The following is a 144179-nucleotide window of genomic DNA, read 5'->3' as shown; positions in this document are numbered from 1 at the left end:
GTATGCAAGTGGTTAACATACATATCACAAACCAGTCGCTTTGTCTCTTATGAGCTGCAATCTATAGACATACAAACAAATGTGTTCACTCATGTTCCTGCCCTCCCTTACTCTCAGGGTTTTGTAATGTGAATTGCCAATGATTCTGCTTGTTCTTCCTCCTGGATACACCTTCACCCCAGGAATCGAGGCAGACAGTGAGGAAGCGACTATAATTTTATTAATTACAATTATTTGGCGGTATTGTTTCATGAAATCCCTAATCTGTCATCAGCAGCAAATAATGGCAGCTAGCATGGAATTGCATCATTGCCTCCACTAATTTCCTGGCTAATCCCAGGCTGAGTTTCTATATATTACAGTGGCCCTCTCAATCATTTTACAATTCTACATGAATGTGAGTCTGACATGTCACAACATACAACAGTATCATTCTTCAAAAACAACTCCAAACCACCAACACTTGTCATTCAAAAGCATTCCTTAAAGTGTTTGTTCGCCTTTTCAGAAAAAATTAAAAGGTGCACCCCAAGTTAAAAATACTAGGACCAGAAAGCAAAGCATTGCAGCTCCACCGTGTGAACAGCCCCACCTGGCTGTTGTGTTACAGTTCAGATGGGTGGCTCAGCCACCTAATTTTTACCACCCTTGGCCTCCCATCTTAACCACTTCCAGTCCGGACACTTTTACCCCCTTCCTGTCCAGGCCAATTTCCAGCTTTCAGCGCTGTCACACTGTGAATGACAATTGCGCGGTCATGCAACACTGTACCCATATGAATTTTTTTGAGACAGATAAAACTTCATTTTGTGGTATTTATTCATGACTGGGATTTTTATTTTTTTTGCTATATAAATTAAAAAGTCCAAAAATTTTGAAAAAAAAGTTTTTCTTATAAAATTTTGCAAATAAATAATATTTCTTAATAAATCTTGGCCAAAATGTATTCATCTATCTTTTTAGTAAAAAACTAAATAACCCAAATTAGTTTATAACCAAAAATTATAATTTTTCAAACTTTTTACATTTTTATTTTATTTTTTTATATTTTTATTTACGTTTTTGTTTTTTTGTTTTTTTAAACATACTGTCACCCTAGCAGTCAAGTGTCATCATAGTGGGGGTGATGAAAATTTTTTTTTTTCTTTTACACTGATTGCTTTTACACTCATAAAGTCTGTAAAAGCAATAATTTCTCCTTCTCTCTGGCTGCATTCTTGCAGCCATTGAGAAATACTGTGCGAGCTGTCATTGGTCACAGCTTGTCACATGATATAAGGCTGTTGTGAATAGACTTGTACCATGTGATTTCTGTGATCATTTACAGATTTCACACGTAGTAAGCAATGATGTAAGCAAATGACATCTTGCTTACTACTATTCATCTGATCACTGATTGGCCAATCAGGACCTCACACAGAGATCTCAGGGAGCGCGCACAGGCTAAAATGGCAGTGCTGTTTATGAACGGCAACCCGCCCCTGCACTGCTCCCGTCTGGCCATTTATATACATGGGTCGGACGGGAAGTAGTTAACCACTTCAACACCGGGCACTTTTACCCCCTTCCTGCCCAGGCCAATTTTCAGGTTTCAGCGTTCTCACACTTTGAATGACAATTGCGCGCTCATGTGACACTGTACCCAAACTAAATTTTTATCGTTTTGTTAACACAACTAGAGCTTTCTTTTGGTGGCATTTAATCCCTTGACGCTGAGCGCACACAAATATGCAGCCTCTCGGCATCTGGGCCTTGACACCGAGCGGCTGCATATTTGCGTGCCATTGGAAAATACATATGTGCTGAGAGCGCACGCCCTGCGCGCTCCCAGCACATATGTCCATGACTCACTGCAAGGTCCCGATCTCCCCTTGCAATTGGGACCTTTTCCGATCATGTGACCGCCGTGAATCACGGCAGTCACATGACCCTAAAACCCTGCCTGCCTCCCGGCTTCTGAAACTCCTAAAGGTCTGGGAGGCGCCAGCGCAAAGTGGTTAATCACCACTGGGGTTTTGATTTTTTGCTAAATTAACAAAAAAAGACAGAAAATTTAAAAAAATACACGTTTTTCTTTGTTTCTGCTATAAAAGTTTGCAAATGAATAATTGTTCTTCATAAATTTAGGCCAAGATGTATTCTGCTACATGTCTTTGGTGAAAATAACCCAAATCAGTATTTATTATTTAGACTGTAGGAAAGTTATAGAGTTCACAAACTATGGTATAGATCTGAATATTGATCAATCCTGAAGTACTGACAGCCAATCTAATTTCTTGAGGCCCAAAAATGTCAGAACAGTACAGATATCCCCCAAATGATTTTTGTCATAATTTTTCAGAAAATGAAGAAATTAAAAAAATTATTTTCACAATTTTTTTTTTACAAGCTGTCACCAGTGCAGTACAGCATCAGCATATAACTGATGTGGTGGTGATCAGGGACACTGACTGGTGAGAGTACATAAAAAAACATTGATAATTTTTTTTTTTAATTATTTATTTAGTTTCTATCACATTGTTTTCTCTTTTTTAAGATTATTTTCATATTACACTGTGACCAAAGTAGTATAATGTTACCATAGTAACATTGTACTAATTTGCAGAAGTGATCAGTAATTTTTTTTTTTTTACACAATTTGCTTATAGCAATGAATTTCTTTGCTATAGGCTAGCATTTAACTGAATGAAATCAATTCATTCCGTTTTTTTGTTGTGATTAGCTGTGATTGGCCATGGCTAATCACATGACACAGATGGCCTGTGATTGGCCAAGCCTGTGCATGTGATCACTGTGACCATTCACAGCTAGACACAATACAATGGCATGAAAGGAAGCCATCCATTGTTTACAACTGTCATGTGACCTGCTGTGATTGGGCAACAGAGCTGGTACACAGATATGTCATTGGCCATATCCGAGGTACACAGTCGGTGACAGATCTCGCCACAGCGCGGCCCTGCAGGCATGCTCAAGGCGCGATCCAGGAAAGATGTCATATGACGCCGTCTCGGAGGGACAAGAGGCTCACCCTGCCATCATTTCACTATAAGCCGGGTGGGAAGTGGTTAAAGAGACCTGTTTCATGAGCAGTTGTACCTATTATTCCTAGCACCGGGTGTTTTCATGTGTATGTAGCACCCTCCTAGATAGGTGCTAGGTTTAGTTAGGTAAATTTAGCTGTCACACTGTAGTCAGTGTGGTTATAAATGTTCTTAGTTAAAAGCATACATTTGCACACTGTAATCAGTGTTGCTGTGGTCTGCTAGTTAGGTCTGCCCAGTGAGTTCAACTGCTGCCAGTCTGATAGCTCCCTCTGCATCCAGAAAACTTGAGAAGCTTCTGGATGATAGGAGTGGCGCTATGCAGATGGCAGCATAAATATTGACACAACCCCGGCCTATCCCAGAGAGAGAAGCTCTGATGGCATGCTGGGTAACTGTATATATTCAGTGAGTTCACAGAGTTCTGGGTTTTTCCTGTATAGGATTGTTCCAGTCTGGAGAGGGCATGCTTCCCTCCCAGGCAATTCTGCTGGATCTACTGCCATAGCCCTCAAGTGGATGGCCTGAGGGCCCAAATGTTGAGACCTAGGTTCTGCTATGCTGACTGAGGGGCCATCTACTGAAGATCTGGTCTGGCATCACAGAAGAAGGCAACCGTCTGCTCTTGGGCAGACATCTCTAAAGGCCATTATAGACTGTGTGCTACATAAACCCCTCTGGTGATAAGGAGTCAGCTGCGGGTCCAGCTAAAAAGCTTTGTCCACTTAATCTCCTACCTAAAAGGACTCTGCTCTAGTTTGCTATTATTACTACTACTACTGCTGACTTAAAGCTGAAGATTACTGTTTGCTTCAAGCACAGACTTCGTTATAGATTATCTGAAAGAATCTTCAAGTCCTGAAGTGTACATAGTTCTTGTTTTTGCAGTGTCCCACCTAATTCCCTCCTCCCTTTCCAAGTTCCCCAAAAATTAAAAAAAAACACCCCTAGACTGGTCATTGAAGAATTTCAAGGTTTTTGGAAAGACCTGGACAGTATTCCTGCAGCACCTATGGGAGTAGCGCTACATTTACAAACTTAATGACCTTCCCATTCCAAAATGAGTATTGAGAAGAGTAAAGTTCAATCCTCCACAGCATTCCCAGATTCTCCCCTTTGGAAAATTACCACAAGTGTTCCTCCACAACAGTCCCAGTCTGTGCTCCTTGGGAAAATGAATTACCTGCCCTTGTTCTAGGTTCATATTAGTGATACTGTCATTTACAGCACAGCACTTATGGAGTATGTTGTGAGTACAAGCACTGCAGTCCAGTGTTCATTTTGACATCAAATTTCGATTTAGTTTTAGTCTAAGTCTTTTGGCTAAAATGCCATTTTAGTTTTAGTTGTATTTTAGTCATCTGAATTGTGTTAGTTTTAGTTGTATTTTAGTCATCTGAATTGTTTTAGTTGTATTTTAGTCATCTGAATTGTTTTAGTTGTATTTTAGTCATCTGAATTGTGTTAGTTTTAGTTGTATTTTAGTCATCTAAATTGTTTTAGTTGTATTTTAGTCATCTGAATTGTGTTAGTTTTAGTTGTATTTTAGTCATCTAAATTGTTTTAGTTTTAGTTGTATTTTAGTCATCTGAATTGTTTTAGTTTTAGTTGTATTTTAGTCATCTGAATTGTTTTAGTTGTATTTTAGTCATCTGAATTGTTTTAGTTTTAGTTGTGTTTTAGTCATCTGAATTATTTTAGATTTACAGTAGTCGTATTTTAGTCTACTAAAATCTAATGGGTTTAGTTAAATTGTAAAGCATTATAAAAACATTTCTCTCGATTTTCCAAACTCATTATATACTATTGGAGAAAAAATCTAATATTATGTTATTATTTATGGTATTAGGTTTTTAACAAACTACAGACACAGATTTAGCCAATATAGAATGTCTTTATAAGTAAAACCAAGTTTCGGTACAAGAAACGTCCCTCCCTCAAATTTTTGTTACGTTTCCGTTCATTGGCAATAATTTAAACTGATTTTTGTAATAGTTTTCATCAGTTGACAAAATTTCAAATCGATTTTCATTTAGTTTTTGACACTAAATACATGCCGCTGATGAAAATTATGCCAAAAATATTTTCGTCGATTAAAATCACACTGCTTCAGCCTGTCTACAGTGTATACAGTATATAGATTTAGATTCTATTTAAACACGATTCTTTAACCGCTTTAGCTCCGCCCCCACAACAGAAATACAGGGCGGCAGCTGTGAACAAAATCACGTATATGTACGTGATTTTGCATTTCCGGATCAGGGGCACGCTTGCCCTACCCGCGCTGCCATTCACAGCTGCGACTGTCAATCACTGGGTCCTGGCCAGTGATTTCTCACCGGCTCTGGTGATTACCGAAGATCTCTGACAGAGGGGAGAACTGTTAGTAAACAAAACAGTTCTCCTCCCTGTCAGCTCCTACACACTGCTTTGCATGGCTGTGCATAGCAGAGCCATACAAAGCAGTGTGCTTACAGTGCGCACAAACACAGCACACATTGTAAAACACACCCAGCAGACAGTTAACCCTTTGATCGCCCCAGATGTTAACCCCTTCCTGCCCAGTGCCATTAGTACAGTGTCAGTGCTTTTTATTTGCACTGATCACTGTACTGGTGTCACTGAGGATGTCAGTGACACCAAGTCAGTTCCCCCCAGTGTCAGAATGCCCGCTGCAGTCCCGCAGTCCCGCTATAAGTCGCTGATCGCCGCTATTACTAGTAATAAAAAAATCCCAGTATATATACCGCCATTTGCAAATGCTATAACTTTCACGTAAACAAAACAGATTTTTTTTAGCAAAGGCGTCTCACAATACATAGCGCAAAAAAATAAAAACCGCTCAAGCGATCAAATACCATCGAAAGAAAGCTCTATTCATGGGGAAAAAAAGGACGTAAATTTAATTTGGGTGCAGCGTTGCATGACTGCGCAATTGTCAGTTAAAGTAACGCAGCGCTGTAACGCAAAAAATGGCATGGTCAGGAAGGGGGGTAAATCCTCAGGAGGGCAAGTGGGTAAATTGTAAAAAAAAAGAAAAAACCTTTTTTTGTTTTAATTTCTTCTTACTTCCTGTTTTGTTTTTGGGACAGGAAGTGAAATCTCCCCTATGGGAGACAAATGGCAAAAACCTGATAGGGGTTATAACCCTCCCTTTTTCCAAATTGAAAAAAGTTTCCCTTTCGGTACACTATGGTTTCCATGGCGTGTGGAGTGCACCGCATATCTTCTCCATCTCAGGGTGCCCTCATTCCTTAGTAACAAAGTTGGGAGATATGCTTATGCTGCCATTCTAAAACTAAATTCCTTTTTCTTTGTATGTGAGAACGTACGGCAACGCTCCAAGCCAGGAAACAAAAGGAGATTACCCCATCGGATTGCGAAAGAGGGAGCCAGGGAACCAGTGTGCCACCAGAAGCTCAGGTCATGTAGGGATACAGACACCGCTCAACCGACCCAAGGAGTCTGAATAGGTGTATAGGATGACCTCGGCTGCCACTCTGGCCATGCCCTCCAATGCCTTTCACCCCGCCCACCAGGGGCTTTGTAATGTATAGCACAATATACATAGTGTAGCACACATGAAATATATGGCCTGTACAGATTGCAGTTGTCTAGAGTATGTAATATACAGTGCCTAGAAAAGTATTCATATCCCTTGAAATTTTCCACATTTTGTCATGTTACAACCAAAAACATAAATGTATTTTATTGGGATTTTATGTGATAGACCAACACAAAGTGGCATATATATGTGAAGTGGAAGGAAAATGATAAATGGTTTTCAAAATTTGTATTCAGCCCCCCTGATTCAATACTTTGTAGAACCACCTTTTGTTGCAAATACAGCTGCAAGTGGGCAGCTCAGCGGCTAAATGGTTAGCACTTCCGCCTGGCAGGACTAGGGTCGTTGGTTCAAATCCCAACCATGGCACCAGCTGCCTGGAGTTTGCATATTCTCCTTTGTGCCTGCATAGGTTTTCGCCCACACCTCAAAGACATGCTGGTAGGTTAATTGGTTTCTGTCTAAATTGGTCCTAGTATGGATATGTATGAATGTGAATTAGGTACCTTAGATTGTACGCCCCTTAAGGGTTAGGGACTGATGGGAATGTACAGCATATATAGATGTAAAGGGCTGCGTAAATTGATAGCGCTATATAAGTACCTGTAATAATTAATAATAAGTCTTTTTGGGGATGTCTCTACCAGCTTTGCACATCTAGAGAGTGAAATGTTTGCCCATTCTTCTTTGCAAAATAGCTCAAGCTGTGTCAGATTGGATGGAGAGCATCTGTGAACAGCAATTTTCAAGTCTTGCCACAGATTCTCAATTGGATTTAGGTCTGGACTTTGACTGGGCCATTCTAACACATGAATATGCTTTGATCTAAACCATTCCATTGTAGCTGTGGCTGTATGTTTAGGGTCATTGTTCTGCTGGAAGGTGAACCTCCACCCCAGTTTTAAGTCTTTTGTAGACTCTAACAGGTTTTCTTCTAAGATTGCCCTGTATTTGGCTCCATCCATCTTCCCATCAACTCTGACCAGCTTCCCTGTCCCTGCTGAAGAAAAGCATCCTCACAACATGATGCTGCCACCACCATGTTTCACAGTGGGGATGGTGTGTTCAGGGTGATGTGCAGTGTTAGTTTTCCACTACACATAGGGTTTTGCTTTTAGGCCAAAAAGCTAATTTTGGTCTCATCTGACCAGAGCATCTTCTTCCACACGTTTGTTGTGTGCCCCACATGGCTTCTTGCAAACTGCAAACAGGACTTCTTATGAGTTTCTTTCAACAATGACTTTCTTCTTGCCACTCTTCCATAAAGGCCAGATTTGTGGAGTGCATGAATAATAGTTGTCCTGTGGACAGATTCTCCCCCCTGAGCTGTGGATCTCTGCAGCTCCTCCAGAGTTACCATGGGCCTCATGGCTGCTTCTCTGATTAATGCTCTTCTTGCCCGGCCTGTCAGTTTTGGTGGACGGCCATGTTTTGGTAGGTTTGCAGTTGTGCCATACTGTTTCCATTTTCGGATGATGGATTGATCTCCGTGAGATGTTCAAAGCTTAGGATATTTTTTTAATAATTAGGTAACTTTGGAAGGCAATTGGTTCCACTAGATTTTATTTAGGGGTATCAGAGTAAAGGGGGCAGAATACAAATGCATGCCACACTTTTCAGATATTTATTTGTAAAAAATTTTGAAAACCATTTATCATTTTCCTTCCACTTCACAATTATATGCCAGACTCATCCACCATACCAACCGTTTCATATCTGCCATCCCTCACTGCTAATCCCTCCACTGGCTTCCAATTGCCCAATGAATAAAATTCAAATCATTAACAATAAATATACTGTAAAGCCATTTATAACTCTGCCTTAAATTACATCACCAATCTTGTCTCCAAATATCACCCAAATCGTCCTCTACGCTCCTAACACAACCTCCTGCTCTCTAGCTCCCTTGTCTTCTCCTCCCATGCTCATCTCCAGGACTTCTCCAGAGCCTCCCACATCCTCTGGAACTCTCTTCCCCAATCTCTCAGACTATAGTCTACTCTGCCCACTTTTAGGCGATCTCTGAAAACCTATCTCTTCAGGGAAGCCTATTCTACCTTCAGCTAATAACCAAATCTTCTTTTTCCCTATCAGTTCATCCCCCACAGTTATTACCTTTTGTTCCAACAGCCCCTCTCGCATAGATTGTAAACTCCAAGCAGCAGGACCCTCCTAACCCTCTTGTGTTGAACTGTATTGTTGCTGTATTGTCTCCCTATATAGCGCTGAGCAAACTGTTGGCACTATATAAATCCTGTATTATTATAATAATAATAATAATAATAATAATAGTATGTGCCACTTTGTGTTGGTCTGTCACATACAATCCCAATAAAATACATTTATGCTTTTGGTTGCAACATGACAAAATGTGGAAAATTTCAAGGTGTATGAATACTTTTTCAAGGCACTGTACAGCACAGCATACAAAACACAGCGGGCCAGACTACTGAATGTAGAGTGAAACATAAAAAGCATTTGCTCGACTCTCATCCCCACTACTTGGTTTCTTACAGAATAGCAGTGGGCCTTGTGGCTTCCATGGCTTAGCTGTTGAGATAAACAAGTCTAAATGGTGTGAACATTTGCATTTGACAGTTTTCCATCAAAAGCAATCTCCACCGCCTTGTTGCCATATAAATAATATAAAACAAAAATGTGCTAAAAAGCACATAACCAATGCACATTACCCAGCGCTTATGTAAGAATGGTGAATGCAACTTAACTTGAGAGCTAGCTACTTCATGTTTAAAAATAATTGTCATGAATACACATCCACTGTTATAAGATATATTTCTGATTTATCATTTAAGCTCACCTGATCTAATAACTGTAAAAAAAATTCTTCGTGTCCTTTAAATATGCCTTAGTTTGCAGCACACTTGTTTGCAAAAAGGTATCTAACTATTGCCCCAATCTAGTGGTCACCAATCCTATACCATTCACGATCGGCCAGGCAGGGGGATTTTGTGAGTTTTTATGAATTTTGGGTAACATATATATGGTTGGAATACAACAACTACTGGGTATTAAATATCTTTTCTTTTTCTGTGTTGTATCCTGAGGTGATGTGGTTCACTGAGCACAAAGGGTGATTGATCTGTTACTCTGATTAAAGGTGGAGGAGTGAAGTTGTGAGCTATTTGACCCAGAGGAAAGCATCTCACTGACTGTTTGGGATTTGTTCCACTTTTCATCACCAATTGGTGGAAAACTATGAAGTTTTAAAATTATGGAGCGCTGCTGTGATTAATGTTATATTGATTGCTATTCATATAAATAATATAAAGTATATTGTGTCCCTGGCAACAGGGCAACAAGTAGTGATTTAAATGGAAAATTGTCAGTGACCCCAGTGTTATACCAGTTACCAACAATGTAAGGAAGCTCTTTACCATTCTTAGGAGGCCTGTCATGACTAACACCATGGCCACCAATGGAGACATCATGGCCACCAATGTAAGGAGGCACATCACCACTGACCACCAATGGGAATAAGACCTTTTACCACTGACCATCAATGTAATGAAGCCTTTTACCACTGACTACCAATGTAATGAGGCCTTTTACCACTGACTACCAATGTAATGAGGCCTTTTACCACCCTCCACCAATGTAATAAGGCCTTTTATCACTAACTACCAATTTAAGGGGGTATTTCTCCTCTGACCACGAGCATAAGGGGGTTCCTTTTCCCACTGAGCACCAATGTATGGGGGCCTTTTACCACTGGTAACTAATCTATGGGGACATTTCTCTTCTGATCATCAATGTTAGGGGGCTCATTTCCCACTGAACACCATGCAAGAGGGCACCATACCACCCTCCACAAATGTAATGAGGCCTTTTACCACTGACTACCAATGTAATGAAGCCTTTTACCACTGACTACCAATGTAATGAGGCCTTTTACCACCCTCCACCAATGTAATAAGGCCTTTTATCACTAACTACCAATTTAAGGGGGTATTTCTCCTCTAACCATGAGCATAAGGGGGTTCCTTTTCCCACTGAGCACCAATGTATGGGGGCCTTTTACCACTGGTAACTAATCTATGGGGACATTTCTCTTCTGATCATCAATGCTAGGGGACTCATTTCCCACTGAACACCAATGCAAGGGGGCACCATACCACCCTCCACCAATGTAATAAGGCCTTTTTCCACTGACCACCAAATTAAGGGGGTATTTCTCCTCTGACCACGAGCATAAGGGGGTTCCTTTTCCCACTGAGCACCAATGTATGGGGGCCTTTTACCACTGGTCACTAATCTATGGGGACATTTCTCTTCTGATCATCAATGTAAGGGGGCCCATTTCCCACTGAACACCAATGCAAAGGGGCACCATACCACCCTCCACCAATGTAATAAGGCCTTTTACCACTGACCACCAATTTAAGGGGGCATTTCTCTTCTGACCACGAGCATAAGGGTTTCCTTTTCCCACTGAGCACCAATGTATGGGGGCACATCACCACTGACTACCAATGTAATAGGGCTTTTTACTACTAGACACTAATGTAAGGGGGCATTTCTCTTCAGATCATCAATGTAAGGAGGCCCATTTCCCATTGAACACCAATGTACGGGGGCACCATACCACTGTCTACCAATGTAGGCTGACACTTTACCACTAAGCATCAATGTAAGAGGGCATGCCACCAATGACCACAGCTGTCACCAGTGACCATCAATGTAACAGGGTTCATCAATAATGACCAGCAATGTAACAGGGCAAGTTAAAATTAAAGGATGCAATAACTGATAGCCAGGACATCAATCCGCAGTGTGAGTAAACTGATCCAACGCCAGACTGTGACTGCATAGTGCCTGCCCAATTTTCTATCAGCATCACTGTCTGTTGTCATGTTAACTCTTCAGCAGTGGACAGTACTTTTGACTGCAAACTGTTAACTGCAAACTTCCACAGTACTTGGATATCTGGCTTTGCTAAGCAACTGGAGCCACAACAAAAAGCTACAATGTGAGCTTGGGGGATCAGGCTTTTTTTTTAATATGACTATAGTATTCTCATTTTTTATATACTTTACCAAGCATGTGCCTTGCATCTTTCTTCCGTTTTAAACTTTGCCTGAGAATATAATCTGCTGCTCCCATTTAGGACATATGAAGATATATGTGTTCTCTGCTTTTCATCTTACATAACCAAGCCCTTGTCAGTTCTTGCTGTGCAGGAACAGAAAGCTCATAAACATCTTTTTTGGTCTTTTTCCTCTTCAGAAGATAGGATGAGGTGATCACCATGATTAGCATAGTTGTTTGGCTACAGGCAACATCCCACAAGCTTCCTACAGAGAGAAAGGCAGGTTCATTACTGTCATAAGAAGCAATGCAGCCCCGGGGGGATGGCTGATGCAGCCTTTGCTGTCTCCCACAACATTAAGGATTTCCACTATAAACATACCCACCCCGCAGGAAGGTGGAAGGTTCAGAGCTCCATACTCAACCATGTCAAGTAGCTGTAAATTCATTTCTTTAACAGGATCCGAGAATGTGTAAAGGAGAAGCTGTCTTCTTCATTTGCACTAAATCTGTCATGTTTTTGATATGGAGAAGAGAGGAACCTTTTAGTGGCAACATTTGTAGGCAAAAGGCTTTTGCCACCTTGTTGGCCATATGTCTATCATTTCACATAAACAGTTGGGATGAGCAAAAATGATAATTTCACATCAGTAAAATGTATTGGGCAAACAAAGTTTATTTGTTTTTAAAGAGAAACTCCAGCGACAGGTCACCCCCCCCCCCCCTTCTTTTTTCTTCTTTAAAAAAAATCTACACAAAGCAGGTTCAAAAGGGTCTGGAACCTGAGGATATGATACATATACTGTAATCATCTGTTTAAGACCATGAAAACAGATGGAGACAGGGGTGAGTTGAAGTCTTGGCTGAGAGGAGCCTCCCTCTTTCTCCTTCCTTTCTATTTCTTATACTTTCCCTATCATCAGGCCCAGACTGGCCATAAGGCCCGCTGGGCATTCGCCTGGTGGGCCGAGGCCACAGGGCTTAAGAAGAGTGGCCTGTTGAGGACCGGGCCACACAGCGGGAGGTAAGCGGTGACCGCAGTCTGAACAGGGCTAACACAGACCGCGGCCGCCGCTCAACTCCCACTGTGTGGCTATGCCTAAAGCAGGGCCAACAGGAGTAGCAGCAGTGACGGCTCCAGTGACAAGCAGGAAGCACCGCCACGGACACACAGACACCTCCTCTGTTGGTCGCAACGCACACAGCTGCACTAAAGGGACACACAGCTTCACCTACTGGCACACTGTGAAAGCTCTGTAGCGGTGGTGGATTGGGCTGTCTCTTTGCTAAAAAGAGCTGTCTCTTTGCTGGATGAGGATATCTCTTTGCTGGATGGGGATACCTCTTTGCTCAGTTGGGTCCAGCAAAGAGACATCTCAATCCAGCAAAGACAAAGCCCAGTCCAAGAAGGGACATCCCCAACCAGCAAAGAGCCATCTTTGTGGATTGGGATGTCTCTTTGCTATATGGGGATGTCTCCTTGCTGGACAGGATGTCTCTTTGCTGGATTGAGCCATCTCTTTGAATATATAGGGGGCACTGTGATTAGATCTCTAGGGCACAGTAATGTAATGGGGAACTGTGATATAAGTTGGACTGCACTGTAAAGGGGCACTGTAATCAATACAGTACCCCTTTACAGTGCAGAGGACCAACTCTGTGAATACTCTGTCACCCCCTGCAAGGAGTGCCCTTTCACCCCCCCCACCCCTAGAAAATTGGCTGCTCAGCAGTCCAAAAATACCCCTCTGTTCAGGAGGCCTTTTCTCCACTATACTGTTTCTGTTCATTCAGGATCATAGCCTTAATGACACTGGGAAGTTGTCTTTTCGGGTCAGGGTTCTGGGCTTAAGATGCAGCTGGACCCCAAACCTGCTTCTTACATTAATACATAATCTACTACATATCACATTGTGGCTTGCTAATAACTTTTATATCTTCTATTCTCTTGTTGCTGTTGTGTTATGACTAAGTAACCAGCTGGACAAATGAAACTTTCTTATTGAACATATAGCTGTAGCACCCTCTTAGTGTAGAGTAGGCTGCTGGGTACATTTAGTTGGCTTCTTTGTAGTTGGAGATTATTTAGTGCTCCTCAGTGTTTACAGGTTGCTGCTCTGATGTGCTTTCCCCTGTCTTTTGGAGGATTCTAGAATAATAGTGGAAGGAAACAGAGAGTGCAGCCTGAATATTGATGGGACTTCAGCCAATCCCTGGGGAGGTGTGCCCAGTAGGTGGTGATAGAGCCCATAATTAGTGTGAGGCCTTATCAGCCAAGTGTAGTGTTCCTGGGTCCAGTCCTGCAGGAGGAGACTCTGGTACAGGGGCTCTGCCCCTGGGGCAGGAGTGTTAGAGAAGCCTGTGTGAAGACATTGAGGTCCCAGCTAGGTTTAGCTAGGGAGCCTATTCACCAGTTCAAGTTCCAGGGTCAAGTTGAAGCCTTTGTGAAGACATAGACATTCTAGCTAGGATTAGCTGGGGGGGGGGGGGGGCTGTTTGCAAGTTGAAGTCCATGGATCAGGTTTGATCAGGGGAAGCTCACGGTAGTGAGCCAGGAGAAAGTTGGTAGGAAAGAGTCCAGCTATCCAATGGTGGTGTGAGTCTGCATCTCCCTCATTAGAAAGAGCTTGGTGGTTTTAGGTAGGAAGCAGCTGATGATCCTGTGGCTATGTGAGTAAATGACTCCAGCGTTGAAGAGTAGTGACTGTGTGTAGCTTTTAACTCTGAAAGGAGTTCAGGTCACTATCAGCCCAGAGAACCTGTGAGACATTCAGTTGTTTGTGCACTGCAGTCACGATTTCTGTAAAGTGCAGCCAGAACTTGAAAGTAAGTTTGGCCATTTTTAGCATTTTCTTCTCCAGTGCCTCAGACTGACTGAGAAAGCATTATTGTATACGATTTTGAACATATTCATAACATTTGTAATATTTTTATACCAGCTCAGTGCCATAGTTATATTTTAGCTTGGGCTCAAATTATTATAGTAACTCTGTTGCCTTTCACGAAAAAAACAGAAAAATAGCTTCCTGTAAAAGAAGTCGGTGAATACTTTTCTTCTGGGTAGGCATGTCTTATACAGGCCATAGACGGGTCGTTTATCGGCCAAATATTCGTCCGCACGAAAAATCGGCCGATATTCACGCCGTTATTGGGGCCAGCCCATTGGCCTTTTTTTCGCGGATCTTCTCGTTTCGTTTTATCGGTCATGCTGGGTGGCAGCATCGGCAACGGGGGCGACCGATTTTTCGTTTATCGGCCCATCTTTGGCCTGCCTTAGCATCTCTACCAGTGCTGCAGGATTGCCAGAAGTGACAATTGCCTGTGTTCCAGGCCACTTACTGTGATGTGAGATAATCCAGACTGTCAGGTAATGATAGCACAGGACACTTCTCTTTTACTAACAGTAGCTCAAGTACACTTAGACTGGAATAGTCCATAGGATCACGACTGGGGACCAAGAAGTAGCTTTGAGAATAGGTACAAAAACTCCCAGCCTGTGAAGCCCTGAACAGACCAGACCAAACAACCACCATTCCCCTGAATACAGAGCAAGTGAAAAACTAAATTTACCTAACAACCTAATTAGGAGGGTGCTACAGAACCAACCTCAAAGACTTTACCAGAATTGGCAATGCTAGTTAATGGAAGACAAAAAAAAATCTAGCGCTTTAATCAATAATACAGGGGTGTCACATGGCGGCCCTCCAGCTGTTGCCAAACTGCAAGTCCCATGAGGCATTGCAAGGCTGACAGTTACAAGCCTGACTCCCAAAGTCAGAGGCATGATGGGACTTGTAGTTTCGCGACAGCTGGAGGGCCGCCAGTTTGACACCCGTGCAATAATACATTACTGATTGCACTGTTCAAATGCAAGCAATGTACGTACTTGATTGTGACTTGGTATTAGCCTCTTGGTGTAGCCAGGTGTGAGAGGAAGTTGCACTAGAAGCCAGGCTGTTCATGTCCTGACAAGGAGAATGCTGAAAAGAGGAAAAAGCAGAGTGACAGGGAGATGAGGTTATCACTGCACTGCTTCTCCTTTTATTGTGCAGTCACCGACTTGAGCCCAGTCTCAAAAGAAGGGGTTAAAGTGGAAGTATGTATACCCATCACAACTTGATAAAAAAAATAACATTCTTTAGCAAGGAACATACATTCCACATTAATAATTTTGCTATTAAAATTAGTGTGTGCTGTAAATTGCCTCCAGTATTGTTCCTGTTTCTTCCTATTGGAGGCTGCCATTTTGCTGAAGCCCAAAACAGTATTAAATATTTAAGCTGTCAGCAGATGGTCCACTACAAATTTGGCACCATGTATAAAAATAGAGAGCAACTGACCATGTGCAGAGCAGGGTGAGACAGGGTATTACTGGATTTTAAAGCGTACAGGCGTATCTCAGTTTATGAATTTAATATGTTCTGCGGGACGTTTCATATTGCAAAAAATTTGTAAAACGAAATGCAGTTTCCCATAGGAATGCATTGAAAACCAATTAATCCGTTCCGGAGGTCTGAAAAAAGTAAAAAAACAGTCTTTTATCTGTTCAAAACTCTTTATAAAGTGCACTTTAAAAGCATAAATACAGTACAGGGATATGATTAAAAATTAATTTGTAAATCCACTGAAAAACAATTAATCCGTTCCGGAGATCAGAAAGAAGTAAAAAAAAGTCTTATCTATTCAAAACTGTTTGTAAAGTACACTTTAAAGGCATAAATACTGTACAGGGACATGATTAGAAAAGAAAATCGTAAATGCATTGAAAACTAATTAATCCAATCCGGAGGTCAGAAAATTTGAAAAAGTAAAAAAAAAGTCTTATCTGTTCAAAACTCTTTATAAAGTGCACTTTAAAGGCACAGGGCCGGCACTATAAATGTTTCATATTGCGAAAAAAATTGTAAACTGAGGCATTATTTTCAATGGATATTCATTTGTAAACCTAAAATTACGTTAACTGAGGCATTCGTAAACCGAGGTACGCCTGTATAGGCATTTATTTTTAATGTTTTACATAGCTATACCTGCAAAAGTGTCCGCTGTGAAGCAAACTAGCAGGACTTAAGTTCCATTTTAAGTGATACTAGCCTTCACTTAACCCAGAGGACCGAGGACATATAGTCACGGAAAAGAAGTACTGCAGAGGACAGCCCTAGGCTGAATATTTATATTTTTACTATAGTTCTGCTTCAATCATTCTAGAAGTTGGGCTTGAATAAATGTTTCTTTTTATTGCATCTTTTAAAAAACTAGAATAAAATAAAAAAAATTTAACATTGGACGTGTTAAAATGATCATCTAATGTAAAATTGCTGTGAATCAAAATAATGATCATTACAGGTATGTGGCTAGTGGCCAAACTTTGCTGTGACTGGTCACGGTGTGATGATACTAAAGATCCTCTAGCTAACAGATCTGATCACCTGACACTCTTGGCAATAAGAAATATCAGTCAGTTACTGTCCTTGCTCCAGGAGATATATGTACAATGGTGATGCTGGATCCAGAAGATTACCTTTCCCACAATGATAGAATTTTAGTTAGCCAGACAGAGGGATGCCCCATCATGTCATGGTGAAAGTTAGAGGCCCCTTACAGTACATAGTTACATGGTATATTTTGTGTGAAAGGTGGACTATAAATTTGATGTTTATATGAAAAAAGAAAGTGAAAATAAAAACTTTATAGGAAGGATTTACCTTATAGAAACTGCCATCTATACATTTTGACTCATACATTGATCATCTCCTGACAGGTGTTGTATGTTTCATGTAGCAGCCTGCATCAGCATTTACACCTCCTCACATATTTGTCCCATAGCATCATGCTATGTACCTGAGGTTACAGCTTGGATTATACCTCTTCCTTGGTACGTTCACCCTTCACTGAGAACAAGGACAGTCATGTTCTATGACAGTGGATCTGGCCCCTCAGCAAACGCACTTCTCCAGCTCTACCAATATTGCTTTTTTTTCTGCCGCTGATTCTCTCCCTGTTAAGTAGAAATTAATTGTCAACATTTATTTAAATGTGTTTCTTTTTTTTTAATGTCAGATGGGCATCACTTACAGTATACTTGGGCTTTTTATAAAAAATGAGCTGGTAAACCAGGGCAATGGTCACGGGATGCAATTGACCCTTTGGGGTTGACTGAATGAAGCTGGAGAGTGCAGAATCTGGTTCAGCTCTGCACAGAAACCAATCAGCTTCCAGTTTTTTTGTCAAAGCTTAATTGATTGCAGCGCTTACTCCTGTAGGAGCTGCTGGAAATTTGCCCAGATCCTTCCGTAGTGTATTGCCCTGCAGCCAGGCACACGAACATAATAAGTGTTTTCCTTAATTGTCTGTCTAGGGGTGTTGGTTTTTTTTTTGTTTTTTTTAGCGAACTTGGATAGGGCTGAGGGAATTGGGTAGGATACTCCCAAAACAAACTCTGTACAAGTTGACAACAGTTATCGCCTTTCATATAGGTGAAGCAGAAGTACTTGTATATAGCAAACTGTGGACCTGGCTTTGTAATAGAAGCACTAAAAGCACACAAGCTTCTTCCTTTGGAGCATCAAGAAGTCCCTTCACAGAAAACTAGATAGACTAAGCTCTTCAGGACACCAGCCGATGTTTCTTTCAAACACAGACTGCTGATTCTCTAGCAGAGGGGTGGCAGCAGCCAAAAAAAGTCTTTAAGGTCTCTCACAGCAGTCTGTACTCAGAATGTCCATGGACAGTTGGTTGCCTCCTTCCAACTTCCAAGCGACACCTTTGTCCAGTGATTCCAGACTAGATCTTTAGCAGACAACCGCTTAGTCAGCTCTTTGTAGCTTCAGAATCCAGGCAAGCGGATGGCAGCATTGCCTTGGAGGACTACTGGACTGATCCTCAGCAGGAAGAGACCCAGAAGCTCCATCTCTCAGAGTATTAATGCAGTTACCCAGAAGTCTTCAGGGCCCTGCTCCCTGGGATTGGCCAGGGCTGCATAAATATTCTGTCTGTAACAAACTCACCTCTGTCCATTACCTTTTTTATCACAAACTCCTTTAACTTGCTTGCAATTACAGAAACCTGGCTTCATGAATCTGACTTTCTCTCTCCTGCCACCCTCTCCCATGGTGGTCTCCTCTGGACTCACTCTCCCAGGCTTAGTGGACGGAAAGGAGGTGGAGTGGGAATCCTCCTATCCCCTCAAAGCACTTTTCAGGTCCTCCATTCACCTCCCTCTCTGTCCCTCTCCTCATTTGAAGTTCACTGTATGCGTCTGTTCTCTCCAGTTTCTTTAAGAATTGCTGTGATCTATCTGCCTCCTGGACCGGTATCAAGCTTCCTTGATGACTTCTCTGCTTGGCTGCCCTACTTTCTCTCTTCTGAAATTCCCACTATCATTCTTGGTGACTTCAACATCCCTGTTAATCTTAACGCTCCCGCTACCTCTAAACTTCTGAGCCTAACCACTTCTTTTGACCTAAAACAATGGACACATGCTTCTACTCACTCAAATGGTAACTACCTTGACCTTGTATTCTCCTACCTATGCACCCCTTGCAACCTCACCAACTTTCCACTTCCTCTCTCTGATCACTCCCTTATTAGCTTCACTGTCTTCTTGGCTTCCTCCTCCTTGTCTTCCAACTACCAAACAGTTATCCATAGAAACCTTTGTTATCTTAACCCTTCTCTTCTTTTTTCGGCAACAGATTGTCTCAGCCCTGTCCTGCCCCAACATGGCCACTTCTGTCTACAATAGTTCACTGTCATCCACCCTGGACACATTGGCCCCCCTCACTACACACAAATTTAGGCCCCGACTGCTACAGCCCTGGCAAACAGACAATACCAGATGCCTCAAAAAACGTAGCCGTGCTCTTGAGCATTTATGGAGTAAGACTAAGACCCAGCAAGACTTCGACCAATACAAATCTGCCCTTCAAAAATACAATTCTTGTCTCCACACTGCCAAACAGACCTATTTTATCACTCTCATTAACATCCTCTCAAGCAATCCCGTCAACTCTTTTCTACCTTTACCTCTCTACTTCGTCCTTCTCTACCTCCACCCACTAACTCACTCACTGCCCAGGAGATTGCTAATCACTTCAAAAATAAGATTGATACAATTCGTGATGAGATCACCACTGTACAGATATCTTCCTCACCCTACACTCCTTGTCCACCTGCGCAATCTATAATTCCCTAGTTTTAACCTAGCTACTATACAGGAGGTTGATAAACGTAGGCCCACCTAACCACCTGCTCCCTAATAATAATAATACTACTGCTATCTGCATAACTCCACACCTATGTTCCAGAGAATTCTTCTACTTTCTGGAAGCAGAGGGAGGTATCAGACTAGTTGCAGCTGAGAACACTGAACTGACCTACTTAGTCAGCTGCACTGGACACAGTGAGCACACTAATTACAACCACACCTAATAAAACACACACAGCTCCACTAAACACAGCTACATCCTACACACTACATGGGTCTCTTCTTTACCTTTATGAGGAGTTTGGAAAGCTGAAGGTTACTATATGTACGGTGGATGGAAGCTTAAGAGTGACTACTGTATATATCCTGCGATGCTTGTTGTTACTCCATGAGGGTAATTGCATTTAATTCCACTATTTAGAGGGGGTCACAGATTGTTCACTTCACTGATTTATGAATTGATTGATTTATTTCACTATATATGGTTTATTGATTTATATATTTTTTTTTTGTGTACATGTTTTTCACGTTTATTGGAGTGTACATAGAGTGATTTTTTTATTGCATGATTCACATGTCACTCACAGCTGAATCTGGTATTGATTTTTCACTTATTAAGTATATACTTATTTGCACAAATGTATATACATTTAATTGAATTATTTTGAAGGTAATACACTATTGTAGTTTCATTTTCTCGAGGTATTACGTGATCTGGAATGGATAATTAAGTTGGATACACTAAATATTTTGGAGGACTACCTAAATTTGGAAATTTTGGACACTTATATATATATATTTTTTGGACATTTTAGTTTTGGACTTGTGTATACTTTTTTATATTTCATTTGTTATATAATTTACTGTATTTATTTACTTGATTTATTTATTCATACGTATTGGGTGTTTTTCATGAGTTAAGGGGCTTTGAGTTCTATTTAGAGAAAAGGTTTGAGTACTTATGAAACCCAAACAGAGACCAACAAACCTAAAACACATCCAAATTGCAGAGCAGGAACGGAGTCAGGACAGGCTGAAGGTAAGAGCTGGTGACAAACAAAGAGTCAGGGATGAGCTGAAGGCGAAGCCAGGGTGCAGGCAGTAGCTAAAACCAGGACTGCATTAACCATTAAGTGAAGGGGGCACCACAGAAGTCTGCCCCTAGCTATCTGTTTAAAACAAAGTGTACTTATCCTTTTTTGCCCCTTTGCCCTGTGCTAACCAATTCCACCCTACTTCCCCACAGATGTCAGCTTATCGAGTTCAGACTGCCACCTGCCACGACATCCATTGACCACTCTCTCCTGGCCGCACAGGCACATTACAGTCCTATTGTCTTCTATAGAGCATGTCTACCTTCATCTTATGGACTTAATCAAAAAGAATTTGAAATTAAAAAATCTAGAGGAAGATGTCTTTAGCATTTGTATAAATAATAAGGTGTAAGTAAATTCTTTGCTTTCAGAGGATTAAGTTTGAAGTGAAAAGCATTTAAAAAAAATGTTTTAAGTACATTTTTCATTTTTGTGAACATTAAAGTGTGAATTTGTAAAAATTGTTAACTCAAAGTGAAAACAAAATATACAGTAAAAATAACTTTATAATCATTATTTATCAATGAAGTGATTTCCCCCACCATTGTAAATAAAAAGGCCTTAGTCAGTTGATTGATTTTGATCCATGCCAAATCTGTTAAATACATAAAATAAAAGAGTTTTTATATGTACTATAGTTGAGAGGGGTCTGATCTGGGGCTGATCTGAAAGGAAACTGAAGAAAGATTATACTTTTTTCACTTTCAACACTTATTGGGTAATAAGTGGCTGGCCATACAATTTTCCTTTAACCCTGTCTAACAGTTTGCATTAAAAACAGAGGGTTTTGTTTGCACACATTTGCAAATACATGCATAAGCCACAATCCTACATCAAGGGTCCTCTGTATACTGTGGATGTAACTTAATTTTAGTTAGGTTCACAGTATACAGAGGACCCTTGACATGGGACTGTGGCTTACACATATATTTGCAAATGTGTGCAAACAAAACCCTCTGTTTTTTTACGCACACTGTTGGACAGGGCCAAATTGGTTGTTTTGCAAACTGGCTGGTAAGTGTTGTTGGGAAATCTTTTGTTTGTTTTGCAATGTGCATTGCCCTTCCATGTGCACCTTACTGCTAAGGCTCGTTATAGGTTGGGACAGTTGCCATTTTTTTTTTTATGTAGTTGGCCAATTTTCCTTTAACCCCTTCACGCCTAAGGGTAAAACAAATGTAAATGCCTAAGCACTATTTTGCAACGTTGACATGTGTTAGTAAAACTGTACAAATCATCACAACTACTTTGTACATCCAGGTGAATTATACCGCATTTTTTTCAGGACAAATTGGGCTTTCGTTTGGTGGTAAATGGTAATGGATATCTCCTGATTTTTTTTTTATTATCAAAGGAAAACTGGCCCAAAATAGTAAAAAAAATATATTTTTTTTTATTTAGCTGTGTGTTTCTTGTTACTACCATAACCTACCACCAAAGAACAACCCAAAATAAATTCTCCAGCTCTTGACGATCGCAATGATACCATATATGTGTATGTTATTTGTTGTTTGTACCTGTAGTACAGACCAGAAACAATAGTGCGCATTTTGTTTTTGTCTTTTTTTTTTACCTAAAACACACTGACACTAACTGACACTGACACCAATTTTTTAATCCTGACCTTTGACCCTGACCTTTTGACCTTGACCTTTGACCCTAACAATAACCCTGGCACTGAACTAGATCAAACCTTGATCTAGGTATTTTTTTTCTTTTATTTTTTATTATTTATTTATCTTCTTTTTTTACAAACATTTTTTCCCCTCTATTCCAGGAGTTAGAGAGATACTATGTATATCTCTTCTCCATTCATAGAGAGAGAAAAAAAACAAGGGGGCCGGGCTGCACAGTGACTGATCACTGAGATAGCCAATCAGAGGCTATCACAGCGATTATGTGACCTGGAGTCAGGAGCCCCGAGTCCCGATCGTTAGAACGGGACCCGGGGCTCTCAGTGACACCGCAGTCTTTGTTCTGGGAGAGCACTGTGCGGCGTGCTCCCAGCACAAAGACAGGTACGCAAATATGCGGCCCCACGGAAAAAAGCCCAGTTCTTTGAGGCCGCATATTTGTGTGACGTCGGCGTCAAGGGGTTAAGCTTGGTAAACATGATCAGATAATTGGATGAATGATCAATCGTTCTTTTTTTTTGCATGCTAGTCTTATATCAAAAACAAATAAGTTACTAGCGTTACGAAAATTCTCGTCAGACAGAATACAACTTCCCATGATGATGTACTGTATTGCATTCTATTGTAATGTATTATTTTGCTTCCAAGCATGTGTGGTCTTGGTCACGTGATGTTTTTACGGACGAATGTTGTACTGATTACACAAAAATCGTCTATTCTCTTATCTTATGAGAAAAATTTTCATGCTTATCCCTTTTTTGCATGAACTGTCGTGATTGGCTCTTGAAAGCTGTGTACTAACGATTGGATTATCAGACGATCACTCCAAAAACATTTTTTTGCGTCTGATATTCTCATCATGTGTACCAGGCTTTAGATTTACCAAAACCACATAATGTGAGGTCAAACACTTTCAATTTGTATGCTGTAAGGCAGGCCCTTGCACTACATAGTTGAACGTAAATTGAAATTGAATAAGAAAATTGTAGAATGTATGGCCAGCTCTGATGTCTTGGTAGTTAATCAAAGGGGGGAGCGCCATTGTTTGGCTGTGCATAGAGCATCAGTTGCCCTGAATCTGGCCCTGGCATAAACCATGGTAAGTCCAAGTTAAAGCAGAGTTCCACCCAAAGGTGAAAGCTCTGCTTATTTGCCTCTTCCCCCCCTCCAGTGCCATATATGGCACCTTTGGGGGGGGGAGGGGGAGCAGGTACCTGGTTTTGACAGGTACCCTCTTTCACTTACGGCTCAGTCTGCAGCGGCAAAGTGAGCCGGAAGTTCGGCCCCCTACTTCCTCCCACAGTCTCCTGGGAACCTTCACAGGTCCCAGTAGACTGCCGGGCCAATCAGGATGCGCAGCGCGACTCGTGTCGGGCACCCGGCTGTGAAGCCGCAAGCTGTCACAGCCTGGTGCCTGCAGTTGAGATGCCGGCGCCGGGGAGAGAAGAAGGAGGGAAGGGACAGTGCGGATGAGCACGTCATGGGCTCTGGGACAGGTGAGAGTATGTTTATTAAAAGTCAGCAGCACATGGTTCAGCAGTCCATGTATATGTAGATAATTGAATACGTTCCAATGTGGGCATTGGTAATCCAGTAAGCACTAAGGGCAGTCTGCGACGGAGCGAAGTGAACTCTGCAGTAGAAGAAACAAAAGGACACAGCGCCTCTAAGTGCGAAGTGTGTGACAATATTTAACCACTAGCCTACGGGGCACATATACCCCCTTACTGCCCAGGCCAATTTCCAACTGTCAGCGCTGTTGCACTTTGAATGACAATTGCGCGATCATGCAACATTGTACCCATATGAAATTTTTATCATTTTTTTTGTGACAGATAGAGCTTTATTTTGGTGGTATTTAATCACCTCTGGGTTTTTTATTTTTTTCTTAAACAAACCAAAAACCACTGAAAATTCTGAAAAAAAAATTTTTTTCTTAGTTTTTGTTATAAAATTTTGTAAATAAGTGATTTTTCTCCTTCACTGATGTGCGCTAATGAGGCTGCAGTGATGGGCACTGATAGGCTGCACTGATGGACACTGATAGGTGGCACTGATGGGCACTGATGAGGAGGCACTGGTAGGTGGCACTGATAGGCACTGACAGGCATCACTGATGGGCACTGAAAGGCAGCACTGATAGGCGGCACTGATAGGCGGCACTGACTGGCACTGTTAGGTTGCACTGACTGGCACTGTTAGGCGGCACTGACGGGCACTGTTAAGCGGCACTGATGGGCACTGTTAGGCGGCACTGACTGGCATTGATAGGCGGCACTGACTGGCACTGATAGGTGGCACTGATTGGCAGCACTGATAGGTGGCACTGATTGGCATTGATAGGTGGCACTGACTGGCACTGATGGGTGACACTGAAAGGCAGCTCAGATGGGCACTGATATGTGGCATTGATATGGCACTGATGTGGCACTGATGGGCACTGGCAGATGGCATTGGTGAGCACTTACTGCTGGCACTGATGAACACTGACAGGTGGTGCTGTTGGGGCTACACAGATCATCAGGGCACTCTGATGATCTGTGTACATGTCTCCTCTGAGGAATGCTGATTACCGGCTCTCCTCACGAGCTGTCAACGTGACAGCTCGTGGGGAGAGAAATGCCGATAACCGGCATTTCCTTGTTTACATGTGATCAACTGTGATTGGACACAGCTGATCACATGACCGAGCTGACATCTTCGGCTCTTTCTGTGGATCGGTGATCCGCTGTGCCCGAGGGAGCCATGCATGCGCGGTTAGAATGGGAGGACGTCATATGACGTCCTCCCAGAATGAGAGAACCACCTTGCGTCCCTCATATTACTATATGGCGGGCGGGAGGTGGTTAATAAGAAGGTCCGCTAGCAGGTGGTGCTGCATCAAGTAAACCATGGATGGTGAAGCTTGGCTGGGTATCCAATATGTCCTGCTGGCGGACCAAGGTTCACTCCTCTCCGGATCAGTCATCTACATCTGGCGCCAAACGTTTTTACACCACTTCCCAATGAGCCTGTTTTTATTATCCAAGATGTGAGTTGTTATACTTACTTTCTTATTAAATATTGTCACACAGTTTACACTTAGAGGCGCTGTGTCCTTTTGTTTCTACAGTTTTTGTAGCTGCTGACTTTTAATAAACACAAAAATGGCTGGAATTCCGCTTTAACAGATTTGAAAGCACACAACTTTCTTCAGCCACTGGGTGAATGTTCTTAGCTCAGTTTAGGCACTGCTGACTAAGACCAGGTGTGCAGTTATAGTGTGGCCACAAAATATTGTCCAGCAGATGGCGAGGGTGAGCATTCCATGAATATGCAAAGGAGGTGGGGGTACAAGTCGCCCATGATTTGCTGCCACAAGCAGGGGCGGACTGACCATTTGGCACTGCCCGAGAGCCCGGGGTCAGTAGGGGGCCCCATGAGATGCCCCTGGTACCTTTTTCATAGGCTTTTTTGAATTTGGGCAAGGACACAGGGGCCCCATGATCCCCTATTGCCCGGGGGCCCAATGAGTAGTCAGTCCGCCCCTGGCCACAAGTATATTTTTTACAACAGAAAAGGAAAATACTGTATGTGCCTGGTCATACCGGTGCAATTTGCAAACTGAAATCGCACCTGAAATCGCATCTAATGAACATGAATGTCAGTGTCTTAACATGTGCGATATGCTGGAGATTTCTAAAGTAGTTCTTGCATTACTTTTTCTGCAGCTTTGTTGCAATTTCACGTACATAGAATATAATGGAAATTGCACTGCAAATTGCAAAAAAATTTTGAAAATCTTCACAAGCAGCAATAAATTCTTCAGAAATCGCACCTGGAATTGCACACAAAGTGCACGATTTTAAATTGCAGCGGTGTGACTATATGACATCACACTGAGTTTAGTTGGTAAATATTATGTTATTATATAGATTATTTTCCTTCTTTGTTTACATACATAATTTGCCAGAAAAATGGAATGTAAAACTTATATTGAGAGGAAAAACAAGGTTGCCATTGCTAACCTCTGTCTAAAAGTTCTAGCTGACTGGCTGTCATGTTGATCCTCTACTTCCAGGACTTTCAGGTGGGAATAAGCATGCAGGCCACAAAGTCAGAGTGAATTCAGAAGTCTTCATGTATATTCTAGGTCAGACACCCACACAACCAGCACTTGTTTTAAAGGAGAGCTCAGCAATGGCAACTTCCAAATGTACACAGTATAGCAGTCCTATATGCACTAAAATGGATACTTAATAATTCAGCTCTGTATTAATTAAAGTGTTACTAAACCCACAACAGTACAATCAGTCTGTATATGCAGTAAAGCAAGCTTGTCATACTCACTGTGGAACCTAAGGGGTTAATCCTCTGCCTTGTGTAAAAAGGCCATTTGATCCTGTCTTCTCTGTTCCTCCCCTTTTTCAAGCAACCACCTCTTATCTCCTGACAAGACAGACTGAACAGTATTCATTTTGCACATTCTCAGTTTGGTGTGTATTGCTAGAGAGGTTTTTTTTTTATCTTGGGAGGGTGCATGTGATCAGCACAGGGCCAATCAGTACTGTCCAGACAGAGGTCAAGGGATTTCCATCCTCCTAGAGCAGAAAGAAAACTCCTCCTACAAGATTTAGCTAGTGCTCTGCTGGGCACTGATAGAAGTCACAAGACCGCTCTAACTCCTGATAAGAAAAGGTATTTAGCAGTTTATATTTACTAAAATAATTGCATTTCCATGTTGTTTGTACTGTGGGGGACCAGATATAGTGGATGCAGGGTCCTGGGTTTAGTAACACTTTAATACTGATTTCAATAATGCAAGTATTGTAAGTACCTGGATTTGAGCTGGAATCAAACTCTTGCAGTCCTTGTACAGCAGAGCTCACTGTGGGAGTTAAAAGCAGCACAAGGGACCGATCCGTTGTGCTGTGGTACAGCCAGGGCCAGGACAAGGGGTGGGCAGAAGGGCATCTGTCCCAGGCGCAATTTTATTATGTGGGGGGCGCAGTGGGAGCTTTCTGCACAGCACCTTCTACCTCCCCTCCAGATCCTCCATATCCTGCCTTGCCCAGCGCACAGGATCCACCATCCTGCTTACAGGCAAGTCTGTGTCATACACCCCACCCCATCAATCTCTTGAGGCTCCCCTGCAGCTGCTAGCTTCTCCTCAAACCAATGTCAGGGCATTTCTTCCTTCACCTCTGTCAGCCCATATATTTCTGCAGGACATAACGTGCACCGCTACTAAGCTATTCAGTTCCCTATGTGTGCCACAACCAGGGCTTTTTTGTCAGCGGGAATGCGGGGAACACAGTTCCGACACCTCCAGCACTGAATGTATGTAATGGCAAGGGGTGCTGGGCTGTGCTGGAGGGTCTATTGATGCTGGCTGTTGGGGAATCTATTGTCATTGGAGGGGATCTATTTTTGCATGAGGTTATATTGTTCCTAGAGGGGGGGGGTCTTATGTTGCTGGAGGTCAGGTGTTGCTGAGAGGGATCTACTTTTGAGGAAGAGGTCTTCTGTTGCTGGCTGCTGGAGGATCTATTAATGCTGACTGCTGGGGGTCTAATGTTGCTGGAGTCACATTTTGTTGTGGGGGTCCATTGTTGTTGGGAGGGTCTAAAAGGGGTGGTACTTGAAGGTGAGTAGGGGTGAAACCAAGGAACGGTGCTCAGAGGTACATAAGGGACAAGATAAGGGGGGAGTTCCTGCACCTATTCTCTGAGAAAAAAAGCCCTGTCCACAATCACTGCATACTTTACAGCTCAGCGCCCGGGGGGGGAGTAATTTGACATCTGTACCCTGGGTACCGGATGACCTTGTCACGCCACTAGGTACAGCAATCATGCTAATTGGAGGAGAGATCAGAATGACAGAGAGATGAGCTCATCGGTCTGCTGCTTCTCATTTCTTTGTCCAGTCAGGGGTTGCAGGGAGGAACAAGACCTGTAAATGTTACTTAACTGCAGCTAGGGAATATCTGATCTACTTCTCTGCCAGACAGGGCTGCTATGTTAGCAGAGCCGTGTAAATCTCAGGACTGGATGAAGAGAAATATAAATCTGTTGACAGACAAAATAACATCCTTATATGTATTGCATTTTTGCATTTGTGTATTCATCTGTTAGCCTGAAGTTCAGCCTTTATGCTAGGTTCACATCTAGACAGTTGTTGCATATTCCCAGAGCGTTTTGTTGTGCGTATTTGAACACGCATTTTTGCTGCATTTTGCTTTTTTTTGCTAATAGAAAAGTCTCACAGTTCAGTTCATGTAGTGCGACTTTGATGCGACCTAACACTCTGTGGCACTCAAGTAGCATCAGTCACATCAAAGTAGTGCAGGAACCTTTATGTGACCAAAGTCGCATGTTAGTGTTAAGACCTAGGATTAACAGCTAGGGCTAACCCTACCCTTACATCCATCTCTAACCCTAACATTTAACCCTAACCCTCAGGGGCGGACTGACAACTCATGGGGCCCCCCGGGCAATAGGGGATCATGGGGCCCCTGTGTCCTTGCCCAAACTCAAAAAAACCTATGAAAAAGGTACCAGGGGCATCTCATGGGGCCCCCTACTGACCCCAGCCCTCGGGCAGTGCCCAAGTTTCCAAATGGTCAGACCGTCCTTGCTAACCCTAACATTTAACATTTAACCCTAACCCTAACATTTAACCCTAACATTTAACCCTAATATTTAACCCTAGCCCTAACCCTGGCCCTAACGCTAGCCCTATCCCTAACATTTAACCCTAACCCTAACATTTAACTCTAATATTTAACCCTAGCCCTAACCTTAGCCCTATTCCTAACATTTAACCCTAACATTTAACCCTAACCCTAACATTTAACCCTAACCCTAACATTTAACTCTAATATTTAACCCTAGCCCTAACGCTAGCCCTATCCCTAACATTTAACCCTAACCCTAACATTTAACTCTAATATTTAACCCTAGCCCTAACCTTAGCCCTATTCCTAACATTTAACCCTAACATTTAACCCTAACCCTAACATTTAACCCTAACCCTAACATTTAACTCTAATATTTAACCCTAGCCCTAACGCTAGCCCTATCCCTAACATTTAACCCTAACCCTAACATTTAACTCTAATATTTAACCCTAGCCCTAACCTTAGCCCTATTCCTAACATTTAACCCTAACATTTAACCCTAACATTTAACTTTAATATTTAACCCTAACCCTAACATTTAACCCTAACCCTAACATTTAACCCTAACCCTAACATTTAACTCTAATATTTAACCCTAGCCCTAACGCTAGCCCTATCCCTAACATTTAACCCTAACATTTAACCCTAACATTTAACTTTAATATTTAACCCTAACCCTAGCCCTAACGCTAGCCCTATTCCTAACATTTAACCCTAACCCTTTTTGGTGAAGATCTATTGAAGTCTATTACACGCAAAACACAATCTGCTGTGGGAAAAAAAGTCCCTGACCCTTTACAATAAAACACACAGGCTCAAAACGTACAAATGTGAACTAGATCCATAGGAAATCATGTTAAATGGATTGTAGTGCGTTTCTGGAAAATGCACTGAAAACTGCAGAAGTGTGAACCTAGGGTTAGTCAGCGAGCAAATAGCTTATAAGGCAAGTTGAGGGCTGTCGTTAGGCAGAAACGATTCTGTGGAACAATTAATGAACAACTGATGTGAGTCAGTGAAAGATCATTTTCCTGATTTTTGTCACACAGAGAAACTGCCTGAGGGATGTCCACAGGACTCATACCTCGTCAAGTCAATACAGAGCCTGCAAAGGGTAACAGAGTCATCCGAGGGTGTCTGTACTGCACAGATAAATTTGCACCTCCAGCTATATCATATCAGGCTTTATTTACTAAGGTGTCTGCAGAACAGTACTGGGTGGAAGAAAGGAAAATCTGATCAGATGCTACAAACCAGGTGTCTCCAATCTGCCGCCCACAGGCCAGATGTGACCTTTGCTTGCCATTATCTAGCCCTTGGTGCACCATTTCTTCCACTGACACCAACAATGGGGTATTATTTTCTCCCACTGATACCAATGATGGGGCACTATTCCTCCCACTGATACCAATGATGGGGCACTATTCCTCCCACTGATATTAATTATAGGGCACTATTCCAGCCACTGGCACCAATGATGGGGCAATATTCCTCCCACTAGTTCCAAAGATGGGGAACTATTCCTCACACTGATACCAATGATGGAGCACTATTCCTCCCACTGATACCAATGATGGAGCACTATTCCTCCCACTGACACCAATGATGGGGCACTATTCCCCCCACTGATACCAATGATGGGGCACTATTCCTCCCACTGACACCAATGATGGGACACTATTCCCCCCACTGATACCAATGATGGGGCACTATTCCTCCCACTGATACCAATGATGGGGCACTATTCCTCCCACTGACACCAATGATAGGGCACTATTCCTCCCACTGATACCAATGATGGGGCACTATTCCTCCCACTGATACCAATGATGGGGCACTATTCCTCCCACTAGTACCAATGATGGGGCACTATTCCTCCCACTGACACCAATGATGTAATTTTTCTACTCCCACTGACCACCAAGCCTATGGCACTATGTACTCCAACTGATGCCAGGGCATTTTGTACTCCCACTGGCCAAAGTCCCCTAAAGTTTGAAGGGCAGTAAACTGTCCCTTTGTTTTGAAACTTTGGAGAACCCTGCTGTAAACTCTCCCACCTTAAAGCTGAACTCCGGAATAAGCAAATATTCTCTAAATGCATTTGTCTTATATATTCTCAGTTTTACCTTGGTGTGTTTTGTGTATTTCTTCCAGATCTTTGTAGTAATCCAGTGTGACACTATGCCTCTGTGCAGGAGCTTCCTTTAATAAAGACCAGTCACTGCTGCTCTCTTTCCTTGTACAAGGTGACTGGTCTTGTCTCTGCCCCTCCTGTAGTTTTCTGCAGGCAGCCTGTAGTGGGTGGAGCCAGCTGGTTCCCTCCCACAGTTCTGCTCTCTGCATAGGCTATGTACAGCACAGTGATGATGACACTGCTACTTTTAGAAGATAATAACTGGGTTTGTAAAGGCATTTGGTGCCAACAAAGTGGATTTATATCATTTGTGGCTATTCAGCAATATACAGTATTTAAATAAGGTTGCTGTGCCTGGAATTTAGCTTTAAGTCGCACAGGCTAGTATGATTCTGATAACACGTCCCAATATCACTGACATCCAGCTTCCAACATAACTAGCATAATCAAAACACTAGTGATAGAGTGTGGAGGAGTTCAAATGTTTGTCTGTGACCCCTTTGGGAAGATTTTCTGTTCTTCCTTCTGGACTTAATTAATTTGCAATTAAAAACATTTAGAGAAAAATGTTTTCAAAATATATATAAATTAATACAGCCCTGGCCAAACGTTTTGAGAATTACATGAATGTTAATTGTCACAAAGTCTGCTGCTTCAGTGTTTCTTAGATTTTTTTTTTGTCAGATGTTACTATGGTATATGGAAGTATAATTACAAGCATTTCATAAGTGTCAAAGGCTTTTATTGACCGTTACATTAATTTTATGCAGAGTCATTATTTGCAGTGTTGACCCTTCTTTTTCAAGACCTCTACAATTCGCCCTGGCATGCTGTCAATCAACTTCGGGGCCACATCCTGACTGATGGCAGCCCATTCTTGCATAATCAATGCTTGGGTTTTATCAGAATTTGTAGGGTTTTTTTTGTTCACCCACCTAATGAGGATTGACCACAAGTTCTCAATGGGATTAAGGTTTGGGGAGTTTCCTGGCCATAGACCCAAAATTTCAATATTTTGTTCCCAAAGCCACTTAGTTATTACTTCTGCCTTATGGCAAGGTCCTCCATCATGCTGAAAAAGGCATTGTTCTTCACAAAATTGTTCTTGGATGGTTGGGAGAAGTTGCTCTTGGAGGATGTTTTTGTACCATTCTTTATTCATGGTTGTGTTCTAGGGAAAATTGTGAGTGAGCCCACTCTGTTGGCTGAGAAGCAACACCACACATGAATGGTCTCAGGATACTTTATTGTTGGCATGACACAGGATTGATGGTAGCGCCAACCTTTTCTTCTCCGGACAAGGTTTTTTTCTGAATGGCCCCAACAATTGGAAAGGGGATTCATCAGAGATAATGACTTTACCCCAGTCCTCAGCAGTACAATCCCTGTACCTTTTTCAGAATATCAGTCTGTCCCTAATGTTTTTCCTGTAGAGAAGAGGCTTCTTTGCTGCCCTTCTTGACACCAGGCCATCCTCCAAAAGTCTTCTCCTCACTGTGCATGCCTCATACCTGCACTCATACCTGCCTGCTGCCATTCCTGAGCAAGCTCTGCACTGGTGGTGCCCCGATCCCACAGCAGAATCAACTTTAACCACTTGCCGTCCGCCTGCTGTTTATAAACGGCAGGGCGGTGGCACTCCAGGGGCGGGTTGCCATTCACAAACGGTACCCGCCTTTTCTAGCTGTGCGCGCTCCCTGGGAGCGCACAGCACCGCGATCCGGTGCCCGCTGTGTCCTCCGGACACATTGAAACACTGATCGTCGGACGGGACCTCTGTACGAGGTCCCGATCATGTGATCACTGATTGGCCAATCAGTGATCACATGCAAAGTAGTAAGCAAGATGTCACTTGTGACATCATTGCTTACGACGTGTGAAATCTGTGAATGATCACAGAGGTCACATGGTACAAGGCTATTCACAACAGCCTTGTACCATGTGACAAGGCGTGACCAATCACAGCTCACTCAGTATTTCTCAATGGCTGCAAGAATGCAGACAGAGAGAAAGAGAAATGATTGCTTTTACATCCTAATATGGGTGTAAAAGCAATCGCTGGAAAAAAAAAAAAAAATCTTCATCACCCCCCACAAGTGGTACAGTGTCACCATGGTGACACTGTACTGCTAGGGTGACAGTATGTAAAAAAAAAACAAAAAAAAACCCATAAATAGTAATATAAAAAAATAAAATAACAATGTACAAAAAATGTTTAAAAATAATAATTGTTGGTTATAAACTAATTTGGCTTATTTTTTTTTACTAAAAATATAATGGAATACATTTTGGTCAAGATTTATGATGAAAGATATTTATTTGCAAAATTTTATAAGAAAAACACTTTTTTTCAAAATTTTTGGACATTTTCATTTACATAGCAAAAAAAATAAAAATCCCAGCGGTGAATAAATACCACCAAAATAAAGCTTTATCTGTCTCATAAAAATGGTCAAAAATTCATATGGCTACAGTATTGCATGACCGCGCAATTGTCATTCAAAGTGTGATAGTGCTGAAAGCTGAAAATTGCCCTAGACAGGAAGGAGGTAAAAGTGTCCGGACAGGAAGTGGTTAAGAGACGGTGGCACTTGCTGGACTTTTTTGGGTGCCTTGAAGGCTTCTTCACAACAATTGAATTTCTCTCCTGGAAGTTCTTGATGATCTGATAAATGGGTGATTTAGGTGCAATCTTAGTAGCAGCAATATCCTTGCCTGTGAATCCCTTTTTGTGCAAAGCAATGATGACTTCACCTGTTTCCTTGCAGGTAAATTAATATTTGTGTCATTCTCAAAATGTTTGGCCAGGGCTGTATATGGCTGTTTTGTGAATATACGGATGTTTCATTTTGATACATAAGCACAGATTCACAATTCATTTGGACATTTTGACTATTGGCTTAGTAAGTCATATATGTATTTATTTGCTTATTTCTAGCACATTTGGTGTCAGCACCACTTTTTGTTTTAAGGTCTTCATAAATAATATGATGTAATTGTTTATGGAGTTTAAGTGAAAAGTGAGAATTTTTTTAATAAAAAGGTTTTAAGTAATTTTTTCATTTTTGTTAACTTAATTTGTGAACATCAAAGTGGGAATTTCAAAATAAAAGACCGGTTAAGATCCCTCTGGGAAGATTCTTCTCTTTCTGTCCCTGTGGTACCATAGAAAGGAATGAGTGGTGTGCTTATCTCCATCACAGCACAACCCAGGAAAAAAAACCTTTCTCCTTGGGGACCACAATCCCACTGACACCAATCACTCATCAGATGCAGCTGCTGTTCAGGTATTTTGGCAGCTGGCAGGACCAACTATGAAAATATCATAGCTGCAGCATAAAGCGATAGTAAACTCAAAAACAAAAATTTATTATACTGTAGCTTTCCAATCCAAATCCTTTTTTTAGTCTTTTTCCCTTTATTTTCACCTGTTGATCCAGCCACTTTCACACTGATCCACAGCAAAAATGCATATGCGTTTTTTGCTGCATTTGTGGTGCGTTTTTTCTAGGACCTGTGACTCAACAACCACGCCATAAACACAACGTGGGCACGTTTTTGCCACATTTTCAGATTATTCCAATAGGGAGCGGCATTTTGGTGCGTTTTTTTACCGCACCACATCTGTACCAAAAATGCAGCAAGCAGGATTTTAAAAAACACACTGGACCCGCAACAGATCAGTGTGAAGAGTTCCATAGGAATTTATGGCCATATGTTTTTCTTCCTCTTTTCTAACACAAAAGCGGAAGAAAAACGGATCGGTGTGAAAGCAGCCTACGTCTATTATTTTTCAATATCCTTTAACCGAACAATCTGTCCAGACAGAGCAGCAGTTAGAGGGTTGTGACAAACCATTTGCCACTGACAGGGGTGCTTACAATGATCAGTTTTTATTCATTTATTTCAATTTTCCATTCCGAAAGGAAAAAAACTGTTGCTGTAACTGCCTATATAGTGTTAGTGTGAGTTCAGCTTTAAAGTGGTAGGAAACTGTCATATTTTAGTTTTACCTACAGGTAACCTTATAATAAAGCTTACCTGTGGGTAAAATAAATATCTTCTAAACTTGCACCGAGCTGCGAGCGGCAGCCGGTGACGTTACCGGAGCATGCAATCCGGAGGAACGGTATTCCTCTGCCGATCCTTCAGAGTTTTGTGCCACAGCCAAGATTCCTGTGCGCATGTGCGGGAGTAACATCATCGCTGCTTGGCCAAACAGGCTCCGTTCACACCAATGCGTTGTTTAGTGCTTCTTGAAGAAACACACTACAGTCCATTTAACATGCTTTCCTATGGAATATGTTCACATCTATGCTTTTTTGAGCTGCTGCATTTTTGGAAAGGGTCAAGGACTTTTTTAAAAGCAAAAAGCAATGTTTTTGCTACAATAGAGAATGGAGAAGCTGCTGAAGTGCATGGTAGTGCGTATTTGTCGTGTTTTGCATTTTTATTCTGCCCGGCAACAAAAACAATTCCACTTAAAAAAAAAAAAAGAGCTGAACAAAAATTGCAAAACACATAAAAAAACGCATGTAGAAAAACGCAAAAGCACTGCAAAATGGACAAAAAGCAAACTGCATAGGTGTGAACGGGGCCTCAAGTGGCCGCAGCCTGGGAACCCAGAAGGAAGACCGGGTGAAGATGGAAGCCTCCGCAGCAGTGACAGTGCGCCGCTGAAGGGTTTACTTTTAATGTAAGTCCTTCATAATGTGCTAGTATGCCATGCATACAAGTATTAGCACATTATGCCTTTGCCTTGCAAGGGGAAATGTTTTTTTTCCCTAGAGTGTACTACTGCTTTAATTTGTTAGTCAAGTCCATCAAAATCTGCTAGTGTATAATTCGACATTACCTTCCCCCCAGATTGATAATTCTGCTCTCCAAAGGTGTCTCTGTTGCTCTTTCATACAGAGTGGCAACACGCTAAGGGCTCTTTCATACTCACTGTGGAGTGCAATGCCCTCTGAATGTCCACCTTCAGGTCACTTTTCTAAGGGCATTTGAAAGGCAGTAAATTATTTATTTATTTATTTATTACAGGTACTTATATAGCGCCCAGGGGTGGACTGACCATTTGGAAACTCAGGCACTGCCCGAGGGCCCAGGGTCAGTAGGGGGCCCCATGAGATGCCCCTGGTACCATTTTCATAGGCTTTTTTTAGTTTGGGCAAGGACACAGGGGCCCCATGATCCCCTATTGCCCAGGGGCCCCATGAGTTGTCAGTCCGCCCCTGATAGCGCCGTCAATTTACGCAGCGCTTTACATATATATTGTACATTCACATCAGTCCCTAACCCTCAAGGAGCGTACAATCTAAGATCCCCAACTCACATTCATACATACACATACTAGGGCCAATTTAGACAGGATCCAATTACCTACCAGCATGTCTTTGGAGTGTGAGAGGAAACCGGAGTACCCGGAGGAAACCCACGCAGGCACAGGGAGAACATGCAAACTCCAGGTAGGTGGTGCCGTGGTTGGGATTCAAACCAACGACCCTAGTACTGCCAGGCGGAAGTTCTAACCACTTAGCCACTGTGCTGCCCACTATAATGCCTCCTCACCACCTGATTTAACCCTATAATGCTGCACCACCATGCCGAAATCGTGCATTGCATGTGGTTGTGGCGCAGCCCCATTAAACTCACTGGCTTGACGGGTGGTATCATCTGAGAAGTGGCTGAGAAGCAAAGCAACACAACTGCGGCATGTCACCAGACCCATCTGGTTGGTATTTTACAGTTTTGGTGGGTGTGTGGCCAGGGACAGTAAAACTGCAGCCCAGATGTCCATTTTTAATGCTCCCCATCCGCCCATCTGAAAGAGCACTAAGACTGAAAATATGTTACTGGCCAGATAAGCAGGTGAAAATAAAGGGAAAAAAAGTTTAAGAAAAAGAAAACGAATGCAGCCACTACATCTAGTGACTGGTAAGCTGCAATATATAAAATTTTTGGTTTGAGGTTTAATACCACTTTAAGGTAACAACATTGTACAGATGTACCCATGCATGGCTAACTTTATTTACTGAAACACCTCATAAATCTTGTAATAACATTTTCTATATGCTTCATCTGTCTCATTTCAACCAGCCAGCGGTATCAATATGTCAGTCCAAATTCAAATCCACTTAATTAATTTAGCCCAAATGAGCGCGAGTCGGGGAAAAAAAATCAGCCTCACTGACAGCCTTGCAATACGCTTATCTGCTGAGGGGATTAAGGATTAGGAAACAATGGAATCTATTGTATGCAAAAGAATTGGCTCACAGATAAAATAGTTTCTGAGAATGAAGTTAAATGTGCATTGGTCAGGTGTGACTGGTTCCATTCACCTTCACATCAATTTCCTCCTTGTGTACAATGAAGCAAAAAGAAAAAAAATGTTCTACCTATTTGTGTGTTACCTGCATTTACATCTGTATACATCAGTGAGCCAATCTGACTTGTTCTTTGTAGAATACAGGAATATGCATTGAACATAGGTGCATGGGGTCAATAATCACAGGAACTACACCATTAATTAACCCCTTCATTACCAGGCCATGATTTCAGTACTGTGATAGTTTGACCGACAATTACCCAGTCATGCAGCACCGTGCCCATAAGAATTTTATATCAGTTTGAGACATATAGAGCTTTCTTTTGGTGGTTTTTGATTGATAGCCATTGGGATTTTTTACTTTTGACTGTATAAAGAAAAAAAAATGAAAAAGTCTGTTATAAAAACTGGTATAAATCATATCAAATGAATAGTCTTTCTTCATACATTTAGACCAAAATGAATTCTATAGAGTTAGGGGGTGTTATACTCACACATGTAAAGGCATGAGGGGCCACTGTGGAGTCCTGCTTCTGGTGGATCTCAGTCACTTTTTTAAACCTACAACAAAGCTGTCTAGAGCCTGGAGCAGGGGTCTCCAGTCTATGGCCCTCCAGCTGTTGAAGTACTTCAAGCCCCATCATGCCTCTGCCTCTGGGAGTCTTGCCTGTGGCTGTCAGAGTCTTGCAAGGCCTTGTGGGACTTGCAGTTCCTCAACACCTGGAGGGCCATAGTTTGGAGACCCCTGGCCTAGAGCACTGGCAGTTGACCTTAGAAGAGGAGGTTCGAGGCCACTGTGTTCAATATCATTGCACAGAGCTGTTAAGTGTAGTGCCCCTCTAGTTAGCCAAGGGGAGCTAGCTAGATTTTTGTAGACAGAGGCTGAATAGCAGCCTGGGTTGAGTCAGCCTGGGATGAGTTAGCCAGGTTACCCTAGGTCAGGACTGAGGGCTCTGCTTAAGAAGTTTCTAGCAGGCAATGGGTGGGGGTGAGGAGGGCTGAGCTGCATGTCTGAGGGATCTTAACCAATCCCCAAGCAGGAGGCTTGGCATGGGGTCAGGACAGCCCTCAGATATGATGGAGCCTGATCAGCAGGAGGTGGTCGGTGTGTGCCAGGTGGAAGATGAAGTAGAAGGCTGGAGTGGGAAGCCTGGGAGGGGGTCCAGGGAAGGGGCCTACCTACAGGCCATAGCTGGAACAGGTGGCATCCACTTTCCCATATTTATAATGAGGGATAGCCTGAGCAGCAGGGAAGAAGCCAGCCCAGCTGAAGGCAGCCACCAACCCATAAAGCTATCATGAAGGATAGTGTGAGTAACCTTACACCCCCTGGGATGAGGGGTGGAGGACAGTAAGGTGGAGAACCCAACTAGCTCCTCGGCCGAGAGCGTTTAATCTTTGGCAGCTTCTGGATCCCCTTGCCTAGGGAATACCCTTAGTACTGCTGGGTGAAGAGGAGGATTCATCTGGGGTCTGAGGAGGTACACTGAGAGCTGGAGTGCTCTCAAAGAAGAGACAGATTTTGCTTCTTGTCCATACACTTATACATAGTTTGTACTCGTAGTTCAGTTTCTTGGGCATCCCATGCATCCCTCAACCCCATCCAAGTTCAATACCCCTTAATACAATCACAAAGAAAACAAGCCTAAGGACTGGTTACTGTCTCAGTGTGCAAGTGTGGAGGAAGAAGATGCATGTTGCCTGGTTGTGCAGGACTGCAGAGGGACCCAAAAACTTAGTGACTCCTAAGGGGGTAGTGCTACATAAGTATAACATGTTTGTTATTTTATGGGAAAAAAACAAGCCTTTACAACCATTTTAAAACTAAATTCCAGGTATGGCAATTTTTACATATTTATGTTGGTCTAGATTGGACCGAGCGTGTATTTGCCATACCTGTGGCATCCCAGTGGAATAACTGCTGTAGGCACAGCACTTTCCATCAGCCGATTTAAGATGAAGGGGAAGGCTGGCTGTATGTAAACACAGTTGGTGTTTACATTTGTGATCGCTATGATTGGTTCACAGAGATCACAAGGTACAGAGCCACTCTAACCAGTTCTTTTCATTTTCCCTGTGATCTGTGCTGTCTACTTACAGATCAATCACAGGCATTCATAGGGCACACTGGCTACGCATGCATGTTTTCTATAGTACCATTTATAAATGGTGCTTTAGAAAATTGCGTCAACCAACCTGATTTTTTTTTTTACATAGCATAGTTAAAATAACTCTTTCTCTTAAAAAAATAAAATAAAACCAATGGCAGTAAAAGAACATAGTTATACTTACATGTTCCACTTTCTAAACCCCTGATCCTTTCTCTCTACTGCTGCCAAAGATTCCCCGACATCTGACACATTGCATATAACAGAATATGCAAAAAGGAAATAAAGGCCGCAAAAATTGAAAACAAGCGACAGATTGCAAAAGATAGCAGGACCAACCCCAAAACATTCTTCAAATATATTAATAGTAAAAAAGTCAGGTCCGAACATGTAGGCCCTTTACAAAATAATCTAGAGTGTGTGACTGGGGACAAAGAGAAGCCAAATTTATTAAATACCTTCTTCAGCTCTGTGTATACAAAGGAGCATGGGGAAGCGCTTGTCCATAATAGGCATGGTATTGACACACCTCCAGATGATCCACATTGGCTCACAATTGATATGATCCAAAAATATTTAGACAGAATTAGGCGTGGACTGACCATTCGAGCACTCGGGCACTGCCCGAGGGCCTGGGGTCAGTAGGGGGCCCCATGAAATGCCCCTGGTACCTTTTTTATAGGCTTTTTTGAGTGTGGGCAAGGACAAAGGGGCCCCATGATCCCCTATTGCCCCATGAGTTGTCAGTCCGCCCCTGGACAGAATAAAGGTGAATAAAGCACCTGGACTAGTTGGCATACACCCACGGGTCGTTAAAGAATTAAGTTCTGTCATTTCAAAGCCATTGTTTCTCATTTTTAGGGACTCTTTAATAACTGGCATAGTACCATTGGATTGGCGTAAGGCCAATGTGGTGCCAATATTTAAAAAGGGGTCAAAATCTTTACCAAGTAATTATAGGCCTGTTAGTTTAACTTCTATAGTTGGGAAGATACTGGAGAGTTTAATAAAAGACCACATAGATTAGTTCTAGCTGGAAAAAAATATTTTAAGTAACAGACAGCATGGATTCATGAAAGACAGAAGTTGTCAAACAAATCTGATTTCTTTTTATGAGGAGGTGAGCAAAACCTTGGACAGAGGGGTGGCGGTGGACGTGGTATACTTGGATTTTGCAAAAAGTGTCTGAGACAGTTCCCCACACATGGCTAATGTGTAAGGTAAAGTCTACAGGCTTGGAAAAATCTGTATGTAAATGGATAGAAAACTGGCTAAAAGATCGTATTCAGAAAGTAGTGGTTAATGATTCATACTCTGAATGGTCTGGGGTCGTCAGTGGTGTATCCCAAGGTTCAGTGTTGGGACCCTCACTTTTAATATATTTATAAACAATATAGGGTCTGGGATTGAAAATCCCATTTCAGTCTTTGCAGATGACACCAAGCTGTGTAGTGGAATAACGTCCTTACAGGATGTCTCCAACTTACAAGCCGACCTCAATGCTCTGTTTAATTGGGCAACTATGTGGAAAATGAGGTTTAATGTTGATAAATGTAAGGTTCTGCACTTGGGGGCTAAGAATATGCATGCATCATACATACTGGGGGGGGGGTACAACTGGGGGAATCAATGGAGGAGAAGGATCTGGGAGTTCTGGTAGATCACAAGCTTAATAATGACATGCAATGCCAAGCTGCGGTTTCTAAAGTGAGCAAAATCCTCTCTTGTATTAAAAGAGGTATAGACTCCAGAGAGAGAGATATCATTTTACCCCGGTACAAACCATTAGTAAGACCTCATCTGGAATAAGCAGTTCAGTTTTGGGCACCAATTCACAAAAAGAACATTGGGGAACTGGAGGAAGTACAGAGAAGGGCAACCAAACTGATAAGAAGCATGGAGGAGATCAGCTATGAGGAAAGATTAGAGGAACTGAATGTATTCTCTCTTGAGAAGAGGAGATTAAGGGGGGATATGATCAAAATGTATAAATACATCAGTGGTTCATATAGTGAACTCGGAGTATAGCTATTCACCCTGAGGCATCACAGGGTACAAGGGGGCACTCTTTATGTCTGGAGGAAAATAAATTTAATCTCCAAACATGGAAAGGTTTCTTCACAGTGAGAGTGTGGAATAGATTTCTTCACAGTGAAAATGTGGAATAGACTCCCTCAAAAGTTGGTTCTGGCCAGTTCAGTGAATTACTTTTAAAGGCCTGGATTCTTTCTTAGATACACAGAACATAACTGGATACTAACATTTATAGGTAAAGTTGATCCAGGGAATATCTGATTGCCTCTTGGGGAATAAGGAAGGAATTGAGCACTGTAGTTCTTTCTGCCAGTTCATATGTCACCACTGTGTCCTACATTCACATAGGGGTCAGCGGGAGGAACCTCAAAGCGCAGAGAGGGAGCAGACATCTGACCCTCCTGGAAGTGTTGGATCCAGAAGATTCTTCAGTCAGCAGATTGAAGGTCAGCAGTAGTAGCAGCAGTAAGTCTAGTAATCTTTTACAGGTACCATGTTTAGTTGGTTTTTGGTAGAGTCACTTTAACATTATACTTATTTGATATGCACACATATACACAGATATGTGCTGCTGATGTGAATGAGGCCTGAGCAGACACAACCATTAGGAGGCATGATCTGTTTGTTCGAAGGATGGTTCATTGACTGGCAGCACCATGAACATGTTTTCTTGGCTTACATTGTATGTTCATGCTGTAGAGATGGGGGAGTACACAGATAGACACCCCCAGTCTTAGCTTATCAATGGGGGCACAATAGTACACATTCTAGCAGAGGTAACTGTCAAATCCTCTAGCTGGGGTTGACTGACACTGCCCACAGTTAGAGTCTGGAACAGGGGCGGACTGACAACTCATGTGGCCCCCCCCGGGTAAGAGGGGATCATGGGGCCCCTGTGTCTTTGCCCAAACTCAAAAAACCTATGAAAAAGGTACCAGGGGCATCTCATGGGGCCTCCTACTGACGCCGGGCCCTCGGGCAGTGCCCGAGTTTCCAAATGGTCAGTCCGCCCCTGGTCTGGAATATGGACAGATTGGGCTAATGTCATGTCATCTTGCCTAGAAAATGGTAATGTCCTGGGGCCAGGGGGTAGTAGTGACTGCTGCCCCTCTTTTTACATCCCTTCTAGAAAGGACCACATATATTGTTATAGTTCAAATTTGTGTCCCAGTTAGAGAAAGGATCACAAATTTCTAGGCAAGGGGAAGAAGTTCCTAAATTAACAATTATTTATTATTCTGCCCGCCTTCGCCCAGAACAGCAAGATGGAGGTTAATTAAACATGCTGCACCCCCCTTACATCATAGTAATATTGTTATCATAGAGCCATATGGAGATTCACTATGACATTGCCTTTACTTCAATTATAACTGCCAAGTCATTGTATTAATTGACCTGACATAAAATTCTCAGCTCTACATGAATGAAACATAATTATGCAAGCCTGTCACAATACATAATTGTGATGATTTCAGATGTTATATAGGACAGGATACAATTACTTATAGCTAAACATATATGAATACTGTATCGGCACTCCTAAATTTAATTGATAGTTTTGTGGGGGTTTTTGTGTGTTATGCGCTTTTTTTTATTGTATGGAATAGATTGTTTGCTTTGTTTTTCAGTCTTATGTCCCTGCAATCTAAGGCATACAAATGTGCTATATTCAGATCCTTACAGCATATATTTTTTAAATATCTAAATGCAGAGGGTTTGTATATTATGAGTCCATATACACTACTGCGCTGTGCTCAGTAATTTTGCGCTGCACCTGGGTGCATATAACATCAAAATTTTAAATTCTGTATCTGTGCTCTGTGTTTTTGTGCAATTTGTTTAAGTTTGCATGGAGACACATGTACATGCTGGGACTGAAAAGTGGATTAGTGAAATGTTAATGTTTTACAAAGGTTCACACCTCTAATCAAGGCTGTATCTAGGAGGGTGCTGAGGTGGGATATGCCCACCCAGATTTTAGCTGTGCCCCCCCAGATCTCTGAAAATGCATCCACTAATCCATGAGCCAGTCTGATGCAGACAGTTGATGTAAGGAGGCACACAGATGGGTATAATCTATATAAGGGGAGCACTCTGATGGGGACACCTGATGTAAGGGGGCACTCTGATGGGGACTCTGATAGGACACCTAATGTAAAGGGGCACTCTGATGGGGGCTCTGATAGAACACCCGATGTAAGGGACACTCTGATGGGGACACCTGATGTAAGGGGGCACACTGATGGGTACTCTGATAGGACAACTGATGTAAGGGGGCACTCTGATGGGTACTCTGATAGGACAACTGATGTAAGGGGGCACTCTAATGGGGGCTCTGATAGAACACATGATGTAAGGGGGCATTCTGATGGGGACACCTGATGTAAGGGAGCACTCTGATGGGGACTTTAATAGGACACATGATGTAAGGGGGCACTCTGATGGGGACTCTAATGGGACAGCTGATGTAAGGGGGCATTCTGATGGGTACCCCTGATGTAAGGGGGCACTCTGATCGAGACCCTGATGTAAGGAGGAACTCTGATATGGACCCTGATGTAAGGGGGCACTCTGTTGGGGACAGTTGATGTAAGGGGGAACTCTGATGGAGGTACTCTCATGGGGACACCTGATGTAAGGGGGCAAGCTGATGGGAACTGAATGTAAAGGAAGCCTCTGATGAGGACTCCTGATTTAAAGAAGGACTCTGCTAGGGACATCTGATATAAGGAGGACAGGTTCTGTTTCAGCCTGATACATACATAGTGTTTCCCAGGTCATGACACTGTGTGACAGACTCTTAGTGACCCACACACAGTGTTGGCATTATGCCCCCTGACTTTTTTCACTGCACCCCAGACTAGATAGGCTAGATCCGGCCCTGCCTCTAATTGCACTTTATGGACCATTATATGTGTTTTTTTACATCTATATGCATTTTCTGCCAACAAGTTACTGCACAGATATCAGTATCAGAAAAAAAAGTTAACAAAAAAAATACAAAAACATGTATAATTAGAAACATTTTAAATAATATTTTTTTCTGCCATCACTTTTGTATGTTTCTATGTACATTATTGTGCCCATGTCTATGAGCCCTAATAGCTGTGCAAACAGGAGATGGGTTCTGGAATAGAGAACCAATAGGCTTATTTGAGAAAATAGTGGTCAATGTTTAAATCCACAGCCAGTCAGGAATCATCATTTAACTGATGTGAATGCAGTAAACTAACCAACTTTCCTAATGGTCATTTTATTTTGCAGTGCTCTATTGTGCATATTCTAATTGCTGTTGCATTATTCCATTTTTTTTGAGTAATAAATTATACTTCGGGTTCCACAGTGATTTTTAAGGGGACAAAAATAAAAAAAAACATTGATAAATACATATACGAGGTGGTATCAAAACATTTTCAGACCAGTTTTGTAACACACCAACAGATGGTGACACAAGGCTGCATGCACAGTCATAGGGAGCATTGACCTTCATAAGTCAGTGTTCCAAAACACATCGTCCTGTGTACATCGGGAGCTGTGCAACTGGTGCTATTCTGACCACGTGCATTACCACATCTGCTATTTCATCATGGATAGCAAGATAGAACAAAGAGAAAACATGAAATCCTACGTGAAACCCATACACCCAAGTTTCATCACCGGTAATGATCCTCGACATGAACAACAGGTCATCCACGGAATGCTGACGGAGCTCTTGGCAGATTTCAATGTGGTGTTCCTTATGCTCCTGGGTCACCAAACTTGGTAACAACATGGAGCATGTTCAAATCACACATGAGGATTGCCTGGACTGTTCCGTATGACACACTGACAATGGCACCAATGTTGTCTATTGTTCTCCAACAATCATCATGCACAAGTTGCCAAATGGTTTCGACATTTTTGGGGGTTGAGCTAGCTGAAGGTCTTCCTGATCTCTCTTCATCTTCCAGTGATGTTTTTCCACTCTTGAAGTGCACATGCCACTCAAAACACCTCAAACAACTCATTGCAGCATCGCCGTAAACTTTCTGAATCATGTCAAATGTCTCTGTGTCTGATTTGCCCAGTTTCACCCAGGATTTCATGTTTGCTCTTTGTTCTAACTTGCTGTCCATGATGAAATAGCAGATGTGGCAACGCACGTAGTCAGAATAGCACCAGTTGCACAGCTCTCAATATACACAGGACATTGTCTTTTGGATCACTGACTTATGAAAGTCAGTGCTCTCTGTGACTGTTGAGTGCAGCCTTGTGCTGCCATCTGTTGGTGTGTTACAAAACTAGTCTCGAAACCTTTTGATACCAGCTTGTATATTCACATTGCATTGAGGAATTGTAATGTGTTATAGCCATCCAAGTAGGGTTGCCACCTGGTATGGCCAGTAAAAATGGAACTTTTAGCCAGTGTCATTAATAGGAAAGAGATCATAAAGCCGATATATTTGGCAAATGGTTGAATAAGGTAGTGACATGGGTCACTTGTTTCATAAAATTGTGGAATATTATATATTCACATGAGTAAGTCCCCATTCACATTTGAGTATGAATGTTTTCAGGTGACTTTTTTGTTGCATGTTGCTTTTGCATGCAAAATCTGCACTTCTGCATTGTGAATTGCACCCCAACACAATGTACAGTAGAGTCCAATGCACCACAGCTCAGCACAACACATGTACTTGGCATTGTGGTGCACTGCATTGTTAAAAAAGGGTCATGCATGTTACTTTGTTTGTTGAGGTGCATTGGCAACCCATTCATAAATGGCTGAATTAATGAAATGCTCATTAACATGTGCTAAGTGAGGACAGAAACAGAAGAACTACTATTAGGTACTTGTTTGTAAATGCTCAGGCTTACTAGCTATAGACTGACCTGGAACATATATACTGTATATATTTTATTTTTTTTTAAGTCCGCAAATGTGCAAGTATAACGAAAAACCCGTAAGTGTTCACAAAAAAGTGCAAGTGCAAAACACCACACGAAAAAGTACACTTAGGGGTGTGCTTTGTCCTTCCCCCGAAGGGGATGGACCACTACCCTGATCCCCCGGGGCACGAAGCTCCTGACAGGGACAAGGTTCCCATTTGGTCTTCCTGGCCAAAAGGCCTGGTGGACCACCGTTCCTTGTGTCCAGCCGAAGCCGGACACCCAGTACTTGGTCAGGGGGCTCTCCCGAAGAGAAAACCCCCTAGGGACAGGGGAGGAAGGAACCAAAAGGCCACACATCCTCCCCTTAGACTTCAGGGCAGGCCCGAGGACCCACACCCTCCATCCTGTGAGAAAAACACACACATAAGTAAAGAAAAAGTGACAATACGTGGGAGTGAATAAATTAAATAAATAAATATATACTGTATATATATTTCACTGGCAGTATGCTAATTCCACTTCAGATCACTAGGCAGTGAAGCCAGGATCACATTGACAGTTCTGGGGTCTGCACTATGAATATTATAGAGACTACCATTGCTTATCTGTTTCTAAGAATGCTAGTTGCCTAGCTATCATGCTGATTCCAAAAAAGTACTACAAATTGTAAATTACAGTATAATAAATAAAAAAAATTAATGCAACCCCGTCACTTCATGCATGCATGTGAATGCAAACACATGCATAGAGCGTGCACGTTTATGTAAACAGCCATTGCACCACATATGTGAGGCATTACCATGAAAATCAGAGCGGGAACAATGATTCTTGGGGCGTCATTTGCTGTTAACTTTACACTGGCAAATGCTTCTGAAGCATCGCCTATGGACAATTTTGGGTACTATAGTTTTTCACCATTCCACAGGTAAGCACCATTTTAATGCTTGACATGTTGAGTATCTGTTTTCTCGATGCAACCCCATATTTTATATTTTACCCAAAAAATTGGTTAAATTGATGAAATGCAGCATAAAACGTATATAACCACCATTTTATTCTAAGAGGCCCCTGATTTCAGAAAATATTTTCATGCTTGCAGGTTTTAAGTCATTTTCTAGCAAAAATGCAGGTTTTAGCGTTTGAGAAATTAAAAATTACCTCATACTTCAAGTGGTTAAACAAATTTTGGTGACTCAAGTGAAATATGCGTAAAAAGAGCTAACTGCTTTAAAGTAGGACTTCACTTCCCCCCATCCTTGCCTTTTCTGCTTTTTCACAAAAAACACATTCTCACACCCAGGGAATCCAGTTTTGTTCTGTACACCCAGTCTTGTGTCGCCATCTTCACTGACATCATTAGGAGACAGCTGCCTCTTCTGGGTTATTGCAGCAAGCCACCAATAATGTACTTGTGCTGTGGCTCATCATTGCTAAAAACCCAGGAAGAGACAGCCAGCCCCCCCCAATGACCTGCTATGGCTCACATGTTGTAGAATACCCTGAGGCCTCCTGGGATGCATGATGTGAGCATACAGGAGGCAGTGGCTAACTAAATTCATCATTTTTGCCTAGGCCAGAATTCAGGAAGTGCAGGGAGGGGTTCCCCTAAAATTATATTTAAAAAAATGCCTGATTGTGAATAAGATGGGGGGTTGGAGTAAATTCACAGAAAGTAGGTGGGCAGGGCGAAAGTCTGTTTTGAGGAAATTAGCCTATGATTGTGTGTGTGCTTGCATGTGCGACCTCATACTGATGAGAATTTAATTTTGTTGTGTAATTTGTTGAGTCAGCCATTGTTATCTAAGGAAATTAGCCTAGCTATGATCTTTGTAATTTGTCTTACCTAAAAATCTACTTGGAGTTTTGCTGGCAAGTTTTTACACGTATACATGTGTTTACTTTCAGTATAGAACTCAGGTAACCTTTCTGTTTACTACAATAGTTCCCATGATATGCAATTATTAAACTTTGATGTTTAAATTTGGTGATTTGCTGTATATTTTAATTCTTATGTATGAGGGCCCTGCCAGACCTGAAGTGCTCTAGGCCTCCCCAAGATTTAAAACTGGCCCTGGACACAGTAATACCCTAGGGCAGGGGTGTCAAACTCAAACTTCATCGCTGGTCACATCAGCAGTATGGTTGCTCTCAAAGGGCTGGTTGTATGTGGGGTGCACCATGTACAGAATGCAGGGTTTAGGAGTGTGCTACATACAGAGTGCAGAGTTCAGGGGTGCGCTGTGTACTGAGTGCAGGGTGTGCAACCTTACCCCCAAAGTTTCCTTGTATCTGTCTCTGCTACCTGTCCAGACTGTAGTACCTCCCTGTGTAGGTTGCATGCCTAACAGCGAGATCGTTCTCCCCCTCAGATTCTGGAGATATGTCCCTGCCATGCCCCACCGTGAGCACGTGTAGGGATCTGTTAGATCTGGGAGCAGCTGAGCAGAGCTCTCCCTTGTAAACAAAGAAGGCTTCAGGAGCAAGAGCGCAGGGTGAGAGCTGGAGGTGGCAGAATAGAGTTCTACCACGTTCTGGCTGCAAAACTGGGTGTGAGGGCCACATGACAAGGTCTGCCAGGCTGAATTCGGCACATGGGCCTTGTGTATGACATATGTGCCATAGGGTGTGGTGGGTGGAACCAGAGCACATATCAGGGGATGCAGCATTTAAAACACCAAGAAGTGTAAGATACTGAAAAGAGCCATACCTCCTGCAGAGAAGGAAGATGAAGGCGGTTGTCCACCAGAGACGCAGGCCTTCTTTTACAGAGTGCATTTAGTGCAGTTTTTTTCCTAGGAACCAGGTCAATTTAAAGCTGAACTCCAGGAATTCAGTCACTTTCTAATTGCCAATTTACTAGGGGTTAATACCAACAAGGTGCATGCCACCTTGTAGACCTGTGGATGGATCACTCTCTATACCATAAACGTGAGTGACCCACCCTATGGTACAGATCTTCAGGCACCATTTCTTCTGCCAGCTCACACTTTACGCATGCACAGATGCAGGCCATAGGCCACAGTCTCTTACTCATCCCTTAGTCACAGGCCTGTGTCCTATTTGTGGTCCAGGTCAGACCTCTCAAAATCCATCTGAACACTCGGGCCAGTACCACCTGGTGTGTGTTACCTGAGGGGGTCATCTCTCACTGCCAAGAGGGTGACTTTGTTCCTCCAACCACCACCAGCTCTATAGTCTACCAGGTTGCACCAAACACTTTAGAGTTATTAGGACAGCAAAGTGATGAAGTGGTTAGTGCTTTTGCCTGGCAGTACTAGGGGTTGTTGGTTCAAATCTCAACCGTGGCACCACCTGCCTGGAGTTTGCATGTTCTCCCTCCAATCTTAACTGAACTCACTCTACTTTATACATAGAGCAGAGCAATGAGTAACTTCATAAGATACACAGCCCAGATACTGGTCCCCAGCTGAGACATTAAAGAGACAAGAAGTGCTGGGAGTATAGCTATTGCTCTATTTCCATCGCTCTGATGCTGGAACCTTCAGGCTTCAGCTTCTTTGTAATATGCAAGCCCATTCACAAAATACAAAGTCCTGTGTAAATGGACAGCAGAGTGGAAGGGCAGGTAGAGCAGCTGCTGTGCTCTATTTCCATAGCTCTGATGCTGGAACCTTCAGGCTTCAGCTTCTTTGTAATATGCAAACCCATTCACAAAATACAAAGCCTTGTGTAAATGGACAGCAGAGTGGAAGGGCAGGCAGAGCAGTTGCTGTGTGAGAAAGATGCATCTCTCCTGTCAGAGCGCCAGCGGTATAGTGATGGCTGTACTCCCAGCGCTCAGTAAAACTGTAATGCAAGCAATATAAAAAATGTAAACATGCAATTAGCATTTTCAGTAAGAGGTCAGACATAACATACCAATAGGACGTCAGACATAATATACCAATAGGAGGTCAGACATACAATGAAGGAAATAAGTATTTGAGCCCCTGCTGATTTTGAATGTTTGCCCACTCACAAAGAAATGATCAGTATAAAAATCGAATGGTAGGTGTATTGTAACACTGAGACAGAATAGGAACAAAAAATTCAAAAGAAATGCATGTCTAACAACTTATGTACTGATTTGCATGTTCATGAGGGAAATAAGTATTTGCTCCTCTATCATTCAGCAGGATATCTGGCTACAAGGGTGCCTTCATACAGGTAACAAGCTGAGATTAGAAGCAGTCTCTTAAAGGAAGTGCTGCTAATCTCATTGTATTACCTGTAAAAAATACACCTGTCCACAGGAGCAATCAAACAATCAGATTCCAAACTCTCCACCATGGCAAATACCAAAGAGCTGTCCAAGGATGTCAGGGACAAGATTGTAGACCTACACAAAGCTGGACTGGGCTACCAAACTATCGCCAAGCAGCTTGGTGAGAAGGTGACAACAGTTGGTGCAATCATTTGCAAATGGAAGAAACACAAAACAACTGTCAGTCCCCCTAGGTCTGGTGCACCATGCAAGATCTCACCTCGTGGAGTGTCAATGGTCATGAGAACAGTGAGGAATCTTCCCAGAACCACATGTGAGGATCTTTTCAATGATCTCCAGGCAGCTGGGACCACAGTCACCAAGAAAACAATTGGTAACACACTAGGCCGACAAGGATTGAAATCCTGCAGTGCCCGCAAGGTCCCTCTGCTCAAGAAAGCACATGTCCAGACCCGTCTGAAGTTTGCCACTGAACATCTGAATGATGCAGAGGAGGACTGGTTCAAAGTGTTGTGGTCAGATGAGACCAAAACCGAGCTCTTTGGCATCAACTCAACTCGCCATGTTTGGAGGAGGAGGAATGCTTCCTATGACCCCAAGAACACCATCCCAACTGTCAAACATGGTGGTGGAAACATTTTGCTTTGGGGGTGTTTTTCTGCTAAGGGGACAGGACAACTGCACCGAATCAAAGGGACGATGGATAGGGCAATGTACAGACAAATCTTGGGTGAGAACCTTCTTTCCCTCAGCCAGGGCACTGAAAATGGGTCGTGAATGGGTGTTCCAGCATGACAATGACCCAAAACACACGGCCTAGGCAACAAAGGAGTGGCTCAAGAAGAAGCAGATTAAGGTCCTGGAGTGGAGTCTCCAGACCTTAATCCGATTGAAAATCTGTGGAGGGAGCTGAAAGTTCGAGTTGCCAAACGTCAGCCACAAAACCTTAATGACTTGGAGAGGATCTGCCAAGAGGAGTGGGCCAAAATCCCTCCTGAGATGTGTGCAAACCTGGTGGCCAACTACAGGAAACGTCTGACCTCTGTGATTGCCAACAAGGGATTTGCCACCAAGTACAAAGTCATGTTATTCTGTCTCTCTCTGTTACAATACACCTACCATTCGATTTTTAGACTGATCATTTCTTTGTGAGTAGGCAAACATTTAAAATCAGCAGGGGATCAAATACTTATTTCCTTCACTGTAGCCTACATACAGTGCAGATACCCTTTAAGGATGGGTTCACACTGATGCGGTGCGGAATTTGCAGCGTTTTCTGTGCAAATTTTGCACCGCATCATAATCGCACCCGTTCATGCGAACCAATGCGGGTGAGTATATTAAGTTAACAACACCCCGAAATCGGTCTGCAAAACGCAGTGCGATGTGCAGAATCAGATTGCATAGGTGTGAATACCCATGTGATCCGATTCTAGTGTGGACCCAAAAAAGGGTCCTGCACCTTTTTGGTGCGGGTGCGGTGCTGTTTGAACCATACATAATATATGGCTCCAATCGCACTGCACACAAATTACATGTGATCTGCACAGGAATGCGGTTCCTGTGCGAGTCACATGTGATGTACGGCACCACATTAGTGTGAACCTAGCCTAAAAGCCAAATCAGCAATGTGAGGGTCCATTTTCCTTTTGCTAACTGGATAGCTGCTTGAAATAATACTTGTTATATCTCACAGAATCAAGCCTTCCTGCTGTCAGGGTCAGGTTTGGACCCTGTGGGGCCCAGGACATTGAAGGTTAAGTGGGCCCCTTTAAATAGACGCCAAATCACCAAATTTACACATCAAAATCCATTTATTCCATGCCATTGGAACTGGCAACACACATAGAAAGGTCACACAAGTTATATAACTGAAGTAAATACACGTAAACATAGGAGCATGACAAGGACTTAATTGCTGCCTGCGGCAGCTGATTTTGCCTGCACCTCCACCTTTGGTTGCTTGGATGCTAGCACAGCAACCAATGGTATTGTAGCTTGACTGCCAGTGTCCCAGCAACCAATGTTGCTGTGAGTCCTTGGATGCTAGGGTGCTGGCGGCTGAGCCACACAGCATCATTGGCTGTTATGGTGTAGGTGCCAGTGTCCTAGCAACCAATGCTGCTGTGAGTTGTTGGATGCTAGGGTGCTGGTGGCTGAGCTACACAGCATCATTGGTTGATATGGTGCAGATGCCAGCATCCTTGCAACCAATGCTGCTTTGAGTCCTTGGATGCTAGGGTGCTGGTGGCTGAGTCACACAGCATCATTGGTTGTTATGGTGTAGGTGCCAGCGTCCTAGCAACCAATGCTGCTGTGAGTTGTTGGATGCTAGGGTGCTGGCGGCTGAGCCACACAGCATCATTGGTTGTTATGGTGCAGGTGCCAGCGTCCTAGCAACCAATGCTGCTGTGAGTTGTTGGATGCTAGGGTGCTGGTGGCTGAGCTACACAGCATCATTGGTTGTTATGGTGCAGATGCCAGCATCCTTGCAACCAATGCTGCTTTGAGTCCTTGGATGCTAGGGTGCTGGTGGCTGAGTCACACAGCATCATTGGTTGTTATGGTGCAGGTGCCAGCATCCTAGCAACCAATGCTGCTGTGAGTTGTTGGATGCTAGGGTGCTGGTGGCTGAGCTACACAGCATCATTGGTTGTTATGGTGCAGATGCCAGCATCCTTGCAACTAATTCTGCTGTGAGTCCTTAAATGCTAGGGTGCTGGTGGCTGAGTCACACAGCATCATTGGTTGTTATGGTGCAGGTGCCAGCGTCCTAGCAACCAATGCTGCTGTGAGTTGTTGGATGCTAGGATGCTGGTGGCTGAGCTACACAGCATCATTGTTTGTTATGGTGCAGGTGCCAGCATCCTAGCAACCAATGCTGTTGTGAGTCGTTAGATGCTAGGGTGCTGGCGGCTGGGTCACACAGTATCATTGGTTGTTATGGTGCAGGTGCCAGCATCCTACCAACCAGCTCTGTAATGCTGCTCTGTGTAAACAGGACAATGTTACTGAGCTACAGGGAGGATGGAGCGTCCGAATTCTGGCCTCAGTTCCGCCCCCCCCCCCCCCCACCAGGTGCCACCTGAGATGGTCGCCTCAGTACATGCAAAGACATGCCAGCAAAAGGTGACATAACATGACAAGGACAATGCTACACTTCATGGATCTACATCTACTGTCCACATAAATATCTAGAACAAAATGCAAATGTTGGTCTGGCCACATGGTGCGGGTTAGACGGGCCTCTACACATAATTACCTTGGTAATCAATCGACTACCATGGAGTTTGTTTACTTTGTCATTGATAGTCACAGCTTTTAAAAATGCCTGACACAACGTCACTAAGAAGTCTTGTGTACACACACACATTTGTAGGCTATCTTTCTAAGGGTTCATTCACATGTGCAGCTATACTTCCTCCCCTCTGAAAAGCTATCTGCAGTGGATCACTTTTCAAAGTGTGTTTGACAGGATGAAAGTACATGATATGTTGACTCCTTACTGCCTGCTTTAAACCTCAAAATGCCGACCCACCGCACTGCAACCGTATGTGTTGTATCACAGCCATCCCCCTAGTCGGGGTGGTAAAACTGCCATTCAACCGTCTTATTACACCCCACCCCCACATGGGGCTGGGTTTACTTGGATCACCAAAATGTGATTAAAGTTGATACATTATACCAGAGTAAAAATGATTAGGGCCCATTCACATTACCTGTATGCTAAAACTCTCGTTCACATGGGCCTCCTACAGCGTACACCCATGAGAGGGCTGTGCTTACCCGCAGATGGTGCGCATTTGGGGCCACGCACCCGCATGGATGTCAAACTGGGAGCAGCAGCTATGTCCGACGTGATTGGGACTTCCTGTACAGGGATGCATGGAACACCTGTGCTTCCCCATGCAGGTAAACACGGCCCTCACACGGGTGTAATGTAATGTGCCTGTGGGACTCCTGGTTCACATCTGTGCGGGTGGTGCCGCTGTGGGACCCGCACAAATACCTGCAGCCGCACCACCCACACAGAGCAATGCGGGACCCGCAGGCGGTTGTCATTAATTTTAATGGCACAATGCCCACACTGGAAATCGCTACTCTACTGGGAACCTCAGTTCCCGTGTGGGCTGCAATTTCAAAAGTACTGCAGGGACTTCTTCCCTGCGTGTCCCGGGGCACGGGTGTCCATTCAAATGAATGGGCTCTCGTGCCCAGGCAAATCGTGAACCAGGGCTGAATGAGGCCTTGTGGGCTGGTGTCCATTGTTGTGCAGGCAGTGAGGGGGCTGTGCGTTGGGCTGTTTCTCCTCATCACATTGTCTATATTTTGTGAATGTACACTCCATTCAATTCAGCGCACAGAAGCGCAGTGTGATTCACAGCGACCAGCGGTGCCATCCCGCAGTGCAGTGCACATCACCGTAGTGTTGTTATGTGAACGGGACACGTGGGAAACAATTGTTTCGTGTGACCCATGTCACCTCGTGTAGGAGGGTATTAATAACAAATGTTGTCTTGTCTAGAGCACAGCCAATCAGCTTTCAGGACTTATTTACGTGTGAGGTTGGGGGCAAGGGCGGACTGACAACTCATGGGGCCCCCGGGCAATAGGGGATCATGGGGCCCCTGTGTCCTTGCCCACACTCAAAAAAGTGTATAAAAAAGGTACCAGGGGCATTTCATGGGGCCCCCTACTGACCCCGGGCCCTTGGGCAGTGCCCAAGTGCTCGAGTGGTCAGTCTGCCCCTGGTTGGGGGTTAGTGTTGTCACCTCATCCCTTCAAAACTGAACACACATTGCTTACACAGGTCCTGTGGCTGATTAAACTCACTGAGTGCCTTATCTGCATGAAGGCTAGGTTCACACCCATGCAGGTTGCGTTTTGCGTTTTTGCACTTGTGTTTTTGCCGTGTTTTTGATGCATTTTGCGTTTTTTCATTTTTTAATTTTTTGTTGTTGCTAGGGAGATATAAAACGCAAAACACATAAAAAACGCAGCAAAAATGCACTACATGCTTTTCTGCAGCATTTCCATTGAAGTCTATAGAACCAAAAACGCAACTTTTTGCTTTAAAAAAAGTCACTGACCCTTTCCAAAGAACGCACCAGGTGAAAACGCACAGACGTGAACACGACCCACAGGGAAATCATGTACTGCGTTTCTGCAAAACGCTGCAGAAAACGCTTAGCTGTGCACCTAGGGTAAGGCTAGGTTCACACAAATGCAGTTTGCATCTGAGCCATTTCTGCATTGCGTTTTGCTTTGAGTTCTTGCCACGTTTTTGATGCGTTTTGTGTTTTTTTTTGCATTTATTTAATTTTTCTTGTTGCTAGGCAGATTTAAAACACATCAAAAACGCAGCAAAAACGCAGCACAAAACGTGCCAAAAACGCAGCAGAAACACACTACATGCTTTTCTGCAGCGTTTCCATTGAAGTCTATAGAACCAAAAATGCTACTTTTTGCGTTCAAAAAAGTTCCTGACCCTTTCCAAAGAACGCACCAGGTGAAAACGCACAGACGTGAACACGACCCACAGGGAAATCATGTACTGCGTTTCTGCAAAACGCTGCAGAAAACGCTTAGCTGTGAACCTAGGGTAAGGCTAGGTTCACACAAATGCAGTTTGCATCTGAGCCATTTCTGCATTGCGTTTTGCTTTGAGTTCTTGCCACGTTTTTGATGCGTTTTGTGTTTTTTTTTGCATTTATTTAATTTTTCTTGTTGCTAGGTAGATTTAAAACACAAAACACATCAAAAACGCAGCAGGAACGCAGCACAAAACGTGGCAAAAACGCAGCAGAAACACACTACATGCTTTTCTGCAGCGTTTCCATTGAAGTCTATAGAACCAAGAATGCTACTTTTTGCGTTCAAAAAAGTTCCTGACCCTTTCCAAAAAACGCACCGGGTGAAAACGCGGAAATGTGAATGTGTCCCATAAGAAATCATGTTAAATGGACTGTACTTTCTTCAAAACACAAAATGCTGCGTAAAACGCTTAGGTGTAAATCAGCCCCAGAACCTGTGTAATTAATATTTGTTTGGTTTTGAAGGGATCAGGTGGCAATCCTATTGGGGGTGGTAAAATGCCACAGTTGAACTGTGTTTTTACTGCCCACAACCACTCTTTCTTTAGCTGGCTAGGGATGTACACATGCCACTGCCATGATGCAGGAATCATACCCCTGTTGCTTTCCCCACCAATCCCCATCCATTCAAGTGAATGGGGCTCCTGTGCAAGCGCCCTGCGACCATGTGCAATGCGTGCGGTTTTAGTGCGCTAGTGTGGGGTTAAAGCAGGCAGGGAGGAGGGAACACAATTCCTCCTCATCGCCTTCCAAATGCTCTCTAAAGAGCAATCCGAAAGTGGACCGCTCTTCAGAGACCAAGGCACATGTAAACAAGGCCTTCCATTTTCTAAGCTAGGTGGAAAAAATGAAAGATGAAAGCTGATAGGTTGCTAAGGGCAACAGCACCAGTTCCGCTACCTCTTCTCTCAGACACTTTATTAACTCCCCTCACAGTGTGAACAAGCCCTATGACTGCAGCAAAACTTTTATTTCTACATTTGAATTAAAATGTTTTCATATTTTGGCATAGAGGAGGGACCCTCCTGTCAGGGCACTACAAGCCTCAGCCTGCCCTGTGGTGGGGACTCAGTGGGAGCTCCGCCATGCCGCCTGTAGGTGTCGCTGTGCGGTAGCTGTAGTCCGGCGGAGGGGTGTGTCCGGAGGGAAGTGTCTCCTCCTCCCGGACGGTAAAGGAAGATCGGAAAGCAGTGTGAGCGGAGTACAGCCAGGAGCGGGACGGAGCGCCGACATGGACCTCGTAACGCTGCTCTATATACTGGCGGTCAGCAGCTCACTGGCCTGGGGGGTAAGCACCGGGGGTCCTGGCCTCCCCTTATTACTGGAGGGAAGGGGGGCACTCTATACCGAGTTCTGGAGGGAAACCTGACAATGGAGGGCTCACCTGGTGAGGGAGGGGGCTGCACGCAGCACCTCCGCCACTGCACCTGTGTGCGCCATACCCTCATCACTGGGCTCCCCTCATCTCCATCCAGAATACTGGGGGAGGTTTTATCCCTCTATTAGTTCCAGCAGACTTTATATTGTATGGGAGGGCAGGGTGGTCCCTGTATGTGCTCTGCATATATCGGCTCTGGTTTTTGGGGGCTCTTATTATTGGGGTGTTTAGCTTTTTTATGTTTAGCATTTTGGAGGGTTATAACTGCATTTTATTGTTTCTTTTGTAGAATGATAAAGGAAAAACTTCCTGGATCTTGTACTGACTGAGTAATGTAGTATTTTAGGGGCACATTGATTTCTTATACATTAGAAGGGGAAAGCATTTTCTTTATAAGGGGAAAATATTTTATCTTTTACAATTTTGGAAGGGACAAGCTTTTTATTTATTTATATTTTTTATCCTTAGGCAAGCATTATTTTATTTGATTAATAGAAGGGATATCTATATGATTTAAAAACAAATATATATATATATATATATATATATATATATATATATATATATAATATATATATATATATATAGTGTTTGTTTGTTTTTTTTAAATTGGGCAAGCATTATTTTATTCCTTTAGAAGGGTCAGCCATCAATATATAATCACTTTGTTTTAGAACGGTCAAACTTATTTTTATCTATATTTTTGTTTTCGACTTTATATTTTTAGTTTATTATCCTTTCGGAAGGGGAACCTACTTTATGTCTTCTGGAAGGGGCAAGCATTTTGTTTTGTGTTTTTTTTTGTTTTTTTAAGCGGTAAGCATTTATGAATTTATTATTTTAGTATTTTAGATTTTGGAAGGCACAAGCATTCTTTACCTTCCTGCCTGCCCACCCCTTTCCTTCCCTCTTTTTTAGTATTTTGGAAGGAGCAAGCAGAAAGGTTTGGAGGCCATGTAGATCTGCTGCACATGGTTCCTGGAGTATAGTGCCTCCCCCGACTCTGTAATAAAGAAGGAATAATGGGGATAACTGGGGAGGCAGACCAATTTGGGGATGGTGTAGATGTGTGGTTTAGGAGCAGTCACATGTCTGCCTCATGCTGAGGGTGGTCCTGGTCTTTGATATTCTTGGGGGGGGGGGGGGGGGGTGTCATTAACCTCTTCTGTGCAGTAAGAGCATACCAAAACTACTCTTCAAGTGTTAAATAAGACCGGGACTCCAACACCTCCCCCCCCCTTCTTCATTACTGGATGGGCATATGCTTCCCTTTGTGCTGGTTTTCTGTGGGGAAGTAATACAATGTTTGTATAAACAGGCATTTATTGTGCTATGATTGGAGTATGTTGGCTGATTTGCAGTTGACTTTAGCCTGTTGTACTTGTGCAGCTCCTTATTGTATACTTTGTGTGGCAGCATCTGTCATGAATCCCTTCCATCCTCACCTGCTGAATAATTACGGCAATCTTTAAGAATTTTTTTTTTCCCTTCATTTTTTCTACTGGCTGTCTAGCCATTCCTTTGCAACGGATCTGACCATCAAACCATTATTTCTATAAGGGTTTTTTTTTTTTTTTAACCAGGCACTTGCCATTGGTGGCATTTTGTCTGGAGACCTCACGGGAGTTGAAGGCTGTGTATAATTGTTCTATGGAAAGCCTAAAGAAATATCCATCTGCTTTTGGGATTCCTAGTTTGCTGTTGCTGGATCTGGCACGTGTGCTCATACTGCTATTCATGGAAGGGAAATGATTGAATAATTTCATGCAGGGCCAGCTGTTCTTTCTGTGTGGCCTTTTTGTGGGAAGGATTACCTGTATGTGTTCAGATGTGGGGTGTTTGTTCCCCTGATCTTAGTTGCTAATGGTTTAAAGGGTTAATCCTTGAACTACAGGTGAATGCTGGTGGTCTTAAGGTACAGGTAGCAATTTGGATATGTGCAATCCTGAACAAGCACTCTATTGTCAATTTAAAGGACTGGGCGGTGCAACATGCTTGGTATTCTGTATTTTCTGATCCTCCTGAAAGTATTGGTCAAAAATTAAGGTCGATAAGTTATAAAGGGAGCCTTTAATTATACAGGAAATCGAACTGAATTGCCAACAGTTCTCCCAAGTGCACAGACATTTGTGCAGTCAGTCAAAAGCAATCAACAAAATTCCACCACAGTGGATGGCAGTCTAAATCAATCGAGAGCTTACGTAATCAAAGGAAGGATCTTTGGTTTGATATTTTTATTCAACTTTAATAAGTTTAGCTGCATCAAATGATCGACTGTGTGACCATCTTTTAAGACCACTCAGCAGGGATCTGAAGGGTTTCTTGAATTGTCCAACTTGGGTGATCATGTGGTCTTTCTCTCTGACTTGGTGTACTGATCAATGCAGCTCAAGGCTGGAGATTGAGCAATGATGAGCACTTGAGTTGCTCAGACTTGTATGCATGTGTTTTTAATAGGTGAGCCCCTAGAAGGCAAATGCTAGCAGATGATCGTAGGCAGAATACCTTGGGTTTGGCCAAACAATTCCAACCTTTATGCTTGGAGGAGTATCTTCAATTGACATTAGGGGTCTGCAGGCTACTTGTCATTAAAACTAGTTGGCCATATTTTTGAAAAGTTGGCAGATGGTCTTTTGAGAACTTTACAGCAGGGATGAACAAACTTCTATGGAACTTGGGAGTCAGTTTGTCCAACCAAGGAGCCAACTCTATTAAATAGGACCTCAAAAGTTACATGCCAGCTAGAATTTCTGAGGAGCATTGGCTTCCTGGTACCTGAGCCTTCTCCAGTCCTGAGCCATAGAAATGGTGTTTAGTAAGGTGGCCTTTTGGTTCAGTTCCAGGAAAAACACTCTTTGCATTGTGCTTGTGCCCTGTGGGTTTGCTGTGAGCTTTTCTCCTACACTCTAAGGATGTACCACTTGATTAGCTGGCTCTGGAATGTGACATTGGACTGTAAGCTCTTTTGGGGACAGGCACTAGTGTGAGCAGTCAGCGCTCTCAAGAGCTGCACTAAGGAGTGAAATAAAAATGGCCCCAAAGAGCTAGGTGAAGAATATCTTTCTGATTGTGCTGACAGGTTGGCACCTGGGAGTTGCCTGGCTCTACTAGACGTGTGCATGGTGTTCTCCAGCAGGTGGAATGCTGCTAGGAGTGAATGATCGCAGTAGAGGTTTTTGGTTAGCTTGAAGCACGTGCTGGCTACATTGTGTAAGCAATTAAAGCGCCCATCTTTCTTCTGCTGAATATCTGGCTGCTTTGTGTAGTCAAATGACTTTAGATGAGGCTCTAGATAATCACATTGGTGCGGATAACGTAATTACTGATCCAGTTAGATTTTAGATAAGCCTTCAGATAATCATGTTGCTGTGCTTAACTTGATTACTGATCCAGTTAGACCACAGCCCATCTCCAGCTGGTTTAAACTGTGCACCATACCGGTTTATCTCTTATGCATGCTGTTTTGTTTTTTGTTTTTTTTTTGTTCAACTAGCATTGTTGTTGCTGTTTTGGGAAGTAATCCAGTAGCATGAATATAAAGGCAGGAAATGGTCTTTTTTGCATACTAGACAATGTCATTATATCGTATTGCATATGAAGTCACTGGAGTGTATTGTTCACCACATGATCTTTTCTACATGTTCAAAGTCACCTGGAAAATCCTCAGTATGGATGACAATGTTTCTTGTCATGAAAATAAAACATGTCTGCTTAGTGGGTGATGACAGGTTGTCCGTTTTTGTAGAACTGCCTTGTTTTGGGGGGGGGGGTGCTTTCTTCAGATTCAGTGCTTTTTAAGGGCTTCAATTTCATAAAAGATGCAATCTAATTTGTCAAACAATTTTTTTTTTTTTCTTTTTTAAATTACTCAAATTTCTGCTCTCCATGACATACTATTTTTATGGAGGTAGTTACTGCCTGGCCAGTAAAAATATGATTAGTAGCCAATGTTAAGGTGGCTATACGTTATTATTATACAGTATTTATATAGCGCCAAAAAGTTTGCTCAGCGCTGTACATTATAGTGGGGGACAGTACATGAGACAATACAGTACACGAGGGGTTCGAGGGCCCTGCTCCTTGGAGCTTACAATCTAGGAGGGAGGGGATAGTGGTACAGGAGGAAATGGCTGTGGGGGATGGGATGGAACAGCTGTTAGGTGAGGGTGGGGTAGGCTTCCCTGAAGAGATGGGTTTTCAGGGTGCGCCTAAAGGTGAGGAGGGTAGATGAGTCTGATGGATTGGGGTAGTGAGTTCCAGAGGATGGGGGAAGACCTGGAGAAGTCCTGGAGTCGGGCATGGGAGGAGGATAGTAGGAGGAAAGCATGAAATTGCCCAAAATGTCTTGGTATGCTGATGCCTTAAGAGTTCCATTCACTGGAACCAACGGGTCAAGCTCGCCTCCTGAAAAACTACCCCACACCATAATCCCCCCTCCACCTAACTTTACACTTGGCACAGTGCAGTTAGGCAAATACCTTTCTGGCAACCGCCAAACCCAGACATGTCCATCCAATTGCCAGACAGAAGCACGGTTCGTCACTCCAAAGAACATGTCCCACCCCTTTCTGTCCGTGACACAGGACAAGAATGAAGAGCTAGTGGTTGTCACTAAGCAGTAAACAAATTGTGATGTTCTAATATGCTACAATAAATGTTTTTTGGCTTTGCCTGCATCCACACCTGGGCAATTTCTCCTCCCTTTCTGTCAGGATTGGAAATCGTTCCACTATGGACACCAATAGCCATGGAAGATTGGCATAGGTTCTCATCTATCCTCTTGCTTCCCAAATAAAATCATGTGTTGGCTGAAGTTGGGTTATTTTCGGAAGCAAACATCGCTACTGCCAGATGGGAGGAATGCCATTTCATACGGGTTGGCATGGTAGGCTGCCTCAGACCCAAAAATGTGTGAAGGAAGTCCATCATAAGATATATTTTTCTGATGCGTTTTTTTTGTGACTTGTATTGTTCCTGCCCAGTGTGCAGTTCTTGGGTTTTCCTGTTCTTTCTCTCTCCTCCTATGTTTGAGGGGAAATCAATATGGATGAGACAGTAGGCTGATTAGGTGGAATGGCTATAGATCGTACGTTGTAATCCACATGCAGTGACTTCCTTTTGGGTACAAGTAGATAAATCAGTGGAGCAGCTTTTGGTGTGGACAGAGGTAAAGGACTTGGAAACTCAATGTCTTCACAGCCTAAAAGTCAGTTTTTTTGTTTGTTTGTTTTTTTAAATGGGTAGTTGTAAAATCCAGTGTACACAGTCCATGTGTTTCAGCCCAAAGGAGCTTTAGTGGTTCCAAAGGGTGAAGGGTTTTTTTTATCCATTCCCAGGAGAGCAGCTTGGGAGCTATCCTGCTCAAGTAGCCCCATAGCAAGAGGCTTGCTATTGGGGGGCACTCTGCAGACATCCATGCATCCACTATCAGGCATGATTACGACCCCTTTGGGCTGAAATGCGTGGACTGTGTACATTGAATTTTACCCCTGACTATTTTAATAAGCAGAGTTATATGCTGTGAAGACAGTTGCAGATTGTGTTCAGTTTAATCGGTACTACAAGAAGCTTGTGGAAACTGAATATCGGGAGTCTTTCATCCTGATTAATTTTGCAAAGGCAGCACTTGTTTGTTTTCATGATATAGATGTAGAGGAATCGGTGGTGCAGCTTGAAGACATGTAAATGACTTGTGGTGCTCCTTGGGTGTAGCTCATGTAGTGGACTCAGTGGCACTGCTTCAGTGTGGGGATCTGTAGCTAAGCTGGTGACTTCTTGTGCCACAACTGTGCTTTTTCTCAGGTCAGGTTGAATGGAGGCCTCTGGCATGTTCTAGGCAGCAATTTATCAGACACTTTCAGGCTGATCTTATTCCCAGTTAACTATGTATAACCAACAGCTGTTGTGTTCTATTCTTTGGATTCATGCACAGGTGTTTTTCCTAGCTTGGAAACTGTTTCCATACTTTTCTTCCAGTCCCACCAGTGGTCCACGTTTATGGGTTGGCTCCACTGATTCCGTGTTTATATCATATGTGAAGATACCAGTAAGTTCTTGTACTTCAGCTTGTATAGTAGCCGTATGTACAGCAAGCTTTTTGAAAATAACTTGTAAAGATTTTGCAGGGTTTGAACAGCTTTGCTGAAGCCTTTAAAGCAGGGGTCTCCAAACTTTCTGAACAAAGGGCCTGTTTCTGGCCTTCTGACTTAAGGGGGGCTGGACTGTAACCATTGGGAGTGGAAAATGCAGCAGAAATAGTGCCCAATCATTGGTGTCAGTGAAAGGCATTGCACCCTATTATTGGTATCAGTGAGAGGAATAGTGCCCCCGACATTGCTATCACTGGAACAAATGGTTCCCCCAACACTGGTATCAATAAAATTTTGCCCAAATACTGATGTCAGTGGAAGGATCGGTGCTCCAACATTGGTGGCAGGGATAGTGCTCCATCTTTTGTGTTAGCGGGAGTAATAGTCTATAGTTTAGATCAGTGGATGGAATTATGCCCCATTGCAGGAATGCACCCAATGACGGTACCAGTGGATGGAAAAGTGCAGCATCTTTAGTGTGTTTTTTGAACTAAGTGTTCTGTAGTTTATATCAGTGGGAGGAATTGTGTCCCAATGTTGGTGTTAGTGGAAGGAATGAAGTCTCTTATCAGCGGGAGGAATAGTACCCCAAGGGCCAGATAAAGGCAATTAAAGGGCCGTAGTTGAGACAACTGCTTTAAAGCAAGCTTCAGCATGTTGGGGTTAAACATGCATCCTAATGGAAGTGTCGACTCGTTTTATACAAACTGCTAGCAAGCTTTGGGCCCCATTCAGACCTCTCCAGTGCAATGCAGGAACCTGCACCAACACGCATGCATTGTAACACTCTACTGTGCACTGCTTTGAAAAATCTAATTGATGACCAGCTTAAGAATCACCATTGGGCTACAGACAAATGAGATGGTGTGGTGGTATATAATATAGTTGACACAAATTATTCCACCCTTTTTTTTTTTTTTTTTTTTTTTTTTTTTTTTTTTTTTCCTTCTGTTGGAGGCTGACAGTAACTATAGGCAAAACTTTCTTTTGTATAGAGTGGAGAGAGACTAGAACCCCTGTCGGGTTGTTATTGCTGTCTGTGCCTCCATTAAGGAGAGTCACCCTCTTTGTCCTGTCTTACCATTTATCAGTGAAAGTAAAGATGGAAATCTTCCAATGGGGACACTAGATCAGGTGACCTGGGGCTCCTGCAGAATTTCCTCTCACTTCCTGTTTGATTATTTGATTATTGGTCAGGAAGTGAAGGGAGATCTCTGCAGTGGGACACAGATGGCAAAAAAAAAATCCTGACATGTTATATCCCTTCCCAACATTATCCAAAATGAGGGGGAGGTGGAGTGATATGTCTATAATCCTACTTTTAGGAAACAAATCTAACAAAGTACTCAATCCATGTTATAAGCACAGATGGAGTAGTCCTGAATGCCTGCTGTGTCTGATTCGAAGCATCTGCTTTTTGGATGACAATTTTCCTCCCTGCTCCTTCAATATTTTTTTTTTGTAGGATGTTGGGCAAGAGGGGACTGACAGGGCCACATACTAAGCTAATTGCATTCAGATCATCAAGAAATGGACACATTTCAAACATTGTGCGGCCAGCTTTACAAGCAGACTAGAGAGCAGACAATCTGCAGGGAAATCCTTGAGGACACATTCACACCAGGTGCAGTGGGATGTATTTTTAATCGCATTCCTACAGCATATTCAGTCCAAAACCCATGTTCTCTAATGGGCATAGTTCATACCAGTGCAGTGGGGGGGGGGGGTTAAATACATGTTAACACAGCTCACATAAAGCCCAAAGAACAAGCAAGTGACCTCAAAGCAAATGCAAGCAGACAAGCCCGTAAAAACGTTCCTCGAATGCACGTCAACGCACACATGGTTTCTGGTGTGAATGGGACCCAAGTCAAAACATGATCATATTCAATGGCCAGTATTTTTGTGGATAGAGAGAACCTTATACACTCCAAACCTAGTGACTAAAAAAAATATGAACCGCTTTGGAGCGTTAAAGAAACTAACATTTTTTAGCCCTGAAAACTTGAGTATAAATGGTTAAAATGCCTGTAATGATTACAAGCGGCATGCTAATCTGATCTTTCCATTAAGTCCAAGGGCCCTGGATGGCTTCCATGAAATGTTGCAGTTTCCTATCTGTTTATAACATGACTACATCCTTTATAAACCTGTTCAGATGTCTCACCTGGCCAAATAATGTTTACAGGATCCTGAAATTAAAGCTCTAGGATCTGTGCTACAGACAGTCATGAACTGAGTGGGCTGACCCTGGGGTGGGCTCAAAGGTGGCAATCTAAAATGTTTGCCAATTGCCTGCCCTGCTATCTCCCAGAGACAGGATATACTACTCTTCCTTTTGGGTGATCTAAAAGTTGTAACATTCTTGTTTCAGTCTGCAACCAACTATGATTTTTTAAAACTGGCAAAAATTGAATTTCTTTTTTCTTCATTTGGAACAATGCATTGTTTGTAAGTGAGATTTTCATCCTCCACCTCTTGCACTTTGCATGCTGCACCTAGGTGGCACTATACCCTCCTCCCCTGCACTCCGATCCCTCACCAGCCACTGGCATCTTCTCCCTGGTCTTCTTGTCGGGGCTGAGATTGTCTTCATCTCAGGAGATGCCTAAATTGTACAGTTTTGTGTGCAGAAAAGTGAAACTTTTAAAGCAGAAATCCAGGAATATATATATATATTTTTTTATTACCTGTGCAGTGGGTCTGTGCACTGTGACTGCACTGGTCAGATGCTTGTTTTTGTTCTAGAGGACACCGAAGATGATTCTCGCCTGATTTGCCGATCCTCCCCAAACAAACCCAGTCCTTTCAGCTCTTTATCCTCTTCGGTCCAGCGGTCTTGTAAATGGGCTGTTCCTGATGTCGGCACGCTCCACAGACAGGATCAGTCGACTGCGGGGGAGTGCAGTTTTCTGTATTATTGGCGGGTCAGGTGAGTATGAACTTGGCCCTCACCCATAGGAAAAAATGAACAGCTGATCCTTGCAGTGGGGGCACAGCCTCACTGCCTAGTAAAAAAAACAACCCAAAAAATGTTTCCTTTAATGCAGAAGAGACATGATGGTTATTTACTAAAGCTGCATTGTGCAAAATCTTGTACAGCTCTGCATAGAAACCAATTGACTTCCAGGTTTTATTGTCAAAACTTAAACGATAAATTCACCTTTTGGAACATGCTGCAGCCTCTACCCCCCACCCCCCTCCATAGTGACAGCAAGGCTACCTTGAAGAGCTGTACCAGACTGTCAGTGCACCAGCTCTAGTGAATCTCCCCTGGTGTCTTCTGTATTAAAAAGCCTGTTTGTTCAAAAATTTATGTTTTTAAAGTTTCCCATTTTTAAATTTTTAATGCCAACATAATGCATTAGCACACCACCGTGCATTGGAACAGTCAGAATGGGGTCCATAAACACATTGTAAATTATATGCTGCAAGTGGTTTGTTCAGTAAGGATACTGATTGCACAGCATCATCTGAATAAAAGGGTGTTTTTAAATCCCCCATCCTCTGGAACTCCCTACCCCAATCCATCAGACTATCGCCTACTCTGCTCACCTTTCTGAAAACCTATCTCTTTAGGGAAGCCTACCCCGCACTCAGCTAATTACTGAACTCCTCCACTCTTGCTACCACTCCATCCCCCACAACTAATTTCCTCCTGTACCACTATCCCCTCCCTCCTAGATTGTAAGCTCCAAGGAGCAGGGCCCTCGAACCCTTCGTGTATTGAATCGGATTGTTACTGTACTGTCTCCCATTATAATGTACAGCGCTGAGCAAACTGTTGGCGCTATATAAATCCTGTATAATATTAATCTCTGAAATACTGGCCTGCAGACATGAATACCATAGACTCGGAGCACTTGCTGATAATACCTGAAGGTTTCCCTTTAACCAAGTAACCCGAGACAATGATTTGGTGTTGGGTGAAACTTGTAAGGCTATTGTTTCAGTGACAGGAAGCATCTAATTACCCCGGCATCTCCCGTCTTTTTGCACTTCTCTTCTTTTCCAAATATATAAAGGTGATCAGACAGGAGGGTTTTTTTTTTTTTTTTTTTTAGGCCGCTGTTACATCCTATGATATGCTGCAAGACCATGCAGTCAGCACTTACCTCTCGCCCTCCCCGGGGCAGGATGTTTGCTCTCTGATTACAAGGCAGGCCACAGGTCCTGTTTGTTTTCAGGTGATGTGCAGAGAGCGTCTGCTCTGTCTCCAGTCCTCCCTGGCTGGCTCTGGAGATTGCAAACTATAACATTCCCTGTTGGTATAAAATACAAGTGATGTATTGATGTTGGCCCTGCAGAGGTTTAACACTTTCCAGTAACAGGTCCACTTCATAGTGGAGCTCAGTCAGGATAGTCGGCAGAATGCTTGCATGATTGCAGTAATGCCTGTAACACAAAACTTAGAGGAAATGTTGAAAGATGCGTATAAATGCCTTAAAATCTTTGCCTCTTTAGGAGACCCCATCACCAACAAAGTATTAACCACTCAGTGGTTTTAGCTTGCATGTTGAGCATAAATACTGTGAAATAAAACCTCTCCAGTAAAGTATTTAAAATGCTTAACCCAGCATTTGCAGCATACAACTTTTAATGCTGCTGGCTCCTTCTGTCAGTGCTGCTTCCTTGAATGTCTGGTCTTTGCAAGAAAGAGTTAAACTGAGACTGCACTGTCCACTGTTGTCTTTAAAGCGGAGCTCTGGCGTGCACCCCCCAAATTTAAGTCAGCAGCTACACATACTGTAACTGCTGATTAATATTGGAGCTCTTGCCTGTCCTGGTATGCAGTGGTGTCCTCACCCCAAGCTGTTTCTTCAATCGTCGGGGTGATGGCGTCACCATCTTGACTAATGCGGGCCATAGATGCTACGAAATTATTCAGATTTTTCGTTCGATAATATATCGGTCGGTCTTATATCCGACATAACCACCACCGATTACTAAACTCGTCCGATTTTAAGCTGTGAAAATCGTAACCTGTAACAGGAAATGTAATGTTGTGACCTTTGTTACCTTTCCATATGTATGTATGTATTAATGCATAAAGTTTAATCAATATTGATAATGGACATTTTCTTTCATTTGTGGGGTACTTTCTTAACAGTGCAATAACCATAGCGGATTCATGTTCTATACATGACACACAAAGCTATTAACACAGGAGAACATGCAATAATGTTTACATTCTAGAATTTTTGACAGTTTGTCCCGGAAACAAAATTTCGTACGCGAAAAACTTTTTTCTTTGCAGGTCACTGCACATGCGCATAAAATTTTCGTAAAAACGATCGTACGGTTTTACCATCAATGAGGAGAAAATCGGTCGTTTTCCGAAAATTTCCCAACATGAAAGATAATCCAAACGAGAGAAAAAAACACGAAAAACGGCTGACGAACTAACCCATACACGGTACGAAAATCGGACTATTTTTCTTTCGGCCGAAAAACCGGCCGATTTTTCTACCCATCTATGGCCTGCATAAGGGAAACTGGCAGTGAAGCCTTGCGACACCTGTGAAGTGTCCCAGAGGGCTGGGGTGAACTTCCATTGTGGGAGAGGGCACCTATCAACCCCCCACCCCTCCACCAAAGGTGTCAATTGTGGCAGCGGAGGGGAGGAGGCAAATAAGCGGAGCTTCCACTTTCTGTTTGGAGCTCTGCTTTAAGAAGGTAGGTTCATGTGGGTGCCTTGCCTTCCTCACCTACAGCTTGGCTTCTATGGATGCACACAGTGTAGAGAGACCCAATTCTAGTCCCTGCAAGCAAGGCTGGCTTCATAGGACACTGCAAGAGAAAGGAGCCACCCTGAACCAGAAAACCTGGGGCAGTGATCATGGCACCAACGTAAACAGGAACATAGGCAAGGATTAAATGTTGAAGCTGCATACTCCGTAAGTGATTAAATCAGCTGCTAAAAGGGGCTTAAAGAAACTGAGGATTTAACTACTTGACCTTCAAAAGGTTTTACCCCCAGAGCATTTTTTTTGCTCTTCAGCACTGCACCACTTTAACTAGCAATTGCTTGGTCGTGCAACACTATACCCAAACAAAATTTTAATCCTTTTTTTCACACCAATAGAGCTTTCTTTTGGTGGTATTTGATCACCGCTGGGTTTTTATTAAACAAAAAATGACCAAATATTTTCATAAACTATATATTTTTTTTTTTTGTTATGAAACATCCAGTAAAAAAAAAAAAAATCTAATTTCTTAAATGTAAATGTGTTGTCTTCAGTTTAAAAATTGAAATGGAAAGTCACATCAGGCCTTCTGTCATAAATGATTTACCCCTTCCCCAGCCAGTCAGTGGGTAGTGTGATCTGAGCTGCACATGCACGACTCAGACCACATTTATGGCTCGCTCTGTGTTGTGGTGATGTGACTCCCATGCGCATGTGTGGGAGTGACATTGCCGCAGCCTAGCCATTCAAGCAGCTAAAGATCCAAAAGCTGGAAGGAACGCCAGGGAAGATAGAAGTGCCAAGGGATCTGTGAAAGCACTGCACTGGAGGGCTCTGTTTGCAGGCAAGTCTGTCATAATGTGGTGCATACTAGTGAATTATGACAAACATGCCAGGGGAACAGCTTTTAATAAACAACTTTACTACCTCTGTCTCCATCTCTCTATAGTTGCAGGATGTCCTGCGTGGAGAAGTTTTTTTTTATTTATTTTGGGCATTTAAAGGACAGATTGATGACTACTGAGAATTCTTTTCAGTGAGAGGATCCTCCCTTATGCCTCTCCCTGAAGTCCCTGACATGTATGTGTATGTCCTGAATTGCAGGGTGTGAAGTTGGTGATTCACATGGCTCGGCGGGGAACGCGTCATGTGGCCGACTTGAGTGAAACTTTCCCATGTTTGATAAGATTGTGATAGAAACATTGTCCGCCCTTGGGCTTTCTCTCCAGTTGTGTTCTGTTGTGCAGACTCACTGCAGGATGACTAAAACTCCTAGCCTTTAGGCTGATATCATAAGGCCAGTTTGGACGCTGGTACCAAATTGGCAGCCTACATGGAATCGTTCCTTTGATGGCTCAGCCAACAGGCTGTTGCTTCCAGGGTATAGAATGACTGGGGGACATTGATGATTGTGCGATTCCGCACAGTAGTTTGGACATATTTTGGACGATGCTACTGACCTCCCACAAGATGCATTTATCTTCTATCCGCAGCTTGGGATTCAGGCCACATTTATACATTAACTCCCTTAATGTTTTTCTGCCTCCAGGTGAGGTAAACGTCTAGGCGTGGTAAAAACGTGTGTAAACGTGGTACTGTGTGTAACATTTAGTTTATTTGAATGGCCAGAGTATCTTTCATTTACATGAATAAATCCCGACGTGCCAAACACGGCTAGCATTTAGATGCGTATACACTCATTTTTGCAGCGTTTAGCATTTTTGGCCAAAATGTTCCTCGCTTGAATGCAGAAGAATCTGAGGAACATTTAACTGCCCCTAAATTCTGCTGCTCCTAAACTCTGGTAAAAGCCTATGTGTGCATGGACACAGTCTTTTATTGAGTTGAGTTCAGGGGCTTTGGCAAAAAACACAAAAGGTCCTAAACATGAGCAGTGTACATGAGGCCTTACTTTCAGCACTCTGCATCTATGGATATTGCTTATAGGAGAATAGAGAGATGTATAAAGATTAACATGGTTTCACTAGTTGGTTATTTGTTACAGGCGCTTATATAGCTTTCAATTTGCGCAGTTTTTACATGTACATTCACATCAGTCCTTGCCCTCAAGGAGCTTACAATCTAAGGTGCCAATAACCTACCAGCATGTATTTGGAGTGTTGGAGGAAACTCACGCAGGCACAGGGAGAACATGCAGACGCCAGGCAGGTAGTGTCATTGTCCATGTTCTCATGAAGCAGTAAATGGCAAATATTTACATGGCTGCCATGTGAACTGACATTCACAAGCTGCCTGCCCGTTACTGGCTGCAGAAGCACAAAAATAATTGAGGGTGTGTGATGGCATGGAAACAAGTAGGAATAGGCAGTCTTAATTATGTTGACTCGTCTAGTTTTCCCATATTAATATTTGAAGTATTTCGCGCAAATGGCTGAATGTATAGTTTAAAAAAAAAAAAAAAAAAAGGAAACTATATTTACCTGCCAAAAGAATTGTCATTCTGTTCAGTCAGTCTTGTTATACTTACAGTATCTAGCATGTTGTGCTTCATTGCTTCCTGGCTCTGATTTGTAGATTTTATTATGGACAACGAATCGACAATCACCTGTGTTCATTGTGTTGGCAGGGTGGCCTAATAAATATACTGATCTTTCTGCCTATACAATGTGGGAAATATGCAGGGTGCTCAATTTGTATCACCCGGGACATGTAGTTCCAGATGCTGGGCAGGTAGTTTTGGTTTTTTTTTTTTTTATACCTTTTTAGCCCTGCTGTGGGCAAGCAGCAGGGCTCACCTGTCAAGGATGGAAGCATTCGGGCAGCAGCGTTGCCGCCCGATTGCTTCCACACAGTGCCAGCCTCCTCCGCCACCCTGCGTAATTGTCTTGCCCGCTGTGTCTCTTGGCTCCACTTGCCCATCTGCAGGCCTGGGACCAGTTCAGCGGGTGCCAGTGTGTAGAGGGGATGGAGAAGAGTGGACACGTCGTCTTCTCCTGACCCGGAAGTAACGTTATGACATCACTTCTGGGTCCCCATTGAGGTTTCCCAGCTGTAAAGTCTGGGAAAGAATGTAGTGTGATGTGCACTGCATTACATCCAGTTGAGTACATGGGAGACATGCAGGGTCTTTAGAACCTGTCACCAAAAATCATCACATAGGGGACTTTGTCCCCTATGTGATGTAAGAGAAAAAATCTTTAATTGCAAAAAGTTACATCCAAGCACATAATACCCCCCAAAAAAATTGAGGGCCCACCCACATACATGCACGTACAAATGTAAAAGCACACACTGGGGCACCTATGCATGAAACTGTCAATTGAGGTTCACATGTTACATATTGCCACGCACGTCAGAATGAAAGCAATAATTCTAGCACCAGACCTCCTCTATCGCTAAGCTGGTGACCTATAAGGGGCTTTAAAAGCGTCTCCTATAGAAAATCTAGAGTACTGGAATTTGTCGCCATTTCACGAGCACATGTGAAACTTGGTGCATCCTCATCTTTTTTACCAAAAAAAGGGGTAATTTTTTGTTGTGTGCCCTAAAATTAAGTGTTTTACTGAAATTGTTTCCTAGCCCTTTGTGGTAATATCCTGTGACATAAATTGAAACTACTACTAGTTTATTCTCTAGGGTCACTGCTTTCAGAAAATGTATAATGTTTTGGGGGTTTTATGGTGCTGGAAGCAGGGAGGTGATGAGATAAAAAGCGCAATGTTACAAATATTAAACATTTACGTCGTCTTAAAGTCACTGTTTAAAAGCCTCAGACATTCATAAAAGCAGATTGTCATGAGGGATAAGTAGATTGGGACCCCGATTTGAGTCCCTGAACAAGTAGTTTTTTTCAAAAATGTCCACACCCGTGAATGTGTGTGAATCAGAAGATTAGCTGACCAGAAGTGCACTTCCCTTGGTATTAAAAAAAAAAAAAAAAAAAAAAAAAAAAAAAACCTTATATGCATATTTAGTGGTTGGCCCAGACCCCAGCTTCAGAGTAAACCTCTGAGTGAAATATGGGGTTGCTATTGCCAGGTTTCTCCAAATGTTTTTTGGTATGCCTGTGGATGTAGCACTTTTGAGTTAATCAGTCCCTTCCCTCAAGCCAGGGTACTAGGTGTAATCCTGGACTCCAATCGCTGTCCAAATCGTGTAGACTTCACCTCCGCAACATCTCCAAGATACGCCCGTTCCTAACCTCGGAAACCACTAAGCAGCTTATTCACTCCCTTGTTATATCTCGCCTTGACTAATGTAACTCCCTCCTCATTGGCCTACCTCATCGCAGGCTATCCCCTCTTCCATCTATCATGAATGCTGCTGCCAGTCTTATCCACCTTACTAACCGTTCTGTATCTGCCACCCCTCTCTGCCAATCTCTCCACTGGCTTCCCGTTGCCCAGCAGACAAAATTCAAAACACTAACAACGTATAAAGCCAATTATAACTCTGCCCCAAATTACATCACCAATCTTGTCTCCAAATATCACCCAAACCGTACTCTCCTCGCAAGACCTACTCTCTAGCTCCCTTGTCTCCTCCTCCCATGCTTGTCTCCAGAGCTTCCCCCATCCTCTGGAACTCTCTACCCCAATTTATCAGACTATTGCCTACTCTGCTCACTTTTAGGTGATCTCTGAAAACCTATCTCTCTTCAGGGAAGCCTATCCTGCCCTCAGTTAATACTGGAATCTTCTACTCTTCCAACTAGTCCATCCCCCACAGTTATTACCTTTTGTACCACTAGCCCCTCCCTCCTAGATTGTAAGCTCCAAGGAGCAGGGCTCTCCTATCCCTCTTGTATTGAACTGTATTGTTGCTGTATTGTCTCCCGTTATTTTGTAAAGCGCTGAGCAAACTGTTAGTGCTGTATTCCTGTATGATATAATAACATTGAGCTAATTAACTACATATTTGTTTTGCCTTTCTTACCGGGGGGTTTATTTACTAAAACTGGTTCATTTAGAATCTCATGCACATCTGCATGAGGAAACCAATTGGCTAAAGCTTAATTGAACAAGCCGAGGGTAGAAGCTGACTGGCTACCATGCACAGGTGCACGAGATTCTGAGAACTAGCTTTTATTAAGTCTTCCCCCTTTTAGAGTATTAGAACTCAGGGAATTTAGCATTATCAGAGATCATTAATGGCAGCCTCCCTGTTTCCTTTTAAATCCCAATTGAACTTCAAGTTTAAATGGAATAAAATCCATTCCATCAAAACAAAAGGTCTCAAAAGGTCTCCTTTTGAGTTTTCCTTCCTCTGTATCGTGTTGACATCCAGTAGAACATTAGGAGTCAAATGACTTCTTGGTCATTGTGGACAGACTTGGTGACGACATAAGTTCTGCAGAAACTCCCTATCAGTCATTCCTCACATGATACCACTAAAAGGAACCACGTTGCAGATTTCTAAGCTGATGTATTTGGTAAAAAGTAGGAAATGCGTTCTGTCAAATGTATTTTGTTTTCGAGGTGGCTGAGATCAGCAGTGAAATAAGGAAGTCATGCACACCCTTACTGAGTACATCAGCATTTTGGGAAAAGCATGAACTTTGGGAATGATTCTGAGTTAGCCTGGGTTCGCACTATACGGTGCGGGACATGCATGTAATCGCACCATATTCCTGTGCACATGTCTGCGGTGTGATTTAAGACGTACGTTGTGTATGGCTCAAATCGCAACTGCACCAAAAAGGTGCAGGACCCTTTTTTTAAATCCGCACCTGCATTGCATGGGTGTTCTCATGCTATGAGATTTCTGGCAATCGCATCACGTTTTGGGGTGTCCTTAGTTTATCATGAACGCAATGCAGTGTGGGAAACGCACATAATTTGCAGAGTATGCTGCACCGCGTTGGTGTGAACCCGAGCTTAAAAGTTGCAAGCTGTGACTCTTTCCTAATGCCGAACAGACCCACCTTTGTGCGTACAGATGCACATGTATAATAGACCTGAAGACCAGGTTGAGTATGAGTTAGAGGAGCGCCAGTCATTTTTGTGTTTTTATGAAGTCAGCAGCTAGAAATGCTGTCCCAGGATATAGCAATGTGCTCACCCGAGCTGTTTCTTCTCTGGGCCTCTGTCCCTGGTGCCAGCATCTCAACTGTGGTCACCCAGCTGTGGCAATTGCACTGCGCATTCTGAATGGTCCCGCAGACTGCATGGGACCCGCGGAGGGGGAGGAGAACTTCTGCTCAGATCACTTATGTGCTCTGAGCAGAGGTGGGCTAGGGTATCTGTCAAAACAAAGTACTCGTGCCCCACTGCACACACACTTGCCATAAGGGGCAGGGGTAGTTTGGTCGGTAGGCCCTAAAGCAGAATTTCCCCTTTTGGGTGGAGCTCCGCTTTAAAAAAAACAAAAAAAAACTATGGCCTCCCATCAAAATGTGCTACAGAACTTGTTTATCTGCACTTCACTTCATTTTCTCAATTCACTCAAATACCTGTTGATTCTGCCAGTGATTTCCACCTAATGCAGCTTTTTGTGACTGTATGGTAATGATGCTCCTCTTCTGAATTCCGAGCAGAGTTGCCACTTACACTAGAATGGGATAAAAAGGGGACATGGCTAGAAGTGTTGTCATTGCTGATTTTACAAGTCTGTAGCTGGTTACTCAGCACCTGGTCACACTTAATCGGCCCACTGCTTTCTGGATGTACAGCATTACCTCCATTACTGAAACCCCCCCACTGTGAGCTTCAGTGTCTGGGAGGGGGAGCATGGAGGATTTGGCTCAGTTGTGTATCACATAGCAACTGGATTTGGTACTTGTTAAGACTGCCATACGGGAGCTTTTATTTGTATTTTGATTTCTGGTGCCCTGGTCTGAATTCCATGTACACTGTGCTGTTCCTAAAGCTGACATAGCCGTGGGCTGTTGTAGTGACTGGATACTATAATGGGCATGTTTAATGTAGAATTCATGGATTTGTACCCATTGGACAATACAGCCAAGCACTGTACTTGTGGGATGCTGGGGCTCTTGTGTGGTGAATGATCCTGTTGTGGTGTTTGTGTCGTCGTCCCCCTTTCTTTTCTCCTAAAGTTGTGTCTATTACTGTGAGCATTTGGCTGTTTATGAATGACATGCTGGTTTGAAAAGTGATCTGTCTATAGCAGTGTCCTCACCTGGTTCTCTGTAAGCAGGTCCCAGCATCAGTATTGTTTGCCCATCAGATAAGGTTTCTGCACTTCATTCCTTTCTTGTGGTGCCTGAATAGAAGCCTCCCAGCTTACACTCTTCACCTGTCTTGTCCTGCAAGGTGTACTACAAAATGTGTGCTGTCCTTTTTTTATTTTTTTATTTTTGTTTTACTTTATCTGCTCCTGATCCTCAGAAGCATCGGTCCTGAACTTCTGGCTTGAGGCTGACCAGTGTGCGTGCAATCATGGTCACATGGACTGTCCACTGACTTCTGTACATACCATGTTTACTTGTGCCACCATTCAGTATGTATGCCCCCTAACTGCCATTTGTAAAGGCCAGTGCAGTGAAAAATCAGTCAGATCATGTAAAACCTAGCCACATATATTGAATTCCTTTAGGAAACGTGGCATCTGCACCCTGTTGATTCTTCCTTTGGCAAGGGTTGCCAGAATTGCCAGTATGACCTGAGATTTGACCATCCAAAGACATAGGTCATTGGTCTGAAGAAATGGCCAGTTATGAGTGAAATGTTCATTTATCTAAGAGAGATCTTTTGAAAATCAATCTGTAAAGCTGGAATTTTTCACCTGTTTTTCTCCAAACAATATTTTCATAAGCTTAGTTTGACCTATTCATCTTTAGATGATTAAACAATCGTATATAATATAATCTGTGCTTACCTTTATAGCGACCCTGTCCCTATATTAATATAATAAAGCAAAGCCACCCTGCACAAGAACCATAAAAATACAGATAGGAAAGCAAGACCATAATCGGATAAGAGTTCACGATAATTTATTGGTCAATAAAAAAAAAAGTCATATGAAACCATCCAACGCGTTTTGGGGGTAATGCCATTTCCCCTTCATCAGGGCCACAAGAATAGCCAAAAAGCATATGGTCATAATGATGAAACATTATGTCTAGATACAGTCATGGCCGAAATTGTTGGCACCCTTGATATTTTTCCTGAAAATCAAGTATTTCACACAAAAAAGGTATTGCATTAACACATGTTTTGCTATACACATGTTTATTCCCTTTGTATGTATTGGAACAAATATAAAACAGAGGCAGAAAAGCAAATATGACATAATGTCACACAAAACCCCAAAAATGGGCTGGACAAAAGTATTGGCACCCTTAACTTAATATTTGGTTGCACACCCTTTGGAAAACATAACTGAAATCAGTCGCTTCCTATAACCATCAATAAGCTTCTGACACCTCTCACCCGGAATTTTGGACCACTCTTCCTTTGCAAACAGCTCCAGGTCTCTCTTATTGGAAGGACACCTTTTCCCAACAGCAATTTTAAGATCTCTCCACAGGTGTTCAATGGGATTTAGATCTGGGCTCATTGCTGGCCACTTCAGAACTCTCCAGCGCTTCTTTGCCATCCATTTCTGAGTGCTTTTTGACGTATGTTTGGGGTCATTGTCCTGCTGGAAGACCCAGGATCTTGGACGCAAACCCAGCTTTCTGACACTGGGCCCTACAGTGCGACCCAAAATCCTTTGGTAATCCTCAGATTTCATGATGCCTTGCACACAGTCAAGGCACCCAGTGCCAGAGGCAGCAAAACAACCCCAAAACATCATTGAACCTCCACCATATTTTACCGTAGGTACTGTGTTTTGTTCTTTGTAGGCCTCATTCCGTTTTCGGTAAACAGTAGAATGATGTGCTTTACCGAAAAGCTCTATCTTGGTCTCATCTGTCCACAAGACGTTTTCCCAGAAGGCTTTTGGCTTACTCAAGTACATTTTGGCAAACTGTAGTCTTGCTTTTTTATGTCTCTGTGTCAGCAGTGGGGTCCTCCTGGGTCTCCTGCCATAGCGTTTCATTTCATTTAAATGTCGACGGATAGTTCGCGCTGACACTGATGCTCCCTGAGCCTGCAGGACAGCTTGAATGTCTTTGGAACATGTTTGGGGCTGCTTATCCACCATCCGGACTATTCTGCGTTGCAATCTTTCATCAATTTTCCTCATCCGTCCACGACCAGGGAGATTAGCTACAGTGCCATGGGTTGCAAACTTCTTGATAATGTTGCGCACTGTGGACAAAGGCAAATCTAGTTCTCTGGAGATGGACTTGTAACCTTGAGATTGTTGATATTTTGCCACAATTTTGGTTCTCAGGTCCTCAGACAGTTCTCGTCTCCTCTTTCTGTTGTCCATGCTTAGTGTGGCACAGACAGACACACAATGCAAAGGTTAAGTGAACGTCTCTCCTTTTTATCTGCTTTCAGGTGTGATTTCTATATTGCCCACACCTGTTACTTGCCCCAGGTGAGTTTACAGGAGCATCACATGCTTGTAACATTCTTATTTATCCGCAGTTGTGAAAGGGTGCCAATACTTTTGTCCAGCCCATTTTTGGAGGTTTGTGTGACATTATGTCGAATTTGCTTTCTTTCCTCCCTTTTTTTGTTTTGTCCCAATACACACAAAGGGAATAAACATGTGTATAGCAAAACATGTGTTAATGCAATACGTTTCGTGAGAAATACATGATTTCCTGGAGAAATATCAAGGGTGCCAACAATTTCGGCCATGACTGTATATTTTTGTTCTATCTATGTGTGCTAGAAACTGTAATGGAAATAAAAAAAAAATTATTTGGCCTTAGTTATCCTCTTTAAAAAAAAAAAAAAAAAAAAAAAAGTTTACCTTTTTTCATCTGTGATGCTACTTGAGGGTTCCCTTTACTTTTGTCTGGTGTAAAGGTTGTTCCCTAGAAAGTGAGTAAGGGGTCGTCGTTAATGAAGCCCTGAACAGCAGTCATATGAACAAGGTTCTAATCTGTCCTCCCTCTATCCAAAACTCTACAATTTTGACTTTAGATATCTTTAATATTCAGCTGCCCATATACCAGCAGACTGACTTGTTGGGGTTTTTGGCTATGCATGGTCCACCCTGTAGCAGATTTGGCTGTCCACTATGATGAACAATATGGACAGTTCAGGAAGGTGCTGATCACGTCTATAGTGCATAGGTTAGTGATGCATTCCTCGGAGTTGTGCAGGTTTTAAACGTAATTTAAGCAGATAACTGCTGGAGTGGAATTTTAGCAGCAGCCCAAACATGCACCCTGGGTTAGCAGAGAAGATATAAAGTGAGCTTCTAGTGTTGGCCTTAGGTGCTTTTAGAGGTTAGCTTAGTGATAGAGATCAGTTTAATGGGTGACAGGCCAAACTTTAAGCGATTTGAAAATGACTGACTGATAATTTTCTGCTAGTTTTCAGAATCCATTCCAATCTACACCTTTTACAATGGTCAAATATCAGCAAGCGTTTGCAGCTGCTCAAACGCACCATTCCAGAGTTTCTGCTTTGGTGTGACAGTCTGTGGGAACCTTGACTCTAGGTTCCTATAGAGCAGCGGTTCTCAACCTGGGGGTCGCGACCCCTTTGGGGGTCGAACGACCATTTCCCAGGGGTCGCCTAAGACCATCGGAAAACACATATTTCCGATGGTCTTAGGAACCGAGACACCACTGCTGTCTCCCGCGCTGTGTGGGCGGGATGATATGCTGCCCCTGTCACCGCCTCCTCGCCGCTGATTGGCCACCGGAACTGTAGCTCAGGAGAGGCACACAGGCGGCCAATCACCGGCGAGAAGGTGGAGCTTGGAGAGGAGGAGCCGAGCGGCAGCGCGCGGAGATCGAAGAAGATCGAGGGAGCTGCAGGAACGAGTGAAGAGAGAGGCCAGAGAAGGAAGACAGCTGACAGGTAAGTGCAAATTTTGCTGCTGCAGCCAGGTATGCAGGCTGTAGATGGGAGAGGGAGAGAGCGAGCCCAGGTTGGAGCAGGAGTCAGCAAGGTAAGTATCATTGGTGTCAGTGGGAGGGATAGTGCCCCATCATTTGTGTCACTAATACCAACGATGGGGCACTATTCCTCCCCCCACTGACGCCAACGATGGGGCACTATTCCTCCCCCCACTGACGCCAACGATGGGGCACTATTCCTCCCCCCACTGACGCCAACGATGGGGCACTATTCCTCCCCCCACTGACGCCAACGATGGGGCACTATTCCTCCCCCCACTGACGCCAACGATGGGGCACTATTCCTCCCCCCACTGACGCCAACGATGGGGCACTATTCCTCCCCCCACTGACGCCAACGATGGGGCACTATTCCTCCCCCCACTGACGCCAACGATGGGGCACTATTCCTCCCCCCACTGACGCCAACGATGGGGCACTATTCCTCCCCCCACTGACGCCAACGATGGGGCACTATTCCTCCCCCCACTGACGCCAACGATGGGGCACTATTCCTCCCCCCACTGACGCCAACGATGGGGCACTATTCCTCCCCCCACTGACGCCAACGATGGGGCACTATTCCTCCCCCCACTGACGCCAACGATGGGGCACTATTCCTCCCCCCACTGACGCCAACGATGGGGCACTATTCCTCCCCCCACTGACGCCAACGATGGGGCACTATTCCTCCCCCCACTGACGCCAACGATGGGGCACTATTCCTCCCCCCACTGACGCCAACGATGGGGCACTATTCCTCCCCCACTGACGCCAACGATGGGGCACTATTCCTCCCCCCACTGACGCCAACGATGGGGCACTATTCCTCCCCCCACTGACGCCAACGATGGGGCACTATTCCTCCCCCCACTGACGCCAACGATGGGGCACTATTCCTCCCCCCACTGACGCCAACGATGGGGCACTATTCCTCCCCCCACTGACGCCAACGATGGGGCACTATTCCTCCCCCCACTGACGCCAACGATGGGGCACTATTCCTCCCCCCACTGACGCCAACGATGGGGCACTATTCCTCCCCCCACTGACGCCAACGATGGGGCACTATTCCTCCCCCCACTGACGCCAACGATGGGGCACTATTCCTCCCCCCACTGACGCCAACGATGGGGCACTATTCCTCCCCCCACTGACGCCAACGATGGGGCACTATTCCTCCCCCCACTGACGCCAACGATGGGGCACTATTCCTCCCCCCACTGACGCCAACGATGGGGCACTATTCCTCCCCCCACTGACGCCAACGATGGGGCACTATTCCTCCCCCCACTGACGCCAACGATGGGGCACTATTCCTCCCCCCACTGACGCCAACGATGGGGCACTATTCCTCCCCCCACTGACGCCAACGATGGGGCACTATTCCTCCCCCCACTGACGCCAACGATGGGGCACTATTCCTCCCCCCACTGACGCCAACGATGGGGCACTATTCCTCCCCCCACTGACGCCAACGATGGGGCACTATTCCTCCCCCCACTGACGCCAACGATGGGGCACTATTCCTCCCCCCACTGACGCCAACGATGGGGCACTATTCCTCCCCCCACTGACGCCAACGATGGGGCACTATTCCTCCCCCCACTGACGCCAACGATGGGGCACTATTCCTCCCCCCACTGACGCCAACGATGGGGCACTATTCCTCCCCCCACTGACGCCAACGATGGGGCACTATTCCTCCCCCCACTGACGCCAACGATGGGGCACTATTCCTCCCCCACTGACGCCAACGATGGGGCACTATTCCTCCCCCCACTGACGCCAACGATGGGGCACTATTCCTCCCCCCACTGACGCCAACGATGGGGCACTATTCCTCCCCCCACTGACGCCAACGATGGGGCACTATTCCTCCCCCCACTGACGCCAACGATGGGGCACTATTCCTCCCCCCACTGACGCCAACGATGGGGCACTATTCCTCCCCCCACTGACGCCAACGATGGGGCACTATTCCTCCCCCCACTGACGCCAACGATGGGGCACTATTCCTCCCCCCACTGACGCCAACGATGGGGCACTATTCCTCCCCCCACTGACGCCAACGATGGGGCACTATTCCTCCCCCACTGACGCCAACGATGGGGCACTATTCCTCCCCCCACTGACGCCAACGATGGGGCACTATTCCTCCCCCCACTGACGCCAACGATGGGGCACTATTCCTCCCCCCACTGACGCCAACGATGGGGCACTATTCCTCCCCCCACTGACGCCAACGATGGGGCACTATTCCTCCCCCCACTGACGCCAACGATGGGGCACTATTCCTCCCCCCACTGACGCCAACGATGGGGCACTATTCCTCCCCCCACTGACGCCAACGATGGGGCACTATTCCTCCCCCCACTGACGCCAACGATGGGGCACTATTCCTCCCCCCACTGACGCCAACGATGGGGCACTATTCCTCCCCCCACTGACGCCAACGATGGGGCACTATTCCTCCCCCCACTGACGCCAACGATGGGGCACTATTCCTCCCCCCACTGACGCCAACGATGGGGCCGATGGGGCACTATTCCTCCCCCCACTGACGCCAACGATGGGGCACTATTCTCCCCCACTGACGCCAACGATGGGGCACTATTCCTCCCCCCACTGACGCCAACGATGGGGCACTATTCCTCCCCCCACTGACGCCAACGATGGGGCACTATTCCTCCCCCCACTGACGCCAACGATGGGGCCCTATTCCTCCCCCCACTGACGCCAACGATGGGGCACTATTCCTCCCCCCACTGACGCCAACGATGGGGCACTATTCCTCCCCCCACTGACGCCAACGATGGGGCACTATTCCTCCCCCACTGACGCCAACGATGGGGCACTATTCCTCCCCCCCACTGACGCCAACGAGGGGCACTATTCCTCCCCCCACTGACGCCAACGATGGGGCACTATTCCTCCCCCACTGACGCCAACGATGGGGCACTATTCCTCCCCCCACTGACCGCCAACGATGGGGCACTATTCCTCCCCCCACTGACGCCAACGATGGGGCACTATTCCTCCCCCACTGACGCCAACGATGGGGCACTATTCCTCCCCCACTGACGCCAACGATGGGGCACTATTCCTCCCCCCACTGACGCCAACGATGGGGCACTATTCCTCCCCCCACTGACGCCAACGATGGGGCACTATTCCTCCCCCCACTGGACGCCAACGATGGGGCACTATTCCTCCCCCCACTGACGCCAACGATGGGGCACTATTCCTCCCCCCACTGACGCCAACGATGGGGCACTATTCCTCCCCCCACTGACGCCAACGATGGGGCACTATTCCTCCCCCCACTGACGCCAACGATGGGGCACTATTCCTCCCCCCACTGACGCCAACGATGGGGCACTATTCCTCCCCCCACTGACGCCAACGATGGGGCACTATTCCTCCCCCCACTGACGCCAACGATGGGGCACTATTCCTCCCCCCACTGACGCCAACGATGGGGCACTATTCCTCCCCCCACTGACGCCAACGATGGGGCACTATTCCTCCCCCCACTGACGCCAACGATGGGGCACTATTCCTCCCCCCACTGACGCCAACGATGGGGCACTATTCCTCCCCCCACTGACGCCAACGATGGGGCACTATTCCTCCCCCCACTGACGCCAACGATGGGGCACTATTCCTCCCCCCACTGACGCCAACGATGGGGCACTATTCCTCCCCCCACTGACGCCAACGATGGGGCACTATTCCTCCCCCCACTGACGCCAACGATGGGGCACTATTCCTCCCCCCACTGACGCCAACGATGGGGCACTATTCCTCCCCCCACTGACGCCAACGATGGGGCACTATTCCTCCCCCCACTGACGCCAACGATGGGGCACTATTCCTCCCCCCACTGACGCCAACGATGGGGCACTATTCCTCCCCCCACTGACGCCAACGATGGGGCACTATTCCTCCCCCCACTGACGCCAACGATGGGGCACTATTCCTCCCCCCACTGACGCCAACGATGGGGCACTATTCCTCCCCCCACTGACGCCAACGATGGGGCACTATTCCTCCCCCCACTGACGCCAACGATGGGGCACTATTCCTCCCCCCACTGACGCCAACGATGGGGCACTATTCCTCCCCCCACTGACGCCAACGATGGGGCACTATTCCTCCCCCCACTGACGCCAACGATGGGGCACTATTCCTCCCCCCACTGACGCCAACGATGGGGCACTATTCCTCCCCCCACTGACGCCAACGATGGGGCACTATTCCTCCCCCCACTGACGCCAACGATGGGGCACTATTCCTCCCCCCACTGACGCCAACGATGGGGCACTATTCCTCCCCCCACTGACGCCAACGATGGGGCACTATTCCTCCCCCCACTGACGCCAACGATGGGGCACTATTCCTCCCCCCACTGACGCCAACGATGGGGCACTATTCCTCCCCCCACTGACGCCAACGATGGGCACTATTCCTCCCCCCACTGACGCCAACGATGGGGCACTATTCCTCCCCCCACTGACGCCAACGATGGGGCACTATTCCTCCCCCCACTGACGCCAACGATGGGGCACTATTCCTCCCCCCACTGACGCCAACGATGGGGCACTATTCCTCCCCCCACTGACGCCAACGATGGGGCACTATTCCTCCCCCCACTGACGCCAACGATGGGGCACTATTCCTCCCCCCACTGACGCCAACGATGGGGCACTATTCCTCCCCCCACTGACGCCAACGATGGGGCACTATTCCTCCCCCCACTGACGCCAACGATGGGGCACTATTCCTCCCCCCACTGACGCCAACGATGGGGCACTATTCCTCCCCCCACTGACGCCAACGATGGGGCACTATTCCTCCCCCCACTGACGCCAACGATGGGGCACTATTCCTCCCCCCACTGACGCCAACGATGGGGCACTATTCCTCCCCCCACTGACGCCAACGATGGGGCACTATTCCTCCCCCCACTGACGCCAACGATGGGGCACTATTCCTCCCCCCACTGACGCCAACGATGGGGCACTATTCCTCCCCCCACTGACGCCAACGATGGGGCACTATTCCTCCCCCCACTGACGCCAACGATGGGGCACTATTCCTCCCCCCACTGACGCCAACGATGGGGCACTATTCCTCCCCCCACTGACGCCAACGATGGGGCACTATTCCTCCCCCCACTGACGCCAACGATGGGGCACTATTCCTCCCCCCACTGACGCCAACGATGGGGCACTATTCCTCCCCCCACTGACGCCAACGATGGGGCACTATTCCTCCCCCCACTGACGCCAACGATGGGGCACTATTCCTCCCCCCACTGACGCCAACGATGGGGCACTATTCCTCCCCCCACTGACGCCAACGATGGGGCACTATTCCTCCCCCCACTGACGCCAACGATGGGGCACTATTCCTCCCCCCACTGACGCCAACGATGGGGCACTATTCCTCCCCCCACTGACGCCAACGATGGGGCACTATTCCTCCCCCCACTGACGCCAACGATGGGGCACTATTCCTCCCCCCACTGACGCCAACGATGGGGCACTATTCCTCCCCCCACTGACGCCAACGATGGGGCACTATTCCTCCCCCCACTGACGCCAACGATGGGGCACTATTCCTCCCCCCACTGACGCCAACGATGGGGCACTATTCCTCCCCCCACTGACGCCAACGATGGGGCACTATTCCTCCCCCCACTGACGCCAACGATGGGGCACTATTCCTCCCCCCACTGACGCCAACGATGGGGCACTATTCCTCCCCCCACTGACGCCAACGATGGGGCACTATTCCTCCCCCCACTGACGCCAACGATGGGGCACTATTCCTCCCCCCACTGACGCCAACGATGGGGCACTATTCCTCCCCCCACTGACGCCAACGATGGGGCACTATTCCTCCCCCCACTGACGCCAACGATGGGGCACTATTCACTCCCCCCACTGACGCCAACGATGGGGCACTATTCCTCCCCCCACTGACGCCAACGATGGGGCACTATTCCTCCCCCCACTGACGCCAACGATGGGGCACTATTCCTCCCCCCACTGACGCCAACGATGGGGCACTATTCCTCCCCCCACTGACGCCAACGATGGGGCACTATTCCTCCCCCCACTGACGCCAACGATGGGGCACTATTCCTCCCCCCACTGACGCCAACGATGGGGCACTATTCCTCCCCCCACTGACGCCAACGATGGGGCACTATTCCTCCCCCCACTGACGCCAACGATGGGGCACTATTCCTCCCCCCACTGACGCCAACGATGGGGCACTATTCCTCCCCCCACTGACGCCAACGATGGGGCACTATTCCTCCCCCCACTGACGCCAACGATGGGGCACTATTCCTCCCCCCACTGACGCCAACGATGGGGCACTATTCCTCCCCCCACTGACGCCAACGATGGGGCACTATTCCTCCCCCCACTGACGCCAACGATGGGGCACTATTCCTCCCCCCACTGACGCCAACGATGGGGCACTATTCCTCCCCCCACTGACGCCAACGATGGGGCACTATTCCTCCCCCCACTGACGCCAACGATGGGGCACTATTCCTCCCCCCACTGACGCCAACGATGGGGCACTATTCCTCCCCCCACTGACGCCAACGATGGGGCACTATTCCTCCCCCCACTGACGCCAACGATGGGGCACTATTCCTCCCCCCACTGACGCCAACGATGGGGCACTATTCCTCCCCCCACTGACGCCAACGATGGGGCACTATTCCTCCCCCCACTGACGCCAACGATGGGGCACTATTCCTCCCCCCACTGACGCCAACGATGGGGCACTATTCCTCCCCCCACTGACGCCAACGATGGGGCACTATTCCTCCCCCCACTGACGCCAACGATGGGGCACTATTCCTCCCCCCACTGACGCCAACGATGGGGCACTATTCCTCCCCCCACTGACGCCAACGATGGGGCACTATTCCTCCCCCCACTGACGCCAACGATGGGGCACTATTCCTCCCCCCACTGACGCCAACGATGGGGCACTATTCCTCCCCCCACTGACGCCAACGATGGGGCACTATTCCTCCCCCCACTGACGCCAACGATGGGGCACTATTCCTCCCCCCACTGACGCCAACGATGGGGCACTATTCCTCCCCCCACTGACGCCAACGATGGGGCACTATTCCTCCCCCCACTGACGCCAACGATGGGGCACTATTCCTCCCCCCACTGACGCCAACGATGGGGCACTATTCCTCCCCCCACTGACGCCAACGATGGGGCACTATTCCTCCCCCCACTGACGCCAACGATGGGGCACTATTCCTCCCCCCACTGACGCCAACGATGGGGCACTATTCCTCCCCCCACTGACGCCAACGATGGGGCACTATTCCTCCCCCCACTGACGCCAACGATGGGGCACTATTCCTCCCCCCACTGACGCCAACGATGGGGCACTATTCCTCCCCCCACTGACGCCAACGATGGGGCACTATTCCTCCCCCCACTGACGCCAACGATGGGGCACTATCCTCCCCCCACTGACGCCAACGATGGGGCACTATTCCTCCCCCCACTGACGCCAACGATGGGGCACTATTCCTCCCCCCACTGACGCCAACGATGGGGCACTATTCCTCCCCCCCACTGACGCCAACGATGGGGCACTATTCCTCCCCCCACTGACGCCAACGATGGGGCACTATTCCTCCCCCCACTGACGCCAACGATGGGGCACTATTCCTCCCCCCACTGACGCCAACGATGGGGCACTATTCCTCCCCCCACTGACGCCAACGATGGGGCACTATTCCTCCCCCCACTGACGCCAACGATGGGGCACTATTCCTCCCCCCACTGACGCCAACGATGGGGCACTATTCCTCCCCCCACTGACGCCAACGATGGGGCACTATTCCTCCCCCCACTGACGCCAACGATGGGGCACTATTCCTCCCCCCACTGACGCCAACGATGGGGCACTATTCCTCCCCCCACTGACGCCAACGATGGGGCACTATTCCTCCCCCCACTGACGCCAACGATGGGGCACTATTCCTCCCCCCACTGACGCCAACGATGGGGCACTATTCCTCCCCCCACTGACGCCAACGATGGGGCACTATTCCTCCCCCCACTGACGCCAACGATGGGGCACTATTCCTCCCCCCACTGACGCCAACGATGGGGCACTATTCCTCCCCCCACTGACGCCAACGATGGGGCACTATTCCTCCCCCCACTGACGCCAACGATGGGGCACTATTCCTCCCCCCACTGACGCCAACGATGGGGCACTATTCCTCCCCCCACTGACGCCAACGATGGGGCACTATTCCTCCCCCCACTGACGCCAACGATGGGGCACTATTCCTCCCCCCACTGACGCCAACGATGGGGCACTATTCCTCCCCCCACTGACGCCAACGATGGGGCACTATTCCTCCCCCCACTGACGCCAACGATGGGGCACTATTCCTCCCCCCACTGACGCCAACGATGGGGCACTATTCCTCCCCCCACTGACGCCAACGATGGGGCACTATTCCTCCCCCCACTGACGCCAACGATGGGGCACTATTCCTCCCCCCACTGACGCCAACGATGGGGCACTATTCCTCCCCCCACTGACGCCAACGATGGGGCACTATTCCTCCCCCCACTGACGCCAACGATGGGGCACTATTCCTCCCCCCACTGACGCCAACGATGGGGCACTATTCCTCCCCCCACTGACGCCAACGATGGGGCACTATTCCTCCCCCCACTGACGCCAACGATGGGGCACTATTCCTCCCCCCACTGACGCCAACGATGGGGCACTATTCCTCCCCCCACTGACGCCAACGATGGGGCACTATTCCTCCCCCCACTGACGCCAACGATGGGGCACTATTCCTCCCCCACTGACGCCAACGATGGGGCACTATTCCTCCCCCCACTGACGCCAACGATGGGGCACTATTCCTCCCCCCACTGACGCCAACGATGGGGCACTATTCCTCCCCCCACTGACGCCAACGATGGGGCACTATTCCTCCCCCCACTGACGCCAACGATGGGGCACTATTCCTCCCCCCACTGACGCCAACGATGGGGCACTATTCCTCCCCCCACTGACGCCAACGATGGGGCACTATTCCTCCCCCCACTGACGCCAACGATGGGGCACTATTCCTCCCCCCACTGACGCCAACGATGGGGCACTATTCCTCCCCCCACTGACGCCAACGATGGGGCACTATTCCTCCCCCCACTGACGCCAACGATGGGGCACTATTCCTCCCCCCACTGACGCCAACGATGGGGCACTATTCCTCCCCCCACTGACGCCAACGATGGGGCACTATTCCTCCCCCCACTGACGCCAACGATGGGGCACTATTCCTCCCCCCACTGACGCCAACGATGGGGCACTATTCCTCCCCCCACTGACGCCAACGATGGGGCACTATTCCTCCCCCCACTGACGCCAACGATGGGGCACTATTCCTCCCCCCACTGACGCCAACGATGGGGCACTATTCCTCCCCCCACTGACGCCAACGATGGGGCACTATTCCTCCCCCCACTGACGCCAACGATGGGGCACTATTCCTCCCCCCACTGACGCCAACGATGGGGCACTATTCCTCCCCCCACTGACGCCAACGATGGGGCACTATTCCTCCCCCCACTGACGCCAACGATGGGGCACTATTCCTCCCCCCACTGACGCCAACGATGGGGCACTATTCCTCCCCCCACTGACGCCAACGATGGGGCACTATTCCTCCCCCCACTGACGCCAACGATGGGGCACTATTCCTCCCCCCACTGACGCCAACGATGGGGCACTATTCCTCCCCCCACTGACGCCAACGATGGGGCACTATTCCTCCCCCCACTGACGCCAACGATGGGGCACTATTCCTCCCCCCACTGACGCCAACGATGGGGCACTATTCCTCCCCCCACTGACGCCAACGATGGGGCACTATTCCTCCCCCCACTGACGCCAACGATGGGGCACTATTCCTCCCCCCACTGACGCCAACGATGGGGCACTATTCCTCCCCCCACTGACGCCAACGATGGGGCACTATTCCTCCCCCCACTGACGCCAACGATGGGGCACTATTCCTCCCCCCACTGACGCCAACGATGGGGCACTATTCCTCCCCCCACTGACGCCAACGATGGGGCACTATTCCTCCCCCCACTGACGCCAACGATGGGGCACTATTCCTCCCCCCACTGACGCCAACGATGGGGCACTATTCCTCCCCCCACTGACGCCAACGATGGGGCACTATTCCTCCCCCCACTGACGCCAACGATGGGGCACTATTCCTCCCCCCACTGACGCCAACGATGGGGCACTATTCCTCCCCCCACTGACGCCAACGATGGGGCACTATTCCTCCCCCCACTGACGCCAACGATGGGGCACTATTCCTCCCCCCACTGACGCCAACGATGGGGCACTATTCCTCCCCCCACTGACGCCAACGATGGGGCACTATTCCTCCCCCCACTGACGCCAACGATGGGGCACTATTCCTCCCCCCACTGACGCCAACGATGGGGCACTATTCCTCCCCCCACTGACGCCAACGATGGGGCACTATTCCTCCCCCCACTGACGCCAACGATGGGGCACTATTCCTCCCCCCACTGACGCCAACGATGGGGCACTATTCCTCCCCCCACTGACGCCAACGATGGGGCACTATTCCTCCCCCCACTGACGCCAACGATGGGGCACTATTCCTCCCCCCACTGACGCCAACGATGGGGCACTATTCCTCCCCCCACTGACGCCAACGATGGGGCACTATTCCTCCCCCCACTGACGCCAACGATGGGGCACTATTCCTCCCCCCACTGACGCCAACGATGGGGCACTATTCCTCCCCCCACTGACGCCAACGATGGGGCACTATTCCTCCCCCCACTGACGCCAACGATGGGGCACTATTCCTCCCCCCACTGACGCCAACGATGGGGCACTATTCCTCCCCCCACTGACGCCAACGATGGGGCACTATTCCTCCCCCCACTGACGCCAACGATGGGGCACTATTCCTCCCCCCACTGACGCCAACGATGGGGCACTATTCCTCCCCCCACTGACGCCAACGATGGGGCACTATTCCTCCCCCCACTGACGCCAACGATGGGGCACTATTCCTCCCCCCACTGACGCCAACGATGGGGCACTATTCCTCCCCCCACTGACGCCAACGATGGGGCACTATTCCTCCCCCCACTGACGCCAACGATGGGGCACTATTCCTCCCCCCACTGACGCCAACGATGGGGCACTATTCCTCCCCCCACTGACGCCAACGATGGGGCACTATTCCTCCCCCCACTGACGCCAACGATGGGGCACTATTCCTCCCCCCACTGACGCCAACGATGGGGCACTATTCCTCCCCCCACTGACGCCAACGATGGGGCACTATTCCTCCCCCCACTGACGCCAACGATGGGGCACTATTCCTCCCCCCACTGACGCCAACGATGGGGCACTATTCCTCCCCCCACTGACGCCAACGATGGGGCACTATTCCTCCCCCCACTGACGCCAACGATGGGGCACTATTCCTCCCCCCACTGACGCCAACGATGGGGCACTATTCCTCCCCCCACTGACGCCAACGATGGGGCACTATTCCTCCCCCCACTGACGCCAACGATGGGGCACTATTCCTCCCCCCACTGACGCCAACGATGGGGCACTATTCCTCCCCCCACTGACGCCAACGATGGGGCACTATTCCTCCCCCCACTGACGCCAACGATGGGGCACTATTCCTCCCCCCACTGACGCCAACGATGGGGCACTATTCCTCCCCCCACTGACGCCAACGATGGGGCACTATTCCTCCCCCCACTGACGCCAACGATGGGGCACTATTCCTCCCCCCACTGACGCCAACGATGGGGCACTATTCCTCCCCCCACTGACGCCAACGATGGGGCACTATTCCTCCCCCCACTGACGCCAACGATGGGGCACTATTCCTCCCCCCACTGACGCCAACGATGGGGCACTATTCCTCCCCCCACTGACGCCAACGATGGGGCACTATTCCTCCCCCCACTGACGCCAACGATGGGGCACTATTCCTCCCCCCACTGACGCCAACGATGGGGCACTATTCCTCCCCCCACTGACGCCAACGATGGGGCACTATTCCTCCCCCCACTGACGCCAACGATGGGGCACTATTCCTCCCCCCACTGACGCCAACGATGGGGCACTATTCCTCCCCCCACTGACGCCAACGATGGGGCACTATTCCTCCCCCCACTGACGCCAACGATGGGGCACTATTCCTCCCCCCACTGACGCCAACGATGGGGCACTATTCCTCCCCCCACTGACGCCAACGATGGGGCACTATTCCTCCCCCCACTGACGCCAACGATGGGGCACTATTCCTCCCCCCACTGACGCCAACGATGGGGCACTATTCCTCCCCCCACTGACGCCAACGATGGGGCACTATTCCTCCCCCCACTGACGCCAACGATGGGGCACTATTCCTCCCCCCACTGACGCCAACGATGGGGCACTATTCCTCCCCCCACTGACGCCAACGATGGGGCACTATTCCTCCCCCCACTGACGCCAACGATGGGGCACTATTCCTCCCCCCACTGACGCCAACGATGGGGCACTATTCCTCCCCCCACTGACGCCAACGATGGGGCACTATTCCTCCCCCCACTGACGCCAACGATGGGGCACTATTCCTCCCCCCACTGACGCCAACGATGGGGCACTATTCCTCCCCCCACTGACGCCAACGATGGGGCACTATTCCTCCCCCCACTGACGCCAACGATGGGGCACTATTCCTCCCCCCACTGACGCCAACGATGGGGCACTATTCCTCCCCCCACTGACGCCAACGATGGGGCACTATTCCTCCCCCCACTGACGCCAACGATGGGGCACTATTCCTCCCCCCACTGACGCCAACGATGGGGCACTATTCCTCCCCCCACTGACGCCAACGATGGGGCACTATTCCTCCCCCCACTGACGCCAACGATGGGGCACTATTCCTCCCCCCACTGACGCCAACGATGGGGCACTATTCCTCCCCCCACTGACGCCAACGATGGGGCACTATTCCTCCCCCCACTGACGCCAACGATGGGGCACTATTCCTCCCCCCACTGACGCCAACGATGGGGCACTATTCCTCCCCCCACTGACGCCAACGATGGGGCACTATTCCTCCCCCCACTGACGCCAACGATGGGGCACTATTCCTCCCCCCACTGACGCCAACGATGGGGCACTATTCCTCCCCCCACTGACGCCAACGATGGGGCACTATTCCTCCCCCCACTGACGCCAACGATGGGGCACTATTCCTCCCCCCACTGACGCCAACGATGGGGCACTATTCCTCCCCCCACTGACGCCAACGATGGGGCACTATTCCTCCCCCCACTGACGCCAACGATGGGGCACTATTCCTCCCCCCACTGACGCCAACGATGGGGCACTATTCCTCCCCCCACTGACGCCAACGATGGGGCACTATTCCTCCCCCCACTGACGCCAACGATGGGGCACTATTCCTCCCCCCACTGACGCCAACGATGGGGCACTATTCCTCCCCCCACTGACGCCAACGATGGGGCACTATTCCTCCCCCCACTGACGCCAACGATGGGGCACTATTCCTCCCCCCACTGACGCCAACGATGGGGCACTATTCCTCCCCCCACTGACGCCAACGATGGGGCACTATTCCTCCCCCCACTGACGCCAACGATGGGGCACTATTCCTCCCCCCACTGACGCCAACGATGGGGCACTATTCCTCCCCCCACTGACGCCAACGATGGGGCACTATTCCTCCCCCCACTGACGCCAACGATGGGGCACTATTCCTCCCCCCACTGACGCCAACGATGGGGCACTATTCCTCCCCCCACTGACGCCAACGATGGGGCACTATTCCTCCCCCCACTGACGCCAACGATGGGGCACTATTCCTCCCCCCACTGACGCCAACGATGGGGCACTATTCCTCCCCCCACTGACGCCAACGATGGGGCACTATTCCTCCCCCCACTGACGCCAACGATGGGGCACTATTCCTCCCCCCACTGACGCCAACGATGGGGCACTATTCCTCCCCCCACTGACGCCAACGATGGGGCACTATTCCTCCCCCCACTGACGCCAACGATGGGGCACTATTCCTCCCCCCACTGACGCCAACGATGGGGCACTATTCCTCCCCCCACTGACGCCAACGATGGGGCACTATTCCTCCCCCCACTGACGCCAACGATGGGGCACTATTCCTCCCCCCACTGACGCCAACGATGGGGCACTATTCCTCCCCCCACTGACGCCAACGATGGGGCACTATTCCTCCCCCCACTGACGCCAACGATGGGGCACTATTCCTCCCCCCACTGACGCCAACGATGGGGCACTATTCCTCCCCCCACTGACGCCAACGATGGGGCACTATTCCTCCCCCCACTGACGCCAACGATGGGGCACTATTCCTCCCCCCACTGACGCCAACGATGGGGCACTATTCCTCCCCCCACTGACGCCAACGATGGGGCACTATTCCTCCCCCCACTGACGCCAACGATGGGGCACTATTCCTCCCCCCACTGACGCCAACGATGGGGCACTATTCCTCCCCCCACTGACGCCAACGATGGGGCACTATTCCTCCCCCCACTGACGCCAACGATGGGGCACTATTCCTCCCCCCACTGACGCCAACGATGGGGCACTATTCCTCCCCCCACTGACGCCAACGATGGGGCACTATTCCTCCCCCCACTGACGCCAACGATGGGGCACTATTCCTCCCCCCACTGACGCCAACGATGGGGCACTATTCCTCCCCCCACTGACGCCAACGATGGGGCACTATTCCTCCCCCCACTGACGCCAACGATGGGGCACTATTCCTCCCCCCACTGACGCCAACGATGGGGCACTATTCCTCCCCCCACTGACGCCAACGATGGGGCACTATTCCTCCCCCCACTGACGCCAACGATGGGGCACTATTCCTCCCCCCACTGACGCCAACGATGGGGCACTATTCCTCCCCCCACTGACGCCAACGATGGGGCACTATTCCTCCCCCCACTGACGCCAACGATGGGGCACTATTCCTCCCCCCACTGACGCCAACGATGGGGCACTATTCCTCCCCCCACTGACGCCAACGATGGGGCACTATTCCTCCCCCCACTGACGCCAACGATGGGGCACTATTCCTCCCCCCACTGACGCCAACGATGGGGCACTATTCCTCCCCCCACTGACGCCAACGATGGGGCACTATTCCTCCCCCCACTGACGCCAACGATGGGGCACTATTCCTCCCCCCACTGACGCCAACGATGGGGCACTATTCCTCCCCCCACTGACGCCAACGATGGGGCACTATTCCTCCCCCCACTGACGCCAACGATGGGGCACTATTCCTCCCCCCACTGACGCCAACGATGGGGCACTATTCCTCCCCCCACTGACGCCAACGATGGGGCACTATTCCTCCCCCCACTGACGCCAACGATGGGGCACTATTCCTCCCCCCACTGACGCCAACGATGGGGCACTATTCCTCCCCCCACTGACGCCAACGATGGGGCACTATTCCTCCCCCCACTGACGCCAACGATGGGGCACTATTCCTCCCCCCACTGACGCCAACGATGGGGCACTATTCCTCCCCCCACTGACGCCAACGATGGGGCACTATTCCTCCCCCCACTGACGCCAACGATGGGGCACTATTCCTCCCCCCACTGACGCCAACGATGGGGCACTATTCCTCCCCCCACTGACGCCAACGATGGGGCACTATTCCTCCCCCCACTGACGCCAACGATGGGGCACTATTCCTCCCCCCACTGACGCCAACGATGGGGCACTATTCCTCCCCCCACTGACGCCAACGATGGGGCACTATTCCTCCCCCCACTGACGCCAACGATGGGGCACTATTCCTCCCCCCACTGACGCCAACGATGGGGCACTATTCCTCCCCCCACTGACGCCAACGATGGGGCACTATTCCTCCCCCCACTGACGCCAACGATGGGGCACTATTCCTCCCCCCACTGACGCCAACGATGGGGCACTATTCCTCCCCCCACTGACGCCAACGATGGGGCACTATTCCTCCCCCCACTGACGCCAACGATGGGGCACTATTCCTCCCCCTGCAAAATTACAGTTATGAAGTAGCAACGAAAATAATTTTATGGTTGGGGGTCACCACAACATGAGGAACTGTATTAAGGGGTCGCGGCATTAGAAAGGTTGAGAACCACTGCTATAGAGGCTCATGTGGTGCTGCTCTGTGCTGATACCTTCTGATGGTGTTCTAACTTTTTCCATATTTCCTTCTCGCAGCGTGACTATCTGTGTTTATAGGTACCATTGAACTTTCACTTTGGTGTGGGGGTCCTTGACTATGACTCCTGTAGGGGCTCATGTGGCGCTGCTAGAATACCATCCCGTGGTGGTCTGCCAGCTTCCTGTCACCACTGAATGTAATATCATTGACCCTTGGTAAACTTGAATCTCTTTTTCAGCACATTATCATGAAAACTGCCAATACTGAGAGGTCTCAGGTTGTGGATGGTCACCTGGTTTCAACGTAATTTTTATAGATTTTTATCCAGAGAGCAGTCCATGTGTATTTTTCTCATGGCAGTGGAAAAACATGTAAAAGTGATCTTGTTCTGGCTATAAAGTAGAGACTTATGCTAGCAAATGACTTAAAATGTACAGAACAGCTCATGCAAATCAACAGGTCGGTCATCATAAGGATGGCTTACAACTGAGATGAAACTGGAATGCGGCCTCTGTCTTGTAAGAACAATTGTTGGTCTACCTAGTAAGTAAAGTTATTTTTAATTTAGACGTGTAGAAAATATGAATAAAATGTTGGCCAATTCCTGCCGTACAGCTTTCACAAATACCCTGAAACCTTTTTCTAAGCCAAAATATTCTGTGACACAAGTATGAAATTCTATCTAGAAATGCAAGGGTTTTTTTTTTTCTTCTCTTTAGTGTGTAAAGATGCACGTGTTCTGGCTTCAAGAGAGTTGAGGCCATCTTCACTGAAAAATAAAACCAACATCAAAGCGAACGGACATTGCATGCATGCAAAACCAATTCACAAACATAATTGAAACCAATCCTCGTGTTCTCAGTACTGCATACACCCCTTATTACATAACATCCAATGTGGAGTCTGAGAGACCCCACAAGTCAGGAGTCAAGACAAAGAAGTCCGACTTCCTCAATTCTTGACTAGATGTAAGATGTCCCAAAGGTTGGTTCTCACTAATGAGTGATTTGTGGCCTCAGTAGTTCAGTTACAATTGGTAGCCGTACTGTGGTGCTTCTAGAAGCCTGCAGGCTCTGCTCTGATGTTTGCTCTTCTACACCGCCTGTGATTCGTCTTATTCTATACGGACATGTCTTTCTACGTTGAGTTTGCTCTGCTTTTATGCTCTGTTGAGGTTTACATTTTCCAGTTTGTTTAGTGTGAAAAAGCAATTTACACAGAGAGTCAGTGAATCGTTCAGTCATTTTCTCAGTTCCGTAGCAGATTAAAGAACTTTCCTGTCATTTGGGTGTATTTATCTTTGCTATATCCCGAACCTTCACTTTAAAGGTAGAAGTCCAACCAATTACATCTGGTATACTATGTGATGGTTCGTTCATTGAAAATTCCCACATATCCTGAGCTCATAGGAGGCTGTGTTTACCTGACATGATTCAGTGATGGTGACCTAGTTACACTAGCGAGTGCAGACACGACTATATATGAAGTTGGTTCGGTAATCTTTGTTTAAATGCGCCTGGAGTGCTGACATTAGGTTTTATATAGGTGCAGTGGAAGACTTGTTTTTCCAAAGGCTCCTGTTGCATTTGGATGCAAATTTGTCCTAGCTTTGGCATATTGGTGTTTGGGGTTTTTTTTGTTTTGGTATGCAGATGTCCATGCCAGTGATCTTCCATTTCTGTTTAATAAACTTGTGCATGCCTCCTTCCCTGCAGTTTTCTAGCTTGTTCAATTGCAAAGGCTACATGGGAGCTTCCTCCCAGATAAGAGGGGTGGGAGGCATTCCTCCTGGACAGAGCAGCACTCCTGTAATGATGTATGAGGATCACTCAAACCTGGAGTACTGTGAGCCCAGCCTGGAAGATCACATGCACCCACAAGGATTCCTAGAGCAATGTGGGTTAGCTAAAGGCAGCACAGTAGTGGACTGCCTGCCTTTTGGAAGCTTTTTATAAACACTTTTTTTTATTTTTTTTTTCCCTTTTTATTAGGAAGCTAAATAGTATCTGCCTACCTGCCCCACTGCAAGTGTGTGTTCTGTGATGGAGTGAAACATTCTGTCCAGGGCTTCTGAGATGTTGACCTATAACTTCAGGAACTAGAAAGCATGCTTCCACTGACAGTACAGAAAGTTCATTAAGAGGTCAACTGTCCTTTCTTTTTTTTCTTTTTGAATTTTGTCTCTGAAATAGTAACCAAAAGCTACGGCTACTGTTTCCATCTTTGCCTTTACACGCTGTAAATTATGCTAGGAATTTTGGCTTGGCATATTTTTTCTGGGTTTATAATAATCATTTACAGTTTAGAGAAAAGTGTTTTGCATTACATATTGGTAAAAGAATTTTTATCCGATCATTCAGTTCCTGTCCTGACTTCCTGAAAGGGGGTGGGGGACTGTATAGTAATTATACTGGTTAAAAAGGTAAGCTTGTAAAGTGACACCTTCAGGTGTTGGAGCTTTGAAGTATAGTAAAATAGCCATTAGTGACTGATGATTTGACTTGGCTAGACGCATTTTCAGTAAATCTGTCATGAGAATGAGTGAGGCCACTATTGCTGACCACCTTTTTATAAAATGCTTGTTGCCTGGTGGTTATGCCTATCCACTAACTTCAATCGAGAGTCTATGATCTCGAACAGGTAGATCAGGAAAGTCTGAAGACCTCATTTCAGGGCTGCCAGTTAAAATGTTGGAAAAGGTCTGTATGAAAGACCACTGAAAAGTGTTCCTTGCTGGCAGATTTCATTTGTGATATGTTGCCTGTGTTTTCAGTGTTGCTTTTAATAGGTTCAAGACTCCCTGGTGCCCACAAGACAAATTTTCCCCTTTTTAGCAGAGATTTCTTGCTGTGCCTGTTAATAGGGCTATAGATGGTTAATTTCTCAGCCGGTTCAGCAGAGATCAGCCGAGATTTGAACCATGTATGGGCAGGCTGATTGCACCCAATTGGATTGTTGTACGACTTGGTTACAGCCAGCCCATTGGACTTTTCAAGCGATTGGCAGCAGCTAAAGCCACTAGTAATAAGTACGCGTGTTCTGGCAAAAGATTTTAACCCTTTCCTGTTCTATCCAACATGCTTTACATATACTTTAAATACTGGATTTATGGTGCAGATGTGCTCCAGCTGGAGTTGGGCATTATAGTGTTTTCTTTAAATCGCCTCTTGCGTCCTGGAAACCAGTCTATGGTGGTTTTATTGTACTTTTTGGTTGTTTAGCTGGAATTGGCACATGTATTGCTTCTCCTGAGAAAGCAACTGTGACCTCTTGGTGCCACAGTAATAATGCCATAAAAGGCTTGGGGCCCTATATCACATTATTAAACCGAATTGTGGGCTGTTGTCAGAAGAGTTTGCAAATGTTCAGCCAACTGTGTACTGCTGCTTGACTGACTGAAATTTTTTTTCGTGTCTAAGGTCATCAGATTCTCCTCCCTATTTTTCAGTTGCTGATGCGCCTTGTATGATGTGGTGATAAAGGAATTAACCGTAAGCTGTGCTTGGAAATGTTATCGAGCAGTAGGACAATACCATGGCACATCTTTTGTGTGTATTCTGGTTCTGGGCTCAATATGGCCTCTGCGTGCGTGGACATTGGGTGCTGCTGTTGACCTGCCCATCAACTTTATTTTGTATGTTGGAGCACTTGGGCATTCAGAGCATTCTAAAAGATGGTGACAGGTATGAGCAGTTCCTTTTGACTGTGAGCCTGAATGTCATTTTTAGGAATCTACCTTTTACAAGTAAGTGTGTGGTTTTTAAAATGTATATATTTGATGTCCAATTTAGTTTAGGCATGTTTGTACAGCTTATGCTTCCATGGACATGCACATTATCTGCCCATTGGCTTATGTATTAAGATGAATATCTGTATCTCTTGAATGTCCTCTTCAAAGGATGGCTATTTTATCTCCAAGCCTATGATAAATGGGTTCACTAGTATTGCCTGTGTGTACCCTGCAACTGATTTTTCCGATTGTAGACTTACTTCTGCGAGGGGTCTGTGGAGGCAGTCATCTTTGTAGCAAGAGGGCTTTGCTTCCTTGTGTTGTTGTTCTCACCCCCTGATAATTGGTGCTGTGATGACTGGAGGGGTAATATTAAAGCTCCAAAGAAAGCACAGATTCACAGGATGGATAAAGTGGGGAGATGCGTGCTCGGGTACAGTTTTTGGCTCTAGTATGGCTGTACAGACAGCTGTAATGACCGCATCAAATCTGAGACAAGCAAAGACAGCAGTGCCTTACATGATTCCTAACTGCTTAGGCAACATTAACTTTCTAGTGGGTTTTTTTTTTTCTGGTAACAAATTCAAACTTTTCTAAGGTCCGATCTACTTTATTCTTTGTAATTTTTATATCTGCAGGGTGTATAATTATTTGTAGGAATATATATAATATATTTCATTTTTTTTTCCTTGCTGGAATAATAGTCTTTGCATAGATGTCATGCAGTGTTACATGTCATGCAGTCTAGGTTTGTTGCAGAGCAGTGGCAGCTGAATGGGTATCACCTGATTTTCCATTTGCTTTCTGCTCTTGTACTTTCTCCAGCGGACGACTGGTGTGATTCTTGCATGTTTTCACATTAACTTGGGTGTGGTTTAATTATCCCCATCTAGTCATTTGTCTGCTTTACTAATTGCCTGGTGACCTACATGTAACAGAAGCTTGTTATTACAGTTGCTTGTGTTGCACTTTTGGTTTATTGGAACCAGTTTCTGAAATGTGAACAGTATTGCCCATTTTCTCCAAAGCTCATTCCTTAAATTCAGGTATACAGTAAGCTTCAGCATGGTCATACCCCTAGAAACAAATATGCAGATTAGGGGGGGAAAAAGTGTCAACGGATATCGAGCAACATTGTCCACTCTGTAAAACTACTCCCAGGCTAACTAATTTCGGCCAAAAAATCCTTTTTAACTTGCCTAAATCTGTATTCTTGTGACTTTCTGCGCTGAGTCTGGCATTTAACTGCAGTAAAGTATCTGTTTCATAAACTGGTTTGAGTCCTGATTTTTCTATACTGCAGTGCACTCTAGTAATCTTTGTAGTTCACAAACTGCTAGCTAAAGAAAATTGCTTGGATGGAACTACAGTGCAGGAATCCCATCTCCAAGGAAGACATTGGGGATCTCTCTAAGTACATTCTTTGTTCCAAAATTGGCTATTTGGTATTTTTGATGTGTTTTTTGAAGGTCAGGGTTTGACTAAATCCTTAAGTCTGCCTGTGTCTAGCAGTTTATGATCTCTAGTGAATTTGTGACTGCATAGCAACATAGAAATCACTGTTTGGTTAGTTTAGAGGCCCAGGGGTTATCGCCTCACTTGAAGCAATGGTTATCAGGGAGGTTGGCTGAATTTTGCACTTTGGCAATTGCAGCTCTGATGTTACAACACCCTTCAAACTCCAAACCCTACTGGTACTTACAAGTAGGAGCTAGAGAACTAAATCTGCTAGTGGCTATTTTACAAAAATTGCAAAATACTGGCTGTGTTGCTAGTTGTTGTATTTTTTTTTTTTTTTTTTATGGCTGTAAAGCTTGAAGGCTCCACTGGTGTTTAGTCAGCCAAGCAATGTAAACAGGAAAAACTTCTTGGTGTCCTCAAAAGGTTGGGGAGCTTGCATAGAGAAATCTGATATGGTAGAATTTTTTTTTTGTCAGAGCACCCCTTACAGGTCATACTTGGCATAACTTTCAACATGTTAAACAAAAAATCTTTAAAATCTCATAACGTATGTCTCCAGGCCTGGATAGAAGGAAGGCTGATCTTGCTTAGATGTTTACATGATAAATTGTTACATTTGGATTGAAGTCTTTAAAATGGCTGCCCATGGGCTAAGCGCTGTACTGTCATACCATCCTGCAACTGCACTAAGCTCGTGATTGGACATGTAAAAGTTATTAACCTGAAATATTATATTTCAGACAATAAGGGAAAGGAGACACCTTTTTTTTCACATTCTTCCTTCGCCCCCACCTCATCTGTGAGTGGTCGAAGAGTCCCCATCAGATCCGTTGCTTGGATTTCTTGTCATTATCTGCAATACACTGGCAAAGAATTGCTGTCCCTTTCATGTTTCCTGGGAATAAAAAGCAAAAGGCCAGGCAAAACTAGCTATTTGACTCATTACTCTTTATTACCATGTGGTAAAGTGGATTTTGTCAGCGCACTGCTTTGTTGGATATTGCATTGCAGGCTGGTCATGTTAAGACTGACATCTCATGTAGTTTTATTGATATATAGCACAGGCCTCCTCTAATCTTCTGTGCGAAGTTATAACTTGGAACAAATATAGCCATGCAAATGCTTGGAAAACTAAAAATAAGAGCCCTGTAAAGACAAGCTTTCCAATCATAAAGATGTGTTGGGCAGGAAAGTAGCCACAACATTTGGCATTGTTTAGGGGCCAGGGAACGGAAGTGTCCATTGGCAATGGTAAAACCTTTAAATGTTGGGTGCCAGTGGTAATTGGACACCATGAGTGTCAAGGGATTTGGCCAGCCCTAATTACAAGGAGCCTGTGAGGATGGGAATGTAATGCCATTACGGACTTGGTTGTTTTTTTTTTTTTTTTTTTTGGTTTTTTTTTTAGGGTTGAGGAAATAAGCTATTGCCCTGATTGGTCTTTTAAAGCGGAACTCCAGGTGTGGTACATTGGTCCATCTTGGATTAACATTCATATTTCATACCTGTGGGATTGCTGTAGAAGCAGAGAATATCTGTAGTATTCAGCATTTCTACAGTGTTCCACGCTGGGCACTTTTTGCAGCAAAACACTCCTCTCCTGAATGCACTGGCTTTGTGTGGTTGTTTTTTTTTTTTTTTTGTGTTCCCACCCCCTGCCCCATCACTGTCTTGAATAAAGGCTGGTTATCTACATAACCATTTATGTAGCTGCTGGGGGAAGTGCGAAGTGCATTACTAAAGTGTGAGAGGGATGAAAGATCGGAGTCTTCTGTTATCACATTTAAGATGGCTTTGGTTTTGGAATTTTTGGATTTCTTCAAGAGTGGTTTCTACATGTAAATAACATGCTTTAAATGCATATATGCTCTTTTATGAACCTTTTTGCTGAAATGCTCTGGCAACAAGGTCTCTTTGAAAGGGAAGTATGACTTGAGCTTTTTGGGTCACAGGAGTGCACAAGTTATGGCAAGATTGTTATGAGTTGTCTGGTGACGGGGTCTCTAAGATTGCTGCTTTAGCTCCATAAGCCTACATAAATGTGAAGGTGATAAATGGCTCCTGTGTCCTGTTCTGTTTTATATCAGTTGTACAGCCTCTGCCTTTTTTGGCTGGAAGCTATCATGTTGTTGCTGAAGGTAACAACTCTGTTCTGCACAGTAAATGTACAGTTGGATTACAAAAACCTTGTCTGTTTTTATCATTCGATCATCTTCATAACTTTAGAATTTTAATATGTGGTTTTGGTGTCTTCTGCTGGATACACTATAAGAAAATCAGGAGAGCGATCATCCGAGAATTTTCAATTCACATCATCCTCAGGACTTGCTGTGAAACATCAAGGAAAAACTGAACGACAAAGGATTTTTTCCTTTTTTCAATGTAAAAAAACCCCAAAACTTGGTAGCGTAGGTTGTTGGTGGTTGTTGTTTTTGATAATGGGCAGTCTTTCATATCTGAATTTTTTTTTTTTTTTTTTTTTTTTTTTCCCCTTGTACAAAATGGTACACCTTAAAACGAAAATTGTTCTGTTGACGTATGAGAATTTTTGGAGAATTTTTGTTTATAAAATCTGAATCGGATTTCAAAAGTTGTGTACCCCAATTAGTGATTGTATACACTGGGGAATAACTGGGTACAGGAAATTTTGGCAACAGCAGTTGCTAGTTTGTTGGGGGAAGTCCGGTGAGAGTCGGGACTACAGAGTAAGGGAGGGGGAAAATTGTATTAACACATCTCCTCTATAACTCTAGTAAAATCCTAGTCCATGTTCTGGTGTTCAGTTGGACAGGAGGAAAAGTTGAGTCTCTTAAAACCATAGTTGTAGGAGCAGATTCTCTGTATCTGTGTTTTTTTTTGTTTTTTTTTTTTTTTTTTTTTTTCATATGGTAACTATGAAATTTATTTGCCACTTTCAGTTGGGTGAAACACTGCTTTTTACAAATTGGACCTGAATAGATATACTTGGGTTTTTTAGACAGTCTGCATACCCCCTCCTCTTCTCTAGCAGGAATGGGACAGTCTGCACACCCACTTTATTTCCTAGCAGGGAAGGGGTTCCTTCTAGCAGGAAATGAGTCTAAATACCCCTTCCTCTTCTCTAGGTGGGAAGGCATGGTCTGCACGCCTCTCCTTACTCTCTATCAGGGAAGGAATAATCTGCATACCTGCTTCATTTTCATAGCAGTGAAGGGATACCCTGTACACCCCTTTCCTAGCAGGGAAGTGACAGTCTGCATACTCCCTTTCCTCTCCTAGTGGTGTGTGGGTTTTTTTTTTTTTGCCCCCCCTTCTTGCAGCTTTATATGCCACACATTGGCAGTATGTGGCTTCCAATTAACATTTGTACATTGTAACTGCATGATTTGTATTTCTGTTAAGTCCTTGGCTCCACAAACCGTGTTGAAAGGGTTTTGCATAGACTTGTGCCTACACCTCTTCCCCACTAAGTACAGCTTTACCCATGGAAGTGTACGTGTGAGCCAGAAATCTCTAGATAGCCGTGCTGGGTCTTGCCATCTGTTTGCGGAGGAGGAGTGAGGTGGGGCGAGATGTCCTTTTTTCACTTTCACACAAGTTTTGGGAACGTTGCTATACAGTTATAATAATTTGACCAAATCTCTTCCATTAACCAGACTTGATATAACCAATACTTGAAGGCAAGGTTGTGAGAACATAACCTCTTAAAGTAGAACTTTTTTCTTTTTCATTTTGGATAACGCAAAGGGAGTGTTAAAACCCGTCATTACATTTTTTTTTTTTTTTTTTTCCTGCCATCTGTGTCCTATTGGGGAGATTTACCTTCACTTCCTGTCCCATAGCCAAAACAAGAAGTGAGAGGAAATCCTTCAAAATTAAGGGAATATCTGGTTAGCCCCTTTTTTAACCTATATATTTTAAAGATTTAAACCATTCTACCAACAGACTTTTTTTCTAAGCAGTTTGGGTGTATCCTGCCTACCAAAGGTGAACATGGTGGCATAAATTTGTGGTGTTTTTTTTGCAATAGGGATTGTAGATCTTTTTATATTGCTCTTGTTTTTTTTCTATGCAGTGGTTGATGGAAAAATATACAAGCAGCGACCAGCAAAACCCAGTTTTTTTTATTTTTTTTGTTTTTTTTTTGTCAGTATATTTTATTTCAGGTACTTGTATAGCGCCGTCAATTTACGCAGCATTTTACATATTGTACATTCACATCAGTCCCTAACACTCAAGGGGCTTACAATCTAAGGTCCCTAACTTGCATTCATACATATACTAGGGCCAATTTAGAGAGGATCCAATTAACGTACCAGCATGTCTTTGGAGTGTGGGAGGAAACCGCAGCACCTGGAGGAAACCCACGCAGGCACATGGAGAATATGCAAACTCCAGGCAGGTGGTGCCGTGGCTGGGATTCAAACAAACTACTCTAGTGCTAACCATTTAGCCACTGTGCTGCCCTTATAGACTAGAATGATTTCTTTGGGGTATTTCATGAATTGTCCCCCAATGTGTCATTTTAATATATTTTGTAGCTTGCAATCTAATGAGCAGGGCCCTCTGTTACCTCTTGTACCTAATTGTATTGTAACTGTAATGTCTGCCTTCATTTTGTAAAGTGCTCGAAATGTTGGCTCTATATAAATGCTGTATAATAATAGAGCGTTACAGAGAAAAATTCTCTCAAAACATACAAAGCTTCTACTTGTCTGATGTTGGATTTCTTCAATTCGTACGATATCTTCTTAAATTTGGGAGAATGTCTTTAAATATACAGTGAATGACTATTCTGTTAAGAAGTTGGAAAGCTATGTGAAACAAGGACATATGATCAGGTCACAAACTCGCCTTGTGATTGCTGGTAGTCTGTATCTGTTTGGAAAGCAGACAGTTCAAGGACATGGCTGCAGTGTGTATTTTCTAGCTACAAATGTAAACCTCAGTAATCGGGGAAGAATCCACACTGCAAGTATGAAGGAGATTAAATGGTGTCCAGGTATTGAAGACTATCACTTTTGGACAGTAATACTTTGGGAACTGTTTTCCTTAAGATCAATATTGGACCTGTATCGTGCTTTTGATTTTGTGAAAGGACTTATGGAAGCCATAGTATGTGTTAATTTTTAAAGGGGGGGGGGTTGTGTGTGGTTGTTTGAGTGGGTTTGTGTTTTTGCAAATGAACGCACATGCAAGTTTGTAGTTTTTCAGTAATGTGTATTTACAAAGGCAAGGCTTTACAGTCAATGCTTTTGTAATTTACTGCTGCTAGTAGGTGGGGTTCCATGACTTTTTGGTACGGCCTCTGTAGCCAAGTTTTGCTTTACTACAGGGTTACTTGTTACCACCTGAAGGCAAATAACTAGTTATCAATATTGTAGATGTATGAGTATAGTTGACCCTCCTCATAAATGGCGCTCAATTATATAAACCACAAAATATGAATCAAACCTAGTATTAATAAATAGAATAAATGGAGAGTGTTTTGGAAAACGAAACTTCCACTACAGTGTATCAGAGTGAATATGCACACAGTGCAGCCCACCTTTTTATCTGTTTAAAAAAATTCCTGTTTTCCAACATATCCAATACCTTTTTATGTGATCTTGCAGTGATTAGCACCCCATCAGAATGGACACTCGCCAAATGCTGGTGAATAACCAGCAGAGGAAAATCTCCTCAATAGCTAAACAGTGGTCCCCATCCAATAAACGAATACCCATTAAAGGATTCTTCTTCTGGGCTCCACAGCACCATCACTCAAGCAAATGGATGCAATCCCATACATAGGTAAAGAAGTGGGAAAAAACCACATAGTGTAATTCTGCTTTTTAAGCCTTTATTAATTCAAACCCCCTTAAATACACTCGCATTTCGTTAAAATAATGATCAATATTGCCTGTAGTCTCTCGGCAGTTGATCTTTTCCCCATTAATTTGCCATGTCTAGCCCCATAATATGTCTGCGGAAGAGGCCATCCTGGTAGAGGAGCAGTGCTTTGCTTCCTGATATCAGGGCTACTCCTCTGACTGTTTGGAGTAGCAATCAAAAAGCAGCAGGAGAAATGAAGAGAACACACAGAATGAAGCCATGAGATTTTGCAGGGTAGGTACTTGTGCACAGCTTTTTCAGCATGAACTGTGGACAGCACAGGAGTGACCTTCACAGCAACCTTAGATTTTACACTTTTTAGGTCAAGGGTGCTCAAGCTTTTGAAGAGTGAGGGACATGTGAGTGATTTGGTCACTGGTCGCAGGCCACAATGAATGAAAATTGGTTCAGAATGTATAATTTTTTTTATTTTGAATAGCGCAATGAACGTTTTCCTTCAGCCACTGAATGCTGGTGGGAGGAGGAGGAGAAGCTGGCTATCATCTGTTTCAGGAGGAACAGAGAGAGGAACGTTTTCCTGTATATGCCACCCCTCCTGTCAAAGTGTAAAACAAAGTGATAGGGAGGCTGTGTGGCTCCCCTGGAGCATGGGGTGAGGTTGACAATGCACCAGTGCTTGGCACAGGAGCCTGCTCTACGGAGGAAGCAACTGCTTATCTGGCTCCTGCTGTCTCCACAGCCGCCTGCTTCCTCTGCTGCTGGCATCATGCACTCTCATGCTCTGGGATGGCAGGTCAGCGAACCCACATCGTGATCAACGGGTTGCCAACCCCAGGCATGCAATTCTCTGGTTTATGGTCAAGGGCCGCATCAGAGGGCTCAGCGGGCCACAGGTTGAGCACCCCTACTTTAGGTGTACAACAATCGGGCTACAGAAAAGGAATGCCTAGGCACAGTCACATGTCTGGAAGTGCACTGCTATTTTTCAGGAGGAATTTGAAGACCAAATTAGATTTCACAAAGTACTGCTCAGGCAAAACGAACCTTTCAGTACATTCCCTGGAACATGGCAGATCTCCACTTTTGAGTACAGTTCCAGTTTAAGATGGCCTTGACCCTCTTTTTGTATAAGATCTCCCATTCAGTGAAGCTTTCTTTTCACCTAACAGTCTAGATTCTAAACTTCTGAGTCCAGATTGGCCTTTTGTGCACAGAATTTTATGGTTGAAACTTGGAACAGTATCAGAAGATTGCATGTGAAGAGAACTTTTAGGTTTACAGTGTTTGTTTTTACTTGTCTGCCTTCTACAGTATAATTACAGGTTGCTTCCTTGTGGAGAAAGTTGAAGGAAGAAATGATGTGGGATGTCACAATAAAATTGCATGACTCCCAACAGCTACTGCTGCTTCTGCAGGTTTAAATCCTAAAACAAGGAAATGCTCTGTTCCTAACGGGCATATCTGATTGTGGGTTTATGGAGAGGCTATTTAGACTGGGAGCGGCAACAATGCTTGCAAGCCTAGGGCTCATGCTCACTGCAGCTCCAAAAGGTTGCTTCTTGACTCGCGCTCTGTGGACATGGTGTGAACAAGCCCTAAAGCTGGGCTTCATTTTTATGGAATGTCTGCTTAATTTATGCAGCAAATATAAGGGTTATTACAGAGGTTTTGGTAGGATATGTTGGTGATGACCTGCTGATCGTTCGTATAGTACTGTGGGACTTTAGAAGTGCAATTTCTCAAGTGTGCAAGTTCTCCTAGAGGGCTAAAATGATGGCTATATTCTCACAGCCATATTCCTGCTTAGTCTGAATTAGGAGAATCTATTGCATGAGCTTCATACCATTATGTAATGGCTGGGAATGAAAGTAGGATATCTCAACACTGAATTTCCAGGGAGCTGTAAAAAGCCGGCTATCACAAGACCAGTAAACCAGTTTGTTCAACAGCTGGACAATAAAAAGGACTCCTCCAGACTAGAGGAGTGGGAGAGGATGTAAGCTGGTACATTTGATGGGGGAGGAAGGTATGGTCCAGTCTGTTGTAGAATTCCAGGGTTTTTATGGCCGATACTTGTACAGTAAGAGTGCCAGTTGCTCCGTCACCTGGATTTTCCCTATTGTATGACGACATGTGGGGAGTGGAGCATTAATCCATGTAACCACATGCCTGAAAATCTAGTGAATGTTGCACAATTTAAAATCTGTTCATTACACTGTGCCCTGGAGTCACAACCTTAAAAGCTCATTAAGCAGTATGATGAACGAGTCTGTGTGCTTAGATTGTCGTTAAGGATTTTTATTATGGTCCCTCCTACATGTGGGAACTGTGAACAAATACTTCTAACTGCTCATATGCAGGGAGGGGTGTGTGCAGTGGGGTCCATTACCTACTCTGCACTCCTCTGCACAGTTGTATCTTCTGAAAAGTTAACTCAAGTCCAATCATTTAGACCAACTAACCAGAGCTGTGGTGGAGTCTCTAGTAGGGTGATTTCCTTGTCCTAGTATTCTCTCCATGTGCCTTCATAAACAATCTGTGCACCCTAGTTGGCGTATGTATGTATGTATGTATGTATGGATGTATGTATGTATTCTTTCCCCAATCAAAACTTAAAAGTAAACTGAATTCACCCTTGCTGTGAAATGCTTAAAGCTTTGGTGAAACAATTGCCCTTTAGAAGTAACATAGTTGAATGGAAGTCCATCTCTGTACAGTGAGTGTCACATGATCTCAAAACAAACACAGCTATTTATGCCGTGGGTTTTTCTTTCTTTTTCCCAAACCTATTAAACTGGACTCCAAGAACAGAAAATATAGTCTGAATATGTTCGTTGTGTTCTCTCATTTTGGTGATCTGTGCAGTAATTCAGTATAAAACTTTACTACTAACATGAACCTCCTGCACAGAGGTAAAGACTGGTCAGTGCTGCGCTCTCTTCTGTAGGGTGACTGGTCTTGTCTCCGCCTCCTCCAGTAGTTTTCTGCAGGCAGCCTGTATTTGGTGGTCCCTGCTGGGTCCCTCCCACAGCTCTTTCTGCACAGGCCATGTACAGCACAGTGATGTCCCTGCCACTTCTACAAGGTAATATTCTGGGTTTGTATAGGCATTTAGTGCACACAGTGCATTTTATATCCTTTTTGTTGCTCTTAAATGAGTTTTTGTGCTTGAAGTTCAGAAAGTCAATCTTGCCGACTAAGGATTGATCAAACCAATACCAGTATGGGGTAAATTGCTAAGAAAGCACCTATTGGGGTTGAGTTATTTTAGGAAACAAGGACCAGATCAAACCTCCCCCCTCGCCCCTCATAAGTATATAATTAAAAAGTGTGAAGAATATCACAACTGAGGCTACCAGAGAAGGTGGTCTACCAACACTTTGGCTACAGAGCATTGCTGTCTGAAATCCAACCTAGAATCGGCTAATGGTACCTATGTCACGTTTATTTGAGAAATTCTAAACTGGCGACTACATAAAGGCAGGCTTTATAAGGGATTGAAACCAAATCTTATTTGGGGATTTCCAGAGTCTTATGGGAGACATTGAAGGGGCTGTGAGGTGTAATTTGACCCAAATCATGCTTATTCAATCAGAAAAGTTTTGTCGCAAAAAGCGGGTGCTGTTCATCACCCTGTAAACACTATGCCCACAATGGAAGATGTTGCTAGAATGTCAGGGTACATTATCTAATGTTGCTGGATCTGAAAACCTAGAACTGTGTCTGGGTGTGTTTGTCAACTCTTACAAACTTGTTCATGTTTTGTAATATGGAGTTGGTAGTTTGGGGCATTATGAAAATATGGCATGTGTTAAATGAGCTGATTCACTCTTTCGTTGTGCAAATTGAAGTTCAGGTTTCACAGCTTATTGTCACAGTAGATGTTCAGTGGTTCAGGACTGCTTCAGGTCAGGATCTTATCCTGCGCACACAGGTTTAGAAACGGTTCCTAATAGAAGTCAATATCCTGTAATCCACACCTGAAGCCAACCACACTGCTCAGAAATCATACAGGACTTTTTTTTTTTTTTTTTTTCTTTCAATCCGCACCGCCAGTGTGCCAGACATATGTGAACAGGCACTATTGGAAGCCATGTTATTTCTCGTCATGCGGATTGGATGCAGCTCAAAATGCATCCGATCTGCAAATATGTGAACCGGCACTGAAACTTGAGCTTGAATCCGCACCACTCATGTGTGAATCATCACTGAGCAGGAAGGGTTTATATTGTGGAAGAGACATACTGTACTAGGCCTCTTATACAGTAAAGGCTTCTTGGCTTCCACCTTGAAGATGCTTTAGAACAATTGGGACAGTCAAGATGGCTGAGGACCCCAAAAGCATAAGAAGCTGGGGAGAAGAAAGTAACCAAAACATTGGATATAGAATGAAAAAACTTGGAGTTTCTGCATTGAAGTCAATGGGGACGCAACTGTTGGCCCATTATGTTGGTGCATTACTAGTTTTTTTTTTTTTTTTTTGTCCCCACCCTTTTGCCAAGTTGATATTTTATTGCAGTCCATTAGATTATTCCCTGTACACTCTGATGCAGTGTTCCCCTCTTTTCCTAATTGGGGAAAAGGTTCTCCCCTGCATAAACAGAAATCCGCTGTTGGTCTGTTTTTTCCTATTCATTTTTTTTTTTTTTTCCCTTCCTTCCTGTCCAGTAAAACCTTGTCCCCAGAAAAGACTGTGCGGGGAGATCTCTCAAAGCCCAGGATAGCAGTAGAACCTGACAGGGCTTCTAACACTTCTTTTGCCTGTAGATACTTACGTTTTTATCTTTCCCAGCTGAATGTTCAGATTTTTGTGTTGCTATCTTGGTACTGTAGAATTGCAAGTGTCAAACGTGATCTAGAATCGAGCCATGATATTTAATAAAAATGTTAATATTTCAAAATAGGGGAACTGTGTAGAGTTGGTAAAATCTAATGGGCATTGAATATTTTTGCAAAATGTATTTTCTTTGCCCTGCTTTACAGTACAGGTTTTCACAAAGGTAAGGGCACCTTAAATCAGCCTATTGTCTGCGTCTGTATATTAGTTACTGGAACTTCTGTTTTGTGATCTTGCTGTCTTGGCCAGAGAATGTAAGAAGAAGCTCTTTGCGCAGACATCTTGTGTGCTTAAGGGTTGCTCATTTTTTATATAGTCTGAGTGAATTTTCCATGGGAATTTAGTTTACTGTTTCAGTAACTAACTTTACCATGCACCTATTTCTCTTAAAAATCGGAACTTCAGTAAGAAAACTTTTTTTCTGACTTTTGCAAAGTCCAGCTTGGTTATCTCTAACTCTTCATATACTGTGTCCAGAGCGTTGCTGTAAGTGCTAAAAAAAACTTTTTTTTTTTTTTATGTATTGTGCCATTATTCACTTTGGTGTGTGTACACACACCCCTCAAAAAAATTAAAGGAATACTTTGAAAACACATCAGATCAAAAAAAATATGCTGGATATCAATACTGATATGGACTGGGTAATATGTAAGGATACCCCATCGTTTGATGAAAATGAAAATTATCCACCTACAGAGGGTTGAATTCAGACACTCCCGAAAATCAAAGTGAAAAAATGATGCAGCAGGCTAGTCCATTTTTCTGAAATTTCACTGCAGCAGCTCAAAATGGTACTCGGGTTTGTATGGCCCCCACGTGCTTGTATGCATGCCTGAACTCTGGGCATGCTCCTAATGAGACAGATGGTGTCCTGGGGTATTTCCTCCCAGATCTGGACCAGGGCATCACTGAACACCTGAACAGTCTAAGGTGCAACCTGGCGGCGTCGGATGGACCAAAACATGATATCCCCGAGGTGTTCAATTGGATTTAGGTCAGGCAAGTGTGGGGGCTTGATACTCAATCGTATCAATTCCTTCATCCTCCAGGAACTGCCTGCGTACTCTCTCCACATGAGGTTGGGCATTGTCATGTACCAGGAGGAACCCAGGACCCACTGCACCAGGCTAGTGTCTGAGAATGGGGCCAAGGATTTCATCCTGATACCTAATGGCAGTCAGGGTGCCATTGTCTAGCCTGTAAAGGTCTGTGTATCCCTCCATGGATATGCCTCCCCAGACCATCACTGATGAGCCACCAAAACTGTCATGCTGAACAGGAAGCATAGGGTTCTCCATGGCTTCTCCAGACCCTTTCACGTCTGTCACGTGCTCAATGTGAACCTGCTCTCATCTGAAAAGCACACTGCACCAGACCTGCCAATTCTGGTGTTCAATGGCAAATGCTAGTCGAGCTCTATGGTGCCAGGCAAAGGGCACAGGGACCGCTAGAGGATGTTGGGCCCTGGGGCCACCCTCATGAAGTCTGTTTGTTTGGTCAGAGACATTCACACCAGTGGCCTGCTCTGGAGGTCATTCTGTAGGGCTCTGGCAGTGCTCATCCTGTCGCCCTTGCACAAAAGAGCAGATACCGGTCCTTCTGATGAGTTAAGGACCTTCTACAGCCCTGTCCAGCTCTCCTAGAGTAACTATGTAACAAATATAAGAAGCGCCACAGAAAATAATATAAATAAAATAAGCAGCACCTCCTAACCAAAAAAGGTGAAATTGTGTATAAATAAAGAGTGCGCTAATTCACAAAAAATGCAAAGAGAAATAGAAATAACAAATAAAATCCATAAATATAAACATAAGTCCAGCCACCATAAACCGTGATAATCCAATATCAACTTAATGTCAATCTTGAAACACCCATGTACGAATCCAACACCAGATGAAATGAATACACTCACCAGAGCTATATGCTGATTAAATCATAAACCAGCATGATAGCATTTTGCTCTGGGAGCGATGATCTGCAGGATATCCCAGTAGAGGAACCGCAACCAATAATGATCCGATCAGCACATATGGAACAGCTAAGCAGCAGACGGTCTTCCAATAACATGGGCAAAGCTTGAGGAATCAGAAGAGATCTGATGATGCAGTACGTTTTTAAAACCAGTAAAATTTTATTAAGTATAACAGTCACAAGGAAGGTGTCTAGCCGACGCCAGCAATGACAGCCTCTATAATAACACATCCACGAGGGAAAAAAAAACAGGGGACGAACCTCCTGCACTGCGATCTCACAGCAGACAGCTGGGAGGACCATCCCGACGTCACGTCAACTAGGCCACGCCCAACGCATTTCGTCACTGACGTCTCTGCATTTTTTGTGAATAATAAGCGCACTCTTTATTTATACTCCTAGAGTAACTGCCTGTTTCCCTGGAATCTCCTCCATGCTCTTGAGACTGCTGGGAGACACCGCAAACCTTCTGGCAATGGCACGTATAGATGTGCCATCCCGGAGGAGTTGGACTGCCTGTGCAAGTCTATGGAATTTTGCTGACCTGTATTTGATATGCGTCCAAACATGTCAATTGCAGGAAGACCACACCCATTGACATGAGCCCGAATGGTAATCCTAAGCCCCTTATTGGAGTCTGGTATCATTAGAAGTATTTTTTAAACCTGGACTTTGTTGTGACTGTGAATGTGCTTACTATAATGGCCTTTCCTCTGTCCTTGCACACATTCTGATTGGATTGTACAGGATACTGCCCTGTTTTCTGAAAGCTGTAATTAAGGTGGACTGCATGGTAGACACTTATGGGAGATCATTCCACAGAAATTGATATTCAGAACTGAAATTTATTGGCCACTTTTTCATTGGACAAATTATTATTTTTTATTTATTTATTTTTTTTCCCGGTCTTATGATTTTTCATGTGTAGGCAGTGTTCGTTTCCTGTGTCCATCATTTTAATACCTGGTTCTGCTGCATGTCTGAAGGGCCCATTCAAGGCATTGCATTTCCAAGTGGGTTAAAATGTGCACAAAAAGCCTGGTTAGCGTTATAATCTATGAAGATAATCAAATCAGTGTGTTATGAGGGTAATTGACAAGCCCCATACATCACTTATCCAGTAAAAAAAAAAAAAAAAAAAAAAAATTTCACTGAAAATGTGCCATACTTCAAAAAAGTCTCGTGAGAAAGTTTTCCATGTGTTCTCAAATTTTTCTTTAAAGAACCTCTACGTGTTTTTTTCCAATAACCAGAGCTTCGTCCGGAGTATGTGAAAGATCAGGTGAGCAAAGGGTGAGTCTCATTAGGTGGCAGGAAATGTGAGGCAGAATTAATTGCACGGAAGAAAGTTTAACAAATGTGGTTTTTCTCTCTCTATGGGAATTTTTGATTTCCCATTGCCCAACGGATAAAATTCAAAACATTAACAAATAATTGGGCAGCACAGTGGCTAAATGGTTAGCACTTCTGCCTGGCAGTACTAGGGTCGTTGGTTCGAATCCCAGCCACGGCACCTCCTGCCTGGAGTTTGGATGTTCTCCCTGTGCCTGCGTGGGTTCCTTCCGGGTACTCCGGTTTCCTCCCACACTTCAAAGACATGCTAGTAGGTTAATTGGATCCTGTCTAAATTGCCCCTAATGTGTATGAATGTGAGTGAGACTTTAGATTGTATACCCCTTGAGGGTTAGGGACTGCTGTGAATGATCAATATATGTAAAGCGCTGCGTAAATTGACAGTGCTATATAAGTACCTGAAATAAATTAACAATAACCTATAAAGCCATTTAACTCTGCCCCAAATTATATCACCAATCTTGTCTCCAAATATCACCCAAACTATACTCTCTGCTCCTCGCACGACCTCCTGCTCTGTAGCTCCCTTGTCTCCTCCTCCCATGCTAGTCTCCAGAGCTTCCCCTATCCTCTGGGACTCTCTACCCCAATTTATCAGACTATTGCCTACTTTGCTCACTTTGAGGTGATCTCTGAAAACCTGTCTCTTCAGGGAAGCCTATCCTGCCCTCAGCGAATAATGGAATCTTCAATTCCTTCTACCAGTCCATCCCCCACAGTTACTACCTTTTGTACCACTAGCCCCTCCCTCCTAGATTGTAAGCTCCAAGGAGCAGGGCCCTCCTATCCCTCTTGTATTGAACTGTATTGTTGCTGTATTGTCTCCCGTTATATTGTGAAGCGCTGAGCAAACTGTTGGTGCTATATAAATCCTGTATAATAGATTAGAACATGCTTATTAAAAAAACCAATAAAGTTTCCTTTTTAGTGAATTGGCCAATTTGTGCATAGTGTTGTGCACTTGTGTTTAGGGGATTGTTAGAATTGCCAATTAAGAGTAGTTTGTACATTAGGCTCTGTGCAGACCATAATCGCATTTCATATTTATTTTAATAAAAAGTATTTCTTAAACCCCCACTCAACCGCCAACCCCCCACCTCCCTTAACCTCTTCACGCCGGCCGCAAGCAAATGTGCGGCCTCCTGGCGTCTGGGCCTAGACGCTGAGCGGCCGCACATTTGCATTCAATTAAAGGACATATGTGCCGAGCGCGCGCGCCCTGCATGCTCCCAGCACACGTCTGGTACTCACAGAAAGGTCCCAATCTCCTCTTTCGATCGGGACCTTTCCCGATCATGTGACCCTAAACCCCGCCTCCCAAATGCTGAAACTCTTAAAGGGCCGGGAGGCGCTGGCGTGAAGCGGTTAAGCTTCTCATCCCTTGGCTACCTGCAGCCTCCTAGGATATCACATCATGCATGCAAGGAGGCTTCAGGTCAGTTTCCTGGCAGTCTTCCTGTGCATGCGCAGTGGCATTTTGGTGTGGTGAGTGGGCACCTGTGACTGGTGACAGGCAGTTTCCAAATCCTAAATGGTGGCATGGAAAGAAACTGCAAAGACATGAGAAAAACAGTGCTGGACTTAATGGGCTGGTTTGAGAGTTTGTGTTGTAATAGGGTTTTTTTTTTTTTTTTTTTGTCAAGTTTCTTGTAGCAGCTGACTTTTTTTTTTTTTTTTTTTTTTTTATTTAGGTTTCAATAGCTGAATGAAGTTCCTGTTGATATCCATGATGTTCCTCCCCCATACCAAACACTGCAGTTAGGGGAATTTTTACTTAAAAGCAGAAGCTGACTGGTTGCCATGCACAGTGGCTGTAGTCTTGTTTTCAAAGCTTAACTCAGGGTTTCTCAACTCCAGTCCTCATGGACCCCCAACAGGTCATGTTTTCAGGATTTCCATTATTTTGCACAGGTGATTTGATCAGTTTCACTGCCTTAGTAATTACCACAGCTGTTTCATCTGAGGGAAATCCTGAAAACATGACCTGTGGGGGTCCATGAGGACTGGAGTTGAGAAACACTGGCTTAACTGAACAAGTCTCTTTTTTTTTTTTTTTTTTTTTTTTTTTTTTTTTTTTTTTTTTTTTTTCAGCTTCAGTTTTAATAAATTTCCCCAGTATCTTATGTTGGCGTTGCACAGGGTCACAGCCATGCTGGATAAGAAATGGGATTTCCCAAGGCTGCTGTCACAGGATTAGACGTGCACAATGTCCTTTGTATGAGTTTGGGTTCAGAGACTTCCAGTAATTTTTTCATTATTTTGGATTACAGAATCATTGTCTGTTTGTAGAGTGTAGGGTTCAAGTAGTTCAGGAAAATACAACTAGGCATGGCTGACACCACAAGACAAAAGCTATTTTTTGTTGTGTTTTCTTATGCTGTCGTACATTTTAAAGGTACAGATTGAGAACCTCTAATGCTTATCCAGGCTCAAAGTTCTCATACTTGAAAGCATGCAGCCATTGAATTTGGACGTCCGTACCGCACGCTAATTCTTTACTAGCTATAAAGCCAACATGAGGATATCTTTTAGGTCCAAGGTAGTCCTATATTTATGGATTAGGCAAAACGAACACCTTGGTATACCAAATGTTTGGGTAAGGTGTTTGGGTTTTTTTTCTGTTTTTAGTTTGTGAATTGGTGCCTCTCCGTCTCCAAACATTCCCTCTGCAAAGCCATACTGTTTGTTGCTGGTCAGTGTGCTGTGTGTCGGGGGGAGCCTATTGCCACCACAGGCCAGTGCGGTTACAGTGTAAACCGATAGTTGTATGACCTGGCGGGCGATCAGCAGTGCAGGCAGACACTTGTCTAAGGAGTGTGAATTAAACAGAGAAACTGGATTGTTTTGATATATTTTTTACTTCTGTTCAAAAGCTCTCATTGTTCAATGAAGAGTGCTCACGTCTCACATTCTGCAGCAGTTTGGCACACAGTTGTTGACCAAACAGGGTCATGAAAAGTCCTTCTGCTTTTTGTGCTCCCGGTGGATGAGTACAGTGTCGCGCATGTGCGTAAAGCCCAACTCCAACCCAACAATGAAATGGCTTTGAATGACGATTTACTTGCCAACATTCTATTTAGCCACTCCTTTCCATTCACCAATCTCAGTCAATGGCGGTGCCAATGCTATTCAAGTGTCCATATCCTTGTTTGTTTTCACAATTTTCAGACTGCTCTGAGCTTTTAAGGAAGAGTGCAATGATCTCTTATTAGCTGGCTAAACCTATGCCACTCAGCACCTAATGCCTGAAATATGTTGGGCTAAAAGTACTGCACAATGCAGCCAGGACTTCAGAATTGTACTCGCTGACTGGTAAAAGAGGGACAGTCCTCCATAATAGATATCTAGGACAAAGCTGGAATGTCAAGTGAATTTAAAGACAGTACAGACTTTTCATGTAATCGCATCCACACTGTACAGTAGTCTGGCTTCTTGGGATACCACCCTCTTTCCCCTAATAATGTAATCCTTTAAAAGGTCACTTAGCAGCCTTGAGCCGGGCCTTGAAGTCATTCTGAGCCTTAATGTGCACAAATCCTTGTCCTAGTCGTTCCCTGGCTGTAAATGTCTAGTCAGATGGCAAATCCTCAACTGTAATTTCAGTGCACCCACCTATCCTTAATTCTTCGTTTCTCAAGGGATCAGCTGCTGCATGCCATGGTTCTCTGGAAAATAAAAGTGCTAATGTGTTTTGATGTATTTGAAGTATAGCTACGGTCAAAACATCCCTGTGTAGTTTGTTTTGTTTTTGTGTGTGTGTGTGTGTGTGTGTGTGTGTGTGTTAGCTTGGTTAGAGTATAGAATGATTAAAACACTTGTTGTTTTTTTTTTTTTTTTTTTTTTTTCCCCTTTTACCAGTCTGTGTATTAGGGAGATTCCGCTCACTCCTGTCCTGGATCCTCCTCTTTTTGGGTCCCCAGCTGGCTCTCCTGTCCCCTCCCTCCCCACCAAGTGCCCTCAATAGCAATGGGGCACTTGAGCAGGCTCGCTCCTGAGCTTGTGGTCCTGTAAATGGACACTTTCCATTCCACAGAGCGTATCTCTGAACACCCTCCACGCTCTTCATTGGCTCACTAGCTGCAATTGGCAGGAGCCAATGGCTCCCCCTGCTGTGTGAACCAATGAAGAGAGACCTGGGAGAGCCGAGGCTCTCATGCACATCGCTGGATCAAAATTGGGCTTGGGTAAGTATAAGGGAGGAGCTGCACCCAGGTTTTTTTACTTTAATGCATAGAATGCCTCAAGGTAAATAACCTTTCTTTTAGAACCACTTTCAGTTTTCATTGAAACCTGTGTGTATATAGGAAGATTTCCTCTTTCCACCTGTTTTGTTGATGACCACAATATTTGGGGTTCCCATCACTTTCTGACAAACAGTGACTCACCCTCGTAGAGACACATGTTAATATAAACCCTTAAAGCAATATTAAACCCAAGAACAAAAATGAAATCTATTGGAGCTTATGAATCCTTAGATGTGGTGGCTGAATTAGTCTGTTATTTTGTTCCTTTATTTGAGCACCACAAATGCTATTTATTTCAAGCTCCCTCTTTGATAAGAGCATAATATTTCATTGGTCATTCTGGCCTTGTAACCCCTATTGAGTTCTGTATAACAGTTCTCATCTTGCATTAAACTTTTAGAGATTTAGCTTTTACACTTCCATGTCTGGAGCTTTATCTCTCCCAGAACTGGTGGTGGAAAATAATCGAGGACAAGTTTGGGCTACAGACAGAAATTGTTCCTATCAGGTTGTATGGCCGTATTTGCATAGGAATGAAAACCAGGAAGTAACTGAAGAATTGTAAAACAAAAAGGTTTAAGACCAGTAAATGATATATATTTACTAATGCCAATGGCATAAGGATTAAAAATAGTCTGTTGATTTTAGAGTGACGTTTCGCTTCAAGGAATCCCTCCCCCGGTGATCTGACCAGTTTAGGGGGTGTCTCCTTTGCGCCTTCATCCAGATTGAACAGAAACATTGCCATTCTGGGAGAAGTAGTGTTGGATACACTTGCATGTTTAGATGGACTTGAAAACCCAGATAAGAAAACTTTATAAGCAGTTGCAGCAAGTGTGTATGTGTGGTTTGTTGTGGGTTTTTCTTTTGGGATAAAGATTTTTCTGTAAATACAAACTGACCATTGTAAGCATCCCCGTCAGTATTAAATGGTTTGTCACAAACGTCGGTCTCCTGCTTGGTCTGTGATAGGAAGCTGAAAAACAGACTTGCGTGCAGAATCGCCAGGTTAAGTCTTTTAAACAATTACGAATTTGAACACCACATTTTAAAAGAGAACCCCACTTTCTTTGGGGACAAATTGGTGGAGAAAGCATATACAGTTGCTACGCAAGCTAAACTGTAATTTTCTTAACTGACTCACTGTTTTTCTCAAAAGCCTGCACTTATTGTGAGCACAACAAAAAAATGTAATTTTTGGTGAGATACTCGCAAAGGGAAATAATGTGTAAAGGGATGCAGACCCTGCCACTTTCTCATTAGCCAGCGGATGCACCTGCAAGGCTCTAATGAAATAGTCACTCCCATTCACGCTCACTTTGCACAGGGACACAACTGGCTATTTCTTCAGAATACCAAAAGGTATCAATCTGCAAGGGACATGGATCACACACAGGTCGTGTGGGTTTTTTTTTTTTCCTTAAGTTCCCTCCCACTAGTTATGGCGACTTTTTTTTCAGTAGTCCTGTCCAGAGTAGGGCAAGTGATGGTTGTCATCCTAGGACAGGAAGTATGTTATTGGGTGGGAAAAGGCTATTGCAGCCAGCACATCTAAGGTGTCTTCAGCTGTAATATATTTGTTCTGGGAAGAAGGGAGTTGGACTTCTTTAAATGATACAGTTAAAACGCACTGACACATGAAATAGTGAACAAACCTACAAATCCATTTAAAGCATACAAGTATGATCAAAGCTGGACCAATGGAACCATATAAAAAGAAACCAAAGTATATGCCATACCTTGCTGATGCCCCTGGAAGCCACCCCTACTCCAATGATGTCCACTTGCTTCCAGGTTCTGTTCGGAGCAGCTGGTCTGATGCTTACAAGAGGTTGGCTGCTTAGTACAGGTGCCAGGTAGAGAATGCTGTGCATTTTTTAAATGAATGCAAAGCGTTGTCTGATTTGGATGAGGTGGAGTGAGATGTCAATTCCCTGCCTCTCAAACTCATATAATCAGACTGGTTTTGCGTTCTCTGAATGGTGCCTGTGCCAAGTGACTGTCCTCCTGTGTTCACAATGAATTAGGCTGGCTGTTCTGCATGGGAATGGAAGCAAGTAGAGATCCCTGGAGTAGTAGCTTCCAGGGGTATCTGCCAGGTATGGTATTTCTTGGGCCAATGTAACCATGTGTAAAATATCCATACCTTAGATTGTACGCCCCTTGAGGGTTAGGGACTGATGTGATAGATATATTAGCTCTGCATAATTTGGTGGTGCTATACAAGTACCTGTAATAAATAAATACCTGGAATTCTTAATTTTGTTTGAGAAGATAAATTATAGGATAAGCTGCTTATACCTTCAATGGTTTTTAGCCAGTCTGGGCAGGATGATGGACTTGCCTAATATTGGTATGCTTAAAGTTGCAAAGCTGAGTGAAAATTTTCTGAGGCATGGATGCCCGATTACCTGGCAGCACTGAGTGCCCTGTCACTAATTGATCGGGAGCAGGGACATGCCCTGGATATAAATACCGACTTTTGTCATCTATAGATACGCTGCCATACACATCATGGATTTAAAACATTTATACACTGGTAATAAACTGATCATTTATGCCTTTCTCATAAATATTTTAACAAGTTGTAGCTTGCTTCTAAAACCATCAACGTTTCCTTAATGGAAACCAACCTTGGACACTACATTAAAAACAAATTGCTCACATTAGAACTCCTTATCGAACTTCTGGGAATGTATACATTTTCCATTGAAGCTGTCGTGTTTTTGTTTTTTTTGGTTTTTTTTGTTTTGTTTTTGGCCAAGCAAATTAGTTGAGCTGCAGTGTCTGTAAAATACTCTATTCTCCCATCCAAAGTGATGGGTTCACACTAGAGAAGGAAAACTGATAGAGTAATGAAGCTGTACAAAATGTGCTAAATACCCCCTTTCCAATGAACTGTATCACCCAATTGATGCAAATGAATCACATAAAAGATTATAAAAATGGGTATCTCGCACATTTTGTGCAGCACTCTGTGAGGGATTTGCATTTATACTTTGGCACCTTTTTTAAATTTGGCACATTTGGTCGATTTTATATACATAGCTGCCCACAATGTTTTCATTCACTTAGAAGGATGAAGCATACCACATAATGTGTCTGTAAGCTGGGTTGTGTGTGTTCTCTTGGTAGAAATTGCCTTTGTAAGGCCTAGTGCACACCGCTCCTCCTAAATAAATGCGATACCTCAATAGAAGCTCGTGCACACGTTTTTAGATGAGTTTAGAAGGAGCATTGACTCCCTCTAAACACTGCTGCTTCTAAACACAGAAGAATCCCATTCAGTAGAGGAGTTTTTGGGTATAAAAAAAAGCCAAACATGCCTCAGTGCTGATCATGTTTAGCACTTGAGTGTTTATTTCATTGGCCAGAATTTTTATTCTGCTCATTAAAATTCATAAACACCAAGTAGAGTAGAAGTTTCATTTTTAAAAGCCATGTAGTGCTCTGCAGGCCTTGGTCAGTTGGTCTTTCCTAGTTTTGAAAGCTCTAATGTGCAAGGCAAAACTGTACTGAGTCTAAATGCTTGCTTGTTCGTTTACTCAGTGTTTTTGTTTTTTGTTTTTCAGAATGATGTCAAACCTACTCCTCCTGAAGACCTTGATGGCTCTGGAGATGATGAGGATTTTTCGGGCTCAGGAATGGAGAGTAAGTTCAGTTATTACAAAAGCTATCCTCTGAATAAACATGCTCGCTTCTGTTCTTTTCACGGAATTGCAGGAGAATTTAAAGTGCAAACCCACCTTGTTGAAACTGTAAAGCTGGACAGTGAAAACCACTTTTTAATCTATATTTGAGTTTATCAAAGAAGAGATGTGAAGCATGTTCAATTAATACATTCTAAATCCATACAGAAAAGGAGTCCAAAGAAAAAATGACATGCAGATTAGGATACGATAACCGAAATTAGTCAAATCTTTTTGTGCATTTATGTAATAACAAAGACCTATAGATTGTATGACCGGCTTGATCATGCAATAGCTACAATAAAACTTGTTTGTTCTAAACTTTTATTCAAGTTTTTATTCCAATATTTACTGAAAACTTCTAAATTCACTGCACTACGTAGTTGCAATGTATAAAGGACCAGCTTAATAAAGAAGGTTCTTAAATGGAGCCCATGACATTGCCAAAAGTTGCTCATTATGTTCAGTACAATAATGCTACAGACTCCTATTTTAAACTGTGGGGCCCTAGCAGGGCTTGCTGGAGATCAATAACATTGTAGCCCCTTAAATTGTTGTCACCCTATATTATGTAGCTTACCACAACATCAGGGACACATAATAGGAACAGAAAAAGTAAAAAATGTCAATGAAATAGACATGCTAATTTAACAGAGCCAAATGTTTTGAATGGTGGTTTTTCCTTCACAGGCCTGAGCTCTGTTTTTGGCAGTACAGATACTATGGTAGAATGAAACGTTTTGCCAGTGCAGACTCTGTGGTAGAGCAATACCTTCAATAGAACAAGATGCTGATTTTTCATAGCAGTTATTGGGTCAAAACCATTTTAATACATCGGTTTTCTTATTTCCATGTTTCTTGGTAGATGAGGATGTCTCTACAACACAAGTCTCTCTTCTCGCCCCTACGGTTACACAGATATCCACAGCCCAGAAGCCTTATTTTGCTATTCAAGAGGAAACTGATGTAGAAAATATTACTCACGCACAAACTACTAAACCACATGATCTTGATATTTTTGCCTTTCACCCTGTTGGAAAAGAACCATTTGTTGAAGGTACAACTCTTGAACCTACAACCCACCAGACATCTACTGTAGCATCTGTTGATGATGTAAAGAAACACCACCACCACCATCACCACCATCATACAACCACACCAGGTACATCCCTTCCTGCTAAGTTTGATGTAGTTGACACTACTATTGGTCCTGCTGAAGTAGAAAAGCCTTTTGTTGCCCCCGAGGAAACTACCACAAGTACACCAGATGAGGGTGACATGGATGATTTGGTCCAAAAAGTGACACCAACAGCTGAAGATTCAGTCCAATATGTTGACCATCCAGAAACCACCTCAGGCTTAACTAGTACTACATATGAAGAGACCAGTGCAATTCCGGCAGATATTGATGTAATGCCTGGCTTTGTGGACTCTGCAGAAAAGAATACTGTGACAGATGAAGCTCTTACTCGTAAACATCACAATCACACCACCGCTACCACCACTACCGCAATTCTGTTGGATGAGTTTATTCATATTGATAGGACAACAGAAAAATCTGATTATCTTGAGCCTGAAAAAGATCAAGACTGGCAAGGAGAAACCACCACAATTCCAGCTAGTGAAGATAAACACCATGGCCATGGACACCACCATCATCACAAACACCATCCCCACCATACAACTGTACCAGGGGCCACCCAGTCTACTGCTTCTGAGCAGTATATAGTGCACACCCAGGAACCAAAGGGCAGGAGGGTCAACATTCCACCTGAAGAAATGACAACTGCAGTTCCAGTACTATCTGAAGATGAGGAACCTGTTGGCTCCACTGCCCAGTATAACCACACTGTTGTTCCAATACAAGATGAAGAAACCTCAGATTCCACAGAGGAGGAATCGGGAGATGGACCAGTGGAAGCAGTAGATGTAAGTTTAGGTTTCTGTTTAAAAGATTCTGATTCTTTTAATTTTATATCTGATGCTGTTCATATTAGAAAAGTGGTATCGAAAAAAGTTTTCTGTAGAATCATTTTTTCCAAAATAAAGTACATCTAAACCCAGTTTTTCCCCCCCCCCCCTTATGGTTAGAGTAATGAAGTTCTTCATCACTGTTTTTTTTTTTTTTTTTTTTTTTTTTTCCTTTTTTAGGAATTGCAACCCAATAGAAGGTGTCGGTCTTGCCAGATCTGAATTGTAGATTTCAAATAGCATAAATGTGTTCAATTCATTGTAAACATCATGCATATTTTTATTTCCTAAAGTAGTAAAAAATATTAAGTTGAAGATGAATTATCCTTTTCTATGAAGCCTTGTTAAGGGGCATTTTTATTTAATTTTTTTATTTCTCCAGGACTTGTTTTTTGAAGTCACGGCTTCAGTTGATAAAAGTGACAGGCTCGCTCCGGTCCCTGGTGATGGCAGTGCAGGTGCCTCACATGGAATAATGGAAAGGAAGGAGCTTCTTGCAGGTAAGCGGAGAATGTTTTGTTTCTGCAGAGCCATGTTTGCACTTGATACTGCTGTAATGCACCATTCACTTTTGTTTACTGAGAAAAAGTGTGTGTTTCTTTAACAACCAATGAAAATGGAGATGCAAAAATGCACATTCATTTACATCCATTTGCCTCCATTCAGGTACATTCCATTTAAACAGAACAGATTTTATATCTCTCTATCTGAACGGATGTGGATATAAACCGATGATTGACAGTTTGCCCATAGAAACAGGGGCCTAACTCCTAATATCTAAACCTAATGCGCATTACTTTTCATTCCAGGTATCATTGCTGGCGGTTTAGCAGGATTGGTGTTTGCTGCATCCTTGGTGGCATTTGTGTTCTACCGGATGAAGAAGAAAGATGAAGGAAGCTATTCCTTAGAGGAGCCAAAGCAGTCAAACGGGGGATACCAGAAACCACGGGAGCAGAGGGAGTTCTACGCCTAGACATCCATTGCTAAAACGTTTTCAGTTGCCCTAACGGCCTGTCTACTTGTTTGACCTACGTCCACAGCTTTTTCCTTTTTGTGGCCTTTGTTCGGTACAGACTCCAATAAACATTCTTTAAAAAAATAAAAATTAAAAAAAAAAAGCTCAAACAGTAGCTCTACTAAAAGATTAAGGCCGTTTTTTTTTTTCTGATCTCTCCTGCAGTCAAAGACTAAATTGAACTAAAGTGAAAGCTTGTAAGTTTGGCTTTGGATGTGTTGGAAGAAAGTACAAATGTGCTCAACATTCTCTCTACAAAAACTTTGCATTGATGCTTGATCGTTCTGCCATCCACAACCAACTATTTAGACAGATTCCCCTGCCTTTTTATTTTTTTTTCTTCCGTTTCTAAGAAATGGTTTCAGTCCAGCACTTAATTGCAAGCTTTTTGTATGGTACACTGTGGCGACGTTATTAAAAGTTGTCTGTAGCAGCCAGATTGCAGCAGCAGTTTTGTAACTTGCACTGTGTGGGCAACTGTTGGAATCTAATCGGCTATAAGAGCACAAATTTCTCCCCTCCCACCAGTTAGCAGTCTACCAAGTTAAAGGTGTATGTTTCCAATAACCTACCTTGAGTAATATAAAATTGTAATAAGTGTCCATTCAGTGCACCTATATCCAATCTTCAGGCTGTGCCAAGGGGTATTTTAAAAAAAAAAAAAAATACTTAAGCTTTAAACTGCCACACATTTAGTCATAGCTTTAAACAGGCTTGTGCACACACAGTTGACTATTCTAGCAATAACTGCATTCCAATGTGCACCTTTTTTTTGTTTTTTTACTTTTAAATCTATTGCACTACCCTGTCAACAGGTCCGAGTTCTTTGTGTGTGTGTTACGGTTTTTTTTTTTTTTTTCTTATTTTGCTGTTTAATAGATATTGCTTGCTATAAACACTGTGCAGGATTATGATTCTTGGGTAGACACTACCAAGCCAAAATGTCACTTTCTTTTGTTTTTGTTCCATTCACACCCCCCCCCCGCTTCATGTGATTGCTGTATGAATGAGTGCAGTGCCAACCTTTTTAATGTATAGTTTTTTTTAAATGCGAGTGAGTGTATATTTCAATTGTAAAGTTGGTACTCATTAAGGGAAAGTGTAAAATTGTGGGTTAAAGAGGGTTTTTTGTGTTTAACCAGTATGTCCTGTCCTGCTATCCTTCCAGGAATGGTTTCTTTTTTGAGCATGGGTATGTATGCATGGAAAGAGGTTTGAATCTGCAAAATAAGTTTTTAAACTTGGAATTCGTATGAAGAGTTATAGGCAGTCCGTCATCTTGAACAAACCGCTGGCTTCTTTCATGTCCAGGAGATTCCAGCACAAATATCCCCTTGCCTGACTTGCTAGCTTCTAATCCTAATAGAAAGTTTAATGGTTATTTCAATCGGTCATAAAAAAAATCAGTAGAGGCTTTCTTTTGTAGTACTAATATCACATGGGCAATATGCTAATAAAATCGCTATTGATTAATTGCCAAAGAGATTCATCGCTACACATTTGAAGCAAGTGGCTACCTATGGTGTGTGTTATAGAAACAATATAGGGATTATTGGCACATATCTGAAGCATTGTCATCCTTATCGATAAATTACTACAACAGGCAATTTTTTTTTTGTTTTTTTTGTTTAGCATAGTGATTCTTCTACCAAAGATCACTCATTCTCTTCTAGCCTAAATGAAAGGCTTTCCTCAGGCCATTGTACTCTGGGACGACCCTTTTTGACTGTCACATGTTCTAATTATCTTGTAAGGCAGCTTGTGGTTTTTGGGGGTTGTATTTTTTTTTCCCCTTTTTTTTTTTTTCCAAGGTCTTATTTTGTTTCCTTTACTGTTAAGAGCATGATCAGCCATGTAGACTGTATAGTGCTTTGAAGGAGCAGTGTAAATAAAGGTTGTTCAGGAGATTAGAGTGTTTACAGCAGAACCCATGGTGTGTGGGCTTCACTGGCTGATGCCTTTTTTTTTTTTTTTTTTACAATTATGGGTTCCTACATCTGCTTGACACTGAGAGTTCATCATATTTTTGGATCCACAATGATGTTTGTACAAACCATCTCATTCAAGATGGGCTAAGGCTGTGGGGAGATAATACACTCCAATGGTAATCATGAACAGCACCTGATGTTCCAATTGGATATCCAGACCGAGACCTAAAGTTATCCAAATCAGTAAAGGTTTGCCTAGTGTTGCACTCTAAAGAATACCAAGGCAGATAGAAACATGGAAGTTATTTACCTGGCTGTCATGCTCATTATCTATCTTTAATGCTTGCTGAATTACTGGCCAGAATTTCTGTATTTGAAAAAATGTACAACGCATACAAACATCACATGGATGAGAACTAATGCCATTTAAAACCATATCTAACCTGCACCATGTGTTGGTGTGTTACAAGTCATAGGTGTGAATGGACCCGTAAGGAAAGCCATTTCTGGTACAGTTGGCCATTTTTAGTAAGTTGTGTGTAGTTTGTTTTTTTTTTGTTTTTTTTCTCTCCCCTCCACAAGTTGACTTTAACAAGAGCGTTAATCCAGAGCCCCTGCTTTTGTAACCTGCCAGCAGTGCTATTAAGTAGGGACAGTGCTGCATTAGTTGGTGACCTTCATAAGAAGGCCTTGAAATCCATATCTTTTGAAGGGAACCAATTAACGGGTCTGGGGGTACACTGGATTGACTTGAATAAGTCAACGATAACGCCCTATTTGTTATAAATATAATGCTATATAGCAGACTGCCTTTACACTGCTGGATGTTTATATCTGTAAATAGGTTTTAAAAATGTTTCAACACAGATTGTTTTAATTCTCGCCTTACCCCTGATAGGACTCCTTGTATGCAGTAGGTGTCTCCCCATAACGAGGGCTGTGTTTTAGATTCCTCTGAATACAAGGAGCAGTTTAATTACAAAGGGCTTTTGACTCAGGGACTGAAGGTGAGAAACCAGCAATAAACAGTTATTCTGTAAACTGTGTAAATTGTATTTTTCGGTAAAAAAAAAGTTTTTCAATCTTTGTGCCTTTACAACTTTGCTATGACTTTATGCAACACAGTTTTCAATGTTTGGTTTTTTTTTTTCTCTACAAATGTAGCAATCTTTACGCCGTGTACAAAATGTTATTCATCCAATCCACTTCAAGCAATGTGTTGTAAGGGTTTAATGTAATAAAATTTTACTTTGGTAAATCCAATCCGTAATTGTTTGAAATCTAATGCTGAACTCCAGGCAAAAACTAAAAAAAAAATAAATGCATGAGTGGGTTTTTTGTCTATGCAGTCCTGAGATTTAAACATCACAGACCTCTCTGGTAGGGCAAGAGACCTGATCTTTCTCTGCTGCAGTCTTTTATTTACAGGTCTCCTCCCTAGCCCATGACTGTAAATGTAGTGGTGTGGTTTTTTTATTTTTTCTTATCCCCCTCTTCCTGGGGCTGTTCTTGCCCATCCAAAACACCCCAATGCTTGCTTAACTAGCCTAACAAAGTATGCAAGTTGGGACTTCGACAGAATATTATTAAAAAAGAGCAAGAGCCCTGGAACTTTTCGTCTTTAAAAACAAATCCGCGCTTGTGCTAAATGAACATTTCCTTGAAGTGCACCCTTCCGCAGCAATTATTTGGCTCTACCTCTGCAATTCTGTAAGAGAAGGCTCGTACTGCTGAGGACCAGTGTATTTGGAGTCCAGACTTCATAGTCAGTCAAGTGCAAAAAAGTGGCTTACATTTATGATCAGTTTGACGTCTGTAATAATGAACAAAGAAAATCTATTGATGGACAGTTGTGATTTGTACAGGTGTCCCCACTGCATACACTTTTCAATATGGAAGTGTGTAGTTTTTTTTTTTCGCCTTTTCTAGTAATATAATATGTATTTACTACTTTCCCCTTTTTTGTTATGCTGTGGCTTTCTATCTCCCAACCATCTTCACTTCAAAAGCAGGCTATACACCAAGGGTGCTGATTTATGGCCAAAGGTGCTGAAACATCCCATGTATAATAACCCCCCGTGCACAACGCCAGCCAGCACCATTTTAATATAGTTTGGCATGAAGTACCTTGGGTGTCCTACATCGAGCCTTGATCTCAACCCTACTGAACATCTTGCGGGGTGATTATAGAATGCCAATTGAGTTAGGTCTTTCTCATGCAAAATTGAGTACCGGACCTCACAAACCTCCTTTTGGTGGAAGGGGCACATGTTCCAACGCACTCCCAAGTCTTGTGGAAAGACTTGAAGAGTGGAGGCTTTGTATAGCCACAGAGTGGAAGGTGTGTGTGTTCGTTCCAAATTAATGGCCATGACTGTCCAATAAGCACATATGGACAGGTGTCTACAAACTATTTGCTTGGCTACAGTTAAAGTACACTCCATTTACATTGTTGGCCCTTTTCAACAAATTCGAACAGATATACATTGGATCTTCATTAGCCTCCAAATACAATTTAATAAAAGCAATCCTAAAAAGATCAGTTGGATCCAAAGAGTTTTTGACAAGGCCAGTCCATAACCCCTCCATTTCATTTTTTTGAGAAAGTCCTTTGTGGATTTTCTAGTGTTCTTAAGATCATAGTGTTAGGATTAATCTCTGGCTTTATTCTAAAGATCATGTTTTCATTCCCCACTTGCCCTCCAGAAGATTTAACAACCCCCCTTCCTGACCAGGCCATTTTTTGTATATAGATTATAAAATTTGTCTTTTCCCCCACAAATGGAGCTTTTTCGGTGGTATTTGATCACTTGTGGGTTTTTAATTTTTTTTGCACTATAAACAAAGACCGACAATTTTGATAAGCAATATTTTTGACTTTTTGCTATAAAACATGTCCAATAAAAATAAAATTTCTTCATAAAATTAGGACAAATGTATTTGCTAAAAAAAGATGACGAAATACCAATAATTGTATATTGGTTGGTTTACGTGAAAGTTGTGTGTGTGTATACTGGAATTTGTTTGCTTTATACTCGTAATGGGGGTGATCAGCAACTTATAGTGAGACTGTGGCAGGCATTCTGACACTGGATGGGAACTAACTGCCACTGACATCCCCATTTGACACTAAGGCTGGCCATAGATGGGTCATTTTTCGGTCCAACTTTTCGTCCGCACGAAAAATTGGCCTGTAATCACGCAGTTAGTGGGGCCAGCCTGTTGGCCATTTTCCACGGATCTTCTCATTTATTTTTATCGGGCATGCTGGAAAATCCACAAACGACATTGGTGGATGCATCTCTGACAGCAACAACCGATTTTTCGTTTATCAGCCGAAAATTTGGCCGATAAATGACCCGTCTATGGCCTGCATAAGCCCTCATGCACACTGTTTTTTGATCACACTGGTAACGTTACCTGTGTAAAGTCACGTTCAAAACGTGAGTATTTCAGTGTTTTTGCATTATCGTTTAGCGGCATTTCCCACGGTCGTGTTTTTTAACTTTTTTTTTCTTCTTTACCAAAAAATTGGGGGGTCAAAGTCCAAAAATGCTGGTTTGTGGCATTTTTCAGCGTTAGTTCGTTTTTACAGTTAAACTCCTAGAAACTCACTAGTTCTGTATTTTTCTCCAGCCAAAAATACATTGATTAGTCTGTGTGCATGGACACATAGCATAACATGCTGGGGGTTTACTAGCTGTAGAAAAAAAAAAAAAAACTCAGCCAAAAACAGCCGCTATAAAAATGTCCAGTGTGCATGAGGGCTAATAGTGATCAGTGCTAATAAAAGCGCTGAGACTACTAATGACACTGGGCAGGAAGGGATTAACATCTGAGGCAATCAAAGGGTTAACTGTTTTACGTTGTGTGCTGTTTAACTTGGGAGACACGCTGCTTTGTAGCGCTCTGCTGTGCAGAGCGCTACAAAGCAGCCTGTCCATGCTGACAGGAGACAGACCTGTGTTTTTACACACAGGTCTCTCCCCTGCCAGCTTTGCCGACGATCAGAGTGCTGGCCAGGACCCAGTGCTGGACACCCCCAGCTGTCAATAGGGGCATGCCCCCTACCCAGAAATGGCAAAGTGTGTGATTTTGGGCTACCATGCCACTCTGTAGCAGTACTTCTGCTACAGGGCAGCTAACAAGTTGTTAAGCACTTTTATGTGATGCAGAATTCATAGTTGACTAGATGACTGTGAGCTGGCCAAAACTATATTTTTCACTAACTTTACAGCTGTTAGGCCATTTATCCTCTGTATTCTGTATGCAGTGTTTACACCAAACAAGTCTACTGTAACAATGGCCAAATAACTCATAACTTTTGATTCATCAGTCCACAGCAAGTTCTTCCAGAAGGCCTGGTATTTGCTTATGTCCTGTGGTGAAATACCTTGACCTAATTGTAGACATCTAAGGGTTCTTTCTGAGGGACTATAGAGAGCTCCATTGATCTTGGCATGGTGACCTCATGAATAGCAAAAACACCAGCCTCTTAATAGCTGAGGTTTAAACAAGACTAGTTCCACCTATGTACTACCAAGGGGGTTCTTTCTAATCAATGGCACCTAATCTAATGCTAACCTTACACTAGATGAAAAATAGTTTGAAATTTAGTCATTACATAACAGCACTATCAGAAACAAGTTCAAACAATAAATCATTCAATGGACATAAATTATGGTTTCCTTTGTTTTGTCACATGCCCAGTACAAACAGTTTAATTTTTAATGGGTGAAAAACACTAACCTTTTAATCGATCATTCATTTGACAGAAGTTTTCCACCCTGTTCCTTTGACTTTGTGGCTCAGAAAATAATTTTTTACTTTTCAATTTGTGCTTATTAATTGGATGAAAAACAACATAATGTTCCAAATGACAGATTTTTGAAGGATGTTTCGTCTAGTGTATGGGCACCATTAGACAGGGTTGCTTTATCTGTTGGCATTGTGGTGCTAAACTATTTTTTGCCCTAAGCAAGACTAGTTACCTGAATAAATAAAAAAGTTTTAAAATAGAAAATATTAAATCAACAAATCACAAGACTGCAAAATTTCTTTAAGTAGTAGCCGACCGCAGATAGCCGAATGACGGCTGCACTGCGGCCGGCCAGTTCTGAGTGGACGTCATATGACGTTCTCCTAGAACGTGCTCTCCTGCGCGCCCCCGGCGATCTCTGTGTCCTACGGACACAGCTGATCACAGCGGCCTTTTACCACGTGATCAGCGGTGTCTAATGACGCGCTGATCAGAGGGAAATGCAAGTGCCGGTTTTCGGCTGCACTTTCCTCACGCTGTCAGATCGTGAGGAAAGTACTGCCGAGAACCGGCAGTTGTCAGAGCGGGGATCGGCACTGATGATCAGTGCCCAGCAGTGCGCCCACCTGTGCCACTCTGCAGTGCCACCTACCTGTGCCCAGAAGTGCCGCCCACCAGTGCTGCCAGTCAGTGTCGTCTCTCTGTGACACCTCATTAGTGCTGCCTATCAGTGCTCATCAACGCACATCCGTGAAGGAGAAAAAAAATACCTGTTTGAAAAATTTTATAATAGAAACAAAGAAACTTTTTTTTTCTTCAAATTTTTTGCACTTTTTTTATTTATAGCGCAAAAAGTAAAGCGCCCAGTGGCGATTAAATACCACCAACCGAAAGCTCTATTTGTGAGAAAAAAATTATCAAAATTTCATATGGGTACAATGTTGCATGACCACGCAATTGTCAAAATGTGGCAGCGCTGAAAGCTGAAAATTGGCCTGGTAAATAAGGGGGTATAAGTGCCTGGTAGGCAAGTGGTTAAACTTTCAAAACTATGTGCCACAAGATGCTGCCAGCACCATTATTAAAGACCAAATCAGTGTCATGGACAGACTGTATCTGTGGCTGGCAGTTGTAGGGTGACTGTTGCAGTGAGTGGGAGGATGATGGATCCACCCTCTAACAGATCCTGGGCTAGAATTCCCTAGGTAATGGGGGGGGGGGGGGAGAGAGAAAACACTGACAGCAGGCAGCCCTGCCCCACACCGAACACCTGAACTGACATGACCTAGAAGAGCAGGCTCTGGGATCATGATGGCAGCATAGCTCAATGACACATTGTGCATTATTATACAGGATTTATATAGCGCCAACAGTTTACTCAGTGCTGTACATAATAATGGGAGACAGTACAGTAATGATACGATGCAATACACGAGGGGTTTGAGGACCCTGCTCCTTGGAGCTTACAATCTAGGAGGGAGAGGATAGTGGTACAGGAGGAAAGGGCTGTGGGGGATGGAATGGTAGGAAGAGTAGAGGAGATTGGCAATTAGCTGAGGGCGGGGTAGGCTTCCCTGAAGAGAGATTTTCAGAGTGCGCCTAAAGGTGAGGAGAGTAGGTGATAGTCTGGATTGGTGTAGGGAGTTCCGGGGGAGAGTCCTGGAGCTGGGCATGGGAGGAGACTAGGGAACTAGAGAGTAGGAGGTCTTGTGAGGAGCAGAGAGTATGTTTTGGGTGGTATTTGGATACCAGATCAGTGATGTCGTTTTGGGGCAGTATTATGAACCGCTTTATACGTCAATATTAGCATTTTGAATTTTATCCGTTGGGCAACTGGAAGCCAGTGGAGGGATTGGCAGAGAGGGTTGGCGGATACGGAGCGGTTAGTAAGGTGGATGAGTCTGGCCACAGCATTCAAGATAGATTGAAGCGGAGATAGCCTGTGGTGAGGTAAGCCGATGAGGGAGTTACAGTAGTCGAAGCGTGATATAATGAGGGAGTGAATGAGTTGCTTAGTGGTTTCCGGGGTTAGGAATGGACATATTTTGGAGATGTTGCGGAGGTGAAGTCTACATGAGTTTCAGCAAATGGGGCTGGAAGGACAGATTGGAGTCTAGGATGACACCTAGTACTCTGGCTTGAGGGGAGGGACTGATGGTGGTGTTGGTCTTGACAGAGAAGTTTGGGGGGGGGCTGTGGACTGGGTGGAAAACTAGGAGCTTAGTTTTGGAAAGATTTAGTTTGAGGAAGTGGAGTGACATCCAATCCGATATGCACATGTGATGGATGGGTGGGTCACACACGCAACATCAGTCACACATCACCTTCTTCCATAGGCGTAGCTCTGCCTCCAATGATGAATGGGGAGAGAGGCTGGAACTCCACAGTGATCAGCAGCTGGCTTGTAGGAAGGGACTGAGTCTGAGAGGAACACTGGAAGGAGCTGCAGCTCAGCTGTTACACTGGCCCCAGACACCTGGCATCTTCCTCTGTCCCTTCTTCCTCCCCTCTGCTGAAGGATCATTCATGATGTGGCAGCATCCTATACAGAAGGAGTGTCGGCCTGTGCTGTGCCCAGCCTCTCTAGATGGCAGTGTGCCCCAGGCACCTGCCTAGGAGAAGCACTGTTTGAAGATTTAACCGCTTCCATGCCGCCCTATAGCAGAAATACTACAGGGCGGCACAAATGCGCAAAATCACATATATTTAATGACTCCTTTCGAGGCCTTGGCTGCCAATTGCGATTGCTGAGTATTACCAACAGGGGAGAGACCTGTGTATTAACAACACAGATCTCTTGCATCAGCTCCTGCACACTGCTTTGTATGGCTCTTCATAGCAGAACCATACAAAACAGTAAAGCGCATACACACAGCACACTGTAAAACCGCACACAGTTAACCCTTTGATCACCCCACATGTTAACCCCTTCCTGCCCAGTGCCATTAGTACAGTGTCAGTGCTTTTTATTAGCACTGATCACTGTATTGGTGTCACGGGGATGTTAGTGACACAAAGTCCATTCCTCCCCCGCAGTTTAGAATGCCCACTATAAGTCGCAGATCGCCACCATTACAAGAAACAAAAGAAAATAAAAAAGAAATTCCAGTATATATACCACCATTTGTAGACCCTATAACTTTCACGTAAACCAATTAATTTACACATTGGGATTTTTTTTTTCAGCAAAGACATGGAGCAGAATACATTTTGGCATAAATTTATGACTAAATTTGATTTGTTTAAAAAAAATGTTTACTGGACATGTTTAATAGCAAAACTTTTTTTATTATAAATTGTCGGTCTTTTTTGTTTATAGTGCAAAAAATAAAAAATGCAGAGGCAATCAAATACCACCAAAAAAAGCTCTTTTTGGGGAAAAAAGGACATAAATTTTATTTGGCTGCAGTGTTGCATGACTGCGCAATTGTCAGTTAAAGTAACGCAGCGCTGTATCGCAAAAAATGCCCTAGTCAGGAAGGGGGGTAAATCCTCTGGAGGGCAAGTGGTTAATGTTAGCCATTTCAAAAAACAATGTCAATGACTTCCTAGGGGTGTACTTTTTCCCATGCCTATATGTACAGTGCTTCCTCTCCATTCCTATGAAAAGGAATGTTCCACCATGCTAATTCTTTTCATGTTCAATGGATAGCCCTGAGATATGGTGTCTGTGTAGGAAGGTAGCCACCCTCTCTTGTGTCTTCCCTCACAGTGGGACCAGGGACAATTAATGTAACTTTTTTTCTTTTGCTGCTGTGAGCAGTCTTGTTGGAGGGTGAAGGATGAGAGTATGCACGGTGTTTGTAAACCAGCCTCCTATTGTCACCTGTACCCTTTAGTTAGGAAGCTGATATGCATTTTAAATGCATTGTTTCACTCGCTCCTCAAAAAGACAAAAAATAATCAGGTGAAATTTATTTTGGGTAAATTTATTAAAATCACTGCCTTTGCTTAGGGTCCTCGTGGCTGGTTATTCCTTAACGAAAACTTTACACTGTACAAAAAAAAGGTTGAATGTGGTCCCAGATCCCCCTTTTGAGCCCTTGGTTCACACTGATGCGGTGTGGAATTTGTAGCAGTTTCAGTGCAATTTCCGCACTGCATCAGAATCGCACCCTGTTCATGCGAACCGCTTCGGCTGTGTATGTTAACAACACCCCAAAAGCGGTCCCCAAAACGTGGTGCGATGTGCAGAATCGGATCATATAGGTGTGAACACACATGCGATCTGATTCTAGTACAGACCAAAAAAAGGGTCCTGCATGTTTTGGGGGCCGTGCGATTAGAGCCATACAAAATGTATGGCTCCAATCGCACCGCACACAAATCACATGTGATTTGCACAGCAATGTGGTGCTGTTCCTGTGCGAATCACATGCAGTGTACTGCACCGCATATATGTAAGCTCGAAAGAGCAGGGCCCTCGATCCCCTCATGTTTTGCATTGTATTGGTATTGTTCTGTCACATGTTCTGTCCCCCTTTGTAATGTACAGCGCTGAGCGAACTATTGGCGCTTTATAAATACTGTATAATAATAATAATAATATGTGAACCCAGGCTGAAAATCTGAATTCTAACAACATAATGAATTACAAAGAACAGGGAATTCATTTGTGGATGCAGATTGTTTGTAACCAGCAAGCAACAAACAATAAAACATAATAAATATATATATACATACACTTAAACATTGCATGGTAAGATGACTAAATTCAACAATAAAATTGGAAGCTTTGAAGAGGAGTGGTCTAAACCCGTGGTTCCTATACTGTGGCCCATGGGCCAGATGTGGCCCTTTACTAGCTTTTATCTGGCCTTTGGGGCACTATTCCTCCCACTGCTACCAGCAATGGGGAACCATTCCTCCCACTGGCACCAATGATTGGGGCACTGTTCCTCCCATTGATACCAACTATTGGGCCCTGTGCATAGTGACTACAGGGGATCACTCACTTGGCATCTCTGCCATTCAGAGAATGCCTTGGGGTTTTTTTTAATAGATACAAGGGGTTCTTTGATTGTATAAGGGTAGATTGTGATGTAATTTGTTGCCTCCACTCCATCTCATCCGAACTGGATGTGTGAGGGTTATCTTTCCAAAGGTTGAACCAGAAATGGATTTTTCACCACAACCGTGATCAGAAACACACTAGCAAACCCACCAAGGAATAATTTGAAAAAAAAAATTGGAGTGTTTTGGATTAGCCTATTCAAATCCCTGTTTTGTATCACATTGAAATATCGTGGGAGGAGTTTGAAACTGGCAGTTCATGCATGAAATCCACAAACCTCTTTCCAGTGAAGGAATTTTTCCTGGAGGGGTCAATGTCAAGGACTGGTGGGCAGTTACATAAAATGCCTACAAAAAGTCATCTCTAATAAAGGGGAAACTAGACCAGCTTCTGAGGCCAAGGGTATACTTACTTTTTCCACAGTGCTCCATTACGTTTATTGATGTTTCTGTTGAATAAATAATTATACATTTTCCTTGTGTTCCTGTTCAAGTATATCACCTTTATCTGTAGTCACTGTTTGAATGAAGATCATTTGCCTGTTCAGATTTGTTAAAAAAAGACAACAGTGGGGTGTACTTTCAATGCTTTCAGCACCATGTCCAAAGCTTGCCGCCTCAACCGCCGCAACATTTCCAAAATATTCCCCTTCCTAAAAAAAATGACATCACAAAGCTTCTAACTCACTCTCCCTCCTCGGCTACTGCAACTCCCTCCTCACTGGCTTTCCTTTGCATAGGCTATTCCCCCTCCAGTCCATCATGAATGCTGCTGCCAGACTCATCCACCCAGGGCTGTGGATAAGGGACTACCACCAGTCCTCCTGTAGGGGGCCCAGGCAGCTGGGTGCATCAGACGTGGGCAGGGAGGGAGATCGGCACGGCAGGGGGACACTTACTGGAACCGTTCCCCTCTATGGCTATCTCTGCAGCAGCTCAAAGCTTGTTTCTTCTCTCCCTCTTGCTGGCTTTCAGATGCTGCAGAGAGATCCATACAGAGGAACAGTTACAGTAATTGCCCCCCATGCCGCACCCATCACCCTCCTTGTATACCATATGTTTCCCCCCGCTGCCCAGGTCCCCCTGTGTGCCCTTCCCCTCGCAGTGCTGCTGGCTTCCCTCCTCTCCTTCCCACCTGCAGCTGCAAGCACACAATAGGATTCTTCATGATGGAGAGTGGGGGAATGAGTGATCTGTATCTGTCAATCACTGTGTTCATTCATTACTGAAGCATAGTAAACTGTAGTCTTTTTTTTTTTTTTGGAGGGGGGCCCTATCAGGTTGGCTGTATGGGGCCCTCTGGTTTCTAATAGCAACCCTGCATCAACCTTTCAGTGTCTGCCACTCCTCTCTGCCAATCCCTCCACTGGCTCCTGCTCACTGAGCAACTTAAATTCAAGATACTTACAGCAACTTATAAAGCCATTTACAACTCAGTTCCTAGCTACATCACTAACCTAGGTTCAAAATACCAACCAAATCGCTCTCTTCGTTCCTCCCAAGGCTCTCTAGATTCCTTGTCACCTCCTCCCCTGCTCATCTCCAGAACTTCTCCACAACCGCTCCCATTCTCTGGAACTCCCTTCCCCAATGTGTCCGACTATCTCCTATCATGTCCATTTTTAGACGATCCCTGAAAACTCATCCCTTCAGAGAGTCCAATCCTTCCCCCACCTAACAACTGTACATTTATTTTCTCCATTAGCCCATCCCCCACAATTATTACCTTTTTTTGTATTAGATTGTAAACTCTAAGGAACAGAGCCCTCTGACCCTTCTTTTATTAAATTATATTGTAATTGTACTGTCTGCCCTTATGTTGTAAAGCACTGCGTAAACTGTTGGCGCTATATAAATCCTGTATTATAATAATTATGTACTTATTTTTCTCTGCTATGAGAGAAGATGGAGGTTTGAGCCATTCAGCTGTTTGTGTAATCTGATCTACCCTGCTCTTCAGGTGTTTTGCAAAGAACAGCTGATATCTGAACCTACAAAGAGTTGATTTTTCTCTTTAAGTGCCCCCCTCCTCCCAACTTGGCTGCAGGCCTGATATATATTTTTTAAGATTTATAATGAAATAAGGATAAGTAATATATAATTATATATAGAATTTTATATATAGTGTATATATGGTATTTTATATATAGTACAGTGTGTGTGTGTATATATATATATATATAATAGTATAGTATGACACACACTAATAAAAAAGGAGAGAGAAACGCTATACATTCTTTAATGTTCCACTTGTCAGGATCAGAATTGTCCATCTGTAGTAGGAGAAGATACAGCTAATCCAGTTTGTCTGATAAGTTCCTCTCTGTTGAGGTCACACAGATATTCCTACATAAGATAACCCTCCAGTGTTTGTTTATTGTGAAGAAAGTGCAGAATGGAAGGTCAAGGAGCTTTGTACTCTGAGATCAATAGATGGCCCATTGCCCTGGGTCCATTTACCTGCAGGACATGTCTGTTTATCTAACTATAGCCCGTAAATGCTGCCCTCCAGTTTGCAGACCAGGTCAGCCAGTATGAATGTTCCTAACAAAATTCCACATAATGTCTGTGCTGGATTGCCTGCCCATAAACAGGAACTTTTAGGTAAAACTACCCACTGGTTAACCCTTTGAGGACCAAGGGACGTATTTGTCCCATGTTTTTAATTGCGTATATCATCTGATTAAGAACTTAAAATTCTTTTTTTTTTGGTTTGAGTCAAAATATTAGTTTTTATCAACAAACAACAAATGGATCTAGCGTTTTGCCAATTATTTCATGAAATGGCTTAGTTACAGCAACTGAAGTGTACAAACTTTAAAAACAAAAAAATTGATTCTTTTGGCGTTCCAAAATCTTACGGTCCTCAAAGGGTTAATCAGTTTTAGAATAGGGCATTTTATATCCAAATTACTGATAAACGGTACAGACGCAGACGGCTCCCACAGCTACAGATTCCAAATCTTCATAAGGGATTTCACGGCCAGCTGTGAGATATGGAATGCTCTGGTTCTTCCCCGGGTCCTACACATTGGATGTACCCAAACAGTACATCATAAGGGCATCTATATAAAATACACGGGTGTTCCATGCACCCCATGCAGCCAGTCCCATTTATGGCAATTGGGATGAAGCGGCTGCATGGACACAGCCACTGATCCCAATCAGACATCCGTGTGGATGTAGGTGCAGGGCCCTGACTGCAGAAAGTGTGCGTTTGGCGCCATGCACCCACACAGATTAGGAGAAATCTGTGAAATTAGGAGCAGTGGCTGTGTCTGTACAGCCGCTGCATCCCACTTGATACATATGAGACTGCCTGCACACGGATGCATGGAACACCTATGCATTCCCAAGCTGGTAAACATGGTGGCGGGAGTATGCTCAATATGAATGAGACCTTAGCCTTGGTTCACACTTGTGCAGGCCACATGGCCCACGTTTGCGCGGGCATGGCAGCCCATTCAATTTTCCACAATAAAATTTAAAAAGCTGCAGGGAAATTGCTTGATCTTTTTGACCATGCCATTTCACTGCAGTTCCTACACCTGCAAATGCGCTGCAGGTTGGGATACGTGGGGGTGCCATTCAGCATGAATGGCAGCCCGGTGCGTCTCATAAGAACAGCGCGATTTGGCTGCGGGGTGGTTTCAGGTGCGGGAACAAATTCCCGCAATCAGCCTGCACAGTGTGAACCTGGGATGAAAGATGTGTGCAGGAAATGGCAGGACTGACATAGGAGCCAAATATTGTAATTTCACATCATATAGAATTCCGTGCGCCAGTCTTCGGTCATTTCCCCAATGTGACTGCGGGAGATTATCAGGGAGATTATAGAAAAACTCACATGTAAGTAAACAGAGTACATTTACTGACGGAGCCCAGCCTTTCCGATTAGCAGAGTTTCAGTACAAAGTAATATCCCGCACTCTTATCTACCTAATAGTTTCTGTCTGCCGGTCCTACAAATAACCAGGGGCCGGTCATTTCCTGCCCAGGCTCGGTGCTATGGAACGCTTTAGAGATCTCTTGATGTGACCTCATACATGAATATTACATTTCTATCAGTCCCAATAATCCCATCATTCCTTCCCTAGTGACCTGCCAACAAACACTCAGGTTACTTTCGGTTACACTGTACCAGGCTCCAGCAAGGAGTGGTTATACTGTAAGAAACACTTAACAATGTGATTAGTCACACATTAACCACAGCTGTGCAAACAGCCCTCGCAGACTGCGCACCGTGCGTGCGTGTGACAATAGGGATCCCAGTGCAGAATCCTGCTGATCTATGAGATGCATGGAAGTGACCGTTCCTCTGTTCACATGACTCCTGTGTGCTGAGGGATATACGGCACTTATGACATGGCATTACCCTTATTAACCACTTGCCCTCCTGAGGATTTACCCCCCTTCCTGACCAGGCCATTTTTTGCGTTATAGCGCTGTGTTATTTTAACTGACAACTGCGCGGTCGTGCAACACTGCACCCAAATAAAATTTACATCCTTTTTTTTTCCCCACAAATTTAGCTTTTTTCCTACAATTTAGACAAAAGATTTAGACAAAAATTTAGAGAAAAAAAACAATATTTTTGACTTTTTGATATTAACCACTTTTACCCCCTTCCTGCCCAGCCCATTTTTTGCGTTACGGCTAGGTGTTACTTTAAAGTGGAGCTCTAGTCCCCATAATCAATTTTTTTTTCATTCCCTTGTGATTTTTATTGCTTGTACATTTAAATTGGAATACTGTTAGAACAGAATTCATGCCGTTTAGCTTAAAATCTTTAAAAATGTACCTGATCTCAGACGCAGGCAGGTGGCCATTTAGAAAGTGGGCATCTGAAGCCCACTTGTGTCTTTTTCCGGGATTCGGTGCAGCTGGCTACCCAGCATGCACCTACCGATCTCGAGCCTGCGCAGTAATGACACTACGCGGCACATTGTGTTTAGTGCAGGTTGCCTTAGCAATGGCAGCGTCACGGAAGTACATACCCTGTTGCTATGGCAACCTGTCAATCACATTACATTATTAGGCTTCCCAAAGACTCCTGGGATAGTTGACGCTGATATCCTAGGAGTCAATGGGAATCGCCTAATGACGTCATCGCCTAGACAGGAAAAATTATAATAAAGGTATTTAGAAACAAACAAACAAAAACATTATTTCCATTTCGCACTGTACATTGGAGGGGCATTTGCAATATTTGAAGTTTAAAAAAAGTCTGGAACTCCACTTTAACTGACAATCATGCAGTCATGCAACGCTGCACCCAAATGAAATTTACGTCCTTTTTTTCCCATGAATAGAGCTTTCTTTTGGTGGTATTTGATCGCCTGTGCGTTTTTTATTTTTTGCACTATAAAAAAAAAAAGATCGACAATTTTGAGAAAAAATATTTTTGCTATTAAACATGTCCAGTGGAAACATTTGAACAATCAAATGCCGTCATAAATTTAGGA

At 44.6% G+C, this 144179-nt stretch overlaps 1 protein-coding gene across 1 annotated transcript; it reads left to right on the top strand.

Moving 5' to 3' along the window:
* The first annotated feature begins 57722 nt into the window (after positions 1-57722).
* On the top strand, positions 57723-130205 carry SDC1 (syndecan 1). The gene is made up of 5 exons (XM_089657346.1): positions 57723-57830; positions 123909-123987; positions 124891-125954; positions 126379-126496; positions 126806-130205. Exons 1-5 carry the CDS (start codon positions 57774-57776, stop codon positions 126970-126972), a joined length of 1485 nt encoding a protein of 494 aa, XP_089513472.1. The 5' UTR covers positions 57723-57773; the 3' UTR covers positions 126973-130205.
* Positions 130206-144179: the final 13974 nt, after the last annotated feature.

The sequence above is a fragment of the Staurois parvus genome, unplaced genomic scaffold (assembly GCF_062004578.1).
Source record: "Staurois parvus isolate SC_StPar_1 unplaced genomic scaffold, SC_StPar_1.0 ptg000985l, whole genome shotgun sequence".
In the NCBI taxonomy this organism is placed as follows: Eukaryota; Metazoa; Chordata; class Amphibia; order Anura; family Ranidae; genus Staurois; species Staurois parvus.
Note: the sequence above shows the minus strand (reverse complement) of the source record. Positions and strands in the feature narration are given on the sequence as shown.

Bases quoted from the DNA above. Each gene is read 5' to 3' on its own strand.
- SDC1 (XM_089657346.1), top strand. From the start codon at position 57,774: ATGGACCTCGTAACGCTGCTCTATATACTGGCGGTCAGCAGCTCACTG. The intron at 123,988-124,890 runs GTAAGTTCAGTT...GTTTCTTGGTAG, and splicing joins TTCGGGCTCAGGAATGGAGA to ATGAGGATGTCTCTACAACA. The intron at 125,955-126,378 runs GTAAGTTTAGGT...TTATTTCTCCAG, and splicing joins GACCAGTGGAAGCAGTAGAT to GACTTGTTTTTTGAAGTCAC.